Here is a 107,947-nt window from a genome sequence, read left to right on the forward strand (position 1 = left end):
ATGTTCTCCCCATCCTTAACGGACAAGGCATTTAACATATGGACAAAGCTTGGAATAACATCAATGACTGCTCTTTTCACGGACAATATCTTTTCGATTGTGGCTCAAGAGTTGAGAGTTCGCCTTGTAATTGGAAGGTTGCCGGTTCGAGCCCCGGCTTGGACAGTCTCGGTCGTTGTGTCCTTGGGCAAGACACTTCACCCGTTGCCTACTGGTGGTGGTCAGAGGGCCCGGTGGCGCCAGTGTCCGGCAGCCTCGCCTCTGTCAGTGCGCCCCAGGGTGGCTGTGGCTACAATGTAGCTTGCCATCACCAGTGCGTGAATGGGTGTGTGAATGGGTGGATGACTGGATATGTAAAGCGCTTTGGGGTCCTTAGGGACTAGTAGAGCGCTATATAAATACAGGCCATTTACCATTTACCATTTTCCTCATTTGAACAGCTGGTGAACAAGTTCAAGATCCCTCAGTCACACTTTTTTAGGTATCTACAACTCAGGAATTTTGTTGCTTCTAATACTGACTGCTTTCCGTCCTGTCCACCTCCATCCCTTTTGGATGATATTTTTGATTTTAAACCAAATGCTAAGCGGGTTATAAGTGATGTTTATGAGCTGTTAAGTAATTTTAGGCTGTCCACATTGCAATCACTTAGGGAACGATGGGGAAGTGATCTTGGCCAACGGATTGCAGATGAGACTTGGCATAAGATAATCAATAGAATTTCTTCGTCATCTATTTGCCTTAAACATGTGGAGATTCAGTTCAAAGTTGTTCACCATCTCCATTGGTCTAAAACTAGACTGAGCAAAATCAAGGATGGGTTTGACCCCACATGTGACCGGTGCAAACGAGAGCCTGCTTCCCTATTTCACATGTTCTGGGCATGTCCAAAACTGGGTGGCTTTTGGAAAAGCATATTTGAAACCATGTCCAACATATTTGGTGTTCCAATTGCACCCTGCCCGTTTATAGCTATTTTTGGGGTGACGCCTTGTGATGCCAGTCTTTCCAAATCACACTCTGACTGTTTGTCAATATTGCCATAATTGTTGTTGGAAGCAATTCTTTGTTCAATAAAAAGACCTTGATCAAAAAAAAAAAGGTAGGATAGATAAATAAGAAACCAGTTTTACCATTGGCACTTGATAATACAGCCCACAGCGGGTGCAGTTCTCCTAGAATTAAATGAAATCTTCTTCGATTATGTGAAATTGTGATACAAAGTGTTTCCTACTTACAGTTAAAAAGTAAACACCATTAAACTTTGTGGGTCAAAGGCTCTTTATTGTCTTTTAATGATGGGTTTTATCAAAAATATTAGTTGTTTTGTGCAAACTTTTCAATCATAAGTTACAAAAAGGCTGTAAAAAGTAGAGTCATGTGAATAGAATTTTTATTTTTCTATTATCTTTTTGATTATCTTTTTGGTGTAAATTTGACCAAACGTAATAATAATAATGATGTCTGCACAGACAGGATCAGATGCACTTTTTGAACAAATGCCCTCAACTGAAGGACGAGTTTAAGTAAATGAAAAGAATTTTTTCTTTCCTATTAAATGGTGTTTGTCCTGTTATGCTTATTTCAATTTGTTTATCCAAGTGTTATTTTTTCATGTTCTTGTTGTGTTTGTTGCATTCAGTATAATTTCCTTTTGTGTGTGTTGTATTTATTTTTTATTAAAAGCTTCTGAATGCAAATCACCCTAAACAGTGAAAGGGAGAACAATCCTTATCACATTTTACATCTCTTATCAGAGTATAACTGAATAGTCAAAAATCCCTCATACAAACAAAAACAACGTGTAATTACGCTGTAAGATCGGAAAACTATGCCACTTCAGCCTGCTTCCATTAAAGGTATTACCCATTTACAGAGTCAGTCAGGGAAATATGTTTATTTCTATGCAGAAATACATGGAAGATAATCACTACTTAAATGTAATATATAATAATTTCTTCTTTCCTGTAAAAACTTGAATTTTCACCCCTTATTCCAGTGTATACGGATAAGCATTAGTTTGTAAATATAATTACCTTGTTATTCTAAGATAAAAGACCTTGAAATTCCTTCCATATTATAAAGTGCTACAGATTTTCTTGCTACAGTCACGGCACTGTTCAGATGAGAGAGGCAAAGTAAGCTCATAATCCTGTCTGAAAACAAATATGTCCAATTTTAAAATGTGGTGAAAAATGGGAAATAATGAACTTCATCTGTTTGCAGTTATCAGTCTTTACCATCATGGTAAAAATAAAGATTTTACATATACATTGTATATACATAACTACCAAACATGACATCTTACACCACATCATTATTTATTTTATTTTTTTTATTTTTTTTTTTAACAAAAAGTACGCTAAAATGCAGAAGCAATGTGTGAAAATCAGTAGCTTGCAGCACCATCTTTAGCAGCAATAATGTGAAGTAATTGTTTTCTGTGGGACTCTATCAGTCCCTCACATTATTCTCTTCTGTACCAGGTTGCTTTTTTTCATTGAGAGTTGTAACCACTGATTTATCTGCAGCTCTCTCACAGCATCTCAATCAGGTTGAGGTCTGGACATTGGGCTGTTGCAGCACCTTGATTTGTTTCTTTTTCAGTCATTCTGTTATGGGTTTGCTGGTGTGTTTGGGATCATTGACCTGTTGCTTGACCTAATTTTGCCCAAGCTTTGCCTGTCGGACAGATGGCCTTTCAGACTTAATGACTCCAAGGTGCCCAGGTCCTGTGACTGCTAAACAAACCCAAATCGTCACCCCCTCCACCACCGTGCTTGACTGGTGATGTGATGTATTTGTGCTGATAGGCTGTGTTTGGTTTTCCCCAAATACAGCACTGTGCATCAAACACCTCGACTCTCTTGTCTGTCCAAAGGAGACTGTTCCAGAAGTTTGGTGGTTTGTTTAAATGCAAAACCTGAGCAGTGCTTTGAAAACCATGCTGACATGGTGTTTTTATAGTAAGGAGGCTTTCTTCTTTTCAAGTAAGCCATACTTGTTTAGTCTGTTTGAACTGTACTGTCATGAACTTTAATATTTAAGATGCTAACTGAGGCCTGTAGCTCTTGGATTTTTTGCAGTTTCCCTGAAACTGAATGTTTTCCACTTCTGAATGATCTTTCTTACTGTAGTGTATTTACATAATTGTAAGAGCTGCTAAGGGCTGGATCATTATTATGTCCTGATACATAAAAATGTAAAATTGAAAGACTGTGTTTTGTACATTTCTTTGCATTTATCTTTCTGTGATTCTATAGTAGTAAACAGTAATTTATTTCATTTTTGAAGAGAAAATAGAGTATTTAGGATGGCAGGTTGAGGTTCTTTTGAAAAAGAATAGCTAAAACATGCAGGTGGACTAATTCATTTTTAGTTTGTGAACTTGGTTCTGTATTTTAAAGCGTGGACTTTGATTGTGAACTAGTTCATTTTATTCTGCGTGGTCCGAAGTTTCCCATTTGCGCAGATGCAAACCTTAAGAACAACAAAAGCAGCATAAGCTAAATAAATGATTTATTGTACAAAAGAAAAATGACAGTAAATAAACAACAAAAGGCAAAAATAATTGAACAGTTACTCATATGCACAACCATAGAACTACAAACGTGGGGTGATTTTTCTTTTTCTTTAACTACACAAAGAACAGAGGGATGAAGAGGGAAAGAGAGAAAAACATTAGAAGCGGTGAACCTGTCCAAAACATCATAAATGTCAACATTTGGGTTGGTATTTACATTTCTTACTCTCATATAATTATATGGAAAAAAAACCCCTCTTACATATACCAGTATACAAAGACTAAAATTCAAAATGTAACTTCTCAACAGCGTTAACCATAGTTAATATTTTGACCACGCGTTACCAGAACTGGTACCATCAGTCACTCTGTCAATAACTCAATCTGAACCTGAGAGCAAGGGGACCCTGTGGTTTTCATCTGTTTTTGGAAGGTTGGGGTGGGGGTGGGGATGTTCTTATGAGTAAAAGTTTCTGATAAACTGATAGCAAATTTTTAGGCTAACGTGAGGTAGACAGACTTTGAAATGCATTGTATTTAATATTAATAAATAAAAATGGACCAGCTTTTTCTTTTTTTTTTTAACCCAACCACTGCCCCTAAACCAACTTTTTTCCCTCCCTTTGAAATTTTCTAGCATATTCCTGCAATTATAAAAGTTACAGCACACAACATGTCATTCTCTACTTTGGCTAACAGTCCCTGGGTACTCCTCCCATTCTTACATGGGTGCTTTCACTTAAAACACACACAAAGGCAAAAGCAAACAAACAAAACCAAAAAATATAAAATCCCCCCCAAACTTCTACGTAAGACACTCGACTCATTTTTTTTTTACGTCAAAAGAATGAAGTCTCTCTAATGCGGTGACAGGTTAAAGTTGATGGGCGGGCCTTTTCCAGTTAAAGCATTCTACAGTCATTGATCCAGACACTTATTACGCACAAGACTTATCAGCCAAAGCGGGCGTGGAGGCCTTTCAGGCCGCTGCTACAGTACATCCAGGTTCAAGATTTGATAGAGATCTGTGAGTGTATGGACAGGCCCCCGCTTCAGACAAAGTCAGGAAAGTGTGATGGCATCCAAAAGAAGTGATAACCTCGCTAGTTTATGGTTCATCACCAGAAGCTTGAATAGTTTCTTTTTTTTTTTTTAACCTATACTGTACAAGCTCTCTTGTGCTTGGTAAAACACAACACTTACCTCCTCACGCCATGAACGTCCCATAGTGCAAAATTTATTGTTGGTAAGGTAGAGTGCCCCCAAAAAGGTTTTTGTACCCCTCTTTTTTTTTAATATATACATATATCATTTATATATAATGTCAGAAGGCTCTTCCTTTATCCAACAGCATAGTGCTTTCGTTTATAACAAAAGGATATCTTTGCTTTGATACCCAGGAGACAAAGACAAGCTTCAAGCATACTAATTCTACTCTGCGTTCAAGCACTAACAAATACTTTTTTTTCCCATTATGACAGCGATGATACAGTTGAGGTTGATGTGGATGGGGGCATTTCAAAATGCAGTCAAATATGTTTTCGAAGCTAAAATCAGTGGTTGAGTTAAATTATCTTTTTTTTGTTTGTTTTCTTTGCTGTAAATCATAAAAGCTAAAATGTCTTAGTACATTACTGCACTTTTGCATTTGTATTTTTATCCATTCTGAAACTAGCAAAAAAAAAAGAAGAAGAAGCATGAACTGGTGTGTCAGGAGTAATGCATCTACCACAAACACTGCACAAAAAGAAATGTAAACTTAAAGTGATAAAACTGTAATCGTGGTTTGTGTTAATTTCAGCTCAATTATTCACTTAGGACATAGTGAGCATTGAGTCTTTTATTTCAGGGTATGCATTTTGTTGTTTTGTTATTTTTTTTATTTTTATTACATATTCAGTCCCGAGCCTCTTCAAGTTATAAAACAGTGCATTTAACTCTCTGTTTTAAACATTTACTGCAAAAGCTGAACGAGATTTTCCTTTGTTGGATAAATTAAAAACAAAACAAAAAAAACAAAAAAAACAAAAAAAAAAGGCAAAGCCTGCCCTCTTCCTTCTCCCCAAAACAGTACTGAATAACTTGGTGCATCTGGATTTCAGTTTTTCTTTAGACTTCAGTGTGCAAGGTAAACTCTTTTTTGCCAAATGGTTAACAGCAATACTGAGTTTATGTATCTGTTTTTAAATGTGGAGCTGAACTAGTAAAGTTAGGTCCATAGATTTTTGGACTAAGATGGTTTTTAGATTTTTGCCCCTTTACACCACTGCAATGGATTTTAAATAAAACAAGCAAGATGTGATTGAAGTTCAGGATATTAATTAATTGTTTAGGAATTCATTCATTTTTATCATAGTTCTCATACCCATAGTTTCCATAGCTTTCAAAGGCTCAAAAGTAATTGGACAATTTACGGACTGCAGGTTTTAGATGTGTCCTTGATCCAACTCAGCTGATTTAAATGGCTAAATTACCTCCTCAACATGTCTTGAAGTTCTCCAGATGCCTGGTAATGAACTGACCATTAGATTCAGGTGTGTTGACCCAGGGTGAGCCCTAAAACCTGTAGGACATCAGCTCTTGAGGCCTGGAGTTCCCCATCACTGCAGTAGAGCATGCATCTCAGAGGGTAGCTTTTACTGTAGACTGCATTTTAGTATTCAACTATTCAAACAATAGTTCAATTCAAAAATTCAACTATTAAAACAATTCTTATATTTAAACTATAATAATTTATGCAGTTAATTTTAAACCACTGAAAATGGGGAACTATATATGAAAATAGCTCCTAAACAGTTAACGCCATACTTTTGTTAAACCCCTTAAATTAAGGCTGAACTTGAATCACATCCTAAGGGTTTGATTTGAAAGCCTCTCTCATTACAGAGGCCAAATTACATATTACATAACATGTTATGGACCATCTGTATAACCCTTTCTTAATATTTAATTACAAAAATCTAAAAACAAACAAACAAACAAAACAAATCAAAGTTGCCGTGGAGAGATTTTGGAGATACTTGAAAATGTCAAACTCAGGTAATACACATTAAAAGAGGGTGCAGTTTTATTTTCTTTGTTTGTTTGTTTGTTTCTTTTTTTTTTGGATATCTCTAATACTCTTAGGAAGATTTTGGATTTCCTCTAATGGTACGTCCAGAAGTTAAACCTATTCACATCGTGTTTGTTTTTGTTTCTGAGCTTTTGTTAAAGTGATGGATTGCAAAATTATTTTGATAATGCCCCTTTGAGAACATTTTTATCACACTGGAAGTAAACGCATTTGTGGAATGAAGTATTTGCGAACTCACCTCAAAACTGGAATTGCTCTTAAAAGTGTAAATACTCCTGTCTCCTGTCATTTCAATCCACTAACCTGGATATTTCACAAAGATGTCATTAAAAAAATATTTTAAAAACCCACAAAACTAACATATGTCCTATAGCGCCTCATTTACCACTTTCGAAAGCTGCTCCACAAGTACAGCCTCTTTAAATCATTCATAATGTATGGTATTTCCATCACTCAGTTCTGTTTTGATTCTTATTTCATTTATAACTTTTTTGTACAGTTAGAATCAGTTTAATTACTGGACAAATGGAAACCCAGTGGAATGCTTTTGTGGCTGAGCAGAAGTGAAATCTGGTGCCGAGGAGTGGGTTCTGGTGCCAGGGGAGAGCTCAGAAAGGGTTTCAGGTGGTTTAATGTGGGCTTTACACAAATGTGCTTCCTCCAGCAGCCTAAGAGCAGCCACATCGATCCACCACCATCCCTGGAATCTTGCCGTGAATGATCTGCTGCTTGTCATTGAAGTAGAGCATGTTAATGGGAGACATCTTGGTTGGGGTGCAGCAGGGCCCCGCGGAGCCTCGCGGGTTGGCGTGCTGCACCAGGTGGGTGTGCGGGTATTTCTGCATGAACATGTACTCGCACTGGCCAGAGCAGTAGTTCGCTTTGTAGCGTTTAGGGGCAATGATCCAATCCCAGCCGAACGCCTCAAAGTCCACAGTTAGAGGGTAGCGACAGCAGCGAGACTCAGTGGAGTGCTCATCGCAGTCCAGGCCGAGGTTTCTCCGAGAACGTTTGGTTGTCTCAAGAACCTTCACCTCCAGAAACGGCTGCTGGAATCAGGGGGAGGAGGGGCAGGACAAAAAGAAAGAGGTGGTTATAAGAGAACAACAGCAGAGACATGACAGCAAAGGAAAATACAATAAACTGACAATTGGCTAATGCAAACATTTAGATAACAGCAGTTATTTTCAACATTTTGGTCTGAGAATTTAGTGTGTCTCGTATGTGTTCCTTTTAAACTCTTACATTTTGGTGGTATAATGAGTCAAGGAAATCAAATGTTCCAGTAACAGGGCATACTAACCACTAGACATGGGTAAAGCAGACTTGGATTTGTCAGATTTCAAGATGACAGATGGTTGATGATCTTTAAGGCCTTTCACATAGAATGCAAGAACCCTAGAAGCGATTCTTTTCTATGTCCTGTGCTGTGCAATGATGGTTTGTCACAGTGTTGAAAAAAGCAGAGCAGAATGTGCCAGCTGAGGTCAAGCTTCACCTTGTAATGTAGATTTGTGTAACCAATAGATATGCAGAATGACAAGGAGCGGGCCCATACTGACATTTCCGTGTGGTTTCGCTGTTGCAAGTAAAAACCACATTGTCTTGTCAACCATGTTGAATATGTGATAATGTAGGGTAAAATGAATAGAGCACCAGTCAATCAGGACTAGAGAATCGTCCATGGAAACCACCAGTCATTGGTGTTGACAAAAGGTTCCCTGTGATTGCTTTGATAGCTAGCATATAGTTGCCATCATACTTTGAATGGAAGTGAAGGGCTTACAAAAACTGTCCAGCTACTGTACAAGTTCTTGTGAAATCGTAAAAAGTGTGACACTATCAGAAATAAAGAAGTTTTGCCTTCAAAGAAAAAGTTGCCTACATGATTGTGGCTTTAGCCATCAACTGCCAGCAACAATTCACAACTGGTTGGGGAATGCTCATTTTACCTGGCAACCACAATACCTGGTGGTTGCCAGGTACTGTAAAACCAACTCTTGCCCTGTGTGACTGGGGGTTAGTGCTATTAACTGTTTTAACTCATCTCAGTCAGTCTAGCTGGACAGCAACCAACTCTTTTAACCTATTACCATACAGCAATGATAACTGATATTTCGAATATACTTCTAAATGAATCATATCTATTTTATTTTATTTTATTTTATTTTTTTTCATGTGAATGGAGAATGTTTTTGCATTATATATGCTTCTCTTGGGCAGTATTGTTAGAAGATATAGCATACATTTTTAATGCTATGCAGATGACACCCAGCTTTATCTATACATGAAGGCAGATGGCATACACCAATTAGTTAAACTACAGACATGTCTTAAAGACATATAGACCTGGATGACCTCTAATTTCCTGCTTTTACATTCTGATAAAAATTATAAAAAAAATTCTCCCTTAGTTCCACATAATGCACGGAGCATTTCTTCTACACTCTGAATTTAATAATGTAATCATTAGTAATAATTTCAAACTCCGGCTCTCTGTGTGTGTCTTTTGTCCTGTCTTTCTACCCACACCCCCAAACAGTTGCACCAGATGGCTCCCCCTCCCTGAGCCCGGCTTTGCTGGAGGTTTCGTCCTGTTAAAACCAAGTTTTTCTTTCTCACTGTTATCAAGTGTTTGCTCATAGGCAGTTATCTGATTGTTGGGATTTTCTATGTATTATAGGAATTGCACCATTCATCAACTGGATTCTTACAATCAACCAAATCTTTCTTTCTTCAGCTCTGATTAGAACATTTTATCCATCCACACGTCATTTTTGTGCAGTGCATATTCAACCACACAAAGAAAACCACACTTTGGGAAGTCGTTACGCCTGTCTGCTATTTGTGATGAAACAGTTTACTTCTGTTCTAGTTTATTTCCTCTATTTATTTGTGGGAATAAAAAACATAATTAAAGAACAAAGCAGTGTTTTAATCAGCATCCTTGGACATCTGTTTCTGGAATAAGCCTGACTAACTGTTTCTCCCTTCTTCCAATCTTTGCACTAGGCTAAACTGCAGCAGCTTCATATTCTCAATACTGTAAATATTATAATCAAACTTTGGTAATAAAAAATAACTTCTTTTCTAAAATCCTGAACTATTTCTTTATTATCTTGAACTGAGAACAAATAAAGAGTCTGACATAGACAGGCAGGGTGCTGCAGGCAGAGAATCGGCCCACCCTTACTTGCTTAATCTTCTGTTTCACTCTAAAAGGATTCATAATCTAAAACATCTATATTACAAATAAGATTTAAAGCCACTGACTGAGATCAGAATATCATCAATGCATTTTTCAACCTAAGGTGTCGCCTCCTGCTGCCCTTTAGAGAGAGTGCAGCTTCAGATTTGTAAGCTATGGCCAAGATTTTATACATGTCTGTAAATGTTGAATGAATATTATTATCTTTACCTGCACAATATATATGTCCAAAACCTTTGCAAACATCTCACCTCATGCAAGGGAGGGGGCAGTCAGTGCATTTTAAATAAAGACACCAATAATCACACCAACTCAATCCACCACAAAATGGATTCAGTGAGTTAAGTACAAAAACCCACCAAAGTGACTTCAGAGTAGTTATTTGCAGAGGTGGCAAAAGTAAAGACATTTTGTACTTAAGTAGAAGCACAGACTATCAGTACTAAAATGAAAATGAGTAAGGAAGAGGTTAAAGTGTGATTCAGCATGTGGAGGAACCCTAAAATCAGTTCTAATGGCTCGCCATTGGGAAAGGGACTCATGACTCTCAATAATTTCTATTGAGAGCTCTATTGGATTTTCTTAATGTACAGGCTGTTTTCAGCTGATCTAGTCTGCTACTGCTCTGAGTGTTACTGCTTCTTGTGGATTTACACAACTGAATTGAACCAGATGTAAGCAGATGAGTTGTCCTGGCCTATTTTCATTCTCTACAATGACAGTCTTTATGTTTGTCTTTATGGGTCTTAACATCATCAGCTTAATTTCAAATTCATCTCTGCTACACTTGATGTAACCTAACGCTGACCATGAGCACCACAGCCACTGTGCACCAGTTACACACACTGTTCTTTACTTTGAACCCACCAGAGTACAGCAAACTAATCTGTTTATCCTGCAGTAAACTGCTGATTTTTTTTCATGCCACCTTTAAATGACACAGTTAGTCTCCCTCAGAGACCTGCATTGCAGCAGGTCTCACAATTTGAAAAAACATAATGACACAATACCTATTTTAAAAACACTAGGACTACCACTGAGCAGTCCTTACTTTTAAATATAACCTCTCTTTCTTCATCTCCGAGTGAAGTTAGCTCTCTTTTTTTTCTCTCCCTGCGAAATACAGCAGCTGTAAAAAACTGGACACAAACAGTTTAACCCCTGATTATAACACGTGGTTTTACCTCTTTTGTCTCTTTTTATGCGACATCCTCTAGTGATTAATAGACTAACAGGACTGCTTTTCATGTGTTGCTGTTAAGGCTCAGATTGGTTTGATGTTCTAGGGCTCGCAGTGACGTGAAATAATAATTTCCCTCAAATCTGTCAAAACCATAAGTAATGAGTCTGTTTTGCAAATGTAAGGAGTAGAAAGTACAGATACTTGTTTGAAAATGTAGGGAGTACAGATACAGATACCCCAAAATTCTACTTAAGCACAGTAACGAAGTATTTGCACTTTGTTATAGCAACATGATGAGCATTAGAAGAGTTACAAATGTAGCCTAAAAATCACAGAAGAAATAACAGATATATCATAAAATCCTTGATAAAGATGAGTGCTGTATACATACAGTGATGACTTACTGTCAATTGTCATACTGTCTTACTGAGGCACTTTAATGATTGTTACTAGTAATATCTGTGCTAAAATAAGAAATTGATATCTGAAATAAAAGTCTAGTAATTGTACAAATAGCATGTCCCTGTACGACAGTTGCAGATTCTGTAAGCTTTGTGCCATGTCAGGTGCTCAATTCATCTAACAAACCATATGGGCTCTTGACTCTATCGTAAATGAAACATTTACAATGCTGTGACATACGGTTTATAACTCCATCATTAATATTCATGTGGTGATCTGGACATCTGTGTGCAAAGGATCTGATGGGAAAGTAGAAATCTCTGATACTAAATAATGTAAGAGCAAATATATTTTCTCTACAAAGACTTTGATCTACTTTAACGAAACAAAATGGATTTCATAGCACTTCGCTCACACGGCAAGCATTTCAGCCCCTAACTCTTTTTCTACTGAACTCTGAGTACAAAGAATACAAAGAAACCACACTTGTAAGTATAAAAAGAAAAGAAAAAGAATTAAATTGAATAGTCATTTCATAATTAACTAAAATGTATGAATTAATTTGTCAGCTTTGAATAGGAAACACAACTTTCCATTTGAGCACTGACTCCATGGGCTTTGAGAGAAACTGGTCTATTCAAACATCGATAGCTGACTCTGTACGCTTGGTTTGATTCATGACCCAAGAGGTCATCTGCAGGCTACCATAACCTTGACCTTTGGGCAGAGGCGAGCACATCAAATATTTTACTCCATCATGTTTGTTTTACAAAGCCTTCTTCTCCTCACAGTGATTCCAGCTGGGCTCGAGCACACTGAAAAGAGGAAATAAGCTGAAAGGCTGTTGGGGTGAGACCATGTCAGCCTGGCCTTTAGGGCTTTTGTTGTAGAAAAAAGACCCAGAGGATCAGGAAGAAGCAGAGTTTGACTTTCTTTCTTGTTGTGTTTTGTTTTATTTTTGTACACTTGCATGTCTTTTTGATCTTTTCCTTTTTCTTGGGTTACCAAGAATAATATAGCACACTGCTGTGTGCTCAGAAGGCAGCGATTTATTGGCCAAGACACCAGAGCTGACCCCTGATACGTGTTGTGAAGAGCTGACCCAAATAATCACTTGGTAAATATTTGGTGTTGCTTAACCAGGATAGATGGCCTACATAATCCAACAGGGATGTTGTAACTGTCAGTTGCAGTAACTCTGGGATTGCTAACTAGACTAATGGTTCATGAGTTTTCCTTTGAGGTTTAAGGTTGAAGCAGCTCCATCCATTACATCAGAGGTTTAGCATTGAAAAAAGTGAAGCATACTTGCAGTGTGGAAAAAAATCCCAAGTATTCAAAGGAACACTGGGTAAAAATTAGTCTTAATTACTTAAAGTTTTCACATTTTCCCCAAGGTGAACCATTGCAAATAAACATGTTTTCGTCCTAGCAGGATCATTTTTAAATGGAGTAGTCCTTTAACTGGTGTTGTTATCTTTAAGAAAGTGAAAAAAAAAAGATTTCTACCTAAAACTAAAGGAATAAAAATCAGATTTTCTGAAAAGTATTTTGCACAGAAAGAACTTTTTGTATCATTAGACGTCATTAGACTTTGTTGATATCCATAATATGGTGGCCGATCTGAAACAGCATTATACACTCCCCTTTTTGTGGACCTCCAATTTCGTCCGCTTAGACACCCCTGTGTTTTCTTCCTATCTCATTATTGTATATTTTAAAATATACTTGTCATTTTTTTGTCTCTGTGATACCACATGTTTTTATTTTATTTTATTTTATTTTACAGTCTGCTCAGGATGTTTATCCTGATGTTGTACTTGATGTTAATCTGATATTAGGAAACAATATTACAATATATGTAAAACTTGGAAGGGGATCATTAAAAAAACACGGTATAGCTGTAGTGGCTCCTCACTAGCGACTGGTATATTTTGTGTATAAATTTTACTCTACGTGCTTCAAAGAGTTTATTGTAGAAGTAAAAATATGTGGAGAGACAGAAATGATGCACAGGATTACTGCCTTCAAGCTTTTTCTTTCACTTTTTTGTTCGATTATTAACACCAACTTATCGACTAATAATATGATCTTCTAATTGCCTTCTTTGAATAAAATCTGAATTTGCATGTGCACAAAGTGATTTCCCTCCCCATCCCAGGGACAGGTCTGAGGGTCCTTACCAGTCCCTCCTCCCCAGGTCGCAGTGAGGTAACTGCCAGGTCATTGCCACTCTCGTCAAAGGCGTTGATGTCGATCCCCCAGTTAGTGTGGGGCTGTTTGAACCAGTTCTGCAGCACGTGCTTAAAGTCAATACTTTGCCAGTGGCCGACCCTGGAATTGAGCTCTATCTTCAGGGAGCGGATGCGTATGTGGCGGCTGCCCTGCTCTGTGACTGGCTTTAGTCGCAGGATCTGCAGGTAGACGGTGGAGGTCTGCTGCAGCGGTCGCAGATACACCCACAGCTGGGCCTTCAGCACCTTGGTGAACATCAGTTTGGGGCTGAACTTGAAGAAGCAGCAGCTGGGCTTTCCATTCACCTGCACCAGAGGCTCCGCTGTGAAACAGAGGAGAGTCAGATTTATTGAAGCACACGTGGACAGTCGTTTCACCAGCATTAAGAGTGTTTGCATTTTAATCTAAATGCAAAAAAGTACTCATATTTATTCTGGTTTTCCACCTCTAATCGCATGGTTTTTCGTTTTCATCATCATCTTTTCTAAAACAACAGACAAATAAATAAATAAAGTAGTAGCAATTTAATGGTCAGTGTTTTGGATGTACAAATGCAAAATCGCCATCATCATCAAAAGGACAAACCAGCACGCTCTGTTCATATGCTGCTAATAAACAAAAGGCATCCTTCCAACTGAGTCATGTGAGGTCTTTAGAAGATAACAAAGAATTAATTAATTAGGAGAATCTGCAGCATCACTCTGCAGCTTTCTTTCTCTACTGTTTCAGAACAGCTTTCATGAATACTCAGAGGAAAACAGAAGCTTCAGTAAAAGTGGGATTTTCTCCTCTCTAATATAAAAATAAACAGTGCATTGTGAAGGCATCAGAAAGCACATATGCACTACTTCATGCTTTGTAATGGATCATAAAGCCAACGACTGTGATAGGCCTGCATGGCACAAATAAACAGAAGCACTGAATTAGTTAAAAAGGGTTGCACTCTTGAAAGGATACTTCTTATTCTAGATGTAATAGTTTGTAGGTTCTTTGGGGAAAACTATAGTTACTATGTTAGATTGTAAACACCTGGAAAAGTGCCCATAATTTACAGAAACAGTGTGATCTAAACCGAGAGAGATACCTGGTGTTCATTTTACAGCATGACAATGTTAAAAAACAAAACAAAACCCCCCCTAACATTTATTTTAATAAAAGCAGCATGTCTGTAGTAAACTGACAGCCATCCTCAGCCTGTCTGCTTGAAGGCTGTCAGTTATCTATTCAGTTACATGTGTGATTACATTAAGGTTGGAAAACAGATACATTTGCATATAAAAACAAGAATCTGTAATGGTGGCCAGTGGACAGATGGTAACCTTAGATTCCCCTGGGTCACTCATAATGAAATGGCCCACCCCTGCATTTAACTAGCAAAACTAAAACATTTCAAGGTTTCTTTTTTTTCCGAGTGGGTCCCTTTCTTACTAATGTATTTGGGGTCTGGATTAAGGGTTATGTCACAGAACACAAGGCGTCCCCTTAAAGAGCCAGATTTATTCCTGTCATGATCTCGGGCGGGCTCTGGTGTTTTGGTGATTTGCACCACATGTCAGATCTGCACATGGTCATTTACATAGACCTCCATCTGATATAATGACACGTCCATCCATTGAATTCGTTCATTCATTTCCATGTAAAGCATTCATTTACTAAGGGAAATTTATTCTGTACTTATTTGGCATAATAATGTGCCGAGAGTACAATAGATTATTTAAACTGTCCATTATCTCCGAGCAAATCGGACAAATTAAAACTACAGATTCTGCACTTTTAGGAGTTGCGGTTGTCCATCTTTTTAAAAAAGAAAAAAAAACTGTATCAACTTGTCAATCATTGCTAAATCTGAGGTTGCTCGGGCAACCTGCTTCCTGGGTCAAAAGGTTATTTGGAACCTCAGCCTAGTTAAGAAATGGGATCAGGGGTCAAACCTGTCAGCCTCTTTACATCTCAGGGGTGCTGGGGAGGGGCAGCTCTAACAGCCAGATTGAGTTTGAAGGTCAAGGTCAACCCTTTGGCAATAGTAATATGTCTTTCTTCACGTCACGCCTTTTCACCAGAGAATCGTTGGAAACCTCAGGCGCACACATAACAACGCTGAATCACTTTGTTGTTGTTTTGATTAGGGTGGAGATTCTGCAGCCAATAGTGAATTGTTTATCAAACCAGGAGAGGACACTGCAATTTAATTATGGGCATGCATTGAGGGATAAGAATTCACTGAGGTACAAATGGACTGTCCATTAGAAGAGTCCAAGGCAAGCATTGAATAAGGGCCAAGTTAGGGACAGACGTGGTCCTTCAGCCTGTATTTCCAAGTCATTAGTGAGTGTAAATTATACAGTGTCTCACGCTGGACAAACAATGTTCCTTTTGGGGGGTTGCTGGGGTCACAGCAATTAACGTGGGTGGTGTTGTGTTTGCTCATCAGCACAAAACTGGTAATGAATTATTCTGCAAATTTGCTTGTGATTAATACTTTTTGTTGTTTTGAGTCACTGCAGATGAGGACGTGAATACACCAGCACTTCCTTTGCAAACACATTTCATCGCCTTTGTGAGAAAAATCCAACAAATGCTGAGGGGATGAAATGGTCAGTTTCTCAAGCAGAGTAATCCGAGAAGCAGGGCCTGCACGCCGTGATCCAGCGAGGTCCCCGGTTATTAAACACACATGCACAACATATGAGCTACGTCATGTTAAACAATGACTGCATTGATAGGTGAAATCAATTTGTGCCTTTATGGATCCTGTTAGTGCACAAGTCAGAGGAAAACCATGGAGGATGAATGCCTGCAGCTTAATTACATCCCACGCCTTGCCAGAGTGCTCCACGTGTGCAAAACGAGCAGGTCTAGCTTGTAAAGATCCAGAAAAAAAGCGGTGGGACATTTAATCCTTCCACCTGAAGTAACCGCTGTTGAAAAGCTTATAATTTTATGGAGAGACTGTTTTTATGGCTTAATTTCCTGCGCAATTTACACAGGTATAAGCTCTGTGTTTTAACACTGACTTCAATAATGAAGTCAAGATAAGAAGTCTGATTATGCGTCCAGCACCACCTACTGGAGCACAAACACCTCTCTCGTCAGCTAAACTGAAGATGAAAAGTAGAAACTAATTACTTTACAGTAAGAGCACTCATCTCATTTTATTCAAACTGAAATCCAAATTAAAGACGGAAAGAAAGAGACTGTGTTTTTGCAAAGGAAACCAGGTTTGTTTGATTTTCCTCCTCATGTTTCCTGCCTGCTTCATTATTATAGCGCTTTATTTCCCTGTGGTATAATTGCAGCATATGTAGCGCATGGATTTTACTGCCAACACGCAGCGGGCCTGCAGGTGAGCCTATCAAACATCTGGTGGACTCCCTGGGTACCTGTGTTCCATGGCTAGCCTCCTATACATGCATGTAAGAGGAGCCTTATAGAATATAAGGGTTTATTCAGCATGCCATCTGTCAGTTTTCATACAGTCCTCGCCCATTTAAATGCTTTTAATAAGTGAACACAGTGACGTTCCTGAGGGATGGATGAGAACTGAGCCGGGTAAGCTGTTGAAAACAGATGGAGAGGGAAAGTTAGGGTGTAGTTATACAATGAATAAGTAATATGAGACCGAGGAATGCACCTACAGTAGAAGGATAGATTTTATACATACATGTATTTATACATATATGTATATATGTCCGTATATATATATATATATATGTATATATATATATATATATATATATATATATATATTACAAAGGTTTCTACTGTTTTGTTGTGGCAACCTGTCCACTCAGTCACATACACAGTATGCCTCAATGTGAACTTATCTGTTATATATCTTAAATTTATTTTTTAAATCAGTCAAAAATGTTCCTTGTCAAATAAAGCAAAGAAACAACTTTTTTAATAGTGAATAACCACATAGTTTGACCAAAGTTCATAAACTGTTTATATCCTTTCCTAACTTGCATTGGAAATTGCAATGACGCCTAGCTGTGCAGCAGATTACACCAATCAGGTGGAAGTACGCGGCTCAGATGTGGTGGTGAGAGAAATGGTCACCTATTGTTAATGTCCACATGGATAATGCATAATAGTATGACCCTAGATAGGAGTTTCATTTGCATATATATCTATATTTTCTTTTCTTAATGGGAAATGCAAATGTGCCATTTTGTAGTGAGTGTGTGTTTGGGAGCCTTCGTGTTGAATAAATGTGACTCTAGGGTATCCCTGCGCACCTCGGCATATTAATCATCGTGACACGTTCACGACCCTTCTAATAAGACAGGGGCCACAGTGCACCCCCTCAAACATCCCATCCCACCCCAGCCCCGCTCCCTCTTTGTTTCTCGGCCAGTCCCAGGGGAAAGGAGAGGGTGGTGGGGGAGGCCGAGCTCGAGCTGAGGATGGAGGATGTGTGTGCGTACTTGTGTGTGTGTATGTGTGTAAAGTTAGACCCCCTCATTCAGAAGCCCTTCCCGGGGACAACGGCAGGCACAAGACTCCTATTAGGACTGAGCACAGTAGCCCCCCAGGAGCAACAAAAGACACCTCCTAATGCACCCTGTTCTAGCTCAGTGAACACACACACATGGAAACATGCAGCCACACATAAATGGACAACATACACCAGCTCCAAACCAACTGCCCTCAGCAAACACAGTAAAACTCATTGTTTTTTTGGAGTTTCACATGTTTGTAGCGAAGGGGCACGGCTGCTGGGCAGAAGGATGGGGAGAGCGAGTGCGCATTGAGAACAGCAATAAGGTGGACAGCTGGACAGCACGGAGCACGCCCGGTTCTCACTGCTTGTGTTTGTGTGCAGCCACACATACATGCAGGACATTAAAGCCACAGGACAATGTTCTGCTTTGTTAAATGCAAAACTTTTCTCATGCGTTACACAAGCAAGTAGAGGGTTTTAATTGACTCAAAGGCATTTTTTAAAAATTGCTATCAGACTTAAGTGAGAATGAACACTAAAATATCAGATGATTATTTAGTTTAATAGACACAGAGCCATAAAATAATAAAAAATAAATGAATTTGCAGGTATTAAATTCCCCCAACTGTCATGCACAGTACTCATTTCTATACAACAACACATTTAACTTCCAAGGAAAGTCAGAGCAAATTTTCCTAGTTGAGCTAAAATGACCCAAAGAGCAAAAAACAAAACCAAACAAAAAACTTTTATGTGAAACTTTAGCCAACCTTTTTTAAAAAAAACAAAAAACTACCAATCAGAAGTACTCACACAGCGCTATTCTAGACCTTTAACTTCCTGTTTATTAATGTCTCACATTATTCACATAAAATGTTGAGAGTGTGCTTCAGCTCAAACTTTTCACTGCAGCTACCCCAAAAATATGTCAGTCAGGTGGATATTCATCAGGTTTACAGACATTATTATCTCAAAACAATCTGAAATTTCTTGTGTAAGATTACTGTTTAAGAGTTCTTCAGCAGGGATGTATCACTGAACTACACGATGGAACGGGGAAGGATAAAATCACCTGTGAACTACTTACAGATTTTATTTTATTTTATTTTATTTTTTAGGATCTATTGTCTAAATCTCCCTGCTACAAGTGATACCACATGCTACAGCCATAGTATAACTACAGCCTAGCGTATTCTGGTTGTTGCTTCTCAATGAAATTAAGTGTAGCAATATTTTTCATTTTTTAAAACATTGCATGAAACTTTTCCAAATTGCCCCATATATCTGGATAGCTAGAAATAACCGTGACACAGAAAGTTGCTGGAAAGAAAAACAAAACAAAACAGAGAATGACACTAATGCAGATCCATGAAACCAGAGCTGGAACCAGGTACAGCTCTAAGCTTGGTTTGGCTTATCTAGACCAGACTACTTCATGTAATAGGTGGTGCTTTCTCTCTCTGACAAAAACAGGCATAAAACGAGAACCATACATTAGTAGGTTGTGCATTTGGTGTTAAACTCTTCACAGTTAGAGGGACTGTGTGTGTGCAGGCTGAGTTATTAGGGTTTAGTCCCTGCAGTGGAGTGATCTGTCTACTTTAGTGCTCTATATATTTCTTGACTAGGACAGGAAGGTGCACAGGTGGTCTAACACTTAGTGTTTGAGGTGAAAATTTTAAAAAGCCACTAAAAATGATCTTTTCATCTGACTGAGATTTTATTTTGGCACGTATAATGCTGTCATGCAGACTGTTTGCCAAATCTGCTCAAATTTGATTGGTCAACACTCTTTGGACTACAAGCAGACTACAAACAGACACCAGAAATCTTCCACTGCAAAGCCTGCAAAATACAGATATTAGCTCAGATATTAGAGATTATTTTTCTGATAGTACAAAAATACATTATTCGTAGTTATTGTCAATGTTACTCTTTTCATTCCAATGCACCTGACATGCTGTGAGAAAACGATACGTAGCAGCGGTTTGTGATGCACTTACAGCTCAGTTTGATGGGAAATTAAACCACTGCATCAAAATGTATGTTTATATTTGAAAAACCGCCCTCAGAAAATCTGGATTCTGAAAATGTTCACCTGAGCCACAGCTGATATTTAAAAGCAAAGCAAAACTGAAAACATGAGCACAAATGAAGACACACGCTTTGCCCCACTTGGTTAATAACGGAAAATATAATTTTTGCTGTTTAGAAAACAAATGATGCACATCTCTCAGTTTTTGTGCAATCATTTAATCTACAATCATTACATATTATTATTTAAAGATTATAGTGAAAAGGCAGAAAACATTTTAAATTTTTATAATTTGAACTACTGTAGGAGAAAGAAATACCTATGAACAATAATAATATTAGAATTAATTTTTAAAATAATATTAATGACTGATTTCTCAGAAACTTTCATACTTTCCAAAGGTGTCCAGTGGGGTGAACTGGACTCTTACATGCCAGTTCAAGCCCTGAGATCCCAACAACACCAGTTTTAATCTCCATTTACAATAATCTTAATCATTCATCCAAAACAAATTATGAAACATTTTGTGTTGCTTCCAATTTTTTTTTTTTGGTTGGTAATGTTAACAAAAGTAAAAATAAATAGCTACAAGTTACAATCTGTCAGCAGCTTCCCACCCTTCAACCAGCAACATGTAATTGTTGCTGGATTACATAACAAAGCCAGGGCTACTGCTGCAAGGAATCGAGGTGAGAATTCATCAAATTTTCAGCCACTGGCTCAGATTTATTATGTCACTTTAGATGCCTGCTGAAATAATGAAATCACGTTTCATAATTATGCAGACGACATCCTCATTTATCTTTCATCTTATGTGAATGCACAGACAAAGCCATTCAAACTTTTAGCAGATATTACACAAGCAAACTCTCACTGACCTCTTTTGAACTTCTACACTAAGTGTCTTGTGAATTTTTAAAAACTTCATGTTGAAACACTATGTGAAGTCTTTTAAAATTGAAATCAAATGTTTCATATAAATATGTTACACAATCAAACACGCACTGACCGATCAGCAGCTCCGGCAGCCTGAAATATGAATCTCCTTTGTTCTTAAAACTCATCCCTCCTTAGCTGCTACCCCTTACACATTCATGTCAACTGTTTAAACAAAATGCAAACACTTCTGCCTGCAAGTTCGAACTCACTAAGCTACTGAGAAAAATCCCTGAGGCCACCCAAATCTGTCAGAGCCTGAGCCAAGAGTTTTCTCTAAAAGGCAAAGTCAGTGTGGCCAGATTGTGCCAAACCTCCCTTGAGGAAGCTTTTTTCCCTCTTTTCCTCAGTTATAATCAACATAATATGGCCATAGTTCCCTTCATGAGCTTCTCTTTATCCAATTCTGCTGTACATTATATAAATCAAACTTGGCCCTCGTCCCTAAAGAAATTACTCAAACCATGCATTTTCACAACTTCCATAATGAATGTCCTCGGGTGATGTGGGTATGGTGAGGAGAAATACAACCACAGGTGATAAATACGGTACGAAGCTGCTCTCTTTTGCCGCAGAAAAGAGGCTGATTAAATTTTCATGCAGATAATAATGAGGTAATCCACTGTTAATTGTGCCTCTTTCCAACATACTGGCTCCCTCGTGGGATCCAACGTTGCGCCCATGCAGCATTTCGTTTGCTTAAATGCCTTAGATTTAATGGACTCTTCCATAAACTGATCCTCAGCACCTCCTCACACATCACCACACAGAGCCTGAACACATTCATCAACAATAATCCCCTCAATGAGCTCCGTTTTATCTTTTCACTCCCCTTTTCCTCCTCCTCCCTCGCGTCCCTATATAGGCCTTAATTACTGGTCCAAAGTAATTATTTCGTTTATTAGTGGAACGTAACATCTGTTTCAGGTCTTTTTAATTGTACCTATAAAACCCTTCCATTATTTCTGTCCCTTTAGGATAAGATTGGGCTGCTTGTTGCTCCCTGTGGACTTGCTCTCTTCTTCCCTCCGCCTCCCCACCAGAGCCATAGCATGAGCCACGGTGCACCTTTCTCCAGCTCCCTCTCTGAAACCCTTTAAAGAAGCAACAAGGAACTCAGCAGCGATACACACACCAGCTGAAAAAGCAGCAGGAGGAAATATGTATGTGCAGTAGTGTCTTCAAACATGGATTAATGCGGTCTTACATCCATTCTTCTTGTATTATTGATGAAGGTGGTATATTTCCAAATGCCAGGGGGGAAAAGCCAGCTGCAGGGACTGGTACACAGGAGCGTGGGAATAGAGGAAGGAGGGTGGAAGGAGTGAGATTCCTGAGGTCCTGGGGAAATTTTGTCCCCGTATTAATAGACTTTGGTCCCTTTGAAATTTTATTAGCCATAAAGTTGACGGTACGTTGTGCAATTTCTACAGTCGTACGGACGTGTCTTAAGTTTTTACTCCTTTTTAAACAAACCGCTCATGCCTCAGCGCCCAAACAATTCAAACACCAAAGTTTATCTTTCCCTGAACTGATGCCAGCAACTACACAAGGAGAACAGGTGTCATCGTCAAACTGAGACTATATCTATAAAAACCTCACATAGTCATCAACTTCCAGCAAACACTGACCAGTGAGTTGAAGACAGTCCGGCTGCTGGTGCTCTGTCCTTTTAGCGCTCTCCCTCTTAATTTTTATGGTTCCTGCACCTTCAGGAAATGACCCTTTTATAGGGTCAACACTATAAAAGACTTGTTTGTGTGTGTGTGTGTGTGTGTGTGTGTGTGTGTGTGTGTGTGTGTGTGTGTGTGTGTGTGGTGGGGGGATAAGTGTTCAAGTTACTACCGGTTCGTCTTTGCTGCCAAAGAAAGAGACCTGATGAGGTTAATAGTCTCCTCTTCCAATATATCACATAGCTGTGAACTCTGTGACCCTTTTTGTCAATAGGAGAACTTTTCTCTGGAGTGTGTGTGTGACTGTGTGAGTAGGTGTGTGTGGGCACCCTGTGTGTCTACACAAGCGTGCACATGTGGAAAATGGCACATGCATACCTCGACATGCGTGTGGATGTCTCTCTTTAATCGAGAGTTGTGTAAACCGATGCTCATGCTGGCTGAATGTGGTTCACCTGAATAGGATTACATAACAATGCCAGCATAAAATGGCATAATGTAGGCCTCTACTATTTACTGAACAAAACGTCGGGATAAAATAGTTTAAAAGTGAAAGTGCTATTTAAGGATGCATTCAATGTGGTGGTCTTGAGTTCTTCTAAACCTTAAGTGCTCGTCCCACTAATGGTTTAAGTGTTTTGCTGCAAACTGCCAGTCATTTCTCACATTTTGGACACACTAATATATCCATAAGCTGAAAAAAAGACTCTTTGCAGCAAAGAAAAGACATTCACTAAATCTAAAGAATGACCAGCAGTACAATAACTTTCTTGTGGCCTTTAAGTCTATTGCAGTAAATGAAGTGCAGTAACTGTCTGAGCAATTACTGTAATGCTTCTTCTGGTGTTTTCTACTGGCTGGCAGAAGTCATAAAGTGTGCCAAATTAGCATTAAGACATACAGAAGAAGAAAAGGGGAGAAAAAAAAAGAAAGAGGAGGTTGCCGGTGGCAGAGGAAGGTCTGGACTGAAGGTTTTTTGGACAGGTGACAAATGAGAGACTAGTGGGGTCAAATCCTCACCCCACCTCGGGCAAAACAAACCAAGCCCCAAAATACACACAATTAGACACATAAATCAACAAATAGGAACACAAATAGAGCAGCTCACACGTAGATACACATGCATGCATTTGTTAATAAAGATTCTCTGACACGCTGATCAAAGCCGAGTCACTTTTTCTGTGAGGGAAACAAGCGGAGCGGTTTACCTAAACAGCACGCTGTACAGAGGGGAGATGTTTCAGTACATAAAGTGCCGCACTATGATATAAATAGATGTACTTTTCCATGAAATTTCATAGTAATTACAGACCAGGAAGCATGGACCCTCTCAACCCCCACTGCGGCACCCACGTACCTTGAGTGAATACTAAGAAGCAACTCTGGCACAAGTCCAGTTCAGTATGTACTGTGTGAACCCCCGTGGCCCAATCAAAGGCAGTGTGCACGACTGTGAAAGGGTGATTGGGTTCGAGGTGCACAGGGAATAGTGTTTGAAGTCTTCCTTCTATCAGAGAGACAGAAAAGGGCACTTTTAATCCTGTGGGATCACTAAGGCGCCACAGGCAAAGGAGATGCGCTCATTCTCTCAATTCTTCCATGAGTACCGGGGGGGAAAAAAGAGGAAGGAGAGAGGGGGCTAACGGGGAAGAAGGTGGAGGCGGGTGTGAGGGGGAATACAGAGAGAGAGAGAGAGACTGAGCTGATGATAAAAAAACAGGGTAGCTGACGTAAAGAGATGAGGCAAACAGATGAGAGGGGAAGTGCTGCTCCCTAACATGACAGATTCAGCAGTAATGTCAATCAGCCACTGTGGGGCTGTCAGAAATGCGCAATAAGCTCACACAATGCCTTTTTCTGGCTTGATGAGATATCAAATCCCTTTGCACTGTGTGTGTGTGTGTGTGTGTGTGTGTGTGTGTGTGTGTGTGTGTGTGTGTGTGTGTGTGTGTGTGTGTGTGTGTGCATTAGAAACAGAATATGTATGCGTGTGAGGTAGTGCAGAGGATGGAAACCGGGGGTAAAAATATAATTTGAAGTCACTGTGTTTCCCAGAACGTACATTGAGTGTGTCAGCAATGCAGTCGAATGTGAGATTTCTTAATCAGCCAATCAGAGAGGTAACAATAACAAACCAAATACACTCTACATGTGTTTGTGAGCAGGTAACAAAAGGGGAAACAGGGACCGCACTCACGTATTTATGAACTGCTGCTTATATTAAGCAGTTTGAAATCAAATCAAATCTTTCACCTGCGGTAAGACATCATCTGTGCACTGATATCCTTTTTATGAGTTACAACAATCAACGCAAACAGAAAACTTGAAGGATGTCTGAGGTTCAAAATAATGTTAATAATGTGAGAACTAAACAGCACATATGGCCTCCTCTAACTTGCATTGAAATAGAGCAATTTAGAGGACATTTCAATAGCTGACATTTGAGTTAATGTTTTTTTGTTTTTATAATGACAAAGACAGGTGGTGCTTTCCATTACAGGTGAGTGGCAGTAAACACACACACACACACACACACACACACACACACACACACACACACACACACACACACACACACACACACACACACACACACACACACATATATATAGGTCTTTGTTCAACCAGGGAGTGAAAAAAAAGGATTATTTGCAGAGTGTTTCATCCGCCTTGTGCAGAATATATTACGTGTGTAAATGTTGTTGAACCCGGCGCTTCACCAGGAAAAGGTCACACACTCCCCTCGACCCTAAGTGATTCTCTGTCTTTGTGTACTCTTGGTGAAAAAAAAAGAAAACGAGCTGCGCCTATAAACTTCGCATTTAAAAGGCAAGTGCGGCCGAGGGGGGCCGCTGCATGAGGCGAACAATAGCAGCTTTTTGGACACACTTTTTCTCACTGCGATGAACAGCAGGGGAACCGGTAGAGCCTCCTATAAAAGAGCGATAGAGCACAGCTGCCAGGGTTCAAAAGTAATTTTATAAAATGTCTCAGAGGGGGCCTGCCTGTGGTTTATCTGTGGATTTATGGGAAACAATGGGAGGGCAAGCAAATTGTTAGAGGACAATAATCAGAGGGCCTCGAGATGTGATAACTCCAGAATTTAAGGTCTTTATGCAAAGGAAGACATTAAAGGATAAAGTGATGCAACTGCCAGCCAAATGCTGCATTATCATTAATAATGCACTTGACATTCAAACGGCTCTGCCATGCCTCGTGTTCTTAAAACGTTATGGGAGAAATGGAGAGTTTAAACGTGACAGCTAGGAGTCCAGCAGCTAAATATTAAACACTCTGCTTCATCATCATCATCGTCAAGAAGACAAAAGTCAATCAAGCCATATTGGCGCTGTCCGTTCAGAGTGATGAGGTTCTTTGTGCTACCAGTTATTGATTTATCAGTTTCACACATTATCCCCTCTTTTTGACAGCTGTCTAATTTTGCCAGTTAGTTTCCTTTAATCTCAATCACTAAGAGTAGGTTAGGTCACCGACTGTCCCCGCAGCAGGCCTGAGCCACTTGAACCTATACTGCTCCGCAATTACGCGCATGACGCATTTGGAGACAATATCATTGTTAGGTTGTAAACTATTACTCACGCTCAGAGGCCATAGTAATCACGGACTCCGTGGTGGCGTGGTACTCATCCTCCTCCATAAACTCATCCTGGGACGAAGCATCTCCCTGGAAGTCGTGATGGTCCAGAAGCTGCTGGAGCGGGGGCGCCTTGGGCAGCAGCTGATTGACCACCTCCCGGCTGATGTTGGGCGCCTGCTTCAGACGCAGTTTGCTCAGGATCTGGGACTTGATGGTCTCCAGTCTCAGCACTTTGCTCTGCTCCCTCCAAACACAAGCGGAACACTCGTGAGAACCGGCGTCCTCGTCCAGCAGAGATAGCCCGGCATCCGTGGGCGTCTCGCTGGCAGGAGGCAGCAGCAGATTGGGCTCATCGCTCCCCGACTGTCCCAAGGAGATGAGCACCATCAAGCACAGTAAGAAGTTGTACCTCGGCATGACGATGCGTGGACAACAGAAAACGCAACTTTTCCTCCCCTTCCTTAGCTTGTTTTTTACGCACTTTATTCCGTTAGATCCCGTCTCTCGAATCTGCGCCGCTCCTCGTCTTAGCCTACAAACGGCAAAGAATAAGTGACATGCATCTAATCCAATACGATCACCCCGAAGTTTCTCTTTTTGTAATATTCTTTCTTTTTCTTTTTTTTTTCTTTTAACAAAAAAAGTGCGCGCAGAGGGTGTCGGTACAAGCTCCTTTGATTGAAAGTTAAATGCCTGGTGAATGCATAGCCTGCTCACGTGCAGTATAAGCTAATTGTTGTTTTCTGTACAATTTTAGTCCACGGAGGTGTGAGTATGTGCAGAGGTGTCACTGAAAAATGTGCAAGTACGGTCAAAAAGGCGCTCTTTATATATCTCAGCTACCCGATGTCGTAATCCGCCTCCATTGGCTAAGATTGCAACAAAAGGCTTTTAGGTCTGTCACCAAGTCAAGAGGGACAGAGGAAGGGAGGGTGTGCGCACCGTTAAGAGAGTATAAATGTTTTTACAGTGCACAAACAATGTCTCCCATTAGAGATAACCTATAGCCCAATTAGGTTATTAGGATGATGGCAAACTGCTCACTACGCATGTTTTTTTTGTGTGGTTTTTTTTTAAAAATAGGTTAAATGTTCAATGGTGCCAATTTAAAAAGAAAAATCAAAAAGAAAAAAGCTAAATGGATTTCTCGCAAATTTACCACAGCCAATCTTGAAGCGTGCACATAACATTTATGGTGTAATTAAACTGGTAACTCGAAGATAAGAATTTATCATGTAACTAGACCAGATGGTATTATGCAGATTATTTAGATATATTCTTGTAAGGCTCTTCAAAATGAAAGTGAAAGTTTTCATTGAAACCAATAAGAAAGGACACACTCACGTTTTCCTTGAAAAATAATAGCTCCACATGTACAAGGGTGCATTCATAAAGGCTGATCATGATTTTGATAGATTATGTTTAATAACCCTACACCTCGGAGACTTTTGAGCCATTAAGCAGCAGCACGTCTGTAAGCTCTCAATTATAACGTAGATGAACTCATTAGTATACACAGACCCGTGTGAATGCCATTTGTACCAATCAGTATATGAACTAATGAGCAAGTGACACATGCAATTATAGTGAGCTGTGGAATTTCAATCTTTCCTGAAACATCATCCAACGATATATAAACATGTGAGAATGTTATCTAAATGGTGCCCAAGAACCACGCTCATATACATATTTTCATATATATATCATTGGAGGGGGGGTAAGTTAAATCTTTATTCTTCCAAAATAGGCTAAAAGTTTTGCAGCACCACCTCTTTGAGCGATGAGCAGCCTGTGCGACCACACCGACATCTGCTGGAGAAAAACATAGTTGCGACTGCAGGTCTCGTCTCAAAGCTGCGAGCCTCTCTGTTCATTGGAGGCTGTGTTTTGTAAAATTCACCTTCAGGAGCTGCACTCTAAAGCAGGAACTCTATTGGTTAGGTACATTTCATCCATTACTAAAGAACTGAGGATTCTCCATTGCACCTCCAATACAACGAATGAAATTCATTGCAATGAATGCATTACTTGGTCATCTCACAAATTTTTACAGTACCAAAGTATCAAAGCGTAATTTTACAACAGGCTTGGAGACATCAGACATGAAAGCATTGGTAATATGTCTGGTGGTATGTGCTCAACTCTTTTAGTTATTCTCTTCCTTTCAGAAAAATAATTTTTGCTCCGTTAAGATAAATCATTAGCAAACTGGATCAAAAGACAAAAACAAACGAGTCCTGAAGTGATGAGACACTCATGTTCATTCTACTGCAGTTGCCACTCATCCGTCCTCTGCACGTTTGCATGTTTTTCTGTTCACGTATGCAGATAAAGTGTGAATCATTTGCATGATCAGATTTGCTGATCTAACATCTACTCCGAGCCTTAACATACTAAACCCACATACAAACACTGAAGCTCAGAAAGGCTTTGTAAAACTTCATGTAAAATGATCAATGAGGTTTCTACATGATATATACACAGTGAAATAGATCCAGTTTCAGTAAACTTCATGGTCTTTGCATTGATGGGTGTAAAAAAAAAAGGGCCAGCCTTTTTTTGAATAACAGTTATATCTCACGCACACCAGAATAAACAGTCATTAATGAGGCAGTCATTGATTCAACAAAGTGTCACAGCACTGAGTCTACAGTAAGCAGTCCTCACTGTTGCTACGCAGTGACAAACTACAGTTCAGAGGAAAGCTCAAGGAAAAATTTAAACCTGGTTTGGAGTTTTTGCTCCAAACTGAGGGTCTGGTCCGCTGCACGAGAGCAATGTGCAGATTTTGTATTCAGTCAATCACCTTAAAGGTGAAGGAAGTTGTATGAACATTTCTATTTAACCAGTGCGTAGGCTGATATATTACTACATTTGCCTACAATTATAGAAACCCTGTATCAAGATATGAGACTATGTCATGATCATCTGTGTGCAATAAACACACATCTCTGGGATGAATAACAGTGTGTGATCATGTATAAGTTGTATAGTTTTAATGTTTTATTTGGGAACAGAATGGTGTGTATGTGTAAGTTTGGTGATGGAGTTTTTATTATGAATGAATGATGAATTTTTATGAATTATGTCTATTTTTATGCTTAAGGACAACAGATGGAAATTAGCCTTTGGCTATAATCTGGTATGTTTACATTCATGTAATTTTTTTTTACATTTATGTTCATTAACATGCACTGTCCTAAATAAATAAATACAGCTTTTGAGTCATACACTGTGTAAATATCATTTTATATTTAGGGGGTTTGAACTGTTTCCTCATTTCCTGTTGCAGTTGTTCACTTTTTCTCCACTTCCTCTTTCACCCTTTGTTTAAATGATAAGTAACACATGTTAAACAACAACAACAACAATAAGACAAAACAAAAAAACTTTGCTTTGTCATGTATTGACTGCCATCTTAAGTTCTTCAGCTGTCAAATAGTTTGGTTTGTAAAGTTGTACAAACACTTCAGTTTCAGCATCCAGGTCTTGTGGAGGTTAACTTTGTCAGAAACCTGTGTTTTCACACCATGACAAGGCAAAAATCACTATATGCAAGTAGAGTGAAAAGACAAAGAAAAGGTTAAATTGACAGCTTAATCAATAAAAGTTGCTGTCAAGGTTGAGTAGTGCGGGAGTTGGCTTATCTCTGTAAAGAAGCATTGCTGTCTGTGTTCTCAGATTGGTTCCAGTTTATTGGAATAAAAGTATGTGGTTTTCAGAGTCTGTAAGTGGTAGAAATCCTTACTATTCTGAGCCAAATGACTTATGATTGACCAAGTTCATCATTTTCAATTCGTAATTAAATAAGAAAATAATAAGAATAAGAAAGCGTCTTCTCTCATAAATGAACATGGCAACACAGTTTATGTTTGCAAAGTTGCATCTGAACAAACCTCAAGACTTCTGAAACAATGTCCTTTGGATAGACAAGACCAAAGTGTAGGTTTTTGACCATAATTCACAGCATCACATTTGCAGAAAGCCAAACACAGCATATTTGCACAAACACATCATACCAGCTGTCAAGCATTGTGGTGGAAGGGTAATGAGTTTGGCTTGTTTTGCAGCTAAAAGATATTTGCAGTCATTAACTATTCTTTATACCAAAGTATACTCAATTGTGAGGCCACATGTCTAACAGCTAAAAAGCTTGGCCCAATGTGGGTAATGCAACTGGACAATAATCCCAAGCACAGAAGCAGTAAATGGCTTTGGTGAGATCTTAAGAGACATTAAGATAAATGAAATGAACTGAAGCAACGCTGTAAAGAAGAATGGGTCATAAAGTCGTCCACAATGATGTGAGACTGATAAAATCATACAAAAAAATATTACTTCAAGTCACTGCTTCCAAAAGTTGCTCTATAAGCTACTGAATAAAAGGGATTTCTTATTTTCTCACAGGAAAAGTCCTGTTAAACCTCACTTTTCATTGTTCTGGTCACGTTTGTAAAAGTACCTATAACTTTACTAAAAAAACGGCAGGCTTTTTTCACTGATTAATTCCAGCCATGCACCAGAATGCTATCCCTTAACTTTACAACAAACCAAAAGTCATATTTAAACCCCCCACAGCCACAAACGTGACCCATGTCTCCCTAAAAAGACGGATATTTGACTGTTCAGAGAGAGTGGGCGGAGCGAGGGCGGCGTTAAACACGGTTTGGTCCCTGCGGCTTTCCGTAGATCAGGGCCTGGGTGTAGCTCCCTGTAGCTGCGTAGGAAACAAGTAAAAAACACCACTTCAGCCAGAGAGCCCGGAGGTGTCTCTTATATAAAGAAAAACGTAATATAACGCGTACAACATGCACTCGGTCACGCTGGACAGCAGTGGTTCACCGAAGAAGCGCTCGTTTTCTCGGGGAATGAGCGAGGACGAGTCTCTGCGCAGTATTATTAAAGAGGTGAGAGGACAAAAATCACGGCGTCGTTAACGTTAGTGTCAAACGTCACAGCTGTTTTAAATAACCGAATAAGTTTGGTGTTTTTAATTTGTTCAACACTTAAAATAAACAGACGGCTAGGGTAAACGGAGCAGTCGTCAGGCCCGTCGCTTCACTTCACTTCCTCGGCGTTACCGCTGTTAGCTGTTCGTTGTTTTGTTGTTGTGGCTCATGATGATGAGGTGATGATGATGATGGTGATGCTCAGACTCCGCCTGAGATGTGTTTTCGTCTTCTCATCAGACTGACAGCTCCTCCAGACGTGTGACAAGAAGCGACAGCAGAGCGAGCACCCTGAAGAGGAGGAGTGACAGCCAGGTAGTAGCTAGCATAAAAACTGACACTCGATGAGATGAACTCATTGTTGTCTCAGTGTTACAACATTATATATGTGATGGACACGCAGTGCTACCTAATACCTCTGGGATGAGACGCTTGCATAGGCCGAGAGTCTAAAGGTTTGTACTCAAAGGAGCTTGCAAAGAAAGGCGTCTGGACTTCTTTAAGACGTTTCACCTCTCATCCGAGAAGCTTCTTCAATTCTAAGGTCAAATGGTGGAGAGTCCCAGATATAAACCTAGTGGGAGTGACCCCCCACAGAGGGACAAAAGGACCCCCTGATGATCCTCTAATCGCCTGAGCCAAGGTGTGAAACTGGGTGTGGGTCCCAATCAGCCAGAGTTTCGGGTGTGTTCATTGTGAAACCTGGCCCCACCTTATCATGCGAATTCCTGAGGTCAGATGGCCCAGGATGTGAGTGGGCATTAAGGCATCTGGGAAGGGATGTCAAAAATGGCTTATAGATGGCAGAGAGTTGGTGTCGTAAACCCCCGCCTCTGTTCAAAGATGGTCGCTCACAGTGGACATAGATGACTTCTTTCACTCCTCTTTCAAACCATCTGTCCTCTCTGTCCAAAACGTGAACATTGGCATCCTCGAAAGAGTGTCCTTTATCCTTAAGATGCAGATGGACTGCTGAGTCTTGTCCTGTGGAGGTGGCTCTTCTGTGTTGTGCCATGCACTTGTGAAGTGGCTGTTTGGTCTCTCCAATGTAGAGGTCTGGGCATTCCTCGCTGCACTGTACAGCATACACCACATTGTTAAGTCTGTGTTTTGGCGTTTTTAGGTTTGTGCCTTGTGACACAGAGTGGTGTCTAGTTATGGTCAGTCGTGCCAAAAAGTGGATAGATGGATATCTACTTTATAGATCCACAAGAAAAATGATTATGTTACAGCAGCAAGATGAAGAATAAAAATAATGCAGCCTACAATATTTAACAAAGTTAAAGTGCTACAGGGGTCTAGTAAAGATCTTATACTATGATAGAATGGAAAAACTTTCTCTCATAATATAACAAGTACAAGTAAATATGAAGACAGTTTAAAATGGTAAGAGCAGGACTGGCATTGTGGAAGAGTAATGCAAACTGCATTAGTACATAATATGTATGCTATAAGTGCATGAAGGTAATAATAGAAATATGTGTGGAATCACATGTCGGACAGGTGTGACCACCTGTCATAGAACGAGGAGTTATTATACAGCTTTATAGAGAATGATGGGAATGATTTCCTGAGTTGTTATGGCAGTGAGAAGGAGCTCTGCTGGGTCAGAAGTGTGGAGCAAAGTGGGTATGATGAGTTGTCCATGACAGAGAGCAGTTTGATCACTGACTTACGGTCTCTAACTGACTCGAATGCCTCCAAATTCCGGCCAATGATGGGTCCAGGCTTGAGGATTAGTTTGTGGATCCTGCTGACATCTCTGGCACTGGATTTATAAAGTAAATGAAATTGTTTTTTAAACAGCTGTTGATATCTGTAAATATCTGGGTCTTTCTTTGTAGTTAGGAGAGAAATGTTTGAAATGAAAACCGTGTGACTGCCAGTAGTGACGGGAGCAGTAAAACCATGAAATTGTACTTTCCAAATTGCAGAAGATGGTTTGCTTCTGAACTTTTAGTACAGCAATAAATGGCGATATCTCGTGTTTTTATGGCTTCCTTATTTTTACTAGTTCGGTTAAACTTGTACTAAACAAACTCGTCTATCTGAAAGCTCCGAAAGCATGTTGTACAGCATGACTAACCCAGTTTTAAAAGATTATTATTAAAATAAAAAAGTCACAGGTTAACTAGATATTTTGTAAAAACCGAGATGGTTGTATTTCTACTCGGTAACTGACAGGGTGACTGCAAGGCTACACATTCCCAGGACCCAGAAACTGAAGCAGCTACATTGAGTTGAGTTATGATTTTAAATTTGTTTGTGTATGTTTTTCTTAATGGGATCCTTTTGGTCAGGAGATCAGTCTAATAACTCCCAACTAGAGCAGAGCTTTTGTCTGCGTCATCAATTATGTAAAAAGCCTATCAGTTATGGGAAAATGGCCACAATATTAAATGCGGAAACAGAAGTGCTTCTGGCAGAGATTTCTTCCTGTTAAGGAGGCATTTCCTTTCCTACTGCGGCCAAGAGCTTCCTAAAGGGAACATTTCTGTCTTCATTATGTAAGTTGTTGACCTGACTTTGTAAAGTGCCCCGAGATGACCGTGTTATGACTTGGCATGGTATGAATTGAAGGGAAAACATTTACAATGTTTATTTTCCATTCAGTATTAAGTCATTTACACGTGTTTGACAGCAGCTGTCGGCATTAATTGATTTATAAATATAAGTAACAAACTCCTGTAAGAGACACGTATGAATAAAGTGGACAAATAATCAAAGCTACCTTTTGTAAGATGCAGTAAAGTTTATTTTGATGCTTATAATAACTGAATTTGTGTAACTTTAAATTTTAAGGTCATCGTTCGTGTTTGAGTTAAAGGGGACCAACAGGAGAGGATCCAGTATGCCTCATTTAAACTGCTTTGTGCTGATTTTAACTCAAAATACTCAAATGTTTTTTATTAAAATTATTTGTTTTCCTTTCAGCAATCTGAGCAGGACCTCTTCATGGGACTACCAGAAATGGTAACGATTTCTCACCATTATCCTCCTTATTTTTGCTATAAATATAATGATGTTTACTGCTATTGAAGGCTGTGCTCACAGTAATAAATCACAGCAGTGAAGCATATTCCTTTACATAGGGAGGCATTGTCACGCTACCACAGGAGGCCTCCCACAGATTGTTGCCTCTGAGAGCTCAACGAGCACTCCCACTGACTGGCATGCATTCTCCTGAAGTTGCCTACACTGATCTGTTACCGTGTAACTTTGTGATATAGCTAGAGCTGCAGGCCAGCTATGAAGAGGCTGTGCAAGAGCTGCGTGGGCTGGAGGTCGAGCGAGAGGCTCTGTTGTTCCAGGTGGACGTCCTGCAGGACACGCTGGAGGGTGTAGAGGAGCTGCTGGCTGAAGCCCAGAGAGAAGCTGGACAGGCTAGTTTGGTAAGTCCAGGTCGAGCCAAAACACGAAGTAAAGTCTTAAAGTCTCTTAGAAATCCGTGTGTGTGTGTGTGTGTGTGTGTGTGTGTGTGTGTGTGTGTGTGTGTGTGTGTGTGTGTGTGTGTGTGTGTGTGTGTGTGTGTGTGTAAGTAAAGTTCGTTGTTTGTGATTACAACAGATTGTGACACTAACGAGCTGCTGCTGTCTCTTTACATTTGTAGGAGTTGGAGCGAGAGAGGGAGGCCAAAAGGAAACTGGAGAGCATGGTGCACTCTTTGATGCAAGAAGTGGAAAGATTAAAAGAGGTAAAGTGAGACCGTTTATGTAAGCTTGCAGAGGCTCTGAATTTGTTTATAAAGATGTAAAGGGAACCTATTGCGCAACAGTCTGTCAGGCGTGTGATCGCTCGTGAATATGAATGATGGCGATGCTATGTCGTTGTTTTGTTTTTTTCTGGGTGTGTAACCCGGAGACACGGCAGGCCTGGGCATACAAGATTTTCTGTGTGTTGTGGTTTAGTTTTGTCCTTAAGGGTTTTAGCAACTGAGTCTCGTCTTTCTGGGAAAAAAGCCCTGAAAACGAAATGAAGAAGTTAGAAAAGTACAGAAGTACTTAAGTATCCAAGCCACATTTGTTGAGACTGGCACAATCAATTGTTTCAATTACTGTTACTCATTTTCCACTCCTGAAACTTCCACGCCTCGTCCATTCTTGTGTTGTCCTTATAAAAACAATTTGTGGTGGTGCATAACACGTTTTGGAGTAATCTCTTCATTTTTCATGGTGAAAAGAGTCTGATCACTTGACCTCTAGCCTGGTACCCCACTTAATTATGCTGAGTGTCTAGTGTGAAGGACAATCAGGAGTCTGCACAGGTTATTCTACTTTAAACCTGGACTTGATGGTAATGCTCTTCTTCAAGAGTCTGACTTCTTGCTTTTCTTATCTTCTCTGTTTAGATAGTGTTAGCTGAGTGGAGAGTAGGAATAAAAATTCTTAAGATAGCTTTAAAATATACAATGTTGTGCAAAAGTCTTGGGGCCACTCCTCATTTATTTATATTTTGCTTCCAAGGAGACAGACATTTTTGATTTGTTTTTTGTTGTTGTTGTTGTTAAGCAGTTTAATACTTACCTATGACTCATTCAAGCTTAAAAAAGACACCTAACTCAAGGGATTAACCAGTGCTGTGACTACACATAACAGACAACAATTTTAGTTCATTTTTAAACATTTGTTCTGATTTATTTAGTTAAAATGTACAGAAAAAGCCAAACGTGACACCTTTTGGGGGCATAAGACAATATTTTTGCACCAACAAGATGGTTCTCAAAGAGGCAAAAACAAAAGGCAGCCAAAATCCTTTTTGTTTGTGTCTTATATACTTTATTTGTATGTTTACACATTTCAATAAATTACTGCACATATTTCCTGTTTTCCTTCCAAAAAGAGATGATTGATGGCTCAAGATCATTAAAAAAACACTGTAATTATATTTTCTATGAATGAGCACTGCTTATGCTTTTCTTTTTTTACACCTTGCAGGAAGGGAATAACAAACTATCAGGACCAGGTGAGATGGCTAAAGCAACAATGCAGGGACACAAAATAAGAAATGATGCCAACAAAGTCGAGAGCTCCTCCTCTCACAGCAGCAAAGATGAATTGGGAGCTGCAGTGCAAAGAGGACAGAGTGAGGGCACAGAGGAGAAGCAATGGAGAATGGTAAATAAGCCCATGTGTCACCAGCCTTCTCTTGCACTGGGCAGCCTGGTCGCTGAGGATGGGGTCCACCAGAGACCTTATGAAAACGGGGCAGCAGATGGACAAGATCCCCTGCTGGATGAAAACGACTCGGACAGCATAAGTGCCTACAAGGATGCATTCGATGAGACTCCAGAGCAGGACAGGATCTTTCCAGGTGACGGAGACAGTTTGGAGCTGCCCCACGATGCAGAGAACACAAAGAAGAGCCTGCCTAATAATGGAGACGCCCTCAACAGTGAGGTCGAAGGCACCAAAAACAATGAAAGCTGCATTTTGTCTTAAATTTATGTTTCATCTACTACTGAGTAAGGTCAGAGATAAAATAGTTCATAACTTGATAAAATCCAGCAGCATTTTGATTTGAAGTTAGACATTTCTGTTCTTACAAAAATCAGTTGAGATTAGATGTATTAGATGTTGCTAGTCAATAGTTTGACATTTTATGAGAAAATGATTAGTAGAATAACTGTGGAAATAATTGGCAGCTTAATCTATAAGGAAAAGTTGAAAAGATTAGTTAGAGCCCTAGTTATGATACATTGTAGTAGAAGTTACATTTTTAAAAATTGTGCTGAACGATCTCAGGTTTACAAGCTGAAATTTCGCTGACTACTTTATGTTATTTGCCAATCATTTAATTCAAGTCTGTCGTAAGTGTTTGGGTTTTTCCTTTTTTTAATGCACGTTGCAATACATGGAACATACTCCATGTTGCTTTGACTGTTTACCTTTTTGATTTTAAGAAGGATATTTTATACACAAGAAGCAGTCAAGACAAAAGTCACGATTTATCTGTCTCGGTAAGAATCTCCACAGCAGCTGTTTTAGCTTCAACCAGAAGAAGACATTACAAACACAGAGGTTTTTTTTTCTGTGAAGTTATTGTTAACTTAAATTTGATCATAAGGATTTTGATCAGGCTGTGTTGCTGGTTTCTCTCATGTTTTTCTTGGACTTGGAAGTCTGGTGATTTCAAATAGGCAGTTCATTTATTCAAAGCCTCAAAGTCTTAAAATTTTTGTGTTTTTATTAAAAAAAAATAGACAGAAAATGGATTTGGCTGCATTTGCACTTTTTAAAGTTCTTATATTGTGACATTTATTTGTCAGATTACATTAAAGCCAACATTCCCTTTTTTAACCAAATGTGTCAGCCAGACCTGACGAGCTGACCACTGCAGGCTGGATTTTTTTTGTCTGGCTGCAAGGACATGCTGCATGTTTGCACATTCGCAGTGGAACTTGCTGAACTTTGCCTCTTCAGATGTCTTTCATTGCTGTAAAACACTTTGTATGTAACATTTTTAATGCCTTTTTACTTTCTTTTTTTTAAAAATTGTGCCAGAATCAAAAGTAGACTCCTCACTTCATCTATGATCCGTAGCCTGCACGAGCACCTATGAATGTATACTGATTTCCAAAATGCACACAAGTTTGTGTCATTTGAGTGTGTTTGCATGCAATACTATCAACTACATGTAATGAATAATATGTCTTATTTGCTGTTACAAATACTTTTTAAAAGGGATTTTCAGTGTCAGTTTATTTTGTAGACAATGTATCATTCTTTTATTCCCCAGTTTACAAAGTCGATTTAACAAAGTCGACAAATAATTAAAGTTTTGAACATATCAGGCTGGACTTTAATGATTAGAAAAGCATATATTGATAAATGGATCTCTTGTAGAAGACAGAAGCAGAACAATAAATCTGCACGGGTTATGTTGAAGTTGCTGCATTTAGCTGTGTATCATTTTTGGTTTTAATACAGGTTGTTGACTTTGTACTCTGAGGTACTTTTTTGCTAGTTCTTTATAACCTGTAGCATCGACTGTCAAATGTATGTAAGTTTAGGAGGTTACTGTTATTTTAGTGCTGTGTGGTGATACTGTGGTCACTTCTTGAGCAGTCAGGTGATGGCAAATGAATTATAACACCAACATCCATAGGTGCTGGACAGTTCATTTTCAGGTTTTCCCGGTGATACAAAAAAAGAAAAGGAAATGACCTTTGACATGTTGCTGTGCAGCCAAATTGGTTTGTTTTTTTCTTTGATTTCAAACAAAAGTACTGAAAATACATCCTTTTATGTATGATGCCTTTTTTCTGTTTGTAATATTTTCAGCTCTGTCATTGGCTTTGAAATAGATATTCAGATTTAAATGTTAATGCCATACATTTATATCATAATAAAATGAGTGAGTAATGCTTTGTGCCATTTCTGTTAACTTGCATTTAAAATATGGAGAAAGTGAATAAAAACAAATAATGACTTAATAAGCAGCTTGACATTCAAGCCTAATTATCAAGGAACGTGCTGACGCCTGCTCATCTTTCAAATCTCTGATGATCAGTTAAGCACCTCATTTTTAGGAGACTCATGACCGATCGTATAACTGATTGTATATTTAGTACACTAAAGGTAAAGGTCGCCTTTTCTTTTTCAGACTGATTTCTGGGAATCACATAAGATAACAATTTACAAATGAAAGCAGGAATGGAGAGATTTCTGTTTTCTTCACTTATTTTGAGCACATCGTGTTCCATCCTTATTTGCACAAAAGATGGAAAATCAGGTCATCTTTACTTTCATATTATGAGTAACTTCAAAGTAAGTGACACAAATGTTTGCAACTAAGTAAATCATTTTAATTACTTTCTTCTTTATAAATAGTTTTCAGTTTAGTTCTAAACCTATTAATCCTATTGGCCATTATGGGGATAAAAGAAAATGCACCATCTTCCATGTCTTAAGATTTTACATATTGGGACACAATAAAAAAAATCAATCTAGAACAATCAAATTTCAATGAACTGAAGCAACGCATGTAAGGAAGATCGGGCCAAAATTCCTCCACAACAAGGAAAGTTATACAGAGTCATACAGAAAATGATTATCATTGTTGCTGAAAGTGTTTCTACAAGCTATTGAAACATGAACTTACTTTTTCACATTCTTACGTTTTATTAATTGAATAAATGACAGTGCAATGTTGTTTATCTGAGGTCTTATTTAAATCATTTATTTGAACCTGGTAAGAATCACATTTGTTAAAAAATGACATCCTGATAAATATCGTAATATAAGACGTGTGAGTTAACTGTTGCCTCCTACGGGGTTCGACTGCACAAACATGCAGAGGGGAACAGCCATTGTGGTTCATAGTTCAGTTAGGTTCATTGATTTTGACACAAGAGTTCCTAAATAGTGTTAACTCCATAAAGGCAGCACAGATTACAAAAATAAAGTTTTGAAAAAAAAAAGTAATTTGACTAAAATGTACAGAATGGACTCATGATTATAAATTTTTAAAGATTAGTAAGTGAAAAAACATGAAAAGCAAGAAAGATCATACAAAGAGACCCCAACAGCTGGCTTCTATCAGTAACTACTTATTTCAAATACTGAAAGAAATCTCAAAACATCCCTTTTTCTTTCTTCATTTTCAGCTGTTTCCACTGCGGCAAGCTCACAAACTCATCTTTGGTCATTCCAAAGACGGTGGTGAAGTCAGTGTCAGAGAGGTATTTCTGCAAATGAGGTGACAAAGTTTAGCGGGTGATGGCACACGTGTTATTTTTTAAGCTGCAGAGTTTTACTGGTGATGGTTGTAATCATCACTAAATTAATGAATAAGCAGATACACGTACAAATCTTGAACTTAAATGTGGAATTGATGGGAAATGGAAACATTGGGAACGCGCGTACATACCTCTTTCTGTTTCGGGTCAACACCTTCTGGCAGCTCGTTGGCAAGCTTGTTTTTCAAATCGTCAGGTGGGAAAGACTGAAAACTTTTCACACTGTTCCCTCCGTTCTGCTCCTAGAAAATCACATTAAAAGAACATTTTAGTTTATATTGTATTATTAATCTCAATCTTTGAGTATACAAATCACAGTACTTTATTAATGCAGGTTCTGGCCCTTATTTCTACCTTCATTATGAACTTTTGTTTGGCCTTTAGGATTCATATTCTTTATTTTGTTTGGTTTCTGATCATGTTTAGAGCATTTATATTTATTTACTTGTTTTAGTTCGTCACTGCCTCCTCAGTGTCCTTTTGCATATTGTTGTCAAGTCTTCTCCAGAATAGTTCTTGTTTTGTTTTGTGAGTCATTTTGCTCTTGTGCTTTGTCCTTATTTTTATTTTGTCTCACTGTCCTTGATTAGTTTCACCTGAGTCTTGTTGCTCTTATGTTTCCACTTTCGCTGATCTCTTGTGCCCATTTAAAGCTCCAGTTTGCTTGTTCTCTTTATTGTGTTGTTCACTTAGTTGTGTGTCTGTGGCAGTACACACCCAGTGCTCCCAGTTACTTACCTGGCTTTGCTCTTTGTGTTTGGATTCTTGGATTTTGATTCATCATCAATAAATATTTTGAACTTTTGCCTTCTGTTTCCTACACTTGAGGGTCTAATATAGCTACACTCCACACTGCAGATTATGATAGGAAAGGCCTATAAATTTTAAATCTTTTAAATTCAATAATTCACGAGCTAAAACTTCATGCTAACATAGAACTTTGTTGCAAGTTTTAACCTAAACAGAGTTTGAGAAATGAATAAAACTTTACATACTGCAACAGTAACATTAACAGGTGACGCTGTATCTCCAAACTCCTTCTTCAGCTCCTCATAGCTCTTTCCTGACTGAAAGAGAGAAATATTTGTAAGATTATTTTAATTATAAATGGAAATCCACATTTCAGCTCAAAAGCATAACACTCACACTCCATTTGGTGGGATCCCAGGCTGTAAACCACCCAGTGAAGGTGGGTGGCTCGAAGCCTTGCTTGATCAAGACAATGGGGGTGTGTGGATCTCTGTCACCCGGGTGGGTCTGCAGATACTCTTGGCTGGTTGTCAGTGCCTCTTTGCGCTCCTCCTCATTTGCGTCTTTACCGACCCAGATAAACACCTGGAGAAAAAGCAGGATGTGATTAAAGTGGTGGAGTTTATTTAATTCATTGTTATGTTCATATTAATAACCTCTCAAAAATCCTACCTGGTCCCATGTGTCCAGTAGCATGACATCATCCTCGCTGAGGTCATCCTGTATGAAGTGAGTCACCTCAGTCACAATGAAACGCCCTGTCTTATTGGAGCATTCAAACAGGCGTGGCTTATGGTCCAAAACTACCTGCTGCAATCTGCGGATGGCACATAACCAAGTGAAAGCAAACATATAGAAAAGTCACACTTGAAGCTGTTGGTTCACCTGTTCATACTATCCTCACCTCTTGTCATTTGCATAGGGAGCTTTCCCCCCAAGCAGTTCCCAGAATTCAATGGGCTCCTGACCCTCTGCAATAATCTCTTCAGAGCCTCGTGGTGAGTTCTGGCTGATTGCTGAGCTGACCTCTTTTGCCATGGCTCTCTCATCTCCACTTGATCCCTGGTTTACAAAAAGATGCCACCCCCGACCCCAGAGCTCATCAATAGGCCTATATTTTGCTAAAAATGTTCATTTTATTTGATTTAATCTGGTTTTAGAAAATGAGGAAAATCTTGTGACATGTTTGTTATTCTTATGAAGGAAATTCATGAATGCTGAGTCAGCAGCTGGTAGAGATGAACTGTTTGACTCAGCAAAACCACAGCAAGGGCAGATGCTCACCGACAGACAGACCGAAAAGCCAATCAGTCCTAGTACTTTGATATATATATATTGATATATATATATATATATATTTGATATATATATTTGATATATATATATATTGATATATATATATATATTTGATATATTTGATATATATATATATATATATATATATATACTATGTATATATATACTATATGCTCAAAAAATGCATCCAACCAGTTATATTCATTCATGGTTATTGACCATCAATTTGTTTCCTTAACAGCCTCCACTCTTCTAATGATGCCCTCTTTCCTTTGGTATTTGATTCTCTTCTGCCACAAGAGTCTTAGCTATGATAAGCCCTGATGAGAGATGCTAAGGTCTGACTTTCGGTTCCACCCAAAAAGTGCAGAGGCCTGTCTGGGCCTGCTGAGTTAGTCAGCTCGAAACTGTGAGAAACAATTTCTCTACAGTCCTTACAGCACACTTATATTAAAATCTTAATAAAAACCAAAAATTACTATCTGTACATTACTTTATTCTTTTTTTGGAGGAAGGACATCCACCATTAAACTCTTCTAAATCAAACATGTGGAGCTACCACTGTTGCAACCCCTTCAGACAAGGGAGCAGCTGCTTTTACTGTTTCTAATTAATTCAGGGAAAATTTACATGCTTGTTATTCTTACTAACCTTAGGGTACCTAAACCTTAAATACTGTTCGTTCAGGTGCCTTTAAAAATCAGTTTGATAAGAATATTTTACTCATTAGCCCTTAAAGCTTCATCGTAAAGCCACATCGTTGAATTACTGCAAGAACCCATCATCTGTTCCTATTTTCTATGTAAAGGTGATAGACAGAAGGGGATTTTTATTAGTCTCTTTTCGGCAAAGGGACCTCACCTATGCACCCAAAACTCAGACTTTCAAAATGACTATTCTCTTAATTTAGAAAAATGATTTTTTTAAAATACTGTGTGAAATGTGACTCACCCCTCACTGTGAAGAAAGAAATCTCCCCAAATAGTTAGACATTTCTCTCCAGATATCTTTCATCATGAATTATATTACATTAAAGAAGAGACAAAAATGCTCTAAAGGGCCTGTCAGTTTCTCTGTCTAAAATAAAGTTGTATCTTTTACCTTTCCGCACCAGAGATACATTCCTGTTTGGCTCTTGAGCAAAAACACATCACTAGAGTTTAGAGAGGTGGCCAGGGCTGGGACCTCGATGGTTTTTGTGTTAAACTGGTCAGTCCCGTGAACCTGGAACAATCTCACTGGAGGCTCAGGTTCTGAAGATCCTTTTCTAGATGTGCCGCCCTAAAGGGAAGAACAAAAATATCCTGTACAGAGTAGCACTTTGTAATAGGGCAAGCAACAAACGGTGTGATTCCCATAGAATTTAATAGCATTTCAATGTATGTCATCTATAATCACAATGTAGTTTAACAATTAACAATTTAACATCAAGTTGGTAAAAGTTCAACTTTTTACAGATAAAAAAGGAAAGGAGACATTATACTGTCATTTTCCATAACTATATCTAATGCATAACTAATTTGAAGTATTGAGCAAGCAATGCTGATGAATGCATACTATTAGGTAATTTACTGGAAGAACAACTAAAATTTCTCCATCTTCAACTTTAAATGTTGTACTTTGCAGGGTTTTTTTGTGTAAAAATAACAAAAAGAAAGCAAATAAATTATTAAACTGTGCAAATGAAAAAGCATAAATATATGTATTTATATATCATATTCAATAATTTATTGTTGATTCTCTTGTGTCCAAGTCTGGGTTTGCGTGTAATTTTGCAGTAATTTTAACTGGAAATAAAAAATATGAATTAAGATTTGGCTCCATCAGTATAAAAGATCACATGGGCCTATGCTTGTTTTTTCTTATAAGTAGAAAAGGGAGAACGATTATTAGCACATTTTTATATGCAATGAAAGCCGTGTCCTTTCATATTTTATATGTAATATACAAGGACAGTTGAATTGTGAAACATCCATGATGCACACCAGAGTAAATGTACAATAAAAAAAATTAAACGCTCAAGTAAGACACCAGTAATTTAAATTACTTGCAGTATCATTTGTGACTCTTTTCATTAAACAGTAACGTTGTAAAAACTGAATGATTCTCTTCTTATTCTAGAGTATCTAACAGTGAGAATTTATAGGTAAATATAATTTCATTGTAATGCATTGAAATTCCACTTAGTTTTAGGGAAATTCTACCTACCATATCACGTATCATAAAGTGTTACCCTGTACTGTTACAAAACCAGAAGTGGGGTGTTTATGTTTCAAATGAAATAAGGGTAAGTTGAGAGAAGAGTCTTACTTCAAAGATAACCAGTTTTCCTTTGAAAATTGCCATGAAGTGTCTCGGCTCCCTGCCCATAGTTACTCTCACTTGAACAGGCTCTCCGTTGTACTTTTGATCTAAGCTCACAGCCTGGAAAGCCGAGGCAGCCAGCTCGTCCTGTGTCGCATGACGCCCCTGAAATTTCAAGTGACACAAATCTCATACGGTACAGTGACACATACAAAGAGGTTTAGGTGTGTGATTGTGAATTGCTTTAACTGTGACCTCACCTGCCACATATAGAGCAGGTAGCACTTCTTGTTGTTAACCAAGTAAGTGTAGAGGATCAGGTAGCAGTCTCCTCCATAGAGGTATCCATACCACTGGGGGTCCATAGGGGCTAGCTCAAGGTTTTCAATTCTCCACACCTGGGCAGGTCAAAAGTAAATTAACATGGAATATCTGCACTTTCTCTGTGAAATCACCAACATGAATGTTTAATTTGAAGAGCTGAAAGCTTCAAACAGACCATAGAGCAGCATCAGCAGTACTTGATTTTCTCCTGATATAAAGTTTTAAAATCTGTAAGTATGTTAGTGACCCCGTGAGGCTACACCGGTAATTACACCAGAAGGAGGGGAAATAGGTGGTTGAAGGACAGAAAGCAGTCTTTCCTGTTCTTTAATTCTGATTAAAAAATAAATAAATAAACAAATAATAACTGAACTCTGTGTGGTTTAAAGAAGCCCACAGGTTTGAGACTGATTACAGCATAATCAAGTCATCATTGCTGGTTTTACAAAGTAGGCTGTCACACAGAATGAGGACTTTTTTTTAGATACTTAGCATGAGATTTTGATATTTTGTTTATTTATTTTTGGTGACATATCTGTGAAACCCTGTTCAAATGACACCATGAGATTATTATTTCGACTTCTAGCTAGGTTTTTAATGACTGATTGTTACATTTGATGGACTGTTTATGACGTGGGAGGAGTCTTTGATGCAGAGGACTGTTTGATGCAACTGCATTACTGATAAAAATGTTAAATTTAAAGTTAATTTATTCCTATACCTCTACTTGACCTGTGCCATCGTCCACCATCCTCTCTTGTGCAGCAACCTCTGGCTGGGCGTGCATCAATGAAGCATCAAATTTCTCCTGTGTGACATGAGCTAAAGAAAATATGATGATAAAGCAATGTTATAAAGATACTGTGATCAGAAGTAACTTGTATTTATGTTGGTTTTCTTTTAAAATCTGAAGACTTTTTTGTTATGTGTGTGTGTTTCTTTCCCCTCCTCTGAATTCACAGCTACACGTACCGATCCTTCCTTTTGTGTTCACTTTTCCCAGACCTTGAGTCTGGTCTTTCACAGTCCACCTCTGGAACAGCTGCTTGAAGAGAGCTGACTCTGCCCCATCATTCACTGTCTCCACATTTGTAGTGATCGGGTAGTTTTTCGCTTTAATGAAGTCCTACGACGGCAATTCAATTACAACAGAGGAAATAAATATGACACCTTTCATCAGTTAGGTAAAAGCTCTTAACAGTTCCTCTCACCAAAGCTCTGGTCATAGCGGCCTGTCGTTCTTCTTTGTTTGCTTTCTTCCCCTTCCACACAAAGATCTTTACCCCTCCCTGGTCCAGGATGTAGGAGTCCTAAAATAATAAGATTATTCGTAGTAATTTTACAAAACTAAGTCATTATATTTTAGTAAATATGGAGTTTTAGCTCTAGCTCATTGTTGTGGTTGAATATTAATGTGTATATTTGTTTTTGTTTAACGGCTCACATCATGGTTAAGAAGATCCTGAACTAGTGGTCTCGTAGCAACTTCTGTGACCCTCATCTGGCCGTCTGCATCTGAGATCCTGAAATGAAAGTCGTTAACAAATAAAATACTGCAAAATTGAATCTTAACATAGGTATGGTATCAGTTGTCGGTGAGCTTCTCACTGGTAAAGTGTGAGTTGTCCCTTCTGTTCTTGGTCAACTGCTTCATCAGGAGGTCCGTCCTTCAGCGCTACGGTTCTTTCTCCAAGCGTCTCTGTCATGAGCTCCATGGCCTGAGGAGAACTGCTCTCAGCTTCACCCTCCACCACTCTGATCTCTGCCCGACCTCCTCTCTCTCTGTCTCGGATGTCTTGGGCCAGCAACATGCCCTGAGAAACAGCAAAGTAACAGTTTACTTCTACATACTGGACACTCAGTACCGTAATCTGCAGTAATATCTTATTTTCAAAAGTATTTTTAAAGTACAAGCTGTCGCAATGTCCAAGAGTTGGGAAGCTGGAATATAATTTGGTCAATTCCTCAGATAAACCTTGTTTTAAACATCCTATTAAACATGTAAAAACATGTGAGTTGGTTTTGTGAGCACTGCAGAAACAGACATCCTGGCAGAAATAAACTGTTAAACTGTTTGTGTGTGCTTCTTAGATCAGAATCCCCTTTAAAATAAGTCATATTTGAATTAACATTATGTACCTGTACTTCACTTCCAGCCTTGTACTTTGTCTTTTTTTTTAATTGTGTTTTTAATGCGCACCTGTATTTCTTCACTTTTAAATCAGTGTTATTTGCTTTTCAGTTCAGACTTTCTGTGAGCATTTGTTTGAAACCTCTTTTATCGTGCTACGTTTGCTTGTCCGAACATGTGAGCTTACTATTTAATAAATATGACTGAATCACCTACAGAATAAAATTACAATATGCAAATATTCACTAGATAAAGGCTCTTTATGATTTAAAAGTTTAAGTCACTTTTGCAATGATATCATCTGTATCTTAGTTTCTTCCTGCAGAAACCCTTTAACCCTCTGCAGGAAGAAGGAAATCAGCTTTAACTGTGCACACCCACAACTCTTCATAGCAGATTTCATAATGATACTTAACTGGCAAAATAAGTAAAAGTATTAAATATTACATACATAAAGCACAGAGTATAGAGATTTTAATATGAGTAATTTAGATTAACTGAACCTGTAACTACACCATACCGGTACAGTTAAGGTAAGGGTAAAGGTTACTCATCACAAGCCCTTTTTGCACATGCTTTTTTTATTTCTTCTTAAATGTATATTCCAGTATGAGTATCCCATCCAACAGCACTGTTACACTTAAAAAATAAAATCTTACTTTGAGCCTTTCTTGTCTGTTACTCTTTGGTCCGTTCCACTGAATGATGTTCTTGCCCAAGTCCAGCAAAAACACATCTGAAAGGTTAAAACTCTTCCAGCTCATCTCCACCTGAAAGAATAAAGCATAAAGCAATCTTTCTGTCAGATATAATCTGTCCAGTAATGTTATATAACTGCTTTGAAGTATGGCTCACCTCCTTGGCAATCACCCTTTTCTTTCCTTTCACATGGAGCAGTCTCTTCACATCATATGTGTTGGTTTCAGTGTGTCTCATGCCTGATGCAACACCGCCTTTCTTGTAGCTAAAAATATTGGCATGATAATTGTTGTGGTTTCTTTTACTTTATATTGATAACTACTGTGCTGGCATTCACTCACATTATTCCTTGTTTGAAGTAGCCCTTGAAAGTGTCAGATTCGTGGTCCTGGACCTCTCGGTACTGAATCGGGGAAGAGCCCAAAAATTCATCAAGCTGTACGGTGTAAATAGCAGCAGAACCCTGCTCATCCTGAGTGGACTGTGAGCCGATCCAGTAGTGGATGTTATAAGACAGAGAGTTGCCCACCTTCTGGGTCTGGAGAAGTGCACAATTGTGTCAAGACTGTAGTGTATAGCAGGAATCAGAGTATTTAGTTACCACTGACTACTCAAAGAACAAAACCAAATGGAAAAGTGTTGAAAACCAATAGCAGAATTAACTACATAATATGAAGTCCTTGAATCTAACAGTGTAATAGTGCATCAGTGGCCATCACAGACTTACAAACAGAAGCACGTAGCAGTCGCCTTCAAAAAAGCTTCCGTAAGATTTCTCAGGAACTTGAACCAGCTCCATTTTCTGTTGCACAACAACAAAAACATAGTGTCTTTATTTTCATGTTCACCAAACACATCTATACATCAGATTTAACAACTACTTCAATCATCACTGCTCATCACCTGCCAGGACAAACAGCTGAATTAGATTTTTGATTTTTGATTTTTTTTTAAACAGCTACAATATTATAATTGTCAATACTGCAGCAATTAAAATTACCTCAATTCTCCAGATTATAATCCCAGGGCTGCGGGTTACTGCTCGAAATGTTTGGTCCATGTTGCCTGGATGCACTCAGTTTCAGCGGCACTTTGGAAGCTTAGTTTTCCTTTTCTGGAAGACTAAACTGATATTTTAGTGCACTGAAGATAATTTCCTTCTTTACAAACGTATTTACACACTACAAACCAATTCAAAATCATGTGAAATACTGTTTAAATCTCATAATGCAAGAATTATCCAGCCATACATACCCAGTATCCTTGTCTGTAGAGGTTCCTCTAAGCTTATATGATCTCCCAACAGCTGATTTTCCGACTGATAGCCAGAGACCCTCAGTTCTCATCCTGATAGTGCTCCGAAAAGATTTGCATCACTTTGCATGTTTCAGGAGGTTACAGAGCATTCTGCCCAATCATTGAGGAAGAAGCGAAATCCTGTAGGCAAATGTGCTGAGAAAAAATGAAAAAAAGGATTGGCTCATATTCAAATAGACACACAGTAACACTGACCAACACGTCTATTAGTTTCCCAGCCCACTCGGTCCAAGACTGCCACATTAGCACCATATATGGATACCTGTGAGTACATAAACTGTGTGTTAGTAAAACACGTGATAATGAGCTTACAGGAGGAAAAGTATGATATTCTGTAACTGTGCAGCGGACAGAATAATATTGTAGTACTACAAATTGTGTTGTAGTATCTGATAATGATATGTTACTGCTAATTACTGCTACTGGTAATAATAATAATTAGCTTTCTATATCATATCATTATATAATAATGTATAGTTTCTATCTTGTACAAAAATACTGTAGAATAACATTACAAATGAAAAATAAATATATACAGTGCAGCTGATAAAACAAGTTTTAACTTTTAATAGCAGATTTATGACAATTTTATTCACAGTGATGAGTTCACACTGGGATGACATCAGTGGGGAAACTTGGATCACACAGTGCAACAAAGAAGTTTGACAAAACTTCAGATTGTAAAGGACTTGCTGTAGTTGCTCATAACCTTAACATCAATTATTTATTTATATTATTAGCAGTAATAGCTACAATAGGAATTGTAACTTAAATACTCACAAATAAATATGATTATTGTAACTTTATTTTCTGTGCTTTGTTTCAGGAGGTCATGACTGCTGTTTGGTACTGTGGACCCATCCTCCTGAGTTAGTCGGGACCTGCCAACGTCAGGACTTTTTCTTTTAACTAAACTGTCCTCTGAGAGTCTGATGGTGTTCAGAGAATTAAATATTTAAATATTTAAGAGACTGCATGCTGCCATCCGAAATCCAGCCTTCCTCGGCGCTAACGCTGTACATGTTATTCAGCAGCACCACATTTAGTCTGCTTGATCTACATTGTTTCCAAAAGACATGTGAGAGTGTGATTGCCAGTATAGACACACCTACCATTGCTGGTTCATGTAAAGTGGTTTTCCTTTGTGTGATACCAGCAGTTCTGCAGAAGCAGGAGTGGCTCATTAAAAGTCACTTTTTTCACTTTAGTGTCCCTCATGTCATTAATGGTAGAAGATACCCACCAAATTTGGCTCTGATCATGTAACAGGGACAGAAAGAGAATCGAATTCATGTGAAATCACAGGATAAGAGTGAAAAGTAGTGAAAAAAGCGAATGCTTCTTGCTTGAATTTCAGTGATGAGCATTCATGAGCCCGCCCACTTTTCCTCATTTAACACGAAGGACTACAGGGAAACATTTTCATATCAGCACAAGCACAGGTACACGTGCCGCTTTTTCACAAACTCACAACACCACATCATTTAATAATGATATACCCCTAACCTTTTTCATAGACATATCTCCACTGATTGTTCTGACTTGAATGTCCTGTTCTGTTTTGTCAGTCATAAAAAAAGACTCAAATAAATCAACCCGCACAAACAAACCTCAACCGGTAACAGTGCAAAGTGGAGCAAAGCAAAGTCATAAACAAGCCTTGAGCACTGTAAACACAACAGACCTTTAGTTGTAGTCATGCAGAGCGGCAGCTGAAGCATTAGTGGTGTGACCTGAATCATATACATAATTCTGCATTTGGATGTGAAAGCCTAAGAGTCCAACCCTGCACAACAGAGTGGCAGCAGCAGGAGCAAATTGTTTACAAAATGAAGTAGTTTGATGAGCGTGCTACCAGCAGATTTTACCTGTTCAGATACAGGAAAGGAAAAATCTTTGGATTTAAACAGGTCACAGAGGAAGTTTCCACACAGCCTGCTCAGTTCTTAGTACACCCACATACATCGCCTTTGCAGGGTAACATGATTTGTTAAAAGTAAAGTTTGATGTGCAGAATTTAAACACATTTAAATGAAAGCCATACATGTAGAGTATATATTTTATTTATCTGTATGTATGAAAACCCTGAGCTGCCTAACCATTACAGTGGGGAGATCCAGTGACATTTTGCTGCCATGGTTTGTGTCCACTTGCCCCCTCAGAAAGGGATTCTCAATCCAAATGATCCAAATGAGATCCTGATGGGATCAATGTTACGCCTTCACTATCATCAGTAGATGATATTATCAGTGGGCTGGGTGCGAGCCATACAGCATACTGCAGTAGGTCTGTAAATATGAACATGCAAATCGATCCCATTGCGGTCCATAAAGTATGAAAATGTTACTGTTTTGATTAGCAAAATCTATTTACAATTTCATATATACTGGGTATACTGGATCTACTGGTTTCATTAATTGCCACATGACACACAATCGTGTCATTATACCCATTATATTCATCATATCCATGAGCCATCAGTGTAAAAAGGGATAAAATATTTTGAATCCCACAACTTTTCACACATGGCTTTATGTAACCTACAAAATCAAACAAAGAAAGAATAACCCCCCCTCAAAATTCATGAAGTATACACCTGTAAAACTGGAAGAATATATTATAACATTCATAATTACGGGTGCTCACAGGTTTAACAGGCGACGATATACCACAGTGTTAAATGCAGCGACCCAGTGTTTGACTCTTCCCCCTCTTCACTGCACTATAGTTGTATTTTTAAATGACAGGGGTAAAACAACATACATAGATATAGTTTTAGAGCAAGCTGGAAAAACAAAATAAATACACATTTTAGAAATATGTTTGTATGCCATATCATTAGAGAGGAGACCAGACACATTATCTGCTTCTCTTTCCCTGTAATTCACTGCTCTAACTATGGTTTCTGTTATCCAGGCGACATCTTATTGCTGTGAGAGCTAATACAGCTGGAAAACACTGCAGACACACTTGTAATATTCACATTTTAACTCAACAATCTGAATTAAGAAAAGGAAAGCACATATACGGACCGATCAGACCATTTTAAACAGTGGAGAAAAAGTCTAGCTTTTCTTTAAACTTTGTATTGAATCAGGCTCCACCCTCAGCCACTGCTTTCATATAAACCAGGAAGGAGTACTGCGGTATCAGACATAGGTGACTCAGACATACATAAATAAATATATAAATACATGAACACCAAAGAAAAAGAAAAAGAAAAAGAAAAGGAAACCAAAATACTAACGCTTGATAATAAGCTAATGAAGCTGTAGTTTGAATGTGTATGTCACACTTAGTGAAGCTGGATCTTTTGCAGCTGAAATATCTTAGTTCCTAATCACAGCATCTGTCCTCTCGAGACAGATGGTATAACCATGGTACTTGCACTTGCAGCAATGTGCAATACATGTCTCCCTGTGCCTATGTGGGTAGTACTCTTTTAGTCCTTTGAGTGATCAGTAAGGCCAGGAAAGTGCTATATAAACAGCAGGCCAATCGAATAAGCCCTGCACAACTATGCTTATTGATCTATAACAGAGATAGTGCACATGTGGGGGATGTGTAAAGTTAAATGAATCACACTATAGTTATTTATTAAAATGCAATTTTGTGGACATCCATCCATCTGAAGACAGAGCTGAAGCCTATCCCATTCGTCACAGAGCGAGTGCGGGGTACACTGTCAGTCCATCACAGTGTTGAGTTGACAATGGGATCATATTGCTTTACAACCAGTGTGCACAGGAGAGTAGACTAAATCAACAAAATGCACTTTTAGCATCATTTGGGCATGTAAGCATTTTTAAAGACATGCAATAAAAATCTTATTTGTATCACAGCTACGTCCTATAGGGGTCGCTATAGCAGATACTCTGCCTCCATCTAACTTCATCCCTCCTTCACTACATCCGTGTACCTCCTCTGTGGTCTTCCTCTTTTTCTCCAGTCTAGCAGCTCCATACTCAACCTCCTTTGTCCAGAATATCCACTATCCCACCTCTACACTTGCTCAATCCATCTCTAACTTTCTAACACTCTAACTTTGTCTCCAAACTGCTGAACCTGAGCTGTCCCTCTGATGTACACATTTCTAATCCTGGTCACGCCCAATAAAAGTCTCATTAAAAAAGAGTCTAAGTATAAAAAACTTTTAATTTTTCAGAGTAAATGCTGCAGAGACTTTGTGACAGAGATCAAAAACAACTACTGGTTTCTTGCCCTTCATGCTGAAGTTGTACCTCCTTGACTCATCACTGTAATTCACATTTTAGTTCCTTGTGGTGCTGCTGATGTTCCAACTTCCTGAAACCTAAACATGTATTTAAGCATTATGATATGTATAGTTTAGCTTTTCAGTTTGTTTGTCAGGTGTGGATGTCGAAGGTAGAAATAAGAAGCACAGACTGTGCGCCTCCATCTTCACAGATGTTATTGGCTCCTCCCAGACAGCTTAGTAAAACATTCCAGCCCACCTCTGGGAATCTGCTGGCTCCTCGGCACACTCTAACTGAACTTCAGTCAGGACTTTACAGGAGTTAAAAGAGACTGAGCTGACACAAAATGAGAGGACTTGTTGTCTTGGTAACTTTGGCGTGCTTTGCCACAGCTCAGCACCAAGCACTGATTGACTACTTGGAGCGGAGGCTGCTTGCTATTGAGGTAAGACTCTCTTTACCTCCCTGCCGAGCCCTGCGCTCCAGAGTCCCTCTGAAAGGAAACTTCTAGGGACAGAGGCAATGGAATGCAGATGTGGCCAAATCCTGGAGAAATTACTGGAAAATACAGCTCCTTTAAGGGTACGGGGACTGTGGCATTTTTGTCTGAGTTGTGAGTTAGAAATGGGCCTCTGAAGTTTCCTTAGTCAAGGTATACGTGCACGTATGTTACCAACAAAAAAAAGAGTTTATGCAAAATTGCATCAGTGAAAAAACTTTTTTTGAGGGCAAGTAGTTTTCTGGCATCACAAAGAGATATTCTAAAAAACAAAAAGGGCCAGGGCTAACCTTTTTTTCTATGATGGACACAAATGTATTTGGCTTAATTGGACAAAACTAAAACACAAGAACAGACTGACTGATTGTCAGTCATGTCTGTAATTTAATTTAAATGAGAAGCACGAACCTTTTTAACACACTTTATTAAACTGAACTCCCAAAAATGCTATTTACCCACATCTAACAGTCTCAGCTCATGTCATGTTGAATGATTACCTGTGGGAAGGATCTCTTTTCATTTCCTTCTTCCACAGCGGGGTCATGGGTCAGGCTCGACCACAAAGCACCCAGCTGTATTCTGCATTCAGCTCATAGACACTCGAGCTGGGTGGAAACTTGCCACGTGTGGGCTGAAGCCGGTTGTTTGATAGATGGGTTTTATTCTTATTATTATGGCTTTCTACCACAGTGTTTACTGAGCCTGAAAAGGACATCAAATTATGGTGTTTTCATTGCAGTCAGTGCTCTCTAGAAATCCACTCAAGCTCACTGTATAACACACATCCTATTTATTATTCTGAGTGCTATACAAACAGGGAATACATGTCTGATCATATCTCAGTTATGACTAACCACCTTTGTTAAAACAGGACAGGATCTCTCTGTGGCACGAGCAGACCACCCGCTATGCCTCCGAGCTGCGGGAGCTGAAGCAGCAGATGGTTTCCCAGCTGGAGAACCTGGACAAAGAAAAAGAGGCACTGAGGATGAATATAGACAGCGTGGGGACCAGGGTGGACCGGGTCGAGCGGGAATTAGACTATCTGGAGACACAGAATGGGGCTCAGCCGTGTGTGGATGTGGACGACAAGCTAATAGAGCAGCAGGTGACTGTGGTGAAGGAGAAACAGAAGTCCAAATACTCACAACTCTCAGGTGAGAAATGAAATCTTTACTAAATACCCTGATTTTTTTTATTGGGGATGAACATGACATGCTTGAGCAATGCATGAATAATGTGACCAACAGTTCAAGTCAGCTGACAGTTTATTAGGTATACCTTACTAGGACCAGGTGAGACCTCCTTTTGCCTTCAGAACTGCTTTAATATTGGTGGCAGAAATTCAACAAGGTGCTAAAAACATTCCTCAGACATTCTGGTCCATATTATCGTGACAACATCACACAGTTACTGCAGATTTCTCAGCTGGACATCCATGATGTGCATCTCTGGTTCCACCAAATCTTGCTCTACAGCATTGAGATCTGGTGACTGATGAGGTTATTTGAGTACACTGAAATCATTGTCATCGTCTAGAAACCATTTTGTGGTGGTTTGAGCTTTGTGACATGATGATTGCACTGCTGAAGCAGCCATTAGAAGATGTGCACACTGTGGTCATGTAGGGTCAACAACAAAACTGGGGTAGGCTGTGGTGTTTAAACAATCCTTTGTTGGTACTAAGGAACCCAAAGTGTGACAACAAAGCATCCTATAAACCATTAAACCACCATCAACCTGCAGCCTGAACTGTTGACACAAGGCTAGATGCAGCCATGCTTTCATGTTGTTTACAGCAAATTCAGACCCTGACATCAATCAAGACTCATCAGACCAGGCAACAGTTTTCTATTCGTCTGTTGTTCTATTTTGCTGAGCCCGTGTGAATTGTAGAATCAGGCCTCAGTTGCCAGTTGCTTACCTGTCAGGAGTGGTGCTTGATGTGGTCTTTTTCTGCTGTAATCCATCTTCTTTGAAGTTCCGCATGTTGTACATTTGTTGTCGCCTTCCTATCATTTCAAAGCAGTTTGGCTATTCTCCTCTGACCTCTCTGTAAACTCTACAGATGACTGTGTGGGAAAATCCCAGCAGATCAGCACGTTCTGAAATACTCAGAAAGCACTCAGCCCATCTGGCACCAACAACCTTGCCACGTTCAAAGTCACTGAAATGACCTTTCCTCCCCATCCTGATGCTGTTTTTAAAGAGGCTGCCTTAAACACGTTGTCATGGTCCTGGGTCTCTTGACCCAGCGTTTTAAGTTTGAGTTTATTTTGTTCATTAGGTTATCTAAGTTCATTTGGTTATTAGACTCCTTGTGTTTTCTTCCCCTGTATTTAAGCTTCCCCTCACCCTTCGTGTTTCATGCTGCGTGTCTTATGTTATCAAGTTTGTATTATTATGCCTAAGTGTTTCTAGTTATTATTTTCCCCTCGTGTTTCCAACCATGTTAAATCTCCCCTGCTCTTCATGCGTTTCATGTCTGTGTCTTACGTTGTCAAGTTCGGGTTGTCATGTCTATGTCTCATTATGTTTCCTGTTTTATTGTGAAGAGGTCTGGTGTTCTGTGTTCATCATGTTCAGTTTTACTCTCCCACTGTGACGTCATTATGTTCATGTGTGCCAGCTGTTTCCTCATGTGTCTCCACTTCCCCTAATCACCTCCTGTGTATTTAAGTCCTCTGTTTTCAGTGTGTGATTGTCAGGTCGTCTGTTGTCCATGCCATGTTTCCTATGCCATGCTTCCAAGTTTCTTGTCTAGGTTTTTCTTATTGTTTGTTTAGATTTCCCAGTTTAGGTTTGTGTTAATTTTGCTTCAGTTTGCCTTGCCCTTTGTTTGTACCTTTTTTTCCAGCCATATTAAACGGCTCGCTTTTTGTTAACATTCAAGTTTTGTTCCCTGTTCCTTGGAGTCTGCATTTTGGGTCCTTTTTCAATTCATACAGTCTGCCCTCGCCAGACTGTGACACACGTCCACATGTCTAAATGCTATTGCTGCCATGTAATTGGCTGATTAGATATCTGGGTTAACAAGCTGTTAGACACATGTACCTGGTTGCCAGTAATTGCATATTTATTACATTGTCTATGAGAGCCAACTCACATATATATTTAAAAAATTCCCAACTCGCCCTGCAAGGACCCGAGCTTTATCCTTAAAGCTTGGGTCCTTTGCCAGAGGCCTGGGAGCTTGAGGGACCTCTCCAGTATCTTTGCTGTCCCAGGACTGTGCTCTTTTGGACAGAGGTCTCAGATGTTGTTCCTGGGATCTGATGGAGCCACTCGGCCAGTTCACGGTTCACTGCCCCAAGTGCTCCGATTACCACTGGGAATTGGGTTGTTTTAAAAAAATAACAATAATAATGTTAAATAGCCAGTTTGAGATGACAGAGAAAGAGATTCTTTCTTTCCTGTCCAACTGAGTAGATATTCTATTATTAAAAATCATAAACGATTTTTGATAACTCCAGTAATCATTACTGCAATTTGCATCATTTCAGATGAATGTAATGCTGCATTAAATGAAAGTTCTTTTATTCTTAAAATTACATTTAGTGATCCCAAGTGTCACTTAAGTGTTAAGTGTTTTGAGAGGCAGTGCCTTTTAGTTTTTAAGGAATGTTCTAAAAATAGCTTGGCACTGTCGTTTTTAGCAATCTGTGTAAAGCTGGAGGAAATGGTGCAAACTCTCTTTAATGTCAGACAGACTCACATTTGGTAAGCTTGTGCGTTTTTATGGCACCAGGACTGCATGCAGAATTCATTTACAAGCCAGGAAAATAAAATTAAAGCAATTAATTACAGTTAACTAAAGGAATGTGTCACCAGTGCAAGGGTGTCTGGCTGATGTAAAAACAATGCAGAATTAAAAATACAAGCAGCAATGATTGTGCTCCTGCACTTTTATGCATGTCGAGTTTTACTGGAGTCAAGATGTTTCCTGCACGAATTTGGATGCCACGTTTCCTGGATTGTAACTGGTTTTGCATAAACAAGTTACCTAACACGTCCTGTGTCCATTAGTTGGTGTTTGAGAACACCCACTAATTATATGTCATGCTGCTGTTTACCATGTGTGGAACCCACAATGAAAACCTGATGATAATTTACATTTAATGATGATTATCACCTACAGCTGATTTCCAGATACCACGGTGGCATTATGAGTGTGACCTAATACTGACACGTAGCTCGGATTCTGCACATGAAGTTTGGGACAGATTGGACAGTGCATATTTGAGATCTAACAAATTTTTTTTGTTTTGTTTTGTGTCAAAGGATTGATTTTGACATGCTGTAATAAACAAACTCCTCTATGAAAAGCTCTTCAAGCAAAAAAGCCAAAAACTTCAGTTTTGGCCATGCTTCGGCCCTCAAATGATAAATAATTGAGAACACAGAAACTTGTTTGTGGGATAAATTGATCCCTGAATGGGCTTTCTCATGGAAGTACCCGTCCTTCCACAATATGAGGACAGCCATATTTATAATGCATATGAGCTAAATTTACTTTAATTTTCTAATAAATGAGTAGTTTAATCTATGGGCACAGGAACATTTCTCTCTTTATTGGTTTTTCTTTCATGGACAGTAGACAAACTTATTAATCACACAAAAGGAAAATGATGCTTTATAGCCAATTTAGCTACTGGCTGTTTCATCTAATTAACACTCAACTGAAAGCAGAGCTGACGCTGATGACTGGTGGGAATGTTATTAGTTTTTCATGGGAACCATGAATGTGTATGCCACATCTAATGGAAATAAAACGAGGTGTTCTTTCTGAACCACAGCTATAAATAGTACAGACGTGACTAGAATATTTGAAAACTGCCAGCTGTGTCGAGTAAAGCCTGTCCTGCTCTCTGTTTCAGACTGCAGCGACATGATCTCCAGCATAAAAGCCATGAAGATATTGAAGAGAGTCGGAGGGCAAAAGGGCACCTGGACTAAAGACACCAACAGGGCCTCTGGGAAGGTCTACATTTTTAATGGGACGGAAGACGACATCATCCACGCGTTTGCCTCTGTGCAAGACTTCACCCGCTCGTCGGGCATGTCTCTGTCCAGTACAGTGAAGCTGCCGTCAGCCTGGAGGGGAACAGGCCACGTGGTCTACAACAACTACGTGTATTACATGAGTCAGGCTGACGAGTTAAAGGTGGTTAAACATGACCTGCAGAATAACTCTCTGACTGACAGTGCAGTGTTTCCTGTGCAGGACCACGTCCCCGTGTATGGTCTGACCCCAGAGACGGTGATTGACCTGGCTGTGGATGAGGAAGGCCTGTGGGCCATTTACGCCACACAGCAGAATGAAAGGTACATCTCTCTGGCTAAAATGGACACCACCTCACTGGATATTGAGCAGATGTGGGACACAAATTGTCCCAGAGAGAATGCAGAGGCGGCCTTTGTCATCTGTGGCACTCTGTATGTTGTGTACAACACCAAGCAGGCTGGACGCTCACGAGTACAATGTGTGTTCGACGTCAACGACATGGTGACCAGTGAAGATGCACCGCTGGTTTACTTTCCAAAACGCTACGGATCTCACTCAAGTCTGAAGTACAATCCCCACGAGAAGCTGCTCTACGCCTGGGATGATGGCTACCAGATCCTGTACAAGCTTACCATGAAGAAGAAACTAGAGATCTGAGCTTCTCTAAACAGCCCTAACGCTGTATTCTGAGAGGTTTTAGCTTCTAAACTACAGATGAGGTCTCAAAACTAACGATTTTGTAGAATTTAAGATCATTTCTCACCTTTCAGGGAGTTTCAGAACAGCTTAAATATAAAATCTTGGACTCTAACATTGTAATCCACTTCTCATAAAACCTGGAAGCTGCAATAACACAACATTTACTGTAGGGACTGTGAGGCAGGAGACAAACCTAAGAAATGAACAAGAGTCTGTGATGATTCTTTCATGCTACATAGACGTTATTAGGAAGTGACAAAGCTTCATTACAACAAAAAGGAAACGTGAGTGGTTCCCCAAGTGTTGGCCATCGCACCCTGGTGGGCAGTTAAGGTACTGTTGGTGGGCCACAATATGATATTTACAAAAAAAAAAAATGTTAAAAGGAAATACAAGAAAAATAAATCTGAGGATATGAAGTGAAGAAAATACTCAACCTTTATTGTCGACAATACATAGATGGTACAAAAATACTGCTTGTGAGATGATCAGGATGAAAAAAGAGGACGAAAACAGCCAAGATTCAGGAGTGTGAGACTGTAATTATGCATCATAATTTTCTTTTCACAAATTCAGAACTAATTTCAAAATGCTCAGATTTATTTTGTGATATCTGGTGTTTTGTGGCTACCTTAACCCCACTTCTAACGAGACTACACCGTGCTTCCATCTTTAGAGTTGTTTCTCCATCTGCTGTTGAGTGGACCGAAACAGATATACTGTACTTACCCATGATTAGCTGCTGTCTAAGTTTCTGCAGTGGCTCCAGGCACTTTTGTGTGTTCACAGATATGAGGCAAATATTCAACACATCCTTTTAATAGCATAAAACCTCTGTCAAACCTGCCACTTCTATACCTGATATTTGTCATATCAACATGAATCTTTATACCCCAAGTGCTTATCAACTGAATCCAGCTTCTTGAATCTTCCTTCTCAGCTCATTTGTACTGACTCCATTGGATTTTAACATGACAGTTTTGTGTAGCATTCACAGTAATCTTGTCCGTGCTAGTAAATACACAACATTAATTACACCCTAGGAAATGTTATCTTTTGTAGCTTGTTAATTTAATATTTTTTAGTGTTCAGATTTATATCATAAGCACTGTTAACATAAAATACAACCACTGTGTAAGGTGAGCTGAAAAATGTAACTCCGACATTAGGATACTGTATGTGCAAGAAACCGCTAGCAGGCTAGCACCCTGTGCATTATCTGCACTCTTCCCACATGTTGAGCACATGTGCATTTTTGCTAAATACCACCCAAAAAATGAGCAAACAGCACCACTATTGCGATTACTATTCTTTGATGTTTATTAATTTATATCTGAACATAACTTTCTTACTGCCATTTCTTCTACACTTATATCTCCTTTTTCCCCCCGCTATCATATTTTTTCCTAATAACTGTTCATTATAAAAATAACTGGCAGACTAACCATTTTAAACAAGGCTGTCAGTGTTTTTCTATGTACAGTATATAAAGATTGATATAGAAATATTTAAGCATCCATGTAAGATTTGACTCTGCTACACAGTTGCCGCATTGAGCGATGTGGAGCGTTATCCTGCTGGAAACAGCCATCAGAAGCTGGGTACACTGTGGTCATAATGAGATGGACCACAGACACAGATATCAAATGGTGTGAAAATAATAGTGGTTGTTGAATATTATGTTATTCATGATTATAATAAATCTGAAGAAATTTAATTGAATTATGAGTGCTTTATTGATTTTAGTAACGTGTGTTGTCCTCTGGGGTTAAGAAGACCGCACAGGACAAAGTGGTGCAATAGGGACAAATTGTCACGCCATACTGCTTTCCAACACATCTCTGATTTTGAATGTTTAAAATGTGAAGTCAACCAATTTTGTCGTGTTGACAACAACACAACAAAACAAAACAGGCAGCACAATTTGACCATCTTGACCATGTTTAAATGCACTGAGCTGTCGTCATTTGACTGGTTGATTCAGCAGCTGAACAGGTGGATCTAACAGAGTGGCCAGTGAAATATTTAAACTTCCGTTTTGCTTCACATCGAATGTAATTTGTAAGACTGCTTTCCTAACCAGTCCAAAAGTCTTTGGAGCTATAATTTCTCATATAATTTTATCATTAATGATTGCCTGACATTTCCAAGAATGATAAAATTACAGAATCAAGCTTTTTAAAAACCACATTCATCATAAGTACTTCAGTCCATCTGCAGGCTGCAGACATGGTCTTGTATGCTTGATTGGCCAAAGTTTAATGAAGCATGAAAATAATTTCACAACCAGACGGTCTGTGAGACTCTGGTATTTGAGTTTTATAAAGCGCTTGGTAAAACTTCTACATCTGTCTCAAAGTGTAAGATTTCGCTCACCCGTCCAAAATAAAAATTGGTCAAGTTTATAATGTATCAATAAAACCAGTAAAGAAGTTTAAACAAGTTTATTTTTTCCTAACTGTAAATAAACATTTGTAAAAATGGCTTAAAATTGACAGTAAGAAAAGAGGCAACAGTTACATAAAATCTGAATTACAATACATTTGGAACATTTTTATACCCGACTGAGTTTGCTGAGTAATCCTGCCATTAAACCTGAATCCCACCAGTAATTAAATGAAGGTGCACTTTTAAAATCAATTAACGATAACTGGGATTCAAACCAAGCTAGAAAACCACTGCTTTCATCTCAACTCTCTCATTGGAGTTGTGACCGATTCACTTCAGCCCATCGTAATCAGCTGCTGCTCACCCACCGTTATTTGCACTACCCCACAAACTTGTTTGATCACGTTTAATTCTAACTAACCTATTACTTCAAGATGGACATGCTAAAGACAATATACCATTAAAATTTGGAAATATAATGTTATACAAATAGAATGGGTCTACCCAACCTGCACTGACTCAAAGCCCATCATAAATACATCAAATATGACAAGTTGCATATAAATATGCAAAATAATTATATTGAAAATTACAGTTAAATCCTCAAAACTATGATAAACATTGAAACAGTGAAACTCTCACGACAAGTTGCTTCTCGAGGGCTGGTTTTAGTTACTGAAGAATCCAATGTATTCTGTAGTGTCCACTTTTTCCCGTCCATTTGAGTCATGAACCTGAAGCATGGCGAGTCTTTATTGCTTAGATATAGCTGGCATTAAAAGAGCCTGTTATTTTGCACGACTCAGAGTCTGAGGTGGGGAAGTGGCATGGAGACATCACGGAAAAATCGATGCACAAGAGCATTTTTGGCAGACAGCCTTTTGTTTGGATCGTAGTTCAGCATTTCCTGTAAGATCGAAAAAAAAAAAAGAAAAGCAGTCAATGAATACAGCCACGTGCTTCAGTCAAAAACTAACACAAGTCGTGGAGTTCATGACACTGTTCAGGGTGCACAGTGGTCAACTCTCTAGTCTGAAAGGGACACTTTCACAGGAGAAAATATTCAGATAGGCAAAGCAGAAAGAAGACCAACTTCTTTGGCCATGAATATATAATGAAAGTGCCAATAAATCAGAAATGTTCTCACCCCGAGCAGTTCTCTTCCATCTTCGTCAAGAAGAGGCACCACTTTTGATAAATCCTGCCGAGCCCACTTGGGGAAGGTTGGTTTGTAGTCAGGCATGGATGTGACTCCGGGCCAGACGGTCTCGTCAGGCGTCCCCAGAGTACGAAAGATTCGGAATAACTGATCTATCTCCGAGTCACCGGGAAACAAAGCCCTCCTGGTGACCTGTGGGCAGGGAGACATGGTTGGTGTCTTTTGTTCATTTTGGAGCTTTTTCTTTTTTGCTGTTAATAATTAAAGTATGTTACCATTTCAGCAAAAATACATCCAAGACTCCAGATGTCAACAGCTGTGGAGTAGTACTTGCAGCCCAGGAGAATTTCTGGGGCTCTGTACCAAAGTGTTACCACCTGAAAAATATCACAGGAGTAAACAGTTGTTGCATGCACTGAGCTAAGAAATTGTAGGTGCCATTAACCTACATAGTAGAGACCACATGAAAGCAGAGCAAGCACATCTGAAGTTCTAGCCGTTTATAATCTTATAACTCTAACATTTACTTAGGTAGGTTGTCAACGCCTTACTTCATGTGTATATGCGCGGACGGGTACTCCGAAGGCTCTTGCCAGGCCAAAGTCAGCCAGCTTGATCTCACCCTGGGCGTTGATGAGGAGGTTCTGGGGCTTCAGGTCTCGATGGAGAACCCTGTGAGAGTGGCAGAAAGCCAGGCCTTGCAGCAGCTGAAAAAGATAGCTCTGCAAACACAGCAAAATATGCTCAGTTGAGTCAAGCCTGACTTCCAGAGTACAATTCTTAGCAGTATTAACTGCTGAAAGTATGAATTCAAATCTGCTGTGGTGGTTACCTTTACTAGAGGCAGCGGGATACCAGTGACTGAGGAGGAGTCCATAAACTTTTTTAAATCCTGGTGAAGAAACTCAAAAACAAGATAGAGCTTGTTCTCGGTGTGGATAACATCGCGTAATCTGCAACATGTTGACAGGTAAGTTGGCTTGAAAAAAAAGCAACATCAAACAAGTAAAACAAGAATACTGCAAGCATGGTTTAGACATAGCTGTAACATAAGCACTTACTTGACAATATTTGGGTGACTGAGTTCTTTGAGAAGCGATATCTCCCGGATAGCTGTGCTCGGTACGCCCTCTGTTTCCCTGAAATGAACAAACGGTAAAAGAAACAGGTTTTTATCTAAGCCAAGCATGTACTTTAGTATCCTGGCAGTCTGACAGCTGATCCAAGTCCTGAAAGCTGAAAGAAACAACACTACACCTTTAAGCAGCGCACCTTATAAATTAGCACAGATTAGACACGCTAATGATTTAGTTTTCTCTGGTTTGAAACAAAGGTCACAAAGCAAGCAACTTTGACTAACGGCACATCTGAATTTTCAGTAAGGTTTTCTGATGCAGCCTGAGGAAAATGATGGCGATTTAGATCTGGGACACTTTACTGTTATTTACGGATTGTGTTTTTATATTATAACAAGTTACACGTTAATACAACACAACAAGCTCATATGAGCTGTAAGGTTATGTAGGTGTCCTATGTAAGAACTGCTCCTTCTGTGGCCATGAAGACTTTGCTCTTATGTCCAGTGTGGTTGTAGGAAGTTAACTGATGAAACAGTCATGCCCTGATGGAGCCACGAGGTGAGTAAACTGATTACATCAACTCTTCGGCACAGTAAAACTTGAAAACTAACGTTAGCCTGGTAGCCCGAGGATAAACAACAATAGTTTGTTTACTTACGTGTCCAGCCTGATTTTCTTCAGAGCGACAGTTTCTCCCGTCACTTTGTTCTTGGCTTTGTAAACAACCCCATACGTGCCCTCTCCAATTTTCTCAACTTTCTGAAACGAGTCCATCTCGTACCAAGCGCAGGTCTTTAAGCGGCAATTAGCCTTTTAGCTCTTTGTGTCGAAGCTAACGAAAGCTGGGTAGCTACTGAGGGAAACCTCACATATAACCATGTAAGTAACTGCTGCTCAAGGCTTCTTCATCCGGTCTGCACGCGCCACAGGTTTAAGACTTAATTCTGACTGAGGATAAACTATCTCAGGTCAGCGCGAAGTAGCTAAAAACAAAAGAAAGAGTCATTTGCAGACCCTGTTCATAACAATATCCGTAAAATGTTTGGTTTTGCGCGGCGGTGGCGGCTCGTTTGAAAAAAAATCAGAAGCAACACAACAGCGTTTCCCGCGTTAGACTGGAGGAGTTCGTTTTTGTGTTCCAGACACACCGATAGTTGTAGGTGGGCGGTAGTCTAAATGCTTTTCTCTTCTACTTGGGTCCTATTTGAAAAATTGTTGTGCATGGTACTGCTCTTATCGATTAAAGAAATAAATTTAAAACATTTTTTATCGGCTAATTTTAAATTCTTAGCTTCTGTTTAACAAAAGGGTGCAAGTCGTGATATAGAGCGGTGTTGTATCGGGATAACAAGGAAACAGTTAACAAACACCCTCACAGGTCACATGGTTGAACGGCGACGTCGCTATACGTAAACTACGTCGGAAAGACACGAACAGATTATAAAGTGTACAGAACGCATACTATTTACTGTCTTTCTATCTATGAATGTAGCCACAATTCACAGTTTTATAGATGTGTACTGCACAAATATGAACAATTATTTAAACACATACACAATCTAATGCAAAATATAAATGCAAAATAAAAAGCATGAGCAACATTGTGTATAGCATAATAAAAACATTAGTTGTCTTCACATCTATGATATATCTTCTGCATCTTATATATACAGCAGTTTTAAAAGTTAGAAAGCTGTTTTCCTAATCCTAAGAACTTTTACTTTCTATAGTTATTCAAACATGGTGAGATCAAAAATAAATAAATAAATAAATAAATAAAAGAGAACAATTTGATCTCTTCAGTGGCAGGAAGTGTTTGTAATGACCCACTAGATTATGGAGCAATGCTTTCCAAGTTCTGTTTTTTAACTGTTTTTCTCTTGCTCTCTGTTTTGATTGAAAAACTAAACTAATTAACAGACATAGTGATGGATCTGATATAGTGTAATAGGACACATCTGTACTCAAATAATACCTTTGAAAAAGGTCTGGTAATGTGTGTCCACCTGCAGATCCTTTGTGTTCTTTCAAAGGGGCAACTGGATTTAACACTTTCTTCACCTCAGGGACCAAAATGACCTGCTGGGTACCAGTTAAAGCTCGCTTGTGGTTTGTGAACAGGAACCCTGAGCTAGCCTCTAACCAGGGGATAAGCTGTACCATTTTTTTAAATCAGACTTGTTGGCTATGATAAAGTATCTGTCAAATACAACACTTTGTTATATAGAGTTATACACTCACCATCATCCTAATTCGGCAAACAGGTTGAACTGCTCATTAATGCAAATAAATATCAGCCAATCACATAACAGCAACCCAGTGCATTTGGGCACATATACATGTTCAAAGCGACCCGCGGAAATTCAAACTAGACATCAGAATGAGAGAAACAGGTGGGTAAGGTGAATTTAAATGTGGCATGGTTGTTGGTACTAATTATTTCACAGTACCAATGTCACAAACCTTTAAATCTGTAAGGATTTAGTGATGGTAAGAGTATTTTTGACTTATCACATTAGCAAAATTATGAGTAGATCTAATCTGGTGTTATATGATTATGCTGCAGTTGTTTAAAGACACACATTCATTGTTAATGTTATCGCTAACACCCGTGTTTTTCTCTGGTATGCCAGATGTCCGCTTTAAAGAAGGTCAATATTGATCTGAAATTTTAACCGCAATTGTGTTTAAGTCAGTAGGTTCCCCCTGCAGCATGAAGAAACACCCTCATTTGGTGCTAAGAGACACAGAAAGCATTCATTCCAGTACTGCACATGATCGAAGCCCGCAGGCCCAACACGTCTCCACGTTGCATATTTATATGTGAAGTGACGTCTTTGAGCACCACAAAGATGTTAGTTCTCATTTCATTGTGTCGGCTGTACTAAGTTTCTCCTGTAGATGATCACTGATCAGTAAAATTACGACTGATCCACAGAAAGTGACGCATGTAACTTGTCTGAATATTTATCTGTCAGGAGGAGGATTCAGATTTTCCCTGTTCTCCCTGCAGTTTAGAGGAGTTGGTTTCATAATCTGTGTGGACAGAGGTAATTAGGAAGCAAGTTTCCTGTCAGGAGATCTCCCACAGCCTGAATAATCTGATGGTGAATCATAAGCAGCCTTGGCGCAGGTCCTGCGTACAGCAGATTAGCCTGCTGATTGTTCTGCTCCATCATGTATCAGTGGAAGCTTCGTGTTTGTAGAAGTAGTTGTGCTGTACGTGTTTACCTTGGTTTGTGGTTTCTCTTTAGGCAAATCTTCTTTTTGTGTCTAGTAGAAAAATACAAACGATGAAAAAAAAAATGAGGAGAGTTTGTTTTAAGCCATTTGAACACACCGAATGACTACTGATGGCTGCTGTGGTCATGAACTGATTTGACTGTCTAGTCTGGTACTTTTCATATACCAGATGGCTTTATTGATCTGGTTGGGGGTCAGTTCTAAATCACATCCCTCGGTTTCTAATAGTGCGTGAAAAGAGAAGCCTGTGTGACTGTTTGACTTCAGTTTTGTTGACACGCTCTATATTGATTGTGCTGAAATAGTTTTTGAGGATTCCAGGCTTTACTGGCCTTGTTATTAAGTGCAAATGAGAAATATTTATAATGTCAAATAATTTGTGCAGAAAATGATCAGATTTCACAAAACAAGGTTCTGTGTTAATTCCATAAATTCCCCGAAACCCAGGAACAAATTTATTAAGATAATAAAAAGTGGAGGCTAAATAAGCCTATTTGTGGTATGTGGTATGTTAAGTCAGGTGCTCCTTGTGAGGCCGTTTTCTCCTCCTGAACTCTGTTGAGTAGCGCATGAGGGGTCACATGTAGTGCAGCCTGAATAGTCTCACGGGCATGAGAGAACATTACTGGGAAAGCCACCAGTCACTGTCAAAATGACTCCGTATGACTCTGTATAATGTATAAGAATTTATCTACACAAAGTGGAAATAAGAAAACAAAAAAGCCAAACAAACAATTAATAAAACAACTGAAAATAGAAAATTTGAAAGTGGGGGATAATAAAAACACTTTACCTTCTTACTGATTTAACATGTTACTTGTTATACCTGAAGGAATTTCGTGTGTAATAAGTAAAAAATTAGTCTGAAAACTGTTTTTCCTCCTCTTTAACAGTTTTCTGAAACACAACCTCAGTCGGGAAGCTGTAAAAAATGAAAATAAAAACAAATTTAGAAAATTTGCAGATCTAATAAACTCACGTTTTATTTTCAATTAAAACTGAAAACATTAAATTGTTTAAAGTGAAAAAAAAAAAACCCTTTCTCCTCTTTAGTCCAGAGATTTTCCAAATCTTGATTCCTCTGACTGCAGAACAGTTTGAAATTTTGCATCAGTAAATTTTAAGTGATCTTTATCCCAGAGACGACGGCAGCATTTGTGGACCATGTCTTCACAGATAATGAGTTCTGGAAGTGTTCCTGAGCTCCTGCAGTCATTTCCATGACAGAATCATGTTGTTAATGCAGTGGTGCTGATTTTTGGCCTCAAGCTTACTTTTTTCCTCTTCCCTTCTGCAACTCCAAGATGCTCTTTTTATACCCAATCATGTAACTGATTTGTTGGCAGTTAAACTAATTAGCTGCAAAATTTTCCTCCAGCTGTTTCTTTTTAGTAACACTTACTTTTCCAGCCTTTTTTCCCCCATGTCCCAACTGTTTTAAGTCTTGCCATCAAATTCTTTATCAGTAGGAAAAGCTGTAAAACTTGTGAAAATATAGTTAAAAGTCCAAAAGTTATGCCTTCCTTCACAATATCCTAAGCCATCAGGTGAGACGGATTGGAGTGTTTGACAGGTCGATTCTGGCCCTCGGGCCTTATGCTTTACATCCAGTGGTTTCCTCCATTTGTCCACAAAAATTCGGGAGCATCAATATAATGTCCCAGCCTGATCAGAGTCATAACATCAATGATGACAAAACTTTGATACAAAATGTTTATGCTCCCTATTAACCAGTATAAATTTCTCCAACCGAAAAGAGGCTGTTGAGATTTGTAATGATTTAGCATATATTTAACATATAATTTCTCAATTGCAAACACTTATAAAACTCAGTATTTGACCTAGAATACTGGGACTTCAGGGATTCAAAGGATTTAAACTCACCATGTTTAAAGAGGTCATAAAACCTCTTTACACCTACTTTATGCCATCCCACAAAACTCGATCCTTTGTTTTGCGGCAGAAGGTCTGGATTATTTATAAGCGTTGACAAAATATTAAACGGAAGACTACTGCTAAAAAGTGTTCTCAGTTTTCCCCACGTCCACATAGCATTATATATCAGTGGGTTATGCTTTATTACGTGAGGTAAGTCATTAAGGCGTTTCCCTGGAAAGTTAACAGGCGAGGATGGTTTACATAATACTTCCTCAATATTTAGCCATGGCAGATCAGAATGTTCATGTATCCAGGAAGAGAGAATCCTCGCTTGTATTGAGAGAACGTAATTTCCTGTTTGGCACTCCCCACCCGCCCAGATCTGTCAGTAACTGTTGTGTCTCCAATTTAATTTTGGGTTTTCTTCCTGCCCAAATGAAATCCACCATAGCCTTATTAATTACTTTAATATCTTCTGATTTCAAAATTGCAAACAACATGCCTGTGAGATATTAGTTTCTATCTTTTAACTGTGGGAGGAAACCACTGCATCACTTCAACAGCTCAAGTGGCCACAACACACAGATCCAAACAAATCAGCAGCAGCTGAGCAGCCCAGTCTCCATACAAGAGTCTTCCTGGAAATGATCACAGGCAAAGCTGAACTTATAATTTGGTGTACTTAACAGCATTTTCACACAACAGCTCCCAGTGTTGGAGCTAGGTATTACAGTAAGATGTCCTTCAGAATGAACTTTTAATGTTTGACTTATTTTTGCTGAGAAAATTATTATTTCCAGAATAACGCCATTTCTGCCAAAGTATTTGCGATCCTCTGCTGCATGAAACTCTGCACCGTCTGAGATCTGAGCTTGGGTGTGTCATCTATGCTGCATATTCTCTGAGCTGCAGCAGCCCGAGGTGAACACCGGGATACAGAGGAAATAAAAGGATGCTATTGATCTGCAGTCCACACACTCATCTTGTGATGCCCATACCCACATAACTGTAAGGTCATATGTCAAACACAGACATGCATCGAGCTTTGCACACAGCTCTCCACACTCCATCCTGAAACAAGTATTGCAAACATTTGTATTTACAATGTCCAGACAGGAGCCATTGATTTTTCCAGTATGCACTTATTAAGGATGTGAATTATTAACATGCACTTTATCCACAAATATGTTCTCTGTACAGTTTCTTGAGTTCTGGAGATTTCAGACACTAACAAGCAGAATCTGAAAAAAGGCTGATGAAATATGGCTAACATGAAGTTCTCCAATGACAACAGTTCAAAGGAAATAAACCAGCTAGCTCAGGTAAGATTAAAAATGTAATAATACAACTTTATCAATAGCAAAAGTTATGAATAAAAGTCACAGTTTTGCCAAATACAACTGAAGCTAATAAAACTCAACTTACTCTTCCTAAAGAGGGGGAGGTGCCAATTTGTAGAGTGATGTCAGAGGGTAGAAGAAACTTTATGGTAATTGAGGTCCAGGCCCTTCTTAAAGAGGGTAAGGAGACTTTTGTTAAGTCTCTGGGAGTTGAGTTGGGGATCAGGACTGCAGGGCGAGGATCAGGGCTCAGAGAGGAGAGAAAACCAAACACACGATGAAAACTTTGGTGCTGCTTGTTTTAGCATTTGCTACTACAATATCTGCAACCAGTGAGTATACATCCAAAATTACAGACAAGAACGAACACCAAATTGTTGTTTAATGTGTGTTTTATAACTCTTTCTTCTAAAGGTATACCTCTGAACAAGAAAAAAGTAACTTCGTTGATATTTACTCTTAGAAAAGATCATATAAGGAGGTAAAAAGGGTAATGGCTTTTAAAAGCACCTTTTTAATGTTGTTGTTTTTTTTAGCCTGCAGGATTATACTGATTTCATTGCCCACTTTTATGAAAGAGAAAAATAGGAAAACTACAAATAAATTAAAAAAATATTATTCACCTGATGGGATAAAAAATACAGTATTTGGGGAGCTAAATATGAATTCGTGTTAAGACAGGGTGATTTGCTATGTGTGATGCATGAACTTTGTACCAGCAGAGGCAAAGTGATTACTCTGGATTACTGTGACTGAAGTAAATCAACGCATTTCTTCATGCCCACCGATTACAAGCTTGTTTAAGCTTAGCTTTTCTTTGGATAGCTATTTAACGCTTGTTTCATGCCAGCACACTCTCCACTCTGTTAAAAGGAGGTGCCCGAAACACATTTTCACAGTCCAATTTCATACCATTACACTATGTTTTATGCCAATTTTGATTAATGACTTTAGACTTCTAGGATTTCAAAGGTGATTTATAAAGTCTAAAATGGTATTTTTATCTTCTAAGTTCTGAAAATCATTAATCATGTCACAGTGGGTATATTTTAGGCTTTGATATCTAAAAAAGATATCAGAGTGTCTTTTTCATATTCACTAACACATCACTATCTGGGAGAAAAGGGCAGTGAGTCAGTGTCTGGGAGCCCTCATTCCTCTCACTGGGATTACTGATGTTGCTGCTCAGCTGATAGTCACATGAAAGGGATTGAGGGGGATTGCAGGTCCTGTGACTCACACTGCCAAGAACCCTGACACCCCTCCACCTTAACAATACCAAGAAACATGAGCAGACTGCACCTTATCTTGACAAATATACACATACTTAGAATTATGTCTACAATGTAAAAGTTTAACTTGATTACAATGTTGAGCTGAATGTGTATCTGCATTTAATGGGCATAATTAAAGTTGTGGGAGCTGGCAGAATAACACTTGGTGCATGGTGCTATTTTTTTTCTAAAGAGTTTCAATGAATTCTTACAGGGCAGAGAAGTCACTTCACTCGTTATCGATCATGGAACTCCCGCATGTACCCGGTGTGGAGTGATGGAGACCCAAGATTCAGAAACTGCTGGTTGGGTGAGCTCACTGATTTTTCTTTTCATTAAAGAAAAAAAAAACTAAGATCATAAGATGCTAACTCACAAGACATGTTATTTTTCAGGTGGTAACGTAACCTTCGCTCTCAAGAATGATGCCCCCACCCTGACTGGAGCAAAAGCAGGCTTCACTATTAATCTGAATTTCCCACCAAACCAGACGGTGCTCCCAGGAGGAGAGGTGGTCTGGGCAAATAACTGCACCGTCGATGGTAGGAAACCTTCTTACCAAGGGGGGTTTAAAGTAGAGGCATTAGCCAGTACCAGAGATGTAATATTAGCAACTTAACTTTTGCAGAACCAATTTTGTAGTTTTTTCAATAGTTAAACTAAAGTCTTATAGTTGTAATGTACCAGATATGTCTTCCTGCTGCATGTTTGATTAATGGTTACTGTCTGTGTCAGGTAAACAGTATGAGGAGGGTCAGGCTGTGTATCCAGACCGGGACACTGATTGGACTGGAGTTTTCCCCGATGGCACACCTTTCAACAGGAGCCAGAACGGGAAGCCCCACTATGTGTTTGTGTGGAAAACATGGGGTAAGTTACAACTACACAGCCTCTGCAAAAGACTGAATGAACTGGCCGGGCTACCAACTCTGACAGAGGGGCACAGGGATCAACCAAATACGCACAGTAGACTCATAAGGAGATGTAGCCACAGCTATAAAAGTGCATAAATATACTTCTTAGGTCCTCGGGTGCCAGAGCGCTTCAGTGAATTCATCACACAGTTGAACTGTTGAGTGTAAGCGTGGAGTAACGTCAACGCATTGACTCGTTTTGGAAATTTTGAGTACGGTCATGCTTGAAGTTTCAAAGAAACATAAGGGGTGCATCCCAAAGTCTGACCTCCATCCATCTGCTCAGTGTCCTCCTTGCACTGCAATAACTTATAGCAATATGTTTTGGTTTTTTTTTTTTGCTAACTTAACTTACAGTCGAAGTCTATCAGCAGAACTCTGCTGAGGGGGCACAGGGACTTTATCAGACCCCCGAGGCCCGTCCATAATGACGAGGCTGCAGTATCCCAGAATCTTTATTATCTTTTTTTTCTGATTAGCAAAACTTGGGAGAAAAATTTAATAAACAAAAAAATGGCATAATGTGATTCCATATGGTTAGAGTAAGAACAGATGCAGCAACTTTTACTATGAAAACAGAAAGTTTTAAGCAATTTTCAAGAAACTGTGTCATGGTTCCTGGGTTGATGAACCAGTGTTTGGGGTTTCGCTGGTTTATGAAGTGATTTATGTTCTAGTACTATACTGTTTCATCCTAGCTTTTTTCAGTCGGCTTGCTCCAACTTTACATTTTTACTTTTAGTTATATCTGCCATTTGCCAGTGAGTTGACGTCTGTCTGCAGAGTCCTACATTTGAGTCCTCTCTCTGCCTGCTACACAACCATTGCATGATTTCACAACTCCATACACGGAACTGTGTATGGAGTTGTGAAACCATATTCAGTCATATACCTCATATAATACCTGCTTGTTTGAGCTACTTAAATGTTTGTTGTGCTTAACTTTATTTTTTAACTGTTGTAAACAAAGATTTTCACAACTTTGGGATGAAGGTGATGGCTAGAAAGTATAAATGATTACTAATAGATGTAAAAAATTAAATCTTCACTGTATGGGACTATTCTTTATCTCATCTGTATCAGTCAGGTCATGAAAAATAAGTTGCTTAAATGTTTTCATTAAAACAAAATTGATGTTGTGATATTAACACTATTTGAAACAAGAGATATTTCGGACCAAGTGCTTCCCATTTTTCCATGTTCATCATGTGCAGATTATGTGGCGAGCATCACCTCGACCCCACCCTGTATGTCAGGCTTCACTGATTATTGTGCTACTGTCCTCTAAATCACCCTAATGTGACTGTGTTTTAGGGCGTTACTGGCAGGTGGCAGATGGACCGTCCTCTTCACTCACCATTGGTACAGACAACATTCCCCTGGGCTCCTACAACATGGAAGTCGTCATCTATCACTGCCGTGGCAGAAACAGGTTTATCCCCCTCGGATATGCCTCTACAGTCTTCACCATCACAGGTGACCACTGAAACAGTCTCTAAGCTCCGATTTGAGGGAAATGATCCTGTATTTCTTTCTTTTCAGAGCTCTCATCATGACAGCTCTTTGTTTTTTGCTCCGTCATTAGACCAGGTTCCATTTACCATATCTCTGGCCCAAATCAATGATGTAAATCAGAACGACCAGAACTTCATCCAGAACCAGGCTATTGGCTTCACCGTCAACATCCACGATCCCAGCCAGTACCTTAACAATGCAGAGATCAGCTTCACTTGGGACTTTGGTGACAACAGTGGAACTCTGATCTCCAGGGAGCACATGGTCACACACACATACATTGAAGCCGGGACCTTTAGGCCTCAGGTGGTTCTGATGGCGAGCATCCCCAATAACTGTGGAAACCCCACTGCTGGTGAGATCTCAAAACTCATCAGTCTACTCTTTACCTTCTACATGTATGCTGTTTCGCTCAGTAGCTTTGTGCTTTCTTTCAGCCGGTCCTGTTGATGCCTCTGCTGCCCCAGCAGTAGTTGTTATGGCCTCCAGCCAGGCAGCTGTCCCTGCTGTCCCAGTTGAAGGAGGAGATACAATAGCTGTGGATGTTGTCGCCACAGACGCCACTCCAGTGGCTGCTTCTGTGCAGCCCGCAGACGCAAACACAGACGATGGAGAAGCGGCTGCTGATGCCGACACAGAGGTCGTGGTAGTTGCCTCGGTGGCCCCTGCAGCAATAGATACAGCCGTTGTTGCCGCCAACACTGCTGCTCCTGCCGCAGAGGTAGAGCAGGAGGCAGCTGATGCAGAGGTGCCTGCTGCCACCGTTGCACCAGGAGCCGAAGAGCCAGCAGATGCTGATACGGCTGCTGCAGATGATACTGCAGGGGTTACAGTTGCCACTGAAGATGTAGCTGTGATTGATGCTGCTGCTGCCTCAGTTGCCCCTGTTGCAGAAGGAGAAGTCGAGGTGGCTGACATCATCACTGTTGCTCCCATCACAGACGGAGCTACAGAGGAAGAAGCTGCAGATGGTGTTGAAGCTGTAGAGGCTACTGCTGCTGCAGAGGTTGCGCTAGCTGAAACACAAGCCCCTGCTGATAATGTTGTTGCGCCTGCTGCCACTGAACCCACAGCTGTAGAAGAAGCTGTAGTTAATGCAGAAGTGGAAGCAGTAGAAACTGAGAATGAAGTTGCAGCTACTGCAGCAGGTGAGCACATACTGTAAATTCAAACACCCATAAAGAAAGGAAACAATTCCTCTTCTACCAGAACTGTTAACACAATCCTCTGTTTTTTTTCCACGAGCAGTTGAAGACGAGGCTGCGCCAGCCGAAGGTGAAGTTCAGATTGAAATGGAAGCAGATCCAGCTCAGGTTGCCCTCGTTGTGGCTAAACGACAAGCACCAGAGCTGACAGCTGACTGTATGGTCTACCGCTACGGCTCCCTCGCTACATCTGTCGATGTTGTTCGTAAGTCACAACAGTCTTCTTCTTTAGCCTGCACCCTTTACAGTGGGTCCCTATCCTTAGCGTCCTCCTTTGTCATACTAACACTCTGCTTGTCCTCCATCACTATATCCATGATCCTCCTCTTTGGTCTTCCTCTTTTCCTTCTGCCTGGTAGCCTCATATTCCACACCTTTTTCCCAGTATGTCCACTTTCCCTCCTCTGCACATGTCCAGATATATATACTATAATATACAGGACACTAATGCTTTAACAGAAAGAGTTTTAGTAATATTAAAATCTCTCTTTCATCCTGTTTCAAACCTGCAGAGGGTATCGAAAGTGTCGAGATTGTACAAGTGGCCAACGTTGTGTCACTGGAGACGGCGTTGGATCAAAATGCTGTGGACGTCACTATTTCCTGTCAGGGAAGGTGAGTAAAACATTCATCAAGACTCTGCACAAGCTAAATCAATAGAAGTTTAGTTTAGTCTGGAGTTTTAAAGACTATCTCTATTCACACTGCACTCAATCCAAAAACATTCAGTGAGGTAAGTTTCTAATCATTGTGACTTCTCATTAAAACTTGAGACACATGCGATCCAAACACCTGTCGAACTCGAACCGACCACTTTAATGAATCAATGTACAAATTTACAGACAACAACATTATAGTATCAACACAGTCCAACAAACATAAACTATCATAATATACTGTTATGTGTTATTTTTTTTGTTTATCTACATCGAGTTAATACATCAAGTCATCTTTTTTTCCCTTGAAACAACATCTCTGCATCCTCAATCTCTCCTTCCTGTAGTCTGCCAAGTGAGGTCTGCACTGTTATCTCTGACGCTGACTGTATCACGCCGGTGCAAACCATCTGTAATGCAGCCTCACCCTCTCCAGACTGTCAGATGATCCTTCGTCAGTTCTTCAATGACTCTGGAGTATTCTGCCTTAATGTCTCTCTGACTAATGATGTCAGTCTTGCCATGGCAAGTGCAAGAGTCAGTGTGTCAGTAGGTGAGTAAAAGGAAAAACAACAACCAGAAACTAAAATGAGCTAATTTACAGAGGTTTTTTTCTCATTTCTTCTCATTACATGCTTCATTTTCAGCCTCCGGTGGTTCACCAGCTGGAACTGCTGCTACGGTGCTCGGTGTTATGGTTCTCGCCTGTGTCGTCTGCTGTATTGGTTTGATGTACAGGTAAACTTAGGAAACATTCTTACAGTCAACAATTCTTTGCATGTTACGCAGGAATCATAGATCAATGTGCATGCAATGACCACGCATTCCTAATTTAAAAAGCCACGTCAAGCTGACCAGGAAAACTGAATATTCATATTACATTTTAAATATTGCATAAACAGTTATAGGTGGAGTAAAGGGCCAAGGATAGATTCCTTTGGAACATCACAAGTGGCTGCTTATTGCATTATAAATCATATATTACGACATCCAGTATAAATTTTACCTTCATCAGTGGAATCATACAATAAGTTACAGTTTCTCTTTGCAAGAATTAGATAAGAAAACTGATTCGACCCACTTTAGGCCTCTGTCTCCTACATTAAGTGTCTTAGCCAGCCTGGTGTGTTAGCTGAGTTTGACACAAAGACTGAGAGCAGCCCACAGGCATTATAAAACCAGAAAAATGAAACCACAGCAGGTTTAAGCTTAAGTGCCTTAAACCTGCATTCTCTCTGAAGGCCACCAGATGGCGATAGCTGTGGTTACACAAAGACTTCCAGTCCTATAGAAGTCTATGGGAAAACAGTTTCCTGTTCTGACCTCTGCAAACACTTTCTTGCCAAGTTTATGGGCTTCTTTGCTCATGCCATATTTAATAAAATTATTATCTGTAATTGTAAATCTTAGTTACACTATGTTCCAAAAACGAGGAATATCTGTCTGGTTTACAAGTTGTTAGCCAATTAGCAATCAGTTTAACAGTCAGACCCACCACCTGTTTTGTTTTGGAGGGGGTAAACCAAGTTAGCGACAGTGTAAAAAGACAGTTGTCAGCTTGCTCCTGATTGATGTTGATTTTGATTGTCTAAGTGATATTGCTGTAAGTGCAATTTTTCTAAACAGGCGTTTCAAGCAGTACCAGCCACTGAGAGAAGACCGTGCTAATAATGGAGGCATCTCTGCAGTAACATCAGTGCCTTTGCTCTTGTGGAACTTGCTGAGTAGACAGTCACCAGGAGAGAGCCGTCCACTGCTTCAGGGAAGGATTGTGTGAATACTGTCGTTAATAAATTCACTCAACATCAACAATATTTGCTAACATATCGCCTATAAACAGAATACTGTCTGTACTGTCTCTGACACTGTAACTCCCTGCCATTAAACCAGAACCAATGAGGTGAAAAGAAGCCCCATGTACAAGATATGTAGGAACCAGGAGTACCTGTGGAACTGTAAAAGTGTGTTTAAGGTGTTCAAGCATTTGAAGTGGAAACTGATATTTATTTTGATCCATAATATTTGTATTAATTGGACCTGATAGTTTAGAGAAGTCATAACATATTCTCTTATTTGTGGCCTGCATATACTAAACCTATTGGAAAATCAATACTAGCACATTTCCATTCAATGTCTTTACAATATAAATGAGAAAAAATGTATAACTGAACATCATTTGATACCCTGAAACTAATAAAATGGAACTTTATCACCATTGTTTGTTTGCCTGATTTTTTTCAGTCATTCTGAAACTGATGCTTGATGCTTTTAGATTGTTTATACCCACTTTTGACCTTACCATCTGAATAATGAGCAGAATTTGGGACTCGGACCAAATACGGTTTTTCTAATCTTCTATTATCTAATTTTATTAAGTCCTTGAGAATTATAACTTCAGTTTCCTGTCCTTGGCTGACAGCAGTGGCACCCGTCTGATCCTCTGGCGCTGATTTGATATTTTGTGTATTCACAGATGCTCTTCTGTATATCTTGGTTGTAATTAGGTTACTATTGTGGTTCAAAACAGCATAGCCATTCTCCTCTGACCTCTGACATCAACAAGGCATTTTCACCCAGAGACCTGCCGCTCACTGGATATTTTTCTTTTTCAGACCAGATGGCTGTGTTGAAAATCCAAGTAGATCAGCAGTTTCTGAAATACTCAGACACCTGGTACCAACAACCAGGCCAAGTTCAAAGTCACTTAAATCAACTTTCTTCCTCATCCAGGTGCTCAGTTTGAACTTTACAGGTCATTTGCTTGACCATGTCTACATGGCAAAGTGCACTGAGTTGCTACCACATGACTGAATGATATTTGCAGTAAAAAGCAGCTGAACAGGTGTGTTGTGGCAGGTGAGTTTACAAAATTCAAGTGATAACATTAATCTGTAGGTCAGGAAAGCTACAGTGACGATAGCTCAAGAGCTGGAATACGTGCTGCATGTGTAAAGATAAGAAGCTTCTTAAATTTGCAGATCTACAATCCACACAATTAAAAAAACATCCTGTTAAGCTTGAAAGAAAAAGCCCTGATTGAAAATGGTACTCGCATGTAAAGTACCTGGAACAATGCAAAATCAACTCAAAGTACTTTCCCCAACACCAAACAGCAGTTTTCTTAAGTAGAAACTAATACATGGCACTCAAAAATCTATGACAAAATACGCAGGATGCCTTGTTTGGACTACAACATTATGAAATGTGTGGTCAGGAAGTACTGTGGTTGTAATAACGCTGTAGCTGAGTGCACTGAAAAAATGATTACTATCAATATCATTCTCCACTGGAGTAAAATGATTTACTATAACACAGCAGGCTACACTCAGGCACCGAAGGAACAAAGCAAGGGTGATAGTAAGGTTCATGTATGACACGCTGCAGTAAAGGAGAAAAGGCTGACGTCATGGCTGCAATCTTCAATGGAAGAGGCTTTATATAGAAGAAAGACATGGCGTGAAAGGGAAGCCAAGGGGAAGAGTTAATATGCATATGCAGCATGTGCATATGTGCACTGCTCCACATGTCCTTTAACTGTCTCACTTAAATTGCATAAACAAGATTCCAAATGAATATCCTTCCTACAGCTTGCTCACGACTGTGCTGCTCCATTACACTAATGACCAAATGCAGCCATTAATCATGCTCAGCCATTAACATGTCTCCTGGTCACATGTTCTCAGTCCTGTTCAATCACTCCCATTCATTCCTGACATGCTACTCAGCCAAGACACGACCCAATAGCCCTTCTGGGAGGCGATTGTTTTTCACTGATGATATATATCGCAGCCCTCACAGCATTGTAGCTGTTACTACAATCTCACCACTTGTCCCAAAGCAAGATACATTTGGTGCTGTCACCCAGCTCCACTGAAAGATTCAGGAGGTCCAATATCATTTTTTCTTTGTTAGATTAATGGCCTCAAACTTTTATTCCGGACAGTGAAACCAGAGATGAGTCAGTGAGGTGACGCCACCCAGGCAGCCAAACGGCTCTGATTAATTTAACACACTCTTTATTGCTCACCACTCCCTAGCAACAGATCTAGAAATGGATGTAGTTTCCTTCATCCATCCTCAGCACAGCAAAATCTTCTACAAGAAGGACATGATGATAAGCACTGCTGCAGCCCACCACATCCAGCAGTTTAATGGGAAATATTAATGGAAAATATTTTTCACACTGTTTTGCATTCATAACAACATTTTCAGCATCCATTATGTTATCCTAAACAACACAGTATTACCACATCTTATTTTATTCAGAACTGCTTGAACCTTTTCTAATGCTTTTTTGTACCTTTTAACAGTCCAAACATTCATGCCTGCTTTAAAGTTACAGTGTGTGAAATTGAACCACTAGATGTCAGTAGACTGCAGATTGCAGTCAACTGAATTCTATATTTTTGGAAGAGGCTGCAAAACATTGTGAAAGGAGTCAGTGTAGTTCACTTCCATGTGATGACAGTAATAGTGAAGTGAGTTGTTTAGGATGTGCGTAAAGTTTCTGTCATTAAGCGCTACTTTTCCTGCTGTTAACTTGTTAATGTTAGCCATTGTTAGCTAAACTTTCTATGAAGTAGAGCTAACATTGTTGGACTTAGCAAATAAATTCTCACATAATATCAAAATGTAATCATACTGTATTTAGAATTGAGCAATCAGGGACACTCGACCCAAACACTGGCTGGCATAACATTAACAGATTAATGTTTCCAGAAACCAACACCTGTTCCTATGTATTTTTAATGGATCGGTTCATAAGAATGCATCACTCCGATCAACGTATATGTATGAGTACAACAACAACTTTCTGTTTAATAACCTAAAAAACGAACTAAACCTTTAACTACTGACTAACCAGTTGTGAAGGCATTTGATATTATCAGATTCTTCACACAACTACATTTTTCACTTCTTAAACCTACACATGTATCTCGATTTGTATGAAAGTTCTTCACATTTTGATTTTTGCCACCCTGAAACTTCCAAAAGTGTTACCATATTTGATTTGGGACATTTCTAAGTCAGATATTGCTTGTAACACGACCACTCTGAGGGAGAATGAGCTCAACAGAATCATCCAGAAATTCTGACTTTTTCCTGTGCAAAATATAAAAGTTAAAAGTGAAATTAAAATGACAAAATGACAAAAAAAATGCGTATTTGTAAATGTTTCTATAAGTTAGGTTTTTATGCTGTAGTGCTCTGTGCTGCTATCACTGATCACTGCTGTTCAACTTTGATCTGATATCTAATCCCAGACCACACCCAATACATGAACTCCCTTCACCCCGATAATGAAATCTCAGCACAGTATATTTACTCCCTATTTTTCCACATGAGTGTGATATCTGCTTTCATTTGAAACATGATGCACACACTGAGTTCAGCAGGTTGAAATGGGAAAAGATATTCTATCCTGACAGTGTCAAAGAAGAAGCATTGAGGGCATGCCCCCTCGGGAATACTCAGAGAACCAGAAGGATCAATGCTAATGGCAGCATCTGGCTGGTGGTTAGTATTATTGATACAGTCGCCCTCAAAAATCACTGATTATGATGTTTTTTTAAATGTGGGCATAAGTGCATGTGCCTCACATAAACACAGTTAAAGCTAGTGTAAAAATGCAGGTAGTCTCAGGATGGATAAGAAACTTTGACAGAAGCCATTCTGGCTGGTTGGAGCAGAATCTGGAAACAATAGAAAGTGAGATGAGCTCTGTGCAAATAGGGGGAGGGAAAGAAGAAAGCATTACTGATCATACAGCAGGTTGATTAGATTACAGAGCCAAGGATAACAGGCCATTTGTTACACAGAGAGCCAGGCCTCGGCAGTAGCTGCAGATCTGAAGTGCAGAGCAAAACTGAGTGCGTTTGTGTGAGTGTGAATGAAAGATGTAAAAAAAAGAGATTAGACTAATTACACTACAGGGTGCTGCAGATGATCCTTCAGGAAGAGGAAACCCAAATTTAAATCTAATCAGAAAATACTGAGTTTGAATAAAGGCTGTTGACTTATTTGTAACGGCGTGTGGGTATATGTGTTAGAAGGAGGAAATAACATGATAGACTGTGTCACATGTGTGTTGTAACATATGTAATCACTTGAATGGCTATGATTCTATCAGAGGTATTGAGCATCACCGGAGACACAAAGAGTGCCACACCCAGTCGACACAGAGCATGCTCTGTATTACATCAACTTTATGCTGGACTGTCTGCAGACCTCGCTTAAAATTGCTTTACACAAACAGGCACATACAGAGACTGCTGAGAGATCTGAAGGCATTGCCTCAAATCTTCTTTTAATGCTTAATATTTACGCCAGACTGAGTCATACTTTTTATAGTTGTTGCAGTGCCATGTGCTTATCATGTAATCCTCAATTATAACTTAGATTTCACAGTTTGAGCTAATATTCTTAAATGGCACAGTGGGATATCATGACTTTTTAGTTTGCAACCTTGCAATTACACTTGCAACACATATTTGTTCTATTGTAGCTTATTTTTGTGTCTGCACCTGGAGGAAAAACAGCAAATGTAAAGAGAAGAATTCTGGGAAGCTGCACTTTATTGGCTTGGTGCATTAGAGTATAATAGAAATCATTTGTTCTTGGTAAATCACAGACTCTGTGAGCTTGCTGTAACAAAAGTCACTGTATGTCACCTGTTCCATCTGCAAGACCAGTGTTTCCATGAACTTACAATCCAGAGATACAAAAATCCAGATTTTTCTGACATACTCAAACAGGATTACTGGGTTTAGTGCATTTCAAATGGATAGCATAACTGCAGAGTCATGGCTCTGTCCCAGACGCCCAGAATATCAATAAAGTATCCCATTACTATAAAAGGAGAGAGAGACAAAGAGGAGAGAGGCAGGGAGACAAATGGAAAGGAAAGAATCAGATCAATGTACCTATGTGATTCAATTAAGAATAGAATTTCACATTTTCTTATACTGAGAACCAGGTAACAAAATCCTCAGCTGGCACTGTTACTGGCAAGATATAAGAAATTAAAACTGACAGAGAAAACACGAGTTCAAGATGTCAGCGAGTGCAAAAATCAGAGAGGGGAGGAGGGCAGGAGTGAGGAGACCTTAGTTTTTAAAGTAGTGTTGTGGAAGCTGCTGTGGCTCTCTGCCAAATGCTCTGGTTAAAAGGATGGTACCGTCGAAACAGAGAGCAAGGCAGAGGATTGGTGACAGCACAGAAAGAGGCAGTCTTTCTGTGCTGGGCTCTGAAGGGTAGGGAGTGGTCAAAGCTGGTGTGCTGATAACTGATTGAGTAAGGAAGGCTTCATGTGGGTGGGGTGAGGAAAATGAGTGAGGGGGGAGGTGTGATGCTCATAGGGCAACTAGCCTGAGTGCATAAAAACCCTCAGATCTCTTCAGTCTGATGTCCTGTTGCTTTACAAGCTTCTTGAAGCCTACATCACTCCATCTATCCTCAGCGGCAGAGAGCAGAACCAGCCCAACCATGAGCCACTCTTCAGTGCATACCTCCTACAGGCGCACCTTTGGAAGCCCACACTCCATGTCCTCTTACACCCCCGTGTCCTCTCGAATGCCTGTTTCTGCGGGACGCTACATGCGTTCGATGTCACCTGTGGTGACATCCCGATCCACCACCTTCCACCAACAGCGTTCCCGCCCTAGCCCCCAGCCCCCTCGCCTCTCCTATGACAAGGTGGACTTCACTCTGGCTGAAGCCATCAACCAGGAGTTCCTCACCACCCGCAGCAATGAGAAGGCCGAGCTGCAGGAGCTCAACGACCGCTTTGCCAGCTTCATTGAGAAGGTGCGATACCTGGAACAGCAGAATGGTGCATTGCAGCAGGAGCTCAACCAGTTCAAGGGCCAGCAGCAGCACGGGCAGCCCAACCGTGCATCTGAGCTCTTCCAGGAGGAGCTGAGGGAGCTGCGGCGCCAGATGGATGCTATTGGTAAAGAGAGGGACCAATACCAGCTGGAGAGGGATAACCTGGCAGAAGACTTGGCCCTACTCAAGCAAAGGTTGGTACCAAGGTGACAGACAGACAGACAGATAGATAGCTAGATAGCTAGATAGATAGATAGATAGATAGATAGATAGATAGATAGATAGATAGATAGATAGATAGATAGATAGATAGATAGATAGATAGATAGATAGATAGATAGATAGATAGATAGATAGATAGATAGATAGATAGATAGATAGATAGATAGATAGATAGATAGATAGATAGATAGGATTATCTAGTTTTCTTTCCTCCCATTTTAAGCGAAAAGGAGACAGAGAATCTGCTGTGCTGCTACTTGACTCGTGTAAAGGGTGAGGTTGGGCGTGGCACAAAAGCAGCAGCATGACACAGAGGACACAGGAGGCTGCATCGTATCATATCTGCAATTCATATTTGGTTATATATAAATGTCTTGAAAGACTGAGTAACTAAAAGTAAGGTGAAAATGTCTATTAACAAAAGCAAAGAGATCAAAGGGAAAAAAAAATCTGTGACACTGTGATTGATGCCAAATAATGTCAAGTTTTCTTGAATGCCAAATCTGTACAGTGCTTTACAAATGCACATTAGAATTCATGCAGACAGGGAGACAAGAAGAGGGAGGAGAAGGATGGAGAAATCGGACACAGGGAGGGGCTGGTGAGGACCAGCGAGGAAAGAGAGAGGGGAAATGGGACCAGAGGAAGAGAGGCTGGGTGTCAGGCGTGGTGAGGATAGCGTCAGGAAAAATCAATGTGACTCAATGACTCCATTAGGTGTATTTTCAGTGTCCCTCTGTGTGCTGAGGGGACGGTGCCAGAGACCCCATTAGGACAAAAGACCCTGTGTAACACGACATGAATTAAAGATGAGGGAGCAGGACCCACTAATCTACTTTATGTCCAGCCCGGGTAAGACCTCTGTCTGACATAATAGATGGGCCTGCCTTCACCTGCACTTCCAGACACTAACAGCCCAGAAGAACTTAGCAGAAGCAAACTTAGATGTTCTGCATTTAGGTCAAGGACTATAGAACTTTAACATACGTTCGACAAGAAATCCAATGAATAAGCAGAAACCTATAATTCATTTAAATGTTTTCTGATATCACGCAAATTCTACTCTTTAATGTTTTATCACAGTAAACTAGCTTCACTAGTGTAATGATTTAAAAAATATGTTAAAAAATTATAAGTGTGTGTGTGCATAACCCTTCTGAGTGCATGACCTTATTGAACTGCAGAGATGCCACATTAGCCAAGAGGAAGAGCAGCTGATCCCAGTCCCAAAAATCCTTTTTACAACACAACAAATTAACAAATTGATCCAGAAAGCTTTTTGCCAGCTGATGCCCTCCTGCAACCTTTGACTCAGACAGTATTCTTGGGGGGAATTGTCCACCTGTCATCGATCATTACTGAAAATATTGCATTTTGTTCTTAGGTTGGATGAAGAAGCCCAGAAGAGGGCAGATGCTGAGAATAACCTAACTGCCTTCCGCAAGGTAAACAACAGGCTCAGTGGACTGTGACTGATTATAGTGTCCCCTTTCAGGTCACAATGGACAAGCTTTGTTCCACCTCCCATACTTATGTAATACTGCCACAGTAACATTACAGGGCAGATTCCTAAAATGGCATTGATCCACACCAGTGCACACAGGAGCCTGTGTACATTTTTTAGTTAATGCATGTTTTTATATAAAAATTGTATCCTCTCAGGGTGCAGATGTTTGTACAATTGAAACACACATACACTGAATGTTTTCTATTGCATTTTATTTATGTCTGTCATTGCCATTGTTTTATAGGATGTGGATGATGCCACACTGTCTCGTCTGGAGTTGGAGAGGAAGATTGAGTCTCTGATGGATGAGATTGAATTCCTAAAGAAAATCCACGATGAGGTATGGGGTCCTATCACAGCACCCCACTTCTCTCTATTTGTAAAAATGTGAACCCTCTTTCTTTCAGGGTTCACTTATCAAAGTACAGAATATTTTCTGGAGATCTAAAATTGTAACATTCTTTCCAAATAAGTAATTCCTCTGTGATTGAATGTCATTTAAATCATTTAATCTGATTATGATGATTTAATTTGCATTTAAATCATCATAATCAGATTAAATGACTTAAGTGAATATAACACTAAACAATTCAATTCAATTTTATTTCTATAGCTCCAACTCACAACATTAGATGCCTCAAGGCATTTGAAGGTAGAGACCCTATAATAATACAGAGAAAACCCAACAATCAAACGACCCCCTTTGAGCAAGCGCTTGGCGACAGTAGGGAGGAAAAACTCCCTTTTTACAGGAAAGAAACCTCTGAAAGAAGCAGATTCAATGAGGGGCAGCCATATGCTATGACCGGCAAATACACTCCAGGATTGGATATGCAAGGATTTGTGAGAGACGTTCCTGTTAGTGTTGAGAGTTAAGAGTTAGCCATTATCGGTGAGACCCGGCCTCCGGTGTGGTATTAATGGAGGGTTACACAGATGTTTCTCACTGAGGAAAATAATTTGAAAAGCATCTTTGCAGAAGGAAAACTGTTTTCACAATTTTTATGTGCTTCTATTCGTCATCAGGAAATCCAGGATGTACAAGTGAGCGTCCAAACCCAGCAGCTGAAGATGGAGGTGGACAGCAGCTCCAGGCCTGATCTAACTGGTGCTCTGAGGGAAATCAGAGCCCAATATGAAACCATTGCCTTAAAGAATATGCAAGAATCTGAGGAATGGTACAAGTCCAAGGTAGGCAGAGAGAAAGACACATGGGCCATACACAAGTATATAAGTATTTTTTTGTGTGTGTACTTCATCTTTTGCTTTTTTCAGTTTGTTGATCTGACTGAGTCTGCAAAGCGCAACAATGATGCACTGAGGCAGGCCAAGCAGGAGGCTAACGAGTCCAGGAGGCAGATTCAGTCTCTTAACTGTGAAATTGATGCACTGAAGAACACGGTAAGCTGGAGTACCAGATGGCATTAATCTATCATAATGTACTATACACAAGTATCAGCAGTCGAGATGTTTTTGGATGGACGTCTAAAGTATGATGTCCAAATGTGGGTTTTTTGTTTTCTCAGAATGAAGCTCTGCTGAGGCAGATGCGTGAAATGGAGGATCAATTTGGCAATGAGGCAGCCAACTACCAAGATAATATAGGCAGGCTGGAGGATGAGATCCGCCACCTGAAGGAAGAAATGGCTCGCCACCTTCGCGAGTACCAGGATCTCCTCAATGTCAAGATGGCTCTGGACATTGAGATTGCCACTTACCGCAAACTGCTGGAGGGGGAGGAGAGCAGGTGAGCGAGAACATGCTGCGTCCATGTCTTCATTAGTAACAACATGGTCAGTATCATCTGTTTCTTCAAAGCTTAGCCCCAGATAATGGTACAGCTCAAGTGCAACAAAACAATTAGCTTTTTATTACACGTTGTAACACCATCATGTTATTTTTCTGTTTAGGATTTCTGTTCCCATCCTCAATATTGGCATGAGCAATCACCTTGGAGGTAAGCTACAGTTGTTGGGGGATTTTTTCACAGTCAAATATTAGATTAAATTCTCTCACATCTTTCCATTAAAGCTGTAACCATTTGATTACTCTTCACTTTCTTCAGCATTGTAAGAATTCCCATTTTGTTTCTGACCTGCTCTCTTTGGCTTAGTCACTGGCACAAATTGTAATGAAATAAAAATGTGTTGTGACTTCTTTTATCACAGAAAACATTTTCCAAAAGAAAAGCTCATCTTTTTACTGATTATTCTAACAGGAGAGGCTCATGCCGGGTGCAGATGTAAAAGTAATCTAGGATTCTCATTTAAAACAATGGGTTCTTTTACTTCTAGGATTAAGGGGGCCTAGAATCCCAGAACTTTGCCTCTTATCACTGTCCAGTAATAAACTCTTTTAGTCATTCATCAAGATGATTCAACTTTTCTAATAAATCTCTCAAAAGTAAAACTCATCTTTTCGTGAGTGCACATATATCTAAATGTTAAAATCTAAGCAGCATTTTAATGGAACCTTTTTGCAGACTATGAAAAAGCTCCGGATAGCATGGGCAAGAGGACTGTCGTGATAAAGACAGTGGAGACTAGAGATGGAGAGGTAAGGCAATTTATAGAAAAATGTTGCTTACCAAAGATCACAACACTGATCACTGGCAAGTAACACAACGACAATATTAGTATGCATCGCATAGAAAAGTTATACTAACCTGGATATTATGTTCCTCTTTAGGTGCTGAAGGAATCCAGGAGGGAGAAAGATAGAGATTCTGGTGCAATTGACAAGGATGACAGGGATGAGTAGACAGAAACTCATTACATAATATGAAGGCCAGTGCCATGATAGAAACAAAACTGAAAATGTTGATGAAAAATAGAAAAACAAACTCCGATCTGTAGTTCTCGTTCTCACTAGTTACGAGTTTCACTGTTTAGCAAATTGTCTCTCAGCATAGGTGCAACCATGGATGAATTCCTTTAGACAGTGTCAATCTGGTGCTATTTAAACCACCCAAATTTTTGCTAAACACTTTTGCTTTCTGTAGCAGTAAAACCCCTTTATAAACAAACCGCAGAGGCCTTGGTTTACAGTGCAATCCTAAGATGATCTCACATTTGTAGCAGAGTATTAAACCACACCCTAAACTACATCATTTATGTACAGCATTTTAGTTGTTTGTGTTGTATAAATCTCTCTCTCTATATATGAATGCCTTACTAACAAACTGCTTGACACTGCCCTTTGGCCAACAAACCTTAAAAACCGACTGAGAACAAATCAAGATGTCTGCATTTGTTTTAGAAGCTTTGCTATCCTCTTACTGTGCAAATCACCATTGACCAAATACATGGATTATTAGTAAATACAATAGGAAATTCTGACAGTGAAAATATGAATTTTGCTTTGCAATGCCGTGTGTATCTGGCACTGAGGAAAAAATATGTATGTGAGAATAAAAGTCATCCGTGAAAATAAACGCCATCCATGCAAATCAGTGTTGTTGTGTGTCTCTCCATAACCTGCATTTTGCAATTTTCATGTGTGAAGTGGGTTGCATAATAAAATTAGAGGATAGATGCAAACTATCGATCCTATTACGCTACTAGTTCCGATACCAATATTTAGCATCCATGATATCGATATGTGGATCGATCTGGCTACTTTTAGTATGTACGTGAATCGGGTAGTAAGAGAGCTGAGGTGTAGTTGGGAGCAAGACCACAAAGGTATTAGTCAATGACAGCTTAAAATAAATTCTAATAGTTTAGTTTATGCAACTCTTAGCATTTTTGCACACGGTCATATCCATCACACAGGACCGTTTGTTATATTTCCTTTTCCCTGAGTGACACCTCCCAGGCGAACCTTCATCGCAGACTGCAGCTGTTTTCCACACATTTCGCGAACTTTGCTTCCGCCATACTTGACTCCTGCTGCCTCAAATCTCTGTATTAAGCTTCTTCACTTAAACTTAACACAGCCATGTCAGCGGTGTACATTATTTTTTCAGTCCCCAACTTAAAAAGGCGTTACCTGAAAGGCAAAAATCAGGGCATAGCTACTTTACGTCGTGACGACATTCTACATCCGCCTCCAGAGTTTTCGCTCGCGGTCTTGGCGCGAGACTTGTCCGGTTTGTCGCAGTTGTGTGACTGCAGGTGGAAAACAGCCGTATATTGTTAGAAAAGACAGCGCCAAATGCGCTGGTGGTTGTTTAAGGAGAGACTGAAACAATATTTGGACGACCTGGAAGGTAAGTACGTTGTTTCTACTTTCTTTATACTGTATGAAACGTAAAACCTAAGGTAGCTGCTCTGACACAAGGTTACCGATCTGAAGGAAGACCGCAGTCTTAGCAGAAATAGTAGCATAGTAGTATTATAAGTATATAGTATACAGCTCTAAATATGCCACCAATAACATAAGTCAGTTTTCTTCAGCAGGTCCTGTAAATAAGTAGTAGTAATTGTAGTAAAGCTAGATTGCACTCAGTTTGTACCGACACACACTTAACAAGGTTGGTCATCAAGTCAAACACAGCTGAGTAGGTATATGGAAAAATGTGTCGCTTTATTTATTAGGTACTCATTGCTGGTACCTGGTTGGAGTTTCGTTTGCCTTCAGAACAGCCTTAATTCATAGTATTCAACAAGCTGCTGGAAAAATTCCTATGAGATTTTGGTCTTTATTGACATGACAGCATCATATTTGCTGCAGATTTGGTGGCACTACATCCACGATGAGAATCTCCTGTTTCACCGCAACCTAAAGATGCTGTGTTAGATTCAGGAAAGTGAACTCAGTGTCATGTTTAAGAAACTAGTTAGAGATAATTGAGCTTTATGACATGATGTTATCCTGCTTGTAATCATCCATCAGAAGGTGGGTTCACTGTAGGTATGGTCAGTAGCAATAACTCCGTAGGATGTGTTGTTTAAACAATGCTCAGTTTGTACTAAAGGGTCCAAAGCATACCAAGGAAATATCCTCTACACTATTACACAAGCAGCAGCAGCCTGAACCACGTTTTCACCAAATTATGACTCTACTGTCTGAATGTCGCAGCAGAAATTGAGGCTCGTCAGACCAGGTACCATTTTCAGGTCTTCTTTTGCCCAATTTTGGTGAGCTTGTGGTAATTGTAGCTCCAGTTTCCTTTTCCTAGTTGACAGGAGTGGCACCCAGTGTGGTTCTCTGCTGCTGTAGGCCATCTACTTCAAGGACACGTTTGAGACGCTCTTTTGCTAACCTTGTTTGTAAGGAGTAATTATTTCAGCTTGAGTTTTTGTGATTATTCTGACAATTTTAGGTCACTTACGCTGATCCCCTGGACCTCAAGGCACCCTGATGGTGTGTGGACTTATTCATGATGAACTGTGAACTTTTGGCAACGTGCAGTGCTCTAGGTTATCTGGAGGGAGATGCCTATCACAAGGAGGCTGATTGCTTAGGTGAGTCCTATTTGAAGTGTAAATATATATGTAGTTGTTGTTTTGATCCAGAACAGTCCTCTCACAGCTGCCGTGTCTCTATGTTACAGAGAGCGTGAAAGACTTGATTCGCTATTTACGCCATGAAGATGACGCCCGTGATGTCCGGCAGCAGTTGGGTGAAAGCCAGATTGTACAGAATGACCTTCTGCCTATTATCATTCAGCACAGACAGGACAAAGCCTTATTTGATGCCTGCATCAGGTACCAATCCTGAGAAGTCTCATCTATAAAATATATGTGTATATATATAAATATGCTCATCTGTATTTTAGCGAAGGTTGTTTGGGTATATTTTTTATCTTATTTTTGTGTTATGTGATATGTTTTGTGATTCTGGAGTAAAGATTGATTGATAGGTAAGTGACAGTGACAAATAAAAATAGTAATATTGTCCTTTAATACAATTCGTGTAACATGTGTTACTATGGTGACACATTATTGTTAGAAAATTAATAAATTTGATTCTCTGTCAATACCAGTTGGTTTAAAAAACAATCTGTTACTTAAAATCTCTCTTTCTTTTTTTTCTAGACTCATGGTCAACCTCACGCAGCCTGCCATGCTCTGTTTTGGTAAAGTCCCAGATGACCCGGTGTTCAGGCATCACTTTTTGCAAGTGACATCTCATTTGCAGGCTTATAAGGAGGTATTTGAAGAGCAATAAAGCAAGGATTTTATAAAAAGTGGTTTTTATGTAATTACAAACAAAATATTTGCAGACAATGTTTTTATAAAGCACACAATAAAAGTATCACTGTTGCCACTTTATCATTATCTTTAATTTTCAGGCATTTGCCAGTGAGAGTGTGTTTTGTATCTTGAGTGAGACATTGTACAACCTTCTACAACTTGTGAGTATTTCACTTGTTCAGATTTTTGTTTTCATTGAGCAGTTTCCACTCAGAGTAAAAATGCTTCTGATTCTTCATGCCTTTCTGTCTGCATCCTCACCTTTGGTCACTCAGGACTGGGAGCAGAGACAGGAAGAAGATAACCTGCTGATAGAGAGGATTTTGCTGCTGGTTAGAAATGTGCTTCATGTACCTGCAAACCCCAGTGAAGAGAAGGTTTGACTTAAAAAAGAATTATGCTGATTCCATATAAGTGCAAGTTCTTCCCATCCCTAATCTCTCTCTTTTTATCCTTTATTTGCAGAAAGTGGATGATGATGCCAGTGTCCATGATCAAGTGCTGTGGGCCATTCACATGAGCGGCTTTGATGACCTGATCAAGTTCCTGGCCTCAGCACAGAGTGAGCAGCAGTGGAGTATGCATGTGTTGGAAATCATCTCCCTTATGTTCAGAGACCAGGTTAGACAGAAAGATCCATTTTGGGAGTGCACATCTAAATGTTCTAGCTGTTCTCTGTTTCAGTGGGTTTTGTTATTTTTGTTGTTGTTGTTTTCTTTCTTTACAGACTCCAGAAGCTTTGGTGAGTGCCGGCCATGCTCGTTCAGCAGAAGAGAAGAAGAAGGACTCTAATGAGCTGGAGGCACTGAGGCAGAAGGAGCATGCAGAGAAACATTCCCGCACTTTACAGAGAGGGACCAGGTGCAGACACACAGATGTTCTTTAGTGCCAAGTTTACCGTTGCCAATTACAGAAGAGTTTAAATGCACATAGATTTTCAAGTGGTGATGGGCCAGAGGTCCTGGGTAAACAAGGGTTCCAACTTGAACCTCTGATCTTCTCAGTCAAAATCACTTCCTTGCTGCAATTCGGAACTGTTTACAATAATGTGTATTACATTAGAAGTATCTGTGAACTAGGAATACTTCTGGGTGAGGTGCAGCTACAGAAGAGTTGCAGTAAAAAAATAGTTTCATGGCAAAAGTCAGCATAGCATTATGACACATGGTGGAGTTGCAACAAGTTGGTTTAGAATGAGCGCAGATGGATGGATAAATGTCATTATATGCTTGCAAAAATGTTCCCAAAAACACTATAGCATCCTGAGTACTGAGACACAATGTATATGCTGTTGTTTTCCTCTTAGACACTCTCGCTTCGGAGGGTCTTTTGTTGTTCAAGGACTGAAGGCAATAGGGGACAAAGATGTGATCTATCACAGGAACCTTCAGAATGTGAGCTGTTCAATTTCCGTTATGAAATCTTTCCATTAAGAGATTGTGTTAAGAGAAAATAATTTATTGTGTCTGGCATTTATTTATTTTTTTTAAGTTCAAAAATTACACTCACGACATTGGCAAAGCAGTGAGACGTGTTCCCAAGAGGCATCGAAAGGCCCAAGAAAGTGGGGAGAAACGACGTTCGGCCTTAAATGTTCGACTTTTCCTGCGAGAGTTTTGTGTGGACTTCTTGGAGAACTGCTACAATCGACTCATGTACCTCGTTAAGGTCGGCCGCTGTTATGTGTCTTATTTTTTTGTATAGATGCACAGTGACATGCTGAACACAAGTTTTTCTCAGCTAAATTATTAAAATGTTTTTTTGTGAACAGGAAGATGCTTCTTACCTCGACATCTAAAACCATCGAAAACATCCAAAAAGGGCATCTAAGGTTTTTTGTTTTCACCAGATTTTTGTCTTTGTCTTCTCAACAGGAAAGCCTCATTCGTGAGCAGACTCAGCAACATGATGAGACCTATTACCTGTGGGCACTCAGCTTTTTCATGGCTTTCAACAGAGGCAGTTGTTTCCGTGCCGACCTAGTTTCTGAGACCATGTCAATCCGGGCGTTTCATTTTATTGAGCGCAACATTACCAACTACTATGAGATGCTGCTCACAGACCGGAAAGAGGCCACTTCTTGGTCCCGCAGGTAAGGCGATCGTTTAGAAGCTGGTTAATGGAATCGAATACTTGAGTCGGCCCAACACTGCTGCGATTTGTTCCTTTTAGGATGCACTTGGCACTAAAGGCATATCAAGAACTGCTGCTAACTGTGAATGAGATGGACAGATCGCAGGATGAAAGCATCCGGCAGAGTTCCAGCGTCATTAAAAGTAAGATTGTAGGTTTAAAAGTTTATATATAACTTTTGTTCAAGGTGAACAGTTTTTCACATGGTCTTCTAGCATATGTATAGTTATGATCAGACATTTGGGCATGAATGTCATGGTAAATTTGGGCTTTTGTACAACATAAATCTTAAATGATTTTAAAAAAGAAGACTTTAGTTCACAAGTTTTAATTTATTTTGGATTTTCTCTGAACCACGCAGGGTCAAAGTATACAAACAGTCTCAAATATGTACCACTAATACACTCTTTTAACAAGTGGTGCTGAAGGTTTTACAGTGACTTTCAACTCGCCAAGGCCTATTAATTTCTCGCTCATGGTCATGATTGAGTACAACTGGCATGAAAAGGATTTGCTTGATAGCACTCATTGGATTGACAATTGTTAAGTACAATGGGGAAGCCCAAGAACTTCACAGACGTGCTAAGGAGAATTGTAGATTTGCACAAATTGGGAAGATTTCTTGGAGCCATTTCTAAACAACTGCAGATTCTAAGATCAGTAATTCAGACTTTGCCAAAGTCTGGAACAAGACCCAAACTGTCACCCTCAGATGAGAGGAAATTGGTCAGGAACAACCCAGGAACAACCCAGGAACCTCAAGGCTCAAGCCTGCCATAAACTGGAAACTGCTGAAAGACCAGCATCACTGTCCACAGTGAAGTGGATTTTACATCACCATCAATTGAGAGACAAGCCAAATGCCTTCTGGATAAAAGTTTTAGGGTCAGATGAGACAGAGATTGAGCTGTCAAGAGGTATGTATGGAGGAGGGAAGGTAAGGTCTTCAAACTTGACTTAATTTGCTGCCAGTGGTACTGGTACATTGCACAAAGTGGATGGAATAATTAACAAGGAGGACTACCTCCAAATTTTTCACCTTCCCCTCAAATCAGCAGCTAGAGGATCGTTACTAATATGAGCCAGATATTAGTGGTATATGTTTGAAATATAAATTCATACTTATTCACCCAAGACATACTGTAGAATTATTCCAACCTGGAACAAGAACAACTCACAGAAATTGTTAAAATCCAAAAGTAACCACAACATTCATGCCCATCATGAGCCGATGTAAACTTCTGTCCACAACCGTGTATACCACTAAGACAATCCCCAGTGTTTGAGTTTGTCTCATCTGTTTACTTTTACTTTCTAGGTAACATATTCTACCTGATGGAGTACAGAGAGATTTTCCTGACCTTGCTGAGAAAGTATGATGAAACCAAGCAACCTCAATCCTACCTCAAAGACCTGGTAGAGTCAACTCACCTCTTCTTGCGAATGTTAGAGCGCTTCTGCAAAGGCCGCAGAAACTTGATGGTGCAGGTAAGTTCTTGTGCTTAATTTGCAATGTTTGTTTTTTTTCCACCTGTCCCATTTGGTTCTTTTGCCATCAGAATTATTGTCTAAAGGCCAAGAAAGATGCACAACGGATTTACTTTACCAAATGAACCGTCCCGGCCTTGCCGTATTGGTCTATTTGATTCACCTTTGTTTTTATTGTTTATTTTATTTTATTTTCACTTGCTTTTGTTTTTTGTTTTTTTTAATGTTAACATTTGCTCTGTTAACTCTTCAGAGGAAGAGGGTGAAGCGGAGAAAGTCTCATGGTAAGAAAAAGGAGGCAGCTCCAGAAACTAGTCCAGAGGCCCTGGAGGAGACCTGGAAGATTGTAGAGGAAGAGCTGAAGGGTGCAGGGTTTAAGGTTGGTGTGAAGCTCAGCCTCGAGATGTTTGTTTGGTTATGTAGAAACATGAAATTGGAAAGTTACAAAATAATTTACCATTATCTAGAAACTTATAGACCTGACTGGTAGTTAAAAAGCACCTTTCTACACCATGTGAGCATTCAGAGTCCTTTCTGCTCTCAGGCACCTGATCTCACTCACATCCATATAGCTGTTTTATCTATGTCTACGTGCTTTATATTCACACACACTCACACTCCAATATTGTTGCATTGTAAGTATATTATAATATTATTATCAGGAGTAGCAGAGAGAAAGCTTTGTTTCAGAGCTGATTTTAGACAAGAGGTCTTAAAAATGTCAAAAACATATCGATGTGACAAACTTGCTCACGCTCAGTGTCTCCTCTTGTCCTCTGTTTGCAGTTGTCTGAATCTTTAACTCAAAGCTTAGTGCCGTTTGATGCCACGTCTGAGACTCCCCTTGAGGATCAGCGTACTGAGGCTATGGTGAGAGTGCAGGATGCTCTGCTGGCTCGAATGGGCCCAGAAGCTCTGGGGCTGCTGCGTGCTGCCAGGTCAGTAAAACTCAGTATTATTTTTTATTTTTTTATTTAAATCTTATAGTGGCCACTGCAAAATGTTTAAAATTTACAGTTTCTGAAGTTAACCACAATAGAGACTCAATTTGAAATCATGTGGATACGAAAAATGCCTTTTCTAGAAGAAGTTTTTAAAGGTTAAAAATTACTTTGTTTATTCAATTATTAAATTAGACTTTTCTTTCAGTTGTCCTAAGTTTCTAAGCAGGCATGTGTAGTTAGGAAAATGTTTGTGTTTTTTTCCTTTCTTGTCATGCTCAGAGAGGTGTGGCCAGAGGGAGATGTGTTTGGTTCAGCTGATGTGGAACCTGAAGAGGAACTGGAACTCCTTAAGCAGATCCTCCATGCCAAACTGCCAAGTAAGTATTGAAATGTATATTTATCATTCTTGTGCAAAAGCCTCCATGCAGGATTCAAACCTTTGCTTTTGACTTCAGGGTCATCTCAGACTGCTGTGGTGGAGGAGGAGGAAGAGGAGGAGGATGGGCCAGAGATGGAAGAGGAAGAGCTGGAGTCTGTCCAGGTTTCTGAAACAGAGTTCAAATTTCTAGACTTCATCAAGAGGTGAGAAGTAACTTGTGGCAAATCTGTGCTGTAATCCATGCTAAATGTTGCCTTAGAGTCTGTTTGCATACAGTTCTGTGACTTTCCTAATGGGAAGTTTGCCCCTTCTCTTGGTCTTTACAGATTTGCCAACCCCGGTATTGTTCATCCGTACCTTCTCCTGCTGAAATCCTATTCAAAAAACACCCCACACACAAACCACTGCATTGCTCGAATGCTGCACCGCCTGGCTGTTGACCTTAAAATGGACGCCCTGCTCTTCCAGTTGTCAGTTTTCCACATTTTCAACAAAATCTTAAATGACCCTGCTGCAGCTGCTTACCAGGTAGGGTAACAACACTGGAGGAAGGCGTTTGGTAATCCTAGTTAAGTTTCTCTGACATCTGTGTGAGATAGCTCACTATGGGAGGTTCCTACCGATGCTAAATTCTGATACCAGAATATCCACATTCAGGGACTACCCTGACGGTGGATAATAAATCAGTTATGTCTGAAGCGCTCTTTGTAGAAGAAAATAAGGTTGCCTGGTGTGCAGCCAGAACATGCACTAAAGGGAGGGGACGCTGTTACATTCAGGTGAGGGAAGCTTCTGTGACTGATAACACCGGAGGGCACCTGGCATGTCAGATATCTAGCAATTAAAAAGAACACTTTCTTCTGCAAGCTGTTGATATAAAGCTTAGATATTACACAATCGCTTACATGTTTTTTTCCTCTTCTCCATCACAGGAACTAGTGACTCTTGGCAAATATTTAGTGAAGCGGTTCGTTTCACTGGCAGCACAGAACAATAAAGCGTATGTGGAGCTGCTGTTCTGGAAAAATGTGGGAGCTGTGCGTGAGATGACAGAAGGCTACACCAAAGAGTGGGTGCTTTTCTTTTTTCAGGTTCTGTTTACATAGACTTAATACATGTGTTCATGTAAAGTCATTTTCACATGTGCACTGCAGCCCTGAACTATTATAGACATTATAATACAGAGAATAATCTCATGTTTCTAGGGAGCGCCCCTTGTGTGCCCAATTACTTTGTCGTCGCTCATGTGTGAAAACGGTTCATGTGTCATATCATATGTGTAACAATGTAAAGCATGCATATGTATTTATGTCCATAATTTGAAGTATTGCATGTCATTGTTGTGAATCTGTTAGAGAGGAAAAGAGACCAGCATGGACTGAAGAGGAGGAAGAGGAATTGCGCAGACTCTACGAGGAGCACCGTGACTCTGACGGTTGGCTTTGTTTGCTGTTTGCACATCTTTTCTTGTCTCTTATAAGGAGTGTTGGGGTCATTACTCAAAAAAATGGAACATGTTAAATATTACTTATTCCTTTTGGGGCTTTTGTTTTGTTTTAGGTAATGCATTGAGTTACTTAATGACTGTAGAAATTAAGTTGTTACAGTATTTGTTACATCCTTTTGTGTTACTCTATAACTTGGCCTGAAATACACAGTTAAATAATTGCCAGTTAAAATAAATCTTATTCTGTAGTCCCACACACATAAATCAACATCCTAATAATAACACGCATGAAACCTTTTATTGCTTGAAATCAAAGCAAATTTAGAAATCACCCAAAGTAACTTTAGAGCAGTTGTTACTGCAGTTCTACTGTAGAAATATGTACACATAGAAATAGCTTTTTAATTCATTTTTGACTGTCAAACCAGCTTATTAATAATTGAACCATTGGAGCACCATAACAACATAATTCTAACTGTGACATGATTACTGAGTTAAGTAAGTGATGTGTTACTGAAAAAGTAATGTGACCACATTAATGTGTTACTTCAGAGTATATTACACCCAAAACTTGTTATAAGTTACTAAATATACTTGTACATGAAGCTTCTGACTGCTGACTCTTGTGCATAGTGCCAGACATAGTGGAGACTCTCCTGCCATTACTAAGCAACAGCAACCGCACTCGGCGTCAGGTAGTGACGCAGCTGGTACATATGCGCCTGGTGGGCAATGCTAAAGAACTGAAGAAACCCAAGTATGTACTTGATTTATTTTCAATGAAGGATGTAATGCAAACTAATAATACAAGGCTGCCGTTAAAGAATTTTTGTCATATTCAAAGGAAAGGTACTGGAATTGTTCTGTGGACTGAAGAGCAAGAGCTGGAGTTGCAGATGCTGTTTGAGGAGTACAGAGACTCTGATGGTAACAGATATTCTCTTATTTTTAAACGCATGACAGAAAAATTAAATTTTACCTTTCATCTGTCCTCTGTTCCAATCTCAGTAAATTAAGCATGAATGCTTCACAGTATGTGTGTCCAGTTTTGACTGATAAAACCTCTGCTTTCACAGATGTGCTGGGTAGCATCATGAAGAAGCTCACTGCTAAGCGCTCCCGAGCACGTGTGGTGGACAAGCTGCTCAGCATGGGCCTGGTGTCTGAGAGACGAGAACTGTATAAGAAGAGAAGTCGGAGTGCTCATGGGAAGAGCACTGGAAAAGGAATGGTAGCTACTTTAGTCTTTTATACTTAAAATATAAGAGATTAAAAACTTCAGAACAAATAAGATTTGTTTCGGGGTCAACCTTCAGGATCAATAAAGTTTTATTGAATTGAATTGAAGTGAATTATATTTGAAGAAATGTCAATTTCTTAATAAATTTAAACTCATTTTTTGATGCAGACTGAAGAAGAGTTCTTGGCTGAACTCACACAAGGCACCCAGGATGATCCTGTGGACAGAGATGATGAATATGAGCAAGAGGATGAGTCTGAGGAGAGTGAGGCAGAGGACCTTGAAGAGCAGGAAAGTGAAAGACCACTAAATGGTGGCAGGAGGAGCCAAGGCATGCACTCTACAGGAGGAAGGAGACCTGATGTAGAGAAAATGGTGTATGCTCTGAAACAGGAAGGTGAGACAAAGGCCAGATTGCCCCTGTGTTCTCACTGATCAGAGAGGATGAATGGATAACATGTAATGCGATGATGTGGATTTAATGTTTGTAGTAAGATATTAAAATCTGGATTTTTTTTTCCCCCCATAGGCATGTCTGGACCTTTGTTGTGGCTACAGAATTGTCTGAACAAAACTGCAGATGATCGTGAAAATGACGGTGAGTGCATCTGTCAACAAAAAAAAACAAACATTTTCCAGACATTGTTTTTTTTCTGCTGTTGGTGATTTTAGGAAGATATGGATGCATGCTGCACAGTGCGTTTAAAGCATGTTGTAATTACTTTTATTTGGCGCGATATTGAAATGATTGTGGTCCGTTTCCCAGGTTTGTCTCAGCCTGTTCCACTGGCCCCGTTCACAGAGTCAAATGAAGAAGCCATGGAAAACAAGAGCTTCCAACGACTGTTGCGCAAATTGGGAATGCGAGCACCTGCAAATGAACAGGTGTGTGCTTGTATGCGAGTGATATTTCACTGTCAAATGAAGTCATGTGACATTATTCTGTGCTGTAGTCCTACTCCTAATCTGTTTTGTGCGACTGTAGTTTGGGCTGAATTAGAGAAATCTATATTTAGAAATGACACAGAACTACATTAAATACAAAAGAAAAAACTTGAGGTGAGTGTTGTTGAAAAGGGTTTTTGTTGTTGTTGTTTTTTGGTAACTAGGAGTCCTTCTGGAGAATCCCTGCAAAGATCAGTGTATCTCAGCTCCGGAGTGCGGCTGCAGCTCTCAGCCCTGAGGAGGACAAACCTAAAAATGATGATGAGCAAGATGGGACCAGGAGCCCAGCAGAGGAACCCCGTGGGGAGGAAGAGGAGGACGCGTCTCATGAACAGAGAGCTCAGGCCCTGAGAGCTCTGTTGCTTGCACGCAAGAGGAAACGATACACCGCTGAGGATGCAGGTATATGTGGCAGATTTATTTTCTGTCTAGGATGAAACCATTTAATTACAGCTTACAGCACTTTGGCTTGTCACATAGCCAACAATGTAGCAGTAACCTTGAGTAATAATTAATGTAGTAGTTTAATCTTTTACAATAGCATTGTTCTCATAGGTTGTGAAGAACTGACCACTGTTTGTTTGCATCTGTAGTTTAGGAAAAAAGTAACAAAGCTTTAAGTTTGAAAAAAAGAATTCAGCTGCCTAATGCAGATGTTGTAGATTAAATCGAGGGTCATTTTGCTCCTGTGAAGCAAAGACAGAAGATGGTTTGAGGATTAGGATTAGCTGCCATCTTTAGTATACTGTAAAAGCTATAGACAGGAGCTGAGAAAAACAAAAGCTCCCTAAAGTGGTTTGGGGGGTGAATTCAGCCCTCTGGAGGTCTGCAGTCTAGACAGTGGAAACTTAACTGAATATAAAACAAACCAAAGAAGTGGAAGCTGGGCCTTATGCCAGGAAGCAGGTTTGGCCAACGACTCTGAGTTTATTAACCGTGAGATGAGGGAAATTTTGGCTTTTATGTTCATCCCTGAGTCACTTAGCAGACTCTGAACTAAACCTGGTTGTTGGCAGGTTTATTTCAACAAACGGAGTTTCCCTGACTCCCTCACATGAGCGCTTTTTAATCGTTTAGTTGTTAGAATACCTAAAAAGAAGGAGACAGTGATTTATTATCAGCTCAGAATAAAATAGTCTCCATCTTTGTGACTGTGGACATTAATGCAGCTGTCAGACTGTCAGCCAGTTTCCCTGCACTGGACACTTTTACTGTACCATAAGTTTATAACCGATCAATCGTCGGTTATAATGTGTCGTACTATAATCGGTCAAAGAGCTGCATCTCAGACTTAATGTGAATACTTGAGTGAAGATGAGGCTGAAAAGATTTTGATCCTGTATCTGCTAAAAATCTCAGACAAGTTTGCATTTCAGTGACCCCCGAATCTCAAGGTCAAGGGACTTGAGGGCGGATCTATCTGTTGCTCTCTTGGTAACTAATGTCAAAGATCAAACGGTAAACGTTGTCTTAGCTGTTTCTCCAGATTTGTATCCTCAGTTTGAGTCGCCTACACTTTGTCCCTGTCAAGTTATGTTTGAATAATTTGATTTACAAAAACAAAATAAATGTAAAATTAGGATTCCAGCTTCATCTAGTACAAATTCAACTTAACAGGTATTACTGACTAAAATTACACTTTTCTTTCCTCGTTTTTCTTTTGGTTTTTTTGTTGTTGTTTTTTTTTTTTAAGATAAATCCACCAGATTTTAAATGGAGGCTTTGCTCTTTATTTACCTGTTGCCATGGTGAATCCTGGTCTCAGAGCTTCACTGATGAGGACTTCTTTTCTACTCTCTATATAAAACTCAGTTTCATTTTTAATGTTGAATGTGCTTCCTATACTATTTAGCAGTTTTATCATCTGTCTGTGAAGCACTGCTATGTTGTATTGGGTATATTTTGGCTATGCCTTGTATTTTATTTATGCAAGTTATGCCAAACATGTTTTTGTTGTAGTTGCATCTGAAATTGCTAGAAAAAAGCAGGGTGCACATAATATAAAGTCAGAAAGCACATGTTATGATGAAAGTCCTCTGCTGTGCCAGTTTGGGCAAAGCAGTACAGCTGCGTTAGAATCAGGATGGGAAATGGCTGCAATGCTGGTAAAATTAAGAAGTTGCATGTGTACCGTTAATCGGGGATGGAGCAGTAATTACACTGATGTGACTTGTGTTCATACTGGGCTTTTTGTTGTTGTGGGGTTTTTTTTAAGCTCCTGAGTCAGATGCCGCTCCTGTCGATGACACACATGATGTAAATGAAAGGTGAGGTCTCATCCTATGATTTTTATTAACTAGTAAACATAAGGTGAAAATCCTCAGAGGATTAACTCTTTAAATATCCATGTTTACATCAGTTCCCAGGACAGCACCTCAACTAAAAGAAACAGAAGCAGAGTTTTGGACGATGACGAGGAGAATGGTATTGTGCTCCTGCTTGTTTGAAGGGTTCACTGGTGTTTGATTATGACAGAGCTTGATTCATTCATTTCATTTCATCATTTTGCTCACACGTTGCTGTCTTTGCAGACAAAGACTCCGCTACTGCAGCGGCTATGGATACAAATGGCGATGAAGATTCAGACAAGGAGGACATCTCTGCTCCTGTGAAGAGAAGACGCGTGGTCTTAATTGAAGAAGAGGAAGAGGAGGATTAGAGACGGCCTTTAATGGGCTGTAAAACTTCAGATGGGAGATGCATTAAAAGTCCCGCATGTTGCACGCAGCCCGCTGGAGACCTGAAGTCCAGACAGGATAAACTATTAATGGATTACTAAAAACAAGTAACCCAAAAGAACATATGGAAAATTAGCCTGTGTAAAAAAAAAAAAAATAAAAAAATAAAAAAAAAAAAATAAAAAAAAGAGAAGAAACAAATCTTCTTCTTTTTGTTCTCCAAGTGGACAATTTATTGGCATTTCCTGCTAAAGAAGTTCTGCTGGTCTTTAATTTTGTTAGTCTACATATGTTCTTAAAAGGTTCCCAAATAGATATCCATCAATGCTGGGAAGGTTGTGCATCATGTTTACTCTAAGATTAAACTTTTTATCTGAATGCTGTTCCATGCATACAAGTCTTATGTATATTTTCAAGTTCTTGTCAGTGTTGACTTGGGACTTGATAATTCTATTCAAGTGTACTGATTAATAAAACCACACTGTTGACAGAATACAAAAATGGCTTCCTGGCAGGATTTTTTTGTTGTTGTTGTACGTTGGCCTGTGTTGCACCACTAGGGGGCGTATAGATGTTATTAACTAAGAATTAAGTATAGAATTAGTAACACAGACTCATTTTTTTTTCTCTTTATTGCTTTCAAATGTGGCTTTCAGTTTTTGAAAAAAATGGCTTTACAGTTACAGAGATGTACAAGACAGCCGGAACAAATACAAATTCTTCTTTGGTTCAGTCATACTTGTGAAAAACGCAAAAAAAAAAGATCCCAAGAATAAATGTGTGATTCGGTTTCCTTCCACGTGTGGATCTTGCATCTAGTCTGCAGTCACCGCCTCTAGTCGTCCACGTTTTCCAGCTGGGTTGGAGGTGGTCTTTGTCCTCACATCTGGACCACGTTTGTAACTTCCTGTCACAGCATCTGCTCTGCCCCCATCCCACAGAGCCAGAAGCAGAGCTGACAATCTACAGACACTGCTGTGAGTTAAGCATGTGTGGGTGGAGTCCTTAAAGCTGAGAGGTTAAAGGTACATCACTTCCTGTGAACAGTAAAATGGTCTACATGAATTTAAGGGTCAGACACTTTAGTTGTTAGCAGTGACTCAGGATTTGTGACCAGAAGCATTCGTCTGATGTGAATGAGGCATCGTGTTGCCCAATTGATTAAATATTTAGAAGTCTAACAAATGGTAACTCAAATGGAAGTTGACTTTTCATTAAAAAAATTAAAGGACATTTGATTTTTAAAGTGTGTATGTTTGTACTCAACTGTTTCCTTTAATAAACAGTTGTTTAGTTGTTGCCCCAAGGTGACTGTGGCACTTTTTCTCAGCAGATATGAAACTGTTGCTTTTTATTTCCTGTATTTCTCGGGACTTTTTGTAGTTTAAAGAAAGCTGTAATTTTTAAAAGTAGTTCAGCAACAAACAGGTCCTCTAAGGATTTAATGCCTTACAAAACTGAACCCACTGACAGCACCCATTCAATTTCAAATCCATGAAAACTATTAAATCATACATCGGGCATAAGGCAATTAGTCATTCTCCTTCTTTAGATTGCCTTGGGGCGCTGTGCGTTTGTGGGTAGATTCTCTGGAAAATGTACCTGCCTATTCCATTGTAAGGACTGGGGGAAAAAACACCACAACTTCCTGATATTTTTGTCGTACTGCAGTTTATCTCAGAATACATGTGTAATTGAGTTTCATGCCACAGCATGATAAGAAAATGCACAAGGTTTGTCAGACCAATGATTTACAATACATGATTCAAGCGTGACTGAGCACATCCAACAATGATTTCCATACGCAAATGTGGATGGGGGGGGACACAGAGAGAGTGGTAAACAACACGTGTGGGTGTTGGTTTCAACCGACAGGGCCGTGGCTGGGGCTATTGCTCAACAACACTCATGCACAACCAACTCATCTGACTGTGAAAGAAAAAAAGTGCTCCTACAAGCAGCGCTCACAGCTGCAGCTCATTTCTGAATGTACCAGCGCAATCCTCGAGGTCCTGTGTCACCAGTTGTTACTCTCTGTACCCAAGTCACTCCCTGTGTGAGCACTGAAGTAGAAACAAATGAGTTGGCCTGTAAACAAATTGACCTACACATCTAAACACTTGTCTCTGTTTTAACACGCAGAGCTCGACAGGCCTCATATATATATGTATTAGTCATATTTTTTTATGTTTTCCCATTTTTAAAGGATGGGATATTTATGAAAAGTCTCCTCTCAGTTATTGCAAATAAGTTAATTAAGTAACAAAGGTAACCAGCAAATTAATAGAAATATTAACAGCAACAGTGGTTGTAGTCTTGGTGGCCGGTGATCGGTCAGCCAGGGCCTCCGCTCCTGGACGCCGCCCGACACAGAATGCACCAGACCCTTACGGCGCCTCCTGTGGGTGGTGGGCCTGCAGGAGGATGGGCCCATGTCCCTTTTTCAGGCTGTGCCCGGCCGGGCCCCATGGACTAAGGCCCGGCCACCAGACGCTCACCCTTGGGCACCCTCCCCGGGCCTGGCTCCAAGGCGGGGGCCTGGTACCCCTATCCCGGGCAGGGTGAACTGTCCCTTTGATGTTCTACTCATAGGGGTCTTCTGAATGACTCTTGTCTGGTCCCTCACCCAGGACCAATTTACCATGGGAGACCCTACAGAAGATATCAGATCATCCCAGAAGAGCCCCTGGACAACATAGCCCCTGGGACACACAAACCCCTCCACCACGATAAGGTAGCGATTCGCGGAGGGAACGGGATACAAGCGGCGATAATGAGCTTCCTCTGAAGGGTACCTGGCCTCTCCCTTAGAGATAGGGTGAGAAGTTTAGCCATCCAGGAGGGACACAGAATAGAGCCCTTGCTCCTCCACATCAAAAGGAGCCAGTTGAGGTGGTTTGGGCATCTGACAAGGATGCCTCCTGGGTATGTCCCACTGGGAGGAGACCCCGGGGCAGACCCAGGATGAATTGTGTTGATGAATTGTTAATAAATATGGTGCAGCAATGGCATGTCTGAAGAGGGGGTATGTGGTCGTTTCATAACTCATGACACGCTGCTCTGCCCTCCATAAGCTACCTTTACATTTTAAAAGTATCAGTATTTGTATCAGCAATACTGGACCTGGATTACTTGGTATTGGATTGTTAGTGAAATTTGCAGTATCACATACCTCCCCGAAATGATTGGCCCCTGCAGGGCCCCTCCTCCAAACAATATCATTGTACTACAGTTCCATTAATCTAACCACTGGATTAGAGCATGGATAGAACCAGTAAGATTGTAACTAAGTAAAAAAAAATTATTACTTTACTGAAGGACAGGTTTAATGTACTTGTATTTTATTTAAGTATTTCTGTGTTTTGCTTTCTGCTTTTACTCTACTAAATTTTGGATGCAAATATTGTAGTTTGTATTCCGTACCATTTTTGTAAAGCTTTAATGGTTAACACATTCACCTTATATGCAAAAGATCTGCATTTCGAGGCTGGAAATAGACACAAAACTCAGCGTCAGTGGATCGCAAACTATTGTATTCCTAGTGCCAGTCCCAAGCCTAGATAAATGGGAGGGTTCCTTCAGGAAGGACATCCAGTGTCAAATCTGTGCCAACTCAAGCATGAGGATCCATCTGCTGTGGCAACCACACTGGAAATAAGGGAGCAGCTGAAAGTATCCATACTTATTTTATTGCTGACAAAATGCATTCCCACAGATCAAGCTTTCCAGCAAATATATAAGAAATTCAAATCAGCAGCAGCTGTAATACTAAAGAGATATGCACTGATCAGTCACTTTGCTAACACTGGGTTGTCTTCAGGACTGCATTATTTCTATGTGGCATAAATTCAACAAGGTGTTGGAAGCATTCCTCTGACATTTTGGGCCATGCTGACATGACAGCGTCACACAGTTGCTGCAGGTTTTGAACTGCTAATCCATGATGTGAATCTCCAGTTCCACCACATCCCAACGGTGCTCTTGAAATCTGGAGGCCATTTGAGTACAGTGAACTCACTGTCATGTTACAGAAAAGTGTTTGAGATGATTTGAGCTACTGATGGTAAGCAACCATCAGAAGATGGGTACACTGGTACACTGTGGTGATAAAAGGATGGATATCATCAGCAACAATAGACTGTGGTATTTAAACAATGCTCATTTGGTACTAAGGGACCCAAAGTGTGGCAAGAAAATATCCCACTCACCATCACACCATCAACAGTCAGAGCCATTGTAACAAGGCAGATTGAATCTACACTTTTATGTTGTTTTCATCTAATTCTGATCCGACCGTCTGAATGCTGCAGCAGAAATCAGCAGTCTGGTTGAACTGTGACATGCTGGTTGCTTACAGCATGTCACAGTAGCTCAAACACTCATCAGACCAGTGAACCATTTTCCAATCTTCTATTGTCTCATTTTGATGAGCCTGTGTGGATTGTAGCTTCAGTTTCCTGTTTTTAGGAGTGGCACCCAGTGTGGTCTTCTGCTGCTGTAGCTCATCGGCTTCAAGGTTCAACGTCTTGTGCATTCAGGATTCTCTTCCTCATTGCTTGGTTATAACAAATGGTTGTTTGAGTTATTGTTGCCTTCCTATCAGCTTGGTGCAGTCTAGCTATTCTCCTCTGACTTCTCAAGAAGGCATTTTCACCCAGAGAACTGCTGCTCACTGGGGTTTTTTCTCTTCAGACCATTCTCTGTAAACCCTAGAGATGGTTGTGTGGGACAATCCCAGTAGTTCAGCAGTTTCTGAAACACTCAGACCAACCCGTCTGTCATCAACCACTGTGACAGATTCAAAATGACTTATATCAACTTTCTTCATCATTCTGATGCTCACTTTGGACTTCAACATGTAGACACAGTCATCTCAACTATGTGTACAGTAATAGTGTGAGAAATCTTGGAATTGTTTTTGACCAGGATATTATTATTGGGCCCTAACACAGAAAGGCAGACAAACACTGACACTTACATTCACACCTACAGGCAATGTAGAATCACCGATTAGCCTGATCCCACACTTTTCTTTGGACTGTGGAAAGAAGCCGGCGTACCTGGAGAGAACTCATACAGACACATGGAGAACATGCAAACTCAGACGGG

General features: G+C 39.7%; 8 protein-coding genes across 10 annotated transcripts; 5 read left to right on the forward strand and 3 right to left on the reverse strand.

The window, feature by feature from the left end:
* Nucleotides 1-3,502: 3,502 nt before the first annotated feature.
* Nucleotides 3,503-27,177, reverse strand: gdf11 (growth differentiation factor 11). 2 transcript variants are annotated; one of them, XM_004545006.4, is made up of 3 exons: nucleotides 26,313-27,177; nucleotides 13,573-13,946; nucleotides 3,503-7,645 (listed from the first exon to the last, which is right to left on the reverse strand). In XM_004545006.4, exons 1-3 carry the CDS (start codon nucleotides 26,725-26,727, stop codon nucleotides 7,265-7,267), a joined length of 1,170 nt encoding a protein of 389 aa, XP_004545063.1. In that variant the 5' UTR covers nucleotides 26,728-27,177; the 3' UTR covers nucleotides 3,503-7,264. The 2 variants fall into 2 exon arrangements, with proteins under 2 accessions (XP_004545063.1, XP_004545064.1); XM_004545007.4 differs by having other exon boundaries at nucleotides 3,503-7,642; nucleotides 26,313-27,175.
* A 3,810-nt stretch (nucleotides 27,178-30,987) lies between these two features.
* On the forward strand, nucleotides 30,988-38,622 carry si:ch1073-456m8.1 (uncharacterized). The gene is made up of 6 exons (XM_004545005.4): nucleotides 30,988-31,217; nucleotides 31,500-31,574; nucleotides 34,194-34,232; nucleotides 34,490-34,651; nucleotides 34,870-34,953; nucleotides 36,194-38,622. The coding sequence occupies exons 1-6, from the start codon at nucleotides 31,119-31,121 to the stop codon at nucleotides 36,695-36,697; spliced, it is 963 nt and encodes a 320-aa protein (XP_004545062.2). The 5' UTR covers nucleotides 30,988-31,118; the 3' UTR covers nucleotides 36,698-38,622.
* Nucleotides 38,623-39,187: 565 nt separating this feature from the next.
* Nucleotides 39,188-48,817, reverse strand: avil (advillin). 2 transcript variants are annotated; one of them, XM_004545003.4, is made up of 20 exons: nucleotides 48,755-48,817; nucleotides 48,501-48,622; nucleotides 48,228-48,302; nucleotides 47,842-48,038; nucleotides 47,657-47,765; nucleotides 47,461-47,571; nucleotides 46,279-46,484; nucleotides 46,115-46,193; nucleotides 45,882-45,980; nucleotides 45,643-45,796; nucleotides 45,392-45,492; nucleotides 44,607-44,744; nucleotides 44,353-44,511; nucleotides 43,144-43,323; nucleotides 41,651-41,808; nucleotides 41,419-41,563; nucleotides 41,143-41,331; nucleotides 40,992-41,063; nucleotides 40,128-40,238; nucleotides 39,188-39,945 (listed from the first exon to the last, which is right to left on the reverse strand). In XM_004545003.4, the coding sequence occupies exons 2-20, from the start codon at nucleotides 48,558-48,560 to the stop codon at nucleotides 39,832-39,834; spliced, it is 2,457 nt and encodes an 818-aa protein (XP_004545060.2). In that variant the 5' UTR covers nucleotides 48,561-48,622; nucleotides 48,755-48,817; the 3' UTR covers nucleotides 39,188-39,831. The 2 variants fall into 2 exon arrangements, with proteins under 2 accessions (XP_004545060.2, XP_004545059.2); XM_004545002.3 differs by having other exon boundaries at nucleotides 48,501-48,627; nucleotides 48,755-48,809.
* Nucleotides 48,818-53,275: 4,458 nt separating this feature from the next.
* Nucleotides 53,276-60,954, forward strand: olfml3b (olfactomedin-like 3b). The gene is made up of 3 exons (XM_004545004.2): nucleotides 53,276-53,479; nucleotides 54,405-54,690; nucleotides 58,411-60,954. The coding sequence occupies exons 1-3, from the start codon at nucleotides 53,381-53,383 to the stop codon at nucleotides 59,193-59,195; spliced, it is 1,170 nt and encodes a 389-aa protein (XP_004545061.1). The 5' UTR covers nucleotides 53,276-53,380; the 3' UTR covers nucleotides 59,196-60,954.
* A 712-nt stretch (nucleotides 60,955-61,666) lies between these two features.
* Nucleotides 61,667-64,990, reverse strand: cdk2 (cyclin dependent kinase 2). The gene is made up of 7 exons (XM_004545001.4): nucleotides 64,522-64,990; nucleotides 63,846-63,923; nucleotides 63,617-63,737; nucleotides 63,336-63,506; nucleotides 63,060-63,161; nucleotides 62,773-62,976; nucleotides 61,667-62,532 (listed from the first exon to the last, which is right to left on the reverse strand). The coding sequence occupies exons 1-7, from the start codon at nucleotides 64,635-64,637 to the stop codon at nucleotides 62,428-62,430; spliced, it is 897 nt and encodes a 298-aa protein (XP_004545058.1). The 5' UTR covers nucleotides 64,638-64,990; the 3' UTR covers nucleotides 61,667-62,427.
* A 5,519-nt stretch (nucleotides 64,991-70,509) lies between these two features.
* Nucleotides 70,510-78,103, forward strand: pmela (premelanosome protein a). Its single transcript, XM_004545000.5, has 12 exons — nucleotides 70,510-70,656; nucleotides 71,813-71,908; nucleotides 71,994-72,140; nucleotides 72,334-72,468; nucleotides 73,827-73,988; nucleotides 74,098-74,382; nucleotides 74,465-75,175; nucleotides 75,276-75,437; nucleotides 75,745-75,847; nucleotides 76,236-76,441; nucleotides 76,536-76,626; nucleotides 77,515-78,103. The coding sequence occupies exons 1-12, from the start codon at nucleotides 70,602-70,604 to the stop codon at nucleotides 77,663-77,665; spliced, it is 2,304 nt and encodes a 767-aa protein (XP_004545057.2). The 5' UTR covers nucleotides 70,510-70,601; the 3' UTR covers nucleotides 77,666-78,103.
* A 5,172-nt stretch (nucleotides 78,104-83,275) lies between these two features.
* On the forward strand, nucleotides 83,276-88,892 carry prph (peripherin). Its single transcript, XM_014408942.3, has 9 exons — nucleotides 83,276-83,909; nucleotides 85,322-85,382; nucleotides 85,689-85,784; nucleotides 86,471-86,635; nucleotides 86,720-86,845; nucleotides 86,971-87,191; nucleotides 87,355-87,401; nucleotides 87,927-88,000; nucleotides 88,133-88,892. Exons 1-9 carry the CDS (start codon nucleotides 83,293-83,295, stop codon nucleotides 88,202-88,204), a joined length of 1,479 nt encoding a protein of 492 aa, XP_014264428.1. The 5' UTR covers nucleotides 83,276-83,292; the 3' UTR covers nucleotides 88,205-88,892.
* Nucleotides 88,893-89,505: 613 nt separating this feature from the next.
* On the forward strand, nucleotides 89,506-103,341 carry timeless (timeless circadian clock). Its single transcript, XM_004544999.3, has 30 exons — nucleotides 89,506-89,654; nucleotides 90,711-90,852; nucleotides 90,942-91,095; nucleotides 91,426-91,540; nucleotides 91,683-91,745; nucleotides 91,860-91,961; nucleotides 92,050-92,205; nucleotides 92,312-92,445; nucleotides 92,891-92,978; nucleotides 93,076-93,252; nucleotides 93,459-93,676; nucleotides 93,757-93,860; nucleotides 95,036-95,205; nucleotides 95,459-95,584; nucleotides 95,992-96,143; nucleotides 96,429-96,526; nucleotides 96,605-96,731; nucleotides 96,855-97,056; nucleotides 97,461-97,597; nucleotides 97,884-97,963; nucleotides 98,609-98,732; nucleotides 98,820-98,902; nucleotides 99,052-99,206; nucleotides 99,384-99,612; nucleotides 99,745-99,813; nucleotides 99,982-100,100; nucleotides 100,325-100,562; nucleotides 102,376-102,427; nucleotides 102,520-102,584; nucleotides 102,692-103,341. Exons 2-30 carry the CDS (start codon nucleotides 90,768-90,770, stop codon nucleotides 102,817-102,819), a joined length of 3,750 nt encoding a protein of 1,249 aa, XP_004545056.2. The 5' UTR covers nucleotides 89,506-89,654; nucleotides 90,711-90,767; the 3' UTR covers nucleotides 102,820-103,341.
* Nucleotides 103,342-107,947: the final 4,606 nt, after the last annotated feature.

Source organism: Maylandia zebra, linkage group LG5 (genome assembly GCF_041146795.1).
Source record: "Maylandia zebra isolate NMK-2024a linkage group LG5, Mzebra_GT3a, whole genome shotgun sequence".
NCBI lineage: Eukaryota > Metazoa > Chordata > Actinopteri > Cichliformes > Cichlidae > Maylandia > Maylandia zebra.

Bases quoted from the DNA above. Each gene is read 5' to 3' on its own strand.
- gdf11 (XM_004545006.4), bottom strand. From the start codon at position 26,727: ATGCCGAGGTACAACTTCTTACTGTGCTTGATGGTGCTCATCTCCTTG. The intron at 13,947-26,312 runs GTGAGTAATAGT...TCTGTTTCACAG, and splicing joins GATTACTATGGCCTCTGAGC to CGGAGCCTCTGGTGCAGGTG. The intron at 7,646-13,572 runs GTAAGGACCCTC...CCCTGATTCCAG, and splicing joins GACCTGGGGAGGAGGGACTG to CAGCCGTTTCTGGAGGTGAA.
- si:ch1073-456m8.1 (XM_004545005.4), top strand. From the start codon at position 31,119: ATGCACTCGGTCACGCTGGACAGCAGTGGTTCACCGAAGAAGCGCTCG. The intron at 31,575-34,193 runs GTAGTAGCTAGC...TTTTCCTTTCAG, and splicing joins AGAGGAGGAGTGACAGCCAG to CAATCTGAGCAGGACCTCTT. The intron at 34,233-34,489 runs GTAACGATTTCT...TTTGTGATATAG, and splicing joins TCATGGGACTACCAGAAATG to CTAGAGCTGCAGGCCAGCTA.
- avil (XM_004545003.4), bottom strand. From the start codon at position 48,560: ATGGACCAAACATTTCGAGCAGTAACCCGCAGCCCTGGGATTATAATC. The intron at 44,745-45,391 runs GTATAGGAATAA...TGACCTGCCCAG, and splicing joins ATGGCACAGGTCAAGTAGAG to GTGTGGAGAATTGAAAACCT. The intron at 41,564-41,650 runs GTGAGGATAGTA...TGCCATCCGCAG, and splicing joins CCCTATGCAAATGACAAGAG to ATTGCAGCAGGTAGTTTTGG.
- olfml3b (XM_004545004.2), top strand. From the start codon at position 53,381: ATGAGAGGACTTGTTGTCTTGGTAACTTTGGCGTGCTTTGCCACAGCT. The intron at 53,480-54,404 runs GTAAGACTCTCT...TTGTTAAAACAG, and splicing joins GGAGGCTGCTTGCTATTGAG to GACAGGATCTCTCTGTGGCA. The intron at 54,691-58,410 runs GTGAGAAATGAA...TCTCTGTTTCAG, and splicing joins CAAATACTCACAACTCTCAG to ACTGCAGCGACATGATCTCC.
- cdk2 (XM_004545001.4), bottom strand. From the start codon at position 64,637: ATGGACTCGTTTCAGAAAGTTGAGAAAATTGGAGAGGGCACGTATGGG. The intron at 63,738-63,845 runs GTAAGTGCTTAT...AACATGTTGCAG, and splicing joins AGTCACCCAAATATTGTCAA to ATTACGCGATGTTATCCACA. The intron at 63,507-63,616 runs GTAACCACCACA...CTGTGTTTGCAG, and splicing joins TCCCGCTGCCTCTAGTAAAG to AGCTATCTTTTTCAGCTGCT.
- pmela (XM_004545000.5), top strand. From the start codon at position 70,602: ATGAAAACTTTGGTGCTGCTTGTTTTAGCATTTGCTACTACAATATCT. The intron at 75,176-75,275 runs GTGAGCACATAC...TTCCACGAGCAG, and splicing joins AGTTGCAGCTACTGCAGCAG to TTGAAGACGAGGCTGCGCCA. The intron at 76,627-77,514 runs GTAAACTTAGGA...TTTTCTAAACAG, and splicing joins TGTATTGGTTTGATGTACAG to GCGTTTCAAGCAGTACCAGC.
- prph (XM_014408942.3), top strand. From the start codon at position 83,293: ATGTCCTGTTGCTTTACAAGCTTCTTGAAGCCTACATCACTCCATCTA. The intron at 85,383-85,688 runs GTAAACAACAGG...ATTGTTTTATAG, and splicing joins ACCTAACTGCCTTCCGCAAG to GATGTGGATGATGCCACACT. The intron at 88,001-88,132 runs GTAAGGCAATTT...GTTCCTCTTTAG, and splicing joins TGGAGACTAGAGATGGAGAG to GTGCTGAAGGAATCCAGGAG.
- timeless (XM_004544999.3), top strand. From the start codon at position 90,768: ATGATGAACTGTGAACTTTTGGCAACGTGCAGTGCTCTAGGTTATCTG. The intron at 96,144-96,428 runs GTCAGTAAAACT...TGTCATGCTCAG, and splicing joins GGGCTGCTGCGTGCTGCCAG to AGAGGTGTGGCCAGAGGGAG. The intron at 98,733-98,819 runs GTATGTACTTGA...TCATATTCAAAG, and splicing joins AAAGAACTGAAGAAACCCAA to GAAAGGTACTGGAATTGTTC.